The 120,257-nt window shown below is 38.6% G+C and overlaps 2 protein-coding genes across 2 annotated transcripts; one reads left to right on the top strand and one right to left on the bottom strand.

The window, feature by feature from the left end:
• Positions 1 to 12,231: 12,231 nt before the first annotated feature.
• MTTP (microsomal triglyceride transfer protein) lies at positions 12,232 to 58,363 on the bottom strand. Its single transcript, XM_057727659.1, has 18 exons — positions 58,303 to 58,363; positions 52,261 to 52,448; positions 50,659 to 50,802; positions 44,956 to 45,063; positions 43,668 to 43,784; positions 43,227 to 43,366; positions 41,340 to 41,490; positions 39,036 to 39,193; positions 35,414 to 35,582; positions 34,424 to 34,531; positions 29,174 to 29,386; positions 27,114 to 27,325; positions 24,849 to 24,946; positions 24,616 to 24,737; positions 23,012 to 23,239; positions 17,467 to 17,591; positions 15,076 to 15,246; positions 12,232 to 13,574 (listed from the first exon to the last, which is right to left on the bottom strand). Exons 1-18 carry the CDS (start codon positions 58,361 to 58,363, stop codon positions 13,403 to 13,405), a joined length of 2,685 nt encoding a protein of 894 aa, XP_057583642.1. The 3' UTR covers positions 12,232 to 13,402.
• Positions 58,364 to 68,341: 9,978 nt separating this feature from the next.
• TRMT10A (tRNA methyltransferase 10A) lies at positions 68,342 to 102,789 on the top strand. Its single transcript, XM_057729746.1, is given in 9 exon segments — positions 68,342 to 68,478; positions 73,887 to 74,083; positions 77,187 to 77,349; positions 93,044 to 93,115; positions 94,181 to 94,255; positions 96,161 to 96,310; positions 98,169 to 98,274; positions 101,173 to 101,284; positions 101,286 to 102,789. Coding segments are annotated over 8 exon segments (1,014 nt in total). The 5' UTR covers positions 68,342 to 68,478; positions 73,887 to 73,898; the 3' UTR covers positions 101,437 to 102,789.
• Positions 102,790 to 120,257: the final 17,468 nt, after the last annotated feature.

Genomic DNA, 120,257 nt, shown 5'->3' with positions numbered 1-120,257 from the left:
AATGATTTTTAACAGCTATATTTTGTTTCTTTATATGGCTCTTTCATAACATGCTTAATCAATCTCATATTTTTAAGTACTTAGTATTTATGGTTTGGGGCTGTGAAAATAATGCGGCAATGAACATCTTTGAACAGAAATCTTTCCAAGCATCTATGATGATTACCTTAAGATAAAGTCCTCTAGGTAGAATTACTGAATAAAAGGACATAAACATCCTTAAAACTCTTGACAGATGTCTCCCTACCATCCACCCCGAAACATGCAAACACCCATTTAGAAACTCCATATTTTAGCACTTCACTTGTATAAAATCCTGAAGATTGAGGGATGAGACGCTCCTTGTGATTTGCTGAAATACAGATTTCACTGCTGAAAATACAAACTCTTACTTTCAACCCCCCAACAAGCACCCCCCCTCAAATACACACACACACACCACGCACTTTACAAACTTTAGGAGAGACCAGTGGTCTTCTTATGACTTTGTGTCTCCCTTTTTCTCTAGAGCAAAGCTCTCAAAGTGTGGGCCCCATGCTTATAGCATGGGCTTTACTTGGGAAATATCACCTGTTTTCAGTGCAAATCCTCAGCACACTTCAAGCCAATTGAATCCCAAATGGGGAGGAAGGACAGCAACCTGTGCTTTAATAAGCCCTCTAGGTGATTCTTCTGCACACAATTTCGAGATCCACTGCTCTGAACCTCAGGGCACTGATAACCACCCTCTGACCCCTTTCTTGGAGAGAAGCAAGAAGGCTGATGTCCTGAGCAGGGAATTCTGCTCTTCACCCATCATGCTAATATACTCATCCCCAGAGAGATATTCCCCTTCCCATCCTTAATTTCCTCAATGATTTTTTTAATGGAGACAATATATGCCTGTTTCAGGGTTTTTGTGAACATTAAAGAAAATAGTGCTTAAGAAATAAATCAAACACACACATACAAACATACACAAAAACAAGAAAGGAAAGCAAAAACTAGGGTCTTTGGACAGCTTTTTTTTTGAAATACCAGAACATTGGAAACAATTTCCATACCTGTAAATAAGAGAATAGATGAATAACATGAAGCCTATTAATACTGTGGAACAGAATTCTGTCATTTAATGAATGAATGGGAGCCACATGTATCTGCATGAATAAATCTAAAGACCAATGTTGAGGGACAAAATCAAGTTGCAAAATGACAGATGCAGTGTGATACCATTTATATAAAGTTCCAAGTAGGTCAAACAAAAACGTCTGTTTTATGACTACACAGAAACGTCCTAAGAAACAAAAGTCTGGATAGAAAGATACTTACCAACTTGAGGAGAGTGGCTAGTTCTATGGAGGGAGGAAGGGAGGGAAGATGAAACCAGGGAAAGACAAAAAAGGGGCTTTAACCATCCCAGCCTATATTTTTTTTACAATAGCTGAAGTCAACAAGGCAAACTCACGTTTGATAAATCTGGATCTTAAATCTACAGCTGTTTCGCCCTCTGTTTTCTGTCTGAAGTATTTTGTAATTAAGAAAAATAGTTTATAAAAGAAAAATCATGTTTTGACGGGGAGCTTATGTGAAATCATGTTTATTTTATTAAATTGCTTATTAAAAAAAGAAATATTGCTTTTCTTCCTCTTTGGCAAAGTTAATCTAGCCCTTATTGCTTGCTCCTTTATTTTTTTCTTTTGAGGAACATGTAAGAGCACTGGGCCATGAAGCGGCATTGCTTTGCTATGGAGGCTCTGACAGACAGCAGGCTCTGTCTGCTTCAAATGTCTCCTTGGCCTCTCCGAAGGCACTCTGAGCATCCTGAAAGTTACAAACGCACTGACATCCGTGAGGAATAGCTCAGTAGTTAACCGAACACCAGCTGTGCAATGTGGAGGATGCTAGAATATATACATGGCCCTGCGCTTGAGAAGCTCACCCTTTATTTGGGAAAATAGGGTATCTACATAATAAAAGAAAATTTTAATGACATGAGACAGGAGAGAAGAGCTAGTCGCTATGGTTAATTCACAAGTGGTGGTGTAAGTATACCTGGGAAGCAGGGGGCTCAGTAGCTGGCAGTGTCTAGGCATAGGAAATGCAATGGAAACTAGGCTTGGGAAGATGCATTTGGGCAGAAGGGCAGGGGCAAGGATGAGAGCTGAAGAACCGGAACAGCGGAATGTTGGTGTGTTTGGAGAGTGCACATGGCTGGAAGAGGAGGGGTGTTTTTCGTGAAGAGTAGTGCAGATGAGGCTCGAATGAAATGTTGAACTTGAGCGTGGAGAGGAAATTGACTTCTAGGCTTAGGAGCTCAGACTGGATCCTAGGTAGGTGGCAGAGTACAATGGTTAGGTGCTTAAACTCTAGAGGGAGACTCCTGGATTAAATCCTGACTCTACTCTCTACCAGCTGTGCCATATTAGACAAGTCGCTGAATCTCTCTGTGCTTCAGTTCTCCATACACAAAAGGTGTATAGTAACAGTTTCTATTCTATAGGATTGTTTTGAGAATTAAATGATTGGAGACCTATGAAGTGCCTAGAGCAGTGCATGTAGCCTAACAGGTACAATATAGAATGATGAGTAATAAGGGTAGAGGGAGACTATGAAAGACTTTGGTTAAGCACAAATAATTCTAATTCTTAGGAATTGTTTGCTCATCCCATAAGTACTTTATATTCACCAAGCCCCCCTCAGATTTTATTAAAGCGCTGACGTCTTCTTCCCTATTGGGGAATATATTAGAACATGTCTACTCTTAAGCATCTCTTCATTTCTCAATAATTTGATTCATCTCGCACTGAAATCTTACTCATAAGTGTGTTTACATGGTTGATCTTCAGGCAAGTTGAGTGGGAGAAGTATAAAAAAGTGGGGATAGATACCACAAAACAGAATGGAGGTGACTCACTTTCACCAACAAAGGAATCAGGTAATTTAAACCTAAAGCCTATTCTGGAAAGAGAACGTCCAAACTTTTACATGTAATCCTAGAAGATTATGGCAGGAATCTTTCTAGTAAAAATAGAAGGATGAAAATAGCATACAGGTTTATGTGATGTTCCAAGTCAACTGTGAATAAATTACACTTTTATTAATAGGAGGGTAGCAAAGGATTACTCATTCTAGATTATCTGTAATCCTGTTATGGAAGGTAAATGATTAGCTTCAATGTACCTTCAAAGTACCTTCAATGGTCGACTTTTTATTGATATCAATTTTTATGTTCTCCTCTAATCTCATCAAATAGAATATGCAATTGTGTGGTAGGCTCTGTGTGAGTGTGAATTGTTTGCCTGAACACTCAAGCTGAAGGCAAACAGACCTGACTCCATTTGGGGGTTTTAGATGTCCTGGATAGTAAAGTAATCTGATGCACAAAGAAGTCAATTCTGATGAAGTAGTAGCTGAAGAGAGGTGAAAAAATTACATGGCCTCCTTCAAATTTCACCTCCTCGATGATTTTTTCTTTATCTTTCTCCTCTTTATGCTCTCAGGATTGTGAACACATTTCTTTTACAACATTTATACATTGTACTAAAATTATTTGTAGTTGTATTGTTTTCCTGAATTCACTGAGTTTCTTGAATTGAAGCAACCCACCTAAATCTTTTTAACCTAGTACATTTCTTGATCCTAATAGACCCTCCATGTTGTAAGATGATTGATTTAAGAAATTAATAAATTGCAGAGAAGAACACATCATATAAACTGGGGCTAGATTTCATCCATTTTCTCCTCCAAACCCCTCTCTACCCTCTCCATCTTTGTGGATAGTCTTGGTCAATAGGAACTCTTGCCCTCTGCCTTCTGGCTGGTCTCAGGCAATGGGTACCATAGGCAGGAGAGCCAAGGGAGAAAAGAGAGTGAAATCAGGGTGAAGTGAAGTCAGTGAAGTTTGCTTCCCTGGTTCCCTCTGGTGGAGGTGGTGAGGGTGTCTTGTGTCCCTTAATCCAAGGCCATAGGTCCACATGGCTTAGGCTCTTTGGGTTCTAATGACCATTCTCTCCCTTGACTTTTCATGCTCCCTGTTGAGCCTGGAAGTGCTGTACCACCCTTGAGATTTCCTTATATCCTGCCTTTATCTTTCTAAGGTTTATTAAGCTCTTCTCAAATCACCCGGTTTGGATGTGCCATCAGTTTTACACAGTGACCGTTTCCTACAGGGATCCTGACAAAGAAGAAAGTGACGGTGAGGGGGAAGGTGACTCAGAATAGGCAGACGTTTAAGACACAGGACATTCTGCTCAAATCCTGAAGAAGGATAATGACTGAGCTGAGATGCAGTCTTTTTCCTGTATTTTCTTCATTCTCAAAAATGCTTTCCATGTCACTTATGATATGGAGGCCTTCTTACTATTTTCTTCAAAAACTTTCTACGGGAACCTGCTTATTTTATGGCTGAATTTTTGATTCATTTCATGCTTTCTCATGGAAATACTTATTCTTTTTTCTTGGTAAGTATCACATTTATAGAGAACAAAGGCAAAGGAATTTGGTAAAGAAAGGATCTGTGAAATCTGAAGTCAATTTGGGCAAGAAGAGAAATGGATGAAAGCCATATTTTTACAAAATATGAGAATAATTTTATATAATGTGAAAGTAGTGTTTTCATGAGAAGCAGATAAATAAACCTGGTAATCTTCCTAAAACCCATGGTGCTCATGGATGAAAGTCCAGAAAATAGCTTCATTCCATGGAGTAGTCATAACATAAAATGTTGCTTTTTGTCAGGAGATCTATAGGACCACATATTGAAAGTGAATATTAGTGAACACTTACTAAGTTCTTGCTATGTGCCTGGCACTGACGCATCACCTCACCTCATCCTCACAACTCATGAGGAGTTGCTCATTTCACAGAAGTGAAAGCCAAGAGGCTGGATGGTTTATATAGCAGGACTAGGTGGAAGAGGTAGATTTCAGATACCCAGGAGTATTACTCCAAATTGCTCTCACAATTGTCCTCCCCTGCTTCCCACTTTCCTGGATGCTGCAGGTGAGAGATTCAGATATCCCAGCCGCACTGCACCAGGCCCTGAGACTTAGAGATGTACCACAACACCACTGTGCTGACTAGTTGGGAGGTAGATATAGAAAGTGTAAACAAACCCCATTTTATTGAAACCGATCATTGATAAATAAGAACACTGCGCACTACATCTCTAATATCAAAAACAACATCGATGGGACTTCTCTGGTGGTCCAGGGGTAAAGAATCAGCTTTCCAATGCAGGGGATGCGAGTTCCATCCCTGGTCAGGGAACTAAGATCCCACATGCTATGAGGCAACTAAGCCCAGGTGCCACAACTACAGAGATCTTGTGCCTCAATTAGAGAGCCCGTGTACTGCAAACTACAGAGCCCACGCACCCTGGAGCCTGTGCACCACAACCAGAGAAGAGAAAACCTGCACACCACAACTAGAGAGAAGCCCGCATGCCACAATGAAGAGCCTGTGAGCCTCAAGGAGAGATCCCACATGCCTCAATGAAGATCCTGCGTGCTGCGGCTAAGACCCAATGCAGCCAAAAATCAATAAATAATAAGTAGATAAAGTAAATATTTAAAAAAAAGTTGGAAAGTGGAAAATAACATTTATCAAGTGCTACTCTGTGCTCAGCACTGTACTTTATGTGCATCATCTCAATGAATCCTTAAAACAACGCAGAGAAATAGGGATTATCATACCTATTTTAGAGATGATAGAGTCATAAACCCCAAATCATTCAAGCAATAGGTAGTAGAACTGGAATTTCAGGCCAGGCTTCCCTGTCCCACTCCCCTGCTGCCCCCACTGTCTCAGTTGATGACTACATCAATGAAGAAGGAGCAACAAAGCGTTGATCAGTCTGAGTGTGGAACAGACTCAATGTCAGGATAGACATCTCAAATTCTGTTCCTCCTCCCTGTACAGGAGTGCATTTAGGCTGTTTTGAATGTGTTTTAAGGTGTCAAATAAGTTTTATGATTTTTTGGGGGGAGAGAGTTAGCTTTATTCAGTATATTGATAGAGAAGCAGAGAAAACTCAGTCTTCCAAGAGAAAAACAGAGCAGATGAGTAACAAGAAGAGAGGAATTTTTATTTTCCTGATGCCTGTTCATTTCTTGTTCCAGTGCTTTTGTGATTCACACACGTATTTATATTCTTATAACAAACTCTTCCTTTGGGTTTAGGTTAAGTCAGTGTTTTCTGCTACTTTAGTCAAAGAATTTTTTTTTAAGCTCTTTATTGGAATATAATTGCTTTACACTGTTGTGCCAGTTTCTGCTGTACAACAAAGTGAATCAGCTATATTTATATATATATCCCCATATACCCTCCCTCCCACGACTCCTTCCTACCCTCCCTATCCCACCTCTCTAAGTCATCACCAATCATCGAGTTGATCTCCCTGTGTTATTCAGCAACTTCCCACAAGCTATCTATTTTACATTCAATGCTACTGTCTCACTTTGTCCCAGCTTCCCCTTTGCCGCCCCTCTGCCCCTCCGTGTCCTGAAGTCCATTCTCTACATCTGCATCTTTATTCTTGCCCTGCCACTGGGTTCATCAGTACTATTTTTTTAGATTCCATATATATGTGTTAGGATACGGTATTCATTTTTCTCTTTCTGGCTTACTTCGCTCTGTATGACAGACTCTAGGTCTATCCACCTCACTACAAATAACTCAATTTCATTCCTTTTTATGGCTGAGTAATATTCCATTGTATATGTGTGCCACATCTTCTTTATCCGTTCATCAGTTGATGGGCATTTAGGTTGCTTCCATGTTCTGGCTATTGTAAAGAGTGCTGCAGTGAACATTGGAGTACATGTATTGTTTTGAATTATGGTGTTCTCAGGGTATATGCCCAGTAGTGGGATTGCTGGGTCATATGGTAGTTCTATTTTTAGATTTTTAAGGAACCGCCATACTATTTTCCATAATGGCTGTACCAATTTACCTTCCCACCAACAATGCAGGAGGGTTCCCTTTTCTCCACAGCCTCTCCAGCATTTATTGTTTCTAGATTTTTTGATGATGGCCATTCTGACTGATGTGAGGTGATACCTCATTGTGGCTTTGACTTGCATTTCTCTAATGATTAGTGGTGTTGAGCATCTTTTCATGTGTTTGTTAGCCATCCATATGTCTTCTTTGGAGAAATGTCTATTTAGGTCTTCCACCCATTTTTGGATTGGGTTGTTTGCTTTTTTGATATTGAGCTGCATGAGCTGCTTGTATATTTTGGAGATTAATCCTTTGTCGGTTGTTTCATTGACAAATATTTTCTCCCAATCTGAGGGCTGTCTTCTTGTTTTGTTTATGGTTTCTTTTGCTGTGCAAAAGCTTTTAAGTTTCATTAGGTCCCATTTGTTTATTTTTGTTTTTATTTCCATGATTCTAGGAGGTGGGTCAAAAAGGATCTTGCTTTGATGTATGTCATAGAGTGTTCTGCCTATGTTTTCCTCTAAGAGTTTCATAGTGTCTGGTCTTATATTTAGGTCTTTAATCCATTTTGAGTTTATTTTTGTGTATGGTGTTAGGAAGTGTTCTAATTTCATGCCTTTACATGTTGCTGTCCAATTTTCCCAGCACCACTTATTGAAGACGCTGTCTTTTCTTCATTGCGTATCCTTGCCTCCTTTGTCAAAGATATGTGCGTGGGTTTATCACTGGTCTCTCTATTTTGTTCCATTGATCTACATTTCTGTTTTTGTGCCAGTACGATACTGTCTTGATCACTGTAGCCTTATATGTAGTGTAGTTTGAAGTCAGAGAGCCTGATTCCTCCAGCTCTGTCTTTCCTTCACAAGATTGCTTTTGCTATTCGGGGTCTTTTGCATTTCCATACAAATCATAAAATTTCTTGTTCTAGTTCTGTGAAAAATGCCATTGGTAATTTGATAGGGATTTCATTGAATCTGTAGATTGCTTTGAGTAGTATAGTCATTTTCACAATGTTGATTCTTCCAATCCAAGAATATGGTATGTCCTTCCATTTGTTTGTATCATCTTTGATTTCTTTCATCAATGTCTTATAGTTTTCTGCAGTTTTATGAACTTTATAGTGAAAATAGAACCAGATCATTGCCAAGTGATTTGAGCCTTCCTTTCAGGTTCAGGGGTTATTATTATCTCTCATGGCTTTCACCCCCACCACCGTCTTCACTAGCACCATCATCTTGGCTATGGCCACACTAACCACTTCCATTCAACCTTCAACCTCCAAGTTCTAGCCAAGGCAATTAAGCAATAAAAAGAAAGATATTCAGATTGGAAAGGAAGAAGTAAAACAAACTCTGTTTACAGATGACATGATCATTTATAGAGAAAGCCCTTAGGAATCTATCATAAGATATTAGAAATAATAAGTGAGTTCAGCGGTGTTGCAGGATACATGATCAAATACAAAAAACAATTGCATTTCTGTACACTTGCAATGAACAATCTGAAAATGAAAGTAAGAAAACAATTCCATTTATAATAGCATCAAAAATAATAAAACACTTGGAATAAATTTAATGAAAGAATTGCAAAACTTATGCTCTGAAAATTACAAAATGTTGTTGAAAGAAATTTTAAAAGATTTAAGTACGTAGAAAGGTGTCTCACATTCATGGGTCAAGAGACTTAATATTGTTAAGATGGTAATACTTCAAAAACTGATGTGCAGGTTGAATATAATCCTTATTAGAACCCCAGCTGGCTTTGTAGAAATTGACAAGCTGATCATAAAATTCATATGATAACTCAAGAGACTCAGGATAGCTACAACAACCTTGAGAAAGAACAATGTAGGTGGATTTACACGTCCCAATTTCAAAACTTAACTACAAAGCAACAACAATCAAGAGAGTGTGATACTGGAATAAAGATAACATACAAATTAATGCAATAAAACTGACAATCCAGATATGAGCCTTTACAATGTACAGTCAATAGATTTTCAACAAAGGTACCAAGACAGTTTGATGGGGAAAAACATCATCTTTCAACAAATGCTATTGGGACAACCAGGTATCCACATACAAAAAAATGAATCTGGACCCCCTTCCAAACATCATATACAAAGGTTAACTAAAAATAAATCAAATACTTAAACCTGAAACTATGAAACTCTTAGAAGAAAACAGAGGGGTAAATCTTTATGACCATGGAATTGGCAATGGTTTCTTGGATATGACCAAAAGTACAAGCAACAAAAGAAAAAATAGATTATGTGGATTTCGCCACAATTTAATACTCTTGTGCTTCAGAGGACATTACCAAGAAGGTGAAAAGACACTGCACAGAATGGGAAAAAAAATTCACAAATCATATACCTGTTAAGGGACTTACACCCCAAATATATAAGGAACTCTTACAACTCAATAAAAAAGACAAATAATCCAATTTTTATAGGGCAAAGAATCTGAATAAACATTTCTCCAAAGAAGATGTAACAATATGTAGTGGCTAATAAGTACATTGACGAATGCTCAATTTCATTAGTCATTAGGGAAATGCAAATCAAAATCATAGTAGATACCACTTCATATCCACAAGGATGGCTATAATAAAAAAAGATAATAAAATTGTTGTTGAAAATATGGAGATATCAGAATGCTCATAACCTGCTGCTGGGAATGTAAAATGGTGTTATCACTTTGGAAAACAATCTGGCAATTCTTAAAAGGCTAAAAAAGAGTTGCCATTTGACCCAGCAATTCTACTCTGAGATATATACCCAAGAGAAATGAAAACATATGCCCACACAAAAGTTTGTACACAAAAGTTCATAGAAGAATTATTCATAATAACCAAAGGTGAAAACTACCCAAATGTCCATCAACTGATTAATGGTGTATCTACATAATGGCATAATTATTCAACCATAAAAAAGAGTGAAGTACTGATACATGCTACAACATGGAAGAACTTTGAGAACACAATGCTAAGTGAAGGAAGCCAGTCAAAAGAGACCATGTATTACATGATTACATGTGTATGAAATGTCCAGAATAAATCTATAGAGACAGAAAGCAGATTAGTGACTGCCTCAGGCTGGGAGACTGAGAAGATTGGGGGTAGGAGCGCGGGGTATAGATTTCTTTTTGGAATGATGGAAATGTTCCCCAATAGATTGTAGTGATAGCTGTACAACTTTGAGACTATACTATATTTGTATATAATACAAAAATTGAATTCTGCACTACAAATGGGTGAATTGTATGTTATGTGAATTACATCTCAGTAAAGCTGCTATCGAAAAATGCATGTTTATTAGTAGCACATTCAGACTTGTCTCCAGGGATGAAGCACTTTTCACAGAGGAGGGGACATGGGACACTTGGCAAAGAAAAAACTAGAGATCTGTGAGTGTGCAAGGACTTCTGATGCTGTCAGAGAAAGAGAGCTAGAACCATAGAGAAAGGGCAATGACTCTCAGAACTTTGTACTATAGTTTAAAGCTTTGTAGCCATTGTTCCAGGTTTGTTGTTTTCATAACTACTCACTGTACTCTTTTAGCAGCAAATTAAAAAAAAAAAAAAACCCAAACAATCTGGGAAATATAGTGGATTCAGACAGCAGATTCTGGGGTAAGACTGCTTATATTTGAATTCCAGTTTTACCATTTCCTAGCTGAGAAAATGTCTCCTGTGGTGTAAGTTAAATGTCTTCTCTGCCCCAGTTTCTCCATCTGTAAATGTGCTGTTCAATTCAGTAACCATTAGCCACATGTGGCTCTTGAACACATGAAATGAGCTAATCCAAATTGAGATGTGCTATTGGTGCAAATTCTATATCACATTTCCAAGACCTAATCCTCTCCTCCAAAATAAAATATTCCATTTGATATGATAATACTTTGGATATAGTGTTAAAAATGAATTATTAAAGTTCATGTCACCTTTTTCCGTTTATTTTTGTAATATGGCCACTAGCAATTTAAAATTGTTTATGTTTATTAACATTTATATTACAAACTTACATTTGTATTTATGGTTCTTTTTAAACAGGTTTATATTTATAAACAGAAGTTAAAATTATTTGTGTTTACATTATATTTCTATTGGGCTGTGCTGGTCCACAACATAGAAATAATAACACTACCCACTAAGTGTAGTTGTTGTGAGAATTAAATAATTTTTAATATACGTAAAACGCTTAAAAACACCTGACCCATACAAGCACTAACTAAGTGTTAGCTCTAAAAATGTATTTGAAGGGGGTCAGTTTCAGAGAAGCAGAGAGCAACTTGCCATGGGCAGTACATCAATGAGAGACAGGGCATGACAGCAGCACTTTGTAGAAGAAGAGCAGCCAGGCTAAATCCTTCAGGTTTACAGGGACTAGCTGAAGGGCATAGAGGCTCACATCAGAGGGTCGTGCAATTCCCAGACAGACATTTCTGCAAAAGTCAGCCACCTGGACACTGGTGGTTGAAACAGTGAAGAGGTCAGCTCTAAGGATGGCAAGTAAAGCTAATAGTTATATTTCTGGCTCCAGTATGTCCTTTAAAATGTGAAGTATCACCCTATGCCTCTTAAATTTCTGTCTCTTTTATCCAGAAAGGAGTTAATGTTTGTTCTGTGCTTCGTGTTCTTTGTTTCTTTGGAACAAGTTGGAGTTGCTAAGTACCATCCATTCTCCGATAAGCAGCCGTATTCGACTCAGCCAGGTAGGTAAGCAGTTGGGAAGTAGCACAATAGTAATGTTCTGGACACCGCAGTCATCACTCTTAAGTAAGCTATTACTTTACAAAATAAGTAAGTTATGATCATAACTTATTTATTACCATAACTTACTTATTACCATGTGATTTACTAAGTATCACATGGCAGAGACTCCTCAGCCCACAGCATCTTCAGCTCAGAGCCCTGGATCAACTTGCTTTTGCTGCAGCACGAGTATCTTTACAGAAAGCTTCCTCCAAGGCCAATGCCACCACCACTAAGAATACCCCCGAAACCCTCCTGTTTTTATTTCTTTTTCTCTTCTCAGTAATATAACAATAAGTGTGCAGGTCCAGAGCTTTATAAAAACTGGGCTTAAAGTTTTTAACCTTGCAGTTCCTTAAGAGCTTCTGACTGCTTCTTGCTATTTTCCATAAGGCTATTTTCCAAAGGGCTCTGACCACCTATTAGAGCATCTGGTCTGTTCTGTAGAGCTTCAGAGGCTTCGTTGTATATGTGTCTGGGCTCAGAAAATGGCAGGAACAGAGAAATATTGTGCTCAAAGTAATGGAAGACAAAAGCAATTCAATAGGAATTCCACATATTTATTTCATCACACATCATTTTAAATTTACAACTAATGGTGGGCTAGCTAAACTTCCATTGTGTGTATGTGTGCACGTGTGTGTGTGTGTGTGTGTGTGTGTTTAATGGACAAGTGAGCAGCTGTTATATGCTTTGGGCCTGTTGCCATCAACATATATATCTGTTTTATTAGTAAATATTTGAAAATGGTTAACGTGGCTCTTTTATTTTTAGAAATAGAGACACTCTTTTCTTGATTTCACATTTTGGAAGTCCAAATCCATTAGTTTCTCAAAGCGTTATTAAATTCTCTCAGCCATTCTGGCTTTTGTAGACTGTAGTCCAACAGACTGGAACCTCCTCCACAAAACAATTGAGTGAAAGATAAAATGATGAATATTTGAGGATGTCCCTCATAAAAGACAGCGGACCACATTACAGTTTCAAAGAGAGACAACGCAAGAAAAAATAAAATGGAGTTCCTGAAATTAATACTTCTAATTCTGATATGTTAAGTCTGATATTTTTGTAGGGCAGAAGGCAGAGGACTGATTGGCTTTCTTCTAGCAATCTGACTACATGGCCAGCAGAAAGAAGACATGGTATGTGTCAATTCTGTGCGCCTCTTACCTCAATACTCAATAAAACTAACAACACAAGAGATAAATATTAATTCTTGAAGGTGGTTGACAAAAGCCTTTAAAAGTCTTGTCCCTTTCCCCCATACCCTCCAAAAGAAAAAACAAAAGCCTGTTTTTTCCTGATTGGGCATGTTTTGTAGAAACTAGCTATGTAAGGTTCTACCAAGGGCTTCATATACATTGATTGAAATTTGTTGAAACAAAATTGTGCTCTCCTGAATGTATGTCTGTGTGTCTTGTTTTTTACAAACAATAGTTTCTTCTTAGGGCAGAACTATTTTCACAGTACTAAATGTGATTTGAGAGAAATACAAGAAAACGAAGAACGCTACTGAAATTGTCACATAGGTTGGCTCAAAATGACACTGTAGGTAGTCCTGGACGATACAGGCCCAAGTTTAATTATGTGAGGTTTTTCATCACTTTTTACAAAATTCTTAAATACAGGTAAATATGTAAACAGTGTGCTCTCAGAGAGCAAGTACCTAGGCACATCACATCGTATCCCTTTTGGAGAGATGGATTCCAGTGAAACTGCCCCTATCAGTTTCAAAACCAACCGCTAGAACTACTCTCTGGTTGAGGAGCAAACACCACCTTGCACATCTCAGAGTTCTCTTGGTGCAGCGGGAATTCAGATCCTGCTACCAGGGTTTCTTTTCTCTTCCGAGAGACATAACCTTTGCCTGTGGACAGCCTTTCATACTTCGTCTCAAATTGCCTGCATAACAACAATAATAACAAAATTACACACATATTAAAGTCACCCCACACCTGTCAGAGCCAAGTTGCTGAGTGAACACTTGAAGCTTCTCTTTTGAAGCCATTTGAGAAAGGATGTGAGTACAAAAGACGACCAGCTTTCATTCCCACGAATGGGGTGATTTTTTTCTTCCCATTTCTTTTTACATCAGCAGATTTACTTCACAGTCCTGGGATATGGGAGTCCTACGACTCATTTTTCTGGAATGAAGGACCAAATGCCTCTCAGCTTTTTAGAGATGCTGCTAAACTTTGTAGGCCTAGCTATGTCCCGCACCCCTCATTCCAGGAGCCCCACCTTTAGAGTATTCCCTTTTGAGTAAGGAGGAAATCCAACTGGATTTAAGCTGAGGATGCTGACAAGGAAACATCCCAAGGCTCTGGCTCAAGTGAAATGTAGAACCAAACCAGTTAGCCTTGGGCCTTGGTTGCTGGTCATTGCATTTTGATCATCGGAAGGTTGATTTTTTTAAATGCATCAATGGAGGTTTATTCTAGACATAAGTTAATAAATTAGCAACAGCTTAATATCCTATAATCTACAATCTTTTCTTCTGTAAAAATATAACTTGCTCATATTTGTACTTACATCATCTAACACTCCTTACATGGATCATGAAATAAAAAAAAATAAAGAAGGTACCCAACTCTGGCCTATTTATCAAAGGAGATAATATAAAGCATGGCTCTCTGTTTTAAGAATACAAATTCCTTCACAGTTAAGAGTGCATGTCAAGGCAACCTCTACATCCTCTACAGAAGAGTCAGTGTTCCCTAGACCTGAAGCATCCTACTTCCATGCTATAGTATTATTACAAGTAATTGTTACAGAATTCAAAGGGCACAATGTAAATGAAAAGCTCTAGAGTGGATGAGGTTTGGGGAAAGCTACATGGACAGTTATATATTTAGTTTCTGGGACACTAAGTACTCTACTAAAAGCATTTTTTTAAAAATTCAAAATCCCAAACTCTTAAGTTTGAGCCAAAACTTAAACCAGGTCAAGTTGCTGCTGTATGGCTTACCTAAAAATTGTGATTCATTTTGGCTCCTAAACTATGGTAAATGACTGTCAGATGTTCTGTTTTGAACTTTCTGTCCAAGAGGCAGCTGTGAAGATAGCCGATAATAAACATGCATCCAGTGTTTTTGCTGAAAACTATGTAGCAATTCTTACGGTAAAGCAAGTCCCTTTGTTGCCTTGATAAATTACTTCTGGGCTAGAATATGATATTATCTCCAGAATCAAATAAACTAGTCATTACAGTTTCTTGGTATCCTAGAAACTAACTTTTTTTAAAAGTCTTATCAGTTATTCTTTTATTCCTTTAGAGAAGAGTCAAGTTTCACTGGGTTTTTACCATTTTCCTTTAATTTCTGAAATGGAACGCTCAAAACTGGATGCAAGTTCCTGGTGAACTGGGGCTGGCCTGGAACATTCCATAAGCACTGCTTCTTACCTGTATGGAACGCCATCCCTGTCCATCTGCAGGCACACTAAGAATGGGTACTGAGAAAACTGCACCGTGGAGATAAACTCCAAGCCTGCTTCTGTTTCCGCACTAATTTCCAGGCCAGCTTTCACAAAAGAGGAGTCCACTGTAATGTCACCAGTTATTACCACAGATACCCTAAGAACAGAGCAAAATAATCTGTTAATCACATTTAACTGAGCTAAAATAACAGACCACAGGGTCTGAATTTCTGATGCTGACAACTGGATAGAAACACTTAAGGAACTAATGGGTGACCTAAATGTGCTTAAAATTCTGTTGGTAACCAGGAACTGGCTAATCTCAGGAATTGGGCAGTGAAGTTTTGCCCTACCCCTGAGTCTTCTCCCAGCTTTCAATTCTAGATCTGGGAATGAAATGTCTATCAGGCTTTAATGTTTGGTATGGGCATTCCAAGAGCCAAGATGAAAATATGCCTGGGACTCAGTCCTATCAGGAAGTCAAAAATACCTGAGTTATCTTAAAACAGTCTAAGTTCACCCAGAAGACAGTTGATGTTTAAAACAATTTTCTTGGTAACTATCTCTCTGTTGGCGTCTATGTAGCTATCTCAGTTCCATTTCATTACTTTCTCCAAAGGGTCTCTGATGACAGAAGTCTACGGTTGCCAAGATATTTAAAAAATACAGTATCACAAAGAGCCATTCCTACAGCATGTATATTGGGTATCCCAGAAAGGACAGATATTGTAGGTTCTCTAATGATCACCTAGACGGATTGGATTGACTAGGAGACAGGTATGGATGAAAATGAAGAGGATAAACAATCCTAGCAGAAGGCTCACCGCTATGACCACTCTAATTTAATTGTAGACTTTAGATGAAATCAGAGTTGCATGTTCATGCTCTTTTAATAGGGCTACTAAGTTTTGCTATGTTACTCACAGCACACCTGCTGCTATTGCCAGTGTAAAAGTAGGTCAGAGGTGGTATCATTTAAATCCCTGAATCCTTTACTATACCTTCTAATATCTTACACTCAACAAAGGCTTAAGAGATACTTTTTAAGTGAACAAATGGAAAATTGAAGATGAATTGGCCATAATGTGGACACTGGCAAATACTTAGAGATACTGTGTCCCTTTTAAAAAGCCAGAATTTTTTGTTGTTGTTGTAGCTGCTGTTGATTTCCTTCTGCAAATAATTCAATTCAGTTTAATTTGGGTAAACATCTACCTAGAAAATACATCAAAAAGAGGACCAAGATGACTGATGCTATGGGAAAACCTAAATTACACTTTTTATCACTCTGAAAGGCTCTCCCATTTCTCATTCTTTGGTTCCTTTTACTAACACTGAGGGTCACCTTTCATGTCAAATATGCCACCTTTTGATTTTTCTCAATTCATTCATCCATTGTTCAAAATAAATTAAAGATTTAATTTTAGCCCTCCTATCTCACTTCTACCCCACTGTATTTTTAAACATCCAAAAAAGTAAAAATCAATTGCATTTTCATTTTCTTTTCTTCAATACTATAACAAACAGAAGAATAATTCTTTTGATTATCACATTGGTTCAAAGACATTGTTTTAAGTCCAAAATAAAACACTTTCATTTGATCTGATGGAAAAACTAAAGGAGCTGAGAAAATTCTGTTTAGAAAAATGAATACTAATAAAAACACTTAAGGACTCAACGTTTAAGACTTGGGTTCTCACAAAAATGATTATCTTTTTATTTTTCTCCACTGAAGACAGCAAAAGAGGAAAGATTTTAAATCCCAACAAGAAGGATAAGCTAAAAAAAAAATTTCTTAAAAGTCTTCTGACAACATTGTCAACTATTGAAGTGGAATACCAAGAGAAAAGGAACATACCCACTGGGCAAGCTGTCCACGGATGCCTTTAAAAGCAAGAAGATTCTTGGCTGAGTCATATTAGGCACCTAGCTGCTCATAAGAAGCTATGGAAAGAATGACTTCCCATGGTTACTCCCTACTCTATGATTAAATGATTACAAATAGCTCAGATTTTGAGAAATCCGAGGGTTAAATAATTCCAAAAACATATCTGCGTATAGAGAACAAACTTGTGGTTGCCAAGAGGGAGAGGAGGTGCAGGAGGAAAGATTGGGAGTTTAGTATTCACAGACGCACACTATTATATATAGAATGGATAAACAACAAGGTCCTACTGTATAGTGCAGGGAACTATATTCAATATCCTATGATAAACCATAAGGGAAAAGAATATGAAAAAGAACTATATATATGTATAACTGAATCACTTTGTTGTACAGCATAAATTAGCACAACATTGTAAATCAACTATACTTCAATAAAATTTTAAAAAACTTATCTCTGTGTCTTTGCATAGAGCACTACACACATGCTTACCGATTTTTCACTCGGGTTTTAGACTCACGATACCACAGACTAAACTCCATTGAACCTGAAATATCAATAGCCAGACCACCCTGGACATCCATATTGGCCTTAAGTCCAGATTGCAACTGAAGCTCCTAGAAACAAAAATATATAATAATAGTTAGAAGAAGAATAAGAAAAGGAGAAAGAAGGAGAAGAAGGAGAGGAAGGGGGAGGGGATGGGTGGGGAGGGGCACAATTTAGCCAGCCCCTTTCCAAAGGCGCATTCAGCCTCCTGTTGTAGGTAATAACCATTTGAGTTGTGTTAATGTTGAAGACTTTCTCTACGCTTGGAAACACACTCTATTCTTGATCACGGAAGTAGATTATGGATTTGCTGAACTGTTTAGTCAATTAAAATACTAAAGAAGTGAAGTGTCAAGTGACAAGGGTGCTTTCTTTCAATCTTTGTCTCACTTTGGGAGGGGCAATGGTTCTCAAAGTGTGGTTCCCCGAAGAATAACATGAGCATCCAGGGAACTTGTTAGGAATGCAAGCCCCATACCTACTGAATTAGAAACTCTGAGGGTGGTGTCCAGAAACCTGTGTTTTAATAAGCCCTCATGTGCTTCTGATACACCTAAATTTGAGAACCACCAGACTAGGGAAAATGAAGGCGTATCCATCTGGAATCCAGTGTGGCTTTAGGGTGGGGTGAGGGTTTGGGATGGATGATCTCTTGAAGTCCTTTAGCACTTCTGTAGTTATGGGCTGTGTCAAATACAGTAAACTGCATCCTGCTGGTAAATGAAAGGCAGGATAACAACTGCCGGTGCAGTACACACGTTCCAGAAATTGCCTGGGAAAGTAAGGCAAGGCAACTTAACTAAGCTCTATTGTTTGACAATTGGAATGACATCAAAACAACAAACAAGACCGACATGAACTTCACAGCATATTCCAGAGGGACAGTACTCATTTACAAACACAGTCCATCCTCAGCAATTTTGTAGTTGTCTGAAACCCATTGTTTTAGGCTGTTTGCGAGCATTTACCCTTTAAGTCTTTACGTTAGTTAGGGTGATTTTGGCTGAAAACTTCTCCAGCTGGATTGGAATCAGGTTGCCTGGGGACAGTGTTTGAAATGATAACAGTTCTGGGAAAAAGGCTCACTACCCTTAATTTTGATATTCCTCCAAAGATCTTAGGTTCATGGCAACTGGCAGCATGACTAACTTCTTTATGTAACTGCCCTATTCAGACCAAACAAGCCATGCTTTCACCAACTGTTAATGCCGTAATTTCACTTTCTAGACAGGATTGTGTTGATCATTGATCTCCCTGAATTTTTCTCCAACTTTCAAAAATATGTGGCAAGAAATCTCAAGCATAGAACTTGGTTTACTAAAAAAGTCTGATTGTGGCATGAAACCACCTTCAGTCTGAAAGACACTTGCATGAAAGCATGAGATTCTCCACACAGAGCCCAGGGCGCGTTAGGAGACAGCCCTAGGGATACTTACTGCTACATTAAGTCTAGAAAAAAATGTGGCTGTGGTAGGATGCATCATAACTAAGATGAAGGAACACAAGTTATCCTGCGGAAACCACAATAACCATGTCCAAATTGCAACCTATGCCTATGAACTGCAGAACCAAGGTACGAGTTCTGCGTGTGCACTGTTATGGTGATTGTTTCCAAATGGGCCCTATTGCGTGCCCTGCCTCAGAAGTGTTTCTTTGAATCATATTCTCTGTTCCCGATTTGAAAACTACAATCTTGTTAGTCCACCTAACTCAGCAGAGGTCTGTGATGTGGACTTTGGCCTTCCCACTGACCATACAGCACGTGGATGTGAAAACACACCAAGTGCCATGGAAAGGAACATTTCACGGCTACTAGACAGGATGCCTTTTGTGGGGAGAGAGCATTTCCACTGCAGTGTGGGTTCCGAGGCGTGCCTTGGCTTTCTGGGAATATTCCATTTCTCTCATGCAGAGGGAGAGTGGAAGAATTCTTATGTATGTATAGTCACAGAAGAATTTGTTTGGCCCCCCAAGAAGGACAGACTACTGACCCCTGTAGAAGGACAAACCACTCTTTCCTTCATGAAAGGGACTAAACCACATAGTGCAGTGGTTCTAATTTGTGAGGGGTATAACATAAGTAGAACTAACAGTTTTTGAGCTCCTACTGTGCCCCCAAAGCTCTACGTTTGGTATTTCATTTGATTCCTATACTCATCTTCCACGGTGGGCATTATATTTGAAGACTGAAAAGAAAAAGTAGGCTTGGAGGCTGCATGTGGAGCTAGAATGAATACCCAGACTGTCTCTAGTGGGGAGACTTTTCCAGTACCATACATGGCTAGCAGGAAATCATAACTCTCGTTTGTCTGCTAGTGTGCAAGGAAGCCTGTTCTGAGAAACACTGCAAAAAAAGATAAAGCATAGGCTTCTGTCCTTGTTTGACCAAGAGTGCATATTTCTTTAAATTCTTGTCTTTGAACTAGAAGAACAAGAGGCTGGAGCTTTGTATTTGTAGTTAACGTGGCCCCTTTGATCTTTTACACGTGGTCCTAAAGGTGTTTCTTAGAGCTCAGACAGTGATATTTTGACAACTCATCCCCTTGCTCCCATTCAGGAAAATATGTTCTTTGCTGGCTAAAAAGGATCCCCCTATTAATCTGACTTTATCAGACATCCTTCTCTGAAGAGTAATCTAGTTAGCTGAAAAAGAGAGCGAGAGAGTAAGCATAGAGTAATTTCATCTGCCCTGGCGGCTGTGACAGGCCATCCACTGCCAAAATTTCCTTCAATGTCAGCACTTGACCTAGAGTGGTATGTGCCTCTGAAGCTAGGATGGCATTACTGGAGTGCTCTGCAGAGCCAGGGAGACTCAAACAGCTTATTTGTATAATAAACCCAGATCTGTCAAATACTCCAATCTGAAATACACTGGCATTGGGCTGCGTTCAACAGCTAAGGGAAGGTCATTCTCTTAGAATATGCCCGCAGTGCCCTAGTTTAATGAAGAGAAAAACTGTACAAGGTAATCTAGATCAGGGGTTGGCAAACTATGGTCTGCAGGCAAATCAGGCCCACTGGCTATTTTTGTAAATAAAATTTTATTGGGACTCTGCCACACTCGTATGTTAATATATCACTTATGGCTATTTTCACTCTACAGTGGCAGAGTTGAGTAGTTGCAACAGAGACCACATGTCTGACAGAACCTGAACTACTTATTTCCTGCCCTTTACATAAAAAGTTTGCCAGCCCTGATCTAGATTATTACTTATGTTTGCACCAAATTTTATACCCCGATTTAGACTATTAGGCATTGCTGATGGGTAGGTGAGTACATACAGGTGGTACTGAACTGTTATTATTCCTGCATCTATTTTTAAGGACTTTCACAGAGATATGATTGGCATACAATAAACTGCATATATTTAAAGTGTACAATTTGATTTTTTTTATTAGTCATGTATACATGGCAATTCCAATCTCCCTATTCCTGCATCTTAAAATGTGGACTACTTTCTCAGCACTCTTATGCCTTCTTCAGAGATTCTTTCACTAAGAACGCATTTCCACAGAGGTAATACTTCAATGGAAATATGCAGTGTAAAATTATGATATAATTTGAGAACAATTTTTCCTCTGTGACCTTGAGGAGTAAGAGGTAGGAAAGGCATTGCTGGTTGTCCTTCTTTTCATTCATATTAAAAGAAACACAGTTTTGTTCAGAGTGTCAATACGACCATTGAAAAACTATATTTACAAACTTCTCTTGCAGCTGGAGATATCCATATGGCAGTCTGGGTCAATTAAAAAAGGACTTCGTTTTGTAGATGCTTATCTTTTGTAGAAAGAGATAGGACTTGCAAAATAGTGCTTGAAAAAGAGTCAGACTCTGCTGCCCCTCACCCGTCCCTCTTTCTTCCTGGAGTGAGGAATTGGCGCTGGAAGCGCAGCAGCCATCCGTCAATCACAAGGTAACAAGCATGAGGTTAAAAACCACAGGTAAAGGTGGCCAGCCTGAGGGAAAAGAGCCTGGATCCTAACAATGCCTTAGAGTTCCCGTATCAACCCTGGACCACCCGCTTCCAAATACTTGTTACATGATAAAAATCAAACTGTTTGGTTAAGCTACCCTAAATTGGCTTTTTTGTTATATACAGCTTTCTTGAACTGTTATAAGGAATAATACAAATAGGGAATTAACATCTAGTTGCAACCAATGATGTTTTGGTGGAGTTTTAGTAAATCTTATATTTAAGGTCACTCCTAGATCTATGGTTTCATAACCAGAATCCAACAAATCAAAATCCTCAAATTATCCAGCAAAGAACAAAGCTGATAGAAACTGTGAATCATCTGTTCCAGATGCCTCACTTTATGAATAGGAAATCCTGGTTTAAAGCTATTAAATAACTGCCCAAGAGCACACAGAAAGTAACTAGTGAAGGCAAAAGTCAAACCTAGACTATTACTTATGAATTTATTAAACCACAAAAGCAAGCTTCCCAAGCAAGTCCTGTAGTCTGTAAATTTTAATCCAATCTCCTCACATATCTTCAATACCACAAATATAAATTAGAGTGCAAGTGACCACTTTAAGGATCTCCCATAAGATCTTTTTTTTTAGCAAATATTCTATTTTTATATTGCTATGCTTAGTAAGGCAGGAAATAAGTCAACCCATTAAAGAAAAAGATTTTAAGCATCAAACACTCAAACTCCAAGGTTATTCAGATTAACTCTTTTCTGTTTCTCAGAAAATTCCATGAGGCAGACCACTCCCATCTCACAGTAACTTGGCCACCTAAATCTTACCACACAGAGTATAGTATTGTCATACCTTAGTACAGTGATGTAAGATCTAGGGGTGAAAAAAATTGAAAACTCTTCTGAAGAACACAGGTCAAGTGAATGAAAGTACTCCTACTTTTTAACAGTGAATAAACCTTTGTAAGATTCTGTGAACGTGACAATTTGGGGCAAAGCGTCCCCGTTGAACATGTGGTTGATGTCAGTGGTTGCTTGTGTCTCTACTAATTTGGCAGGGATGATGCACTGTTTGGATCTTACCATTGCTGTCATGATAAATGTCATCAGTAACTTATGAAGCCATGTAGTTCAGTTCTTGCCTTCAGAAAAAAATATCATCTAAGCCCTTGTGCTCAGGAAAGCCAAGTAAAGAGACAAGGCCATCTCTTCCCTGTTGAATCCTAGGTTATTTTCTCCATAATTTCTTGTTTCTGTTCACATCAGAGTCCCCACCCATTTTAGCTTTATTGAGATATAAATGACATATATTATACTCATATTATATTCAGTATTTGTTCTCTTGTGTCAAGCGTGAAAAGATGTCTTAATCAGATAATACAAAAGAATATCCGTTTACCTATAGCAAAAGAGAAAAGGAGAAAGGGCAATAAGACCAAGAGGGTGAAATGCTTAGAATGTGAGCTCCAAGGTGAGTGGAACTTTGTCTTGTAGCCTCCAAGGATAGAGTACATTTAAAATGTGCCTGGTACATTCAATAAACACTTGCAGAATGAATTACCTGGGAATGATCTATTAGCAGAACAAGTCCCTTCACCACACTCATAGGGTCACTAGATGCTGACAGCATTTTGGTCATCAAATCGCTGTATCCGTTGAAAAAAGTGACAGGTCTGAGCTGAACATCAAAGAGGAGGGCTGACAAGCCAGCGTAGGAGTCAAGGTTCTCCTCCCCCTCATCGGGCGTGGCTGCAATTAAGGTCTCCAGTCCTTGGGCTTCAATGACCACCTAGGGAAAATGGACATAGCATTCATGACATCAGCTCCCTGCCTGTTCTGTCTGTGATGATGAATACACCTAGAACTTTCCCGGGGGTCAAAGACTCAGACATCTGCAGCTGCTACGCAAAAACAACTCTCTGGCTGAATATGAGTTCATTTCCTTCACTTAATCCTCACAGCCGCCCTTTGAGGTACGTCTGATTGCATCCATTTTGTAGATTAGGCCAAAAAAAGGCTCAAATGGCAGAGGTAGGTCTCAAACCCCTTCTGTCTGACTACAAAGACCATGAGCTTTCCATTTAATGGCATCATCATAGAGACTCAGTCTCTGCAGAACTTTCGTACATAGTGGATCGGCTATCTTGCAGAGCCCCTAAAAAGAGGCGGAGAGGTGTTGGGACAGTCGACCTAAGTCTTCCCTATGAGAGTGTGTGGAGCTCTCTAAGCCATGACTCACACCTTTCCACATAAAACTTTCTCCGGTAAAAGAAAAAATCTCCACCACACACAGGAATCTTACGTATTCTCTGTCCTCCATACCCAGCGCCTTAGCCACTGGGCGTTTGGCATTTCAGAGTGCATATCAGAAAACAGATGGTGATTCCTCAGGACAGAAAGCATGGTATTCTGACTAGAGTCCTATCAAAGGTATAGTAATACAATATTGATAAGAACTCAAGTTTATATACACTGGGTCATTTTTAAACCTTAAATGAGCTTATTTAGAAGGTTATAGTTGGATATGCGTAGAAACTAAAAAAGAAAGTATATTTTGCAATTAGGAAACCTTTAGAGATTGTCTCCAAATTTGGGGTAAAACTAAAGGGATGGAAGTCAGCCAGTTGTCAAATGCCTATACTTTATTCTTTTCTTTCTTAACAATATTGAAAAAATATAGATTGACTCTTTGGAGAACCATATTCTATTATGAAAGCTTTTATTACAGGGAATCAATCTTTCCATAGAAACACCAAGAGAAGGAAATATATTCTAGAATTAAATATCTGGAGCTCTGAGGAATATATCTATGAATAAAAATAAAATATTTTTAAAAACATACATGAGAAATATTGGCATGACTTCAATTTTGTGAATATGTATACCTTTGAAAAAACATGATGTTTGGCAAGTCCACTGACTCAAAATACATGTTTTTTTTTTTTCTTTTTTTTTTTTAATACATAAGTTTTTAAGTTCACATTTGAAACTTTCTTTGGGACTGTAAACCATACAGCCTCTTGCAGATGATGGAATCATAGGCAACATAATAGATCCACCATTAATTGACGTGTCCTATAGTGTTATTATTAGTATATATTTTATTTTACTTCACAGTAATTTCTTATATAACTTAATAAGCAAAATTAATGAAAAATGAGATACCTGGATACCATGAAGAGAAGTTTTCCCAACGTACTGAAAGATGTTCAGGTTACTTCTCCTTAGAATGCCAGAACCAGAGTAAAGAATGTCAAGGCTGTAAGTAGATGCTGAATGGGGAGTACCTAATGACAAAAAAAAAAAAAAAAAAAAATGCCCTGTAACCTAACACTAGTTCCAGCAATACTGAGCAGGGGATGAGGCAGGGAGGGAGAACTGCTTTTTGGGTTACGTACGTTCAATGTAGCCAGTATAGGCAGAAGAGGATCCACTCTTGGAGAAACGGTCATAATTATGAGCAACCATTTCCTTCAGGACTCGACGGACCATTTTGCTGTAACACGTAAAAGGAAAAAGCTGCACATTCATTGTAATGGCTATTTCCCAAGTCAGATTTGGAAAGAACCCAAATCCTCAGTGGAAAAAAGAGGGGGCCAAATTTTCCTCATGCCACTGCTCCAAGACTGGGGAGGTGCCAGCTGGAGTGCCAGTATCAGGATGAGGGCTTTCCCTTTCATTCCTCAGATATTTGAAATTCAGCTTGGTATCAAAATGACAGCAAGGCAAGGACAACCAGCTATGAGATGGCTTAAGCTGACTGATGGACACACCTCAGGAGTGGAAAACACACGTTCTTTGAATCACGGTGGTTCTATTGTTAAATAGTACATACTTTTAAGGAGAGTTGCACCAAACTGGAGAGGTTGCCCCAAATTTCTTGGAATGTTTTCCTACACCCTCTAATGTTGTCACTGGCTAATGATATATAACAGCAAATTCCCAGAAATTTCTTCCATATTTATGTAGTTTTCAATTAAAGAAACATCTCAGTAAAGCCCAATAATCTCCTCTAAAGTAAGTCTTAAATATTACCCCATACCTCTATCTTATCTACTTATCTAATTAGTGTTGAGATATTTCCATTCCTGACTACTTAACACTAATCATATCAGTAATAATAAAATTGTAACAACTCAGCAAAAAGAAATCAAAATAATCAACCAAAGAAATCTGGACCTAATTCTGAGGTAGAACATCATTGAGAAAAAGAATGGTTATCTTATAAGTTTTTCCCCTAGTATTACTAGATTATAAGATTTTAGTCTGGAGAAGAAAAGATGAAGAGCGGTCCTCAAATATTCAAAGGGCCTGCATGTGGGTGAATGATTAGGTCTCTTCTGCTTTGCTTTGGAAATAAAATCAGGGCCAAGAGAAGCTTTCAGTTATGCAAAGCAGTAATGGTGAGAGTCTCTCAATGATGACACAAATTCCCGCAGAGGTGGTGAACCGCCCGCCACTGGACAGGTGCAAGCAAAGTCTGGACACCACCTGCCAGGAGACTAGACCCCACGCTGGAGCAAGCGAGGGGGGCCTCCGTGTCCCTTCCAACTCTGAAATTTTCAGTTTTGAGAATCTGACCCGCAGTGTTTGCAACGGTTTCATCTTTCCCAGGCTGCTCTCTACCCCACGGCTTCCTCTTTACTGTCCCCTGAATCACTAGGCTCACAAGACAAGGGCAGCAAGTACACCCAGGATCTCCCCTACAGAGTCTCACAAAAGCAAAGCAATAGGAGGAAAAGTCAGATTCATTTGACTAGGAAAACATGGCTGCAGAGAAAATTTGTTTCTTTTCTCCATCACTCATCTGCTACTTTCTCCTTCCTTATTTGCCCTGCTCTTTAGTCTCTACTCACTCCTCCTGTTTCTTTTCCCTTCAGTCTTATTCCTTGCTTCTCTTTCCTTCAATCTTTTACTGCCTTTTTTTTTCCCATTTCCCTCCTCCTTATCTATGTCCCACCCTCCCCCCATGTCTGTTTCCCTTTTCAACTGAGAACACTCCAACATGATCCTTCCTGAAGGCAGTGCTCACTCGGCATCTAACTCAGAGGGAATGGAGATTCCTTCCCTGGCCCTCTGATCTCAGTGAGGAAAAGGGACATCAGTGAATTTGGGAGAAGAGACTTGGAAACTGGAAGGAAGATGAATCCAATAAGTAACTGAGAGCAATGAAGTCTGCTGATCCCATTCTTCACACTTTGAATGGTCCTAAAACATAGGTCATGTCTAAAGTTTTAAACTGAAATGGTAAATTTGTTTCATGTGTTATAAATGAAGCTTCGATGATTCTTAACATTTAGAAAGTTAAGATGAAAGACCATTTGGTGGGAATTTACCTCATTTTATGATGCTAATTATAAAAATAGTCCTATTGAAAATGTACTTGGATTTTAAAACATTGCTAACATTTGGCAATATGATATTAGCAGACCAAATGGGAGACCTAGAGTAAAAATCATACCCAGAGTTCCAAATCATAGCGCCGAAGTGAAGTTGTTTAATCTGACCAGCTAAACAATTCTCTTATAGGAAATTTGGCAGATTCTTTGGTTTTATGCAACATAACCTAGCATAAAGACCATAACATTATTATTAGCCACACGTGTACCACATCAATATACAAATAAGCTTGGATAAGCAGAGACAAGGGCACTGTTTCATACCTTGCAGGCATTTCAAAACGTAGGATGTCTTGGACAGTGGAGAGCATGTATTTATTCATTTCTTTGGGAAGCTCCCCAATAGAGAGCAGGATGTTTTTTACTTCTATGTAGGATGGATTGTTATTTAAAATGATAGCAGCTGCAGTAGTGCGCACAGTCTTTTCGTGAATTTTACGATTCTGGTGGTATATCCTGTTCATAGTCTTCTTCACCTGTTTATAAGATGTTCAAGCTTAGTTAGTGCACATCTAGATGTTTTAAATTGATATTGTGGCAGGAAGAGTTTAATGCTCATAAAATAGACATGTGTTCCTATACTTCCCATGTTCCTTTGCAGTTAGGTTGGGGTCATAGTTCTGGCTAATGGACCATGAACAGAATCGCTGTGGGTAACTTCTGGGCTGAGGCAGTTAAGAGCTGGTATATTTTATCCCTCTCTTTCTTCTACTACTGTAGTGAGCTCAGGGCAACATTTTTCTTTACCTACATTAGCCATAGCATGGATGAGAATCTGAGATTTTTGAGTCTTGTTTGTTATTGCACCATGTCATGGTATTACCTAACAACCACAGATTTTTCAAAGATACTACTGCCACGTGGAAAAGGAGCTCTGGAAAGAGATGGCTATATGAACCTACATTTCCTAACAATGAAGTACCTCAGAATCTTCCCTTCTTTTTTAACTAATAGACTTTATTTTTTAGAGCAATTTTAGGTTCACAGCAAGATTAGGTTGACAGTATAGAGTTCCTAAATACCTCCTGCTTCCCATCCCTCCCCTCTCCACCCCCCCCCCCAATACAACCTCCCCCTAATCAAAATCCTGAATCTCAGTGGTACATTTGTTACATTTGATGAACCTATATTGATACATCATTACAACCCAAAGTCCATAGGTTATGTTAGAGAGTTTTCCTTTTTTGGCAAAACATTGGCACCAAAGAAAATTTGTCAAAATTATTACATTCTGTGATAAAAAATAATTTCAGTGGTCACTAGCATTGCCTAACAATATGCAGTGTTTTGGGTTCTGTACTAGGCATTTATAAATATTTCTTTCAGTTGTACTTCCTTCTGCCTTTTTCTATCTCCCCCAAATGTTGACCTTGTTCTCGGGTATATAGGAATTAAGAAACTCACCTAACCAAAACAAACCAACAAACAAACCAAACCAAACCAAACAAAAAAACCCAAAAAACTAGGAAGGGACAGAGCCAGAATCTATAGGTGTGCTATCTCAAAAACTCAAAACCCTAATTATCACACTTTGTAGCCTATCAACTTCGACACAAACATAGCTGCAAACTAGGAACATCATTCTCAGCAGGCAGTTTATCTTACAGTTTATAAACATCCTCTTCCCTAAAAAAAGTTTAATTTGGATGGCTTCCTGAAAATGCAGCTGTAGGAACCAACATGGTAATACTCGAGCCAGGTTATTCCAGTGTCAAAAAATTTAAGAGCATCTTAAAACTTATGGAAGTAAAGATATTTCAGAAAAGAATTTGTTTCTTAAAACAAGAGAATGTGCTTCAACATTTATGCATCAGGATATAGAACATTATCTATTCAAAATGTGAGGTTGCTTCAGAATAGCCTTAAATCCAATTTAAGAGTTATTTCTAAACAGGAAAGAGAGATTGTTAGCTTGGAAAAAAAAATAGGATGACTTCAGGGACTTCCATGGTGGTCCAGTGGTGAAGACTCCACCCTGCAATGCAGAGGACATGGGTTCAATCTCTGGTCAGGGAACTAAGATCCTATATGTACAGCTGAGCCCATGTGCCGCACACTACAGAGCGCATGCACCCTGGAACCTGTGTGGAACAGCTAGAGAGAAAAAGCCGCAGGCCACAGAGAGAAGCCCCCGTGCCACAGCGAAAGATCCCACATGCCTCAAAGAAGATCTCGCATGCCGCAACTAAGATGCAACACAGCTATAAATAAATAAATAAATAAATTTTAAAAATAGGGTGACTTCAGGGAAGTTTGCATTTGATTTGTGATTTGGCATGCTTTTTTCCTTTTGTGAATGTTGCAAACATTCTTGGAGAATTTACCTCATCAGTTATGAAAGGGGCATCGTATCTCTGGAGAGTGGTGGTGGCGAGGTGGCTGATGGGCCCTTCTCCTGTCTCCGCATACTTCAGAAGGAGTGGGATGGCTTCTGGAAGCCGAGCATTCTTCAGAGCCAGCATGTACATCATGATGTCCTCCTTCTTTCCCGCTTTTTCAAGTCCTCCCAAGATTAACTTCTTGGCCTCTACCACTCCCTAAAAAATCACATTCTACATCAGACACATGCCTAACCATATATTAAACAAATCTTGGGTAAGATCGGCTTCACTCTTGTGTCCAAGATAATAGCCTGAAGTTTTAAAGTTTTACACTTGTTGCCTGACTGAGGCACATGATGAAAATGAACAAGTAAAGCTTGATAAACTTGTTGTTGTTTCTTTAAAAAATACATACATTTATATATTAAGAAGCAATGGGTATAATTAATAATGGGTGTATTTGCTTTTAAACACATTCTGAATGTATAAAGTCATTTTTAAAATTCCCTTGTGATTGAGGGAATTTTATTTTATTTTAATTTAATTTTATTTTATTTTATTTTATTTTATTTTATTCCTAAAACTGCCCATTCATTGAAATTCTAAAATAATGGTTAGATGGTGCCTAAATGGTGACACACACCTTTTCCTTAGTAACAATTTTGATGAAAGCACTTAGACTCAACTGTAAGGTCCTGTTCAAAATGTTTAAAAAGTGCTTGTTTCCACTTGATTCCAAATTTGATTAATGCTGACATACTGTTCAAAAAACCTCTCTTGAATGCCTTTTACGTAGCAGGTACTTTGCTAGGTACTTTTCAAGCACATTCTTTAATCAGAAAAGGCCTTTTATTTTCTGGCCTAGAAACTATGAACTAGCAAGTTAATAGTTTAATGGAAAAGCAAATTAGAAATAGGGACATCTAGGCTCTTATTTTATCTTTGCTACTATATATATTTTAGGGGCTTCAGTATCATCTGTAAAATAAAGTTCCTAAGATCTAATTCATCTATAGGATTTATAAGCCCTGAAATCAGGCTGCAGGTACACAGACACACACACACCATGGCGGGGGGGGGGGGGGGGGAGGGAAGATATAAAAGGCTCCCAAGTAGACGGAAGACATTAAAGTTCAAATGTAATTAAAGAAATGCCATTTCTCAACTATCAGATTGATCTTTAAAAATCCAAAAGTTTGATAATATGCTTTGTTATAGAGCCTATAGGGAAATAGACATTCTAGTGGAAGCATAAAATGTCACAATTCCCATGGAAGATAAATTTGGCAAAAGCTAACAAATCTTCATTTTGATCCAACACTCTATCCCTGAAGCTATATCTCCAAAAATAAAAGATTATTCATTTAAGCATTATTTGCAATAGCAAAAATAGTGGAAATCACCTAATGACCATACACGGGAGAGTAAACTATGGTGCCTCAGGTTAACACACAGTAGCGTATGAGGCAGTTGTAAAAGGAAGGAGGAAGATGTCTGTGAACCAGTATGGGGTGATTTCCAGGGTATGTTGTTAAGTGAAAAAAATAAGATACAAGAGAGTGCATATAGAAAGCTATATTTTGTGCAAGAAAAAAAGAATTAAGAATGTGTGTGTACATCTGCTTACTGTTGCAAAAAGAAACAGGAAGGAGAACCCAAAACATGATACAGCTTACATAGAAAAGGTAGGTGAGAATATGTGGAAGGGTAGGAAAGGGAATGAGACTTCCTTGAGAATACTTTACAAATAAAGTTTTGACTTTTGAATACTGTTACTATTTCATATATTCAAGAAATGAAATGAAGTCAACAAGGATGAAAGGTTGTTAAAATTGAATTCAAACAGAAACAAATGAACGTGAATGTATATCCGATTAATAACATAACTAAATGGAAGAGAATAAAAAAGAATTAATCCAAGCAATGTTTGAGCATAGTACTCTGACTGCATACCTTTAGTGGAATATATTCTAAGGACAAAAAGACTGTGATGAAGTCTTGAATTTTATTTAAGTCTGTTTTTCGTAGTGATATTGGTGTAACAATTCCAAAACTATTTTGTACATGTTTTAGGACTGAGCAAATGAATCATGATATTGATGTTCTTGAGAACCAGGGTTCTCCCTGTGGGAGAAGGAAGGTATAATTATGGAATGATGGAGGAAGAGAAAGAATCCTGTAGTACTGGATTAGAATTAGAGGTAACAGTATGAACTCACAATTTAATAAATATAAACGTATGTATTTTGTCCATTATAGGAGCCTACATGCAATGGCACTCAAGTAATAAGAAGTAAAAGTCTTTAGCAGTGAAATGTAAGATGCATGCAACTTACTTTCAAAGGGTTCAACCAAAGTAATATAAAATGAAATAAAACAGAATGAGATCATGCAAATATGACAATAAGTTAACAATTGGCAAATCTAGATGAAGCAGGTATGCAAACATTTATGGAATTGTGCTATTCTCACAACTTTTCCATAGGTTTGAATTTTTTCAAATACAAATTTGGTAAAAAAAGAAGAAATTAGGATGCAGGGAGATCAAAATATAAGCAGAAACAAATAGAAAAAAGAAATAGACTTTTAGTACTCATTGTGACCTGTCTAGCTGCCATTTAGATTATCATAGGGCAGTAACTTTCATGCCAGTAAATGCTGAAAAGCTATAGCACTTGATAGCTTGGCAAGTACCTTTTGGACAGCAAGGTATTGTGTATTATGTGCCCAGTAGATGCCTTAAATTTGTATTTAGAATACATCGTTTTCTTTCTCTCCAGATGTCTTTGATTTGAGCAAAAGGGAGATGAGTATTCCACAGCAGAAAGTTGAAAAGAAAATTTGAACATTTCCTATGGTCCACTTGGTAGTCAAGTCTCATTATCGTCAAAGATGCATTTTTTCAAAAGTTGCTCAAAAACATTAACAAAATTGAATGCCAGTGATAGTAGATAGTTTACAGTTACCCACAAGGTAACTTTAAAGATGTGATAACCAGGCTGCCCCATTATCAGAAGTTTAAATGTAAATCCTTTGTTCTAGTTCCTTCTCAACATTACATGCCTCCCTTGGGTAATCCCATTCTCTCCTAAAGTTTCAGTCGCTCTCTATTCTTGGTCCTAACTTCTTTTCTAGGCTGCACGTGGGTGTGGCCATCTGCCTGTTGGACAACTCAACCTGGTGGCCCAAAGGATTCAAACATAACCAAAACAAATGAATAGCTCTACCCTCCTCCCACCCCAAACCAGGTTCTATAATAAGTTTTGCTTAAGTAGTTCACGTTACCATACATCTAGTGTCCTACCGTGGAAGCTTAATAGTCACCTGGATTCTCATCTCTTTCTCATTCCTCACATCCCATCAGTCACTAATACTATTGACTCTGTCTCCTAAATGGGTCTTGAATCTGTCTCCTTCTCTCCCCGTACTCTACCTACATTAATTCAGAGCCTTATTAGTTCTTGCCCAGGTTGTTGCAAACATTTCCAATCAGATTGCACTGGCCCTAATGCAGCTGACACCCAGTCTGTATACCATTTTGCTTCTTTCTAAGTAAAAAAAAAATCCGCGTGTGTCATTCCCCACCTAAAAACCACATTATTCTCCCTTTTCTCTATAGAATGAAGTCCAGACTCCTTTAACAGAGATCCAGCCTACCTCTCTTCTCTCTTGCCTTCTTTCCTGCAACACCACTCCCACCGATCTGCCCCACAAACATATATATTTTGTGCTCCAGCCCCACAGAATTTCTCACTGTGCTCAAGCATACCATGCCCATTTTGAGTCTGGGCTTTTTTTTTTTTTTTTAAATACATTATTGTATTTCTCCTAGAACATCCTTTATTCCACAAAACTATCTCCTCACCTAAAAAGCTCTTCTAAGCTAAGCTATTTGATATTGTCCTTTTGATGACAGTTCCCCAGCATCCCCAAACAGAATAGTTTGTTGCATCTTCTGTAGTATTCTCAGAGCACCCTTTTTATATTTAAATATTGTTTATCTGTTTGCACTTGATAAACAGACTAGGAGTGCTTTGAGGATGGTAGAATGGTTTGTGTATCTTTATGTTAAGGGATTAGCATCGCGCCTAGCACAGAGTAAACACTCACTAAATACTGCTGAATGGATGTTTTTATATGTGAATTTTGTGTTTAGCCAAGATATTTGATATATGATTGCTGAAGGAAACCAGCCATTCAAATAATTATGGAAATTAAAAAATGTAAGTCATAGTTCTTGGATGTCATAAACACCATACACATTTGATTTCTGCCAAGACTTAATAAGCAGATATTTCTCAAACATTTTCAATGCCATTTTTTTTTAGTGCTCTTTTTCATGCTTAGTTTATATTCTAGTTATGAGTTGCCTCTTTTGGAACTATTTGGTTTCAAGATGTTCTCTCTATTGTTTTTAATAGCAAGCATTTAGTAGGCAAAATAACACAGTGATGTCTTGTGGGAATAGAAGTAAAATGCTGACTGAAAGCTAGTATATATAATAATAAACATGGATTGAAAAAAGACTATTTTTATATATTTAACATCTTTAATATATTTGCATTACAGAAAGATGAGCTGTGTTAGTTATTAATCCATTGGGATTTTCCATATTCAGTTATGCTTATGAAAGTGAGCATTTTGTTTTGTTATATTTTAATGAGAAAGATGTTACGAGTACAATTGATAGTTCACTTAGGCAAGTGGAGAAGCTTTGAGAAAATGAAATTAAAAATAAAATGTAAAGGTCTAAAGTAATTAGAGGTAACTAAATTTCCATCATCAAAACTCAAAACTGCAAACCACCCTTACTGTAAATAACTGCCTGCTCTACGAGGTAGCCCTAGAGTCTAATATTTTTTAAGAACAAGAACTTTACCATATGCATCACTCAAAGTGGAGTACACAGTAGGTGCTCAATAAATATATATTGATGGGGGAACTCATGGACTATTCACTTTTTAGCAAGTATTTATTTAATATTAACTGTGCACCAGGCACCATTTTAAGCAATTGGTATTGGACAAAGATCCATTTCTGCAGAGAACTTACATTTCAGTGGGAGACAGAAATAAACAATACATGTAATAAATAACTGAATTATAAAGTATGCTAGACAGCAATAATTGCTATGCAAATAGTGAAAGTAGAGTAGGGTGGGAGGGATTAGGAGTACCAATGGTGGGCAGCACAGTGAGTGTTAGATTGTTTTGGAACTATATACGCAGTAAATGAGATTGGAATTGCACTTACCTTGAGTTTGCAGCCTTCGTTCTGACACAGCTTCCTCACGAGGGCCCCAATGATGATCATTACGGATTCTCTGATGTCATTGCTCCCAAAGGAACCTTTGAACTTACTCTATTAGCCAAACAGGGATAAAGTAGGTTATCAAAACATTTAAACATTTCCGAGGGATATTTTAAGTTAACAAAGTAGCAAAAGCCTGAGGGATTTGTTTTTATGTTCCTAGGTTGCAAACTCTGAATTTTGCTTTGGGGACACTTACAAATTCACTATCTAGCTTTCGGTTGAGGAGTTAGTAGAGGCTTTCCAGGTATATTTAACGTGGGTCTGTGAACTCCTGAGAGATCTGTGGACTGGGCTCATTCGGTCAGTAAATCCAAAATTTCAGGTATGGGTAAAGAGGGGCTCCACTGATTTTATCAGATTTCCAAACAAGCCCATTTTCCAAAAAGATTATGAACTATTCACCTAAATCATAAGTGAATATGTGCACTTTTTGTATTTAAATCTTAGATCCAAGAGAACTCTAGCTTTTGCTTCCAGTATAATTTTTTAACATCAGAAGAACTATATCTTGTATATATATATAACACATATAAGATTATATAATGTACTATACATTAAATACCATGAAGATTTTTGAAGTCAAAATAAATCTTTTAAAATCAAATTAAACATAACCAAGACTTCTCCCCTCTGACATTTTGTCCTATGTCACATTATGATACGTGAACACAATCTTTAAATTTCCATAAGGTATAGTTTAAGCATTGAATAATTTAGAGGAATTGCAAGGAAGACACTATGTGAAATAATGTACTCTAGAGTTAATGATCAATGCATAGAAAATAGTCCAATAGAATTTGAATATGAACAGTCAGAAGGCACTAGTTTCAGCCTTTATTATGATGCTAGCAACTGTTTACTACTGCTTAGATTCCTAAGAGCTTCTCAGCAGCTGAGAGCCTTTATTTTTGCAGTGTCCATCTGACTTACAATGAGGGCTCTCAGGAGTTCTTCATCTGGATGGGAGGCAAATCCACAGGCATAGAGAAACCTCTCCTGTAGGATAACGCTACTGTCACTTTTGAAATCCAAAAAGTCCAAAATGGCATCTAATGAGTCTGAGGTCTGAGCAGAGGTGACAGCATCCACCAGCTGGGGTCTACAAAAAAGGCACAGTCATGGATATCAGTGTTTAAGGTGCTGAAGAAATTATTTTGAATTGCTGCTATTCATAGACCCCATTAGTTTGAGTTTCCTAAACAAGTGAAATTTTTTTTTATTTAAACAAAAGGAAAATGAACGACTTTCTCCAAAAGACACTTCCCCATTTTATTTTAAATCTCTCCCTTAACTCCCTTCTTTCTCACTCAATTGATACTCAGAATATACACATTAATTTCACTGTATTAGTATAAGTCAAATGTAATTTGGAGATTTGTAAATAGAATTATATAAATAATATTATAAATTAGGTTCAAATTCTTTTCTATATGAGTAATATATAAAAAGCTATGATCTCCAAAATCAATTCTTTCTCTAATTAGCTTTGCAAATATATACATTTCTCAAATGCATAACTTAACCAGCACAGTATCATTTAATGGAAAGATGGGACATTCTAACTTTCAATTGTATTCAAGAGAGAAGTGTTTGCTCATTTTTTAAAAAAAAAGCAAAAATCATTGTGGTATAGTTCAAGTTCAACCACAATGATTAGTTGTGAGCAGAGTGAAACTCCTATAGGAAAGTGCTAGTTACATATTCTACTCATCAAGATTCTTTGGTTGGTTGAGTCCTGGGATGGTAAAATTTCTGAAACTAGTTTTTATACTAATGAACATATTATGTAGGTATATATTTTATTCCACATTCACATAACATATCATACATGTGTTTAATACATTACACTTTAAAAAAAATATATATTCTTGCACTACACCATTTTGGCCCTAACAAAAACCCTAGTGAATGAAGCAAACTGAGAGAGAGATAATGCTTATTAAGTGCCTATTATTGCAAGCACTGCACTAGAAATTTTAGGTGTGCAACCTCCTTTTGCTTTAACTTCACTTGTAACATGGGGCTGAAAACACTAGTTTATTTTAGGATTGGTAGGAGGATTAAATTACATGATCTATGTAAAACACTTAGAATAGTGCTTGGCACATTGTAAATGCTCAATAAATATATGCCGTTATTAATACCATCACCTCACTGAACATCTCTGTCAGTTTAATACTAATAGTCTCCCTTATATATAAGGAAACAAACTCAAAGATATAAAGTCATTTGTTGACTGTCCCATAGCTGGTAAAAATATAGCTAGGATTGGAACTCAGTTTTTTCTCACTCTGGAGTACATGGTCTTTAATTACAGTGTTTCCTAAAGTGTTTTTCATGCAATACTAGTCCTACAAAATGCTTTAAGAAAAGGGATTTTCAAGGTCATGTAAATTTGAAATATGTTTAAGGAAACATACATAATATTATCAGATTAAAGATGCTGAATATTTCTGTAGCAAAGAGAACTATTTGACTTGGTTTTTCCCAGTGTTTTTCAAAGTCAGTTGCTCACAGAAGCCTTTCTTCTTGGCTTACTTGTTAATATTCTGCAAGTTACAAGATACAAATAATAAAAACTTCAGGAAATGTTACATTCTAGCACCCTGACTTTCACTATCCTGCAATAAATAGAAGGAATTATTCTCTGCATTTTATGGATGTTGAAAGTGAGGCTCAGGGAAGTTAAATGTAAATGACTCACTTAAAGGTTAAAGGCTGTTGGAAGTCAGAATTGAAAACTAGGCCTTCTTGGACTTCCCTGGGGGCTCAGGGCTTAAGAATCCGCCTACCAATGCAGGGGAAAGGGGTTCGATCCTTGGTCCAGGAAGATCCCACATGCCATGGACCAACTAAGCCCAAGCGCTACAGCTACTGAGCCTGCACTCTAGAGCCTGCAAGCCACAACCACTGAGCTCACTCCACAACTACTGAAGCCTATGAGCCCTAGAGCCAGCGTGCCACAAGTACTGAGCCCATGGGCTGCAAATACTGAAGCCCTTGCACCTAAAGCTCATGTTCCACAACAAGAGAAGCTACCACACGGAGAAGCCCATGCACCGCAACAAAGAATACCCTGCTCACCACCACTAGAGAAAGTCAGCACATTTAGCAACAAAAAAAAGACCCAATGCAGCCAAAAATAATTAAAAATAAATAAAAAATAAAAATAAATAATTAAAAAAACCCCTAGGTCTTCTGATTTTAGTTCATCCTAGTATATTTTCTACTATACTACATTACATGTTTGTTACCTATGATACAGTACAATATTGTGTAAATAACATGGTTTAGAAAATACATCATGCAATCCTATAAGTTATTGCCACCTTAAGATTTTTAGGATGTAAATAAGGCTAAGGTTTAGTGTAAGCTCTGTTCTAAATTAATAGCTAATTTTCACACTATTCTTGTCAGTATTTTTGTTTTTGATAAAAAGACAAGTCACTAAAATATATTCTTAAGTTCTATGATCAAAACAGAGTCTGAGAATTTGTAATATTGCATATATTTAACTTCTGGTTTAAATATTTATTTTTGAAGAGAGCACCCAACTAACTTGTGGTTAGTCACATGGAATTCATATCAATTTTTTTTAATGTCCTCAAGGCAAGTAGATAACAAATACAATCAAGAATAAACAGACTTCTTAGGAAAAAAAGCTAAATTCTCTTATTCTTGGGTAATTGAGTCCTTTGAACTCAGTGACTTCTGTTGTGCTGTGTGTGTGTGTGCGTGCACACATGCTCGTGTGCGTAACTTGGCCATTTTCTACTTTTGATTATCTTAATGGCTAGTCCCCACTGTTTGTCAAATTAATCGAGCAATGTTCCATATAATCATTTAGGATAATTAGTGTCATACAGTTGAATTTGTAGTTACAGACAAATTTTATATTACAGATCAAAACACTTTTATTTAGAAAGTGTATTTGTATTGGTATTGACAAAGTGAACTTGAGAATTAAGTCAGCTCTCTTTACTGTGCATGTCAGATGAAGCACTCTTTCATCAAATATTCAAATGATGTACATATTTCTTTTCCCTGGATTCTTTGACTATTTACTCAGTTCTCAGTTTTCTTTTTAAAACATGGCTTCAATGGGGATAATCACATGAAAACGAAGGCACAATTTCAACTGAAAAAATCATATATACTTTTTTTATAACCAACTCTGAAATCTTTTCCAGTGTAAATTAATAGCTAGGGAACACAATTTCACAACAGCGAGGCAGCACGTGCACCGTGGTGTCACAATGAGGCCCTGCCTTCCCCTGTCTACGTACCAATCCAGACCTGATTTAAACTCATGAACACTCAAAAAGTAAAATGTTCACTCTGAGTCACTGCTGAAAACTTGTTATTGTATTTCTGGTCAATTAACCATTGCATTACTGCATTGAGGTATAACTGGTCAATGAAAATGCAAAATAACAAAACAACTGATTTGAAGGTAAGGCTGTTGGTTGAAAAGGGACCTTACTTGCTTAATAAACAATAACTCAGAAATGCTTTCCTCCAGACCACGCCACACGGTATTCAGGGAACTTACAGTATTTCCTTGTTTTCAGCTTTTAGGATTTGGAGGATCTCTTCTTTCTTTGCAGTCCTGAGGTGCTTAACGAAGGTCAGGAAGCTTCTGACAGCCTCAGACTGGGAGAGGTTGTCAGGCTGCAGATGTTTTCTGATGGACTGCCAGTGCTCTGAGAGCTGCAAAACATGGCCGCAGGCCCATACCACAGTCATAATTCTGAACATCCGCATTTACAAAGGATGCTCTTTCCAGAAATAAAATTTCCCTTATATCTGACAAGCAAAAGAAGCTTTTTGTATCTTACCTCAAAATATCTGGTCACCGTCCTGCCTGTATCATACTCCTGTGACTCTCAGAGGCAAATATAGAGGCCTGCTCACCCTGGATACAATTCCTCTGTAGGAGAACTGTTGTTGTCTATTAGCACTTAGTCCAAATGACCTCAAGCTTCTGGGCATATGGGGCGTTCCATGGCCACACCTAGGGAATTATATCTGAGGCCAGGCTTTGACAATCATAGTGAAGTGATGCAGAAATTTCATTAACAACAGCAGGATATTTTTGGAAGGGAAAGAAATCAGAACTGCTGAAGAATTGTGTCAGATTTCTTATGTACTGGAACCTCACTGAAAACCAGTTTTTGTAATAATTTGAGCTCCTTATTCTCTTTATTTTACTGTTTGTATGAAATGCAAACAATAGTAAATAGTAAAACATATTGCTGAGCTCTGAGCTGTTCATTTCATATATCCGTGTTAAGTAGAGTAGTATTTAGATAAAGGTAATTCTCACACACACTATTGTTATGCTACTGTGATTTTAAAAATGGTAAATAGTTCTAATTAATGACATATTTTGACTTAGAAATAAGCTAAAAAACTTATCTTTCGTAGTTCACCACTTTTCCCCTAGTTGTAAAAAATGTATTAAATCTCATTACTGACCTCGAACTCTGAATAATCTGCATGCTGCCAGTTTTTAAATTATTCATTCCTTCCAATAAGCAACAGGTATATATTTTGCTTTTTTTCAAGTCCCTTTTGGTTATCTAACCTTAAGAGGATATTCCAAAACAAAATTCCAGTTGTACTTAGCTAAAGATTTACTGGGTCATTTCTTCTATTTTCTTTTTTTTTTTTCCCCTGGGTCATTTCTAAGGGCAGATTTTTTTTTCTTTAGAGGGTTGTACTGGTGACATTATACTGAAGTTGGAAAAGCAAATCCCTCAAAGACATAAAACTTTTCTACGATAATGAAGAAATAGTTATGAAAAATCTTAGATGACTCATAATGTTTGATAACTGTGGGGGGACAAATGAACAGCATAAGAAAAGATGATTGGTTTCATTCGTCATCTTTCTAAATAATTTCCATCTTACATGACATTAGAAAATTATACCAGAACATTAGATGATCTATGGAAGAAAAACAAAAGAACAAAGTTTGAGAACAATTCTTTTTTGTCTCATTTTGTTTTTCCCTTAATCCAAGTTTGGTATATCTAAGAAACTAGTAAGGAATTAGTGCCTTGTACTTTAAGCAAATTATGGTGTTAGTCCTCGATGATTCTACTTTTCTGAACACTAATAATAGCCAAGGGAAGACCATCTTCTGGGAGCTACAAACAGAGCCTGAAGCCAAGGGTTTGCTCTCCTGACAAGGGGTGAAGTATCAGAAAATGCTGGAACCTAGAGTCATATCTGTGGCCAGACATCACAACTAATTCATGCAATAAATGAAATTTCTCTTTGTTGGATTAAAAATGTTATGAGACAATCTACACTTCGCCTTGGGGACGTGCTACTTCATTTCAGGCTATAATTGTAGGGGAGGTTGGGGTGTGGTAAATAAATTTTCCCAATTTAGGCAAAGAGTTTGATATCCTTTTTTAGTCCTCATAGCAATTCTCAGAACACTGAGCTCAGGAAAACATTTCCCCTGTGGACATATTACTACCAAGTGGCAGAACTTTCAGGATTCAGATCTGTCTGTGCTCTTGACTCTGTATGCTTCCCGCTAACTTTATTAGGCCCTTATCCCCCCTGCATTCTGAGTGTTGCTTGGAGGAAGCTGTCCTTAAGTCATAACATTTTTTATTTGAAATGAGTGGGTGGTAATCACTGGTTAATTATTGGTGTATTATGCTTCACTTTAGGTGCATATTATTAGGCTACTGCCATTATAACTCAGTGGTGGCTGGTAGTCCTTTGTAAACTTTCTTTACAAATTAACTGAAGCTTCCATTGGAGACAAAAGGAAAACATAATTTTAAGCCATGATGATTCCATGATTTGGCCACACAACGCAGTCGCTCACACGTACAGAAAGGCATCCTTTGCACTCGCTCTGGAAGACCTGGCCCACAATGGGAATGGCTGTGTATTTCGCATCAACTGCTTTAATGATGGCTGCAACCTGCTTCCCAGGCATCAGTCTTGGGCCTGCTTCCGTTGTCTTCAGCTCCAATTTCTGCCTGCATAACCAAGGAAGAGAAACATCACATTAGCAGCATTCTTTTGAGTGAACAAGCTACTAATTGTCATTCTTTTGGCAAACAAGATACTAATTTATTCAAATTCTGTAAGACCATGTCTTTCAAACTGTGAAATCTCCAGCAGTAACAGAAACCTCAAAATAATTATGAAATTTTTCCAGCAAAACAATTTTATACAAAGATTTGAAAATTTAAGTCTGGAATTTCAAAATATTATGACAAGAGACTATAGGAAAGAAAATTTGCCTGGATACTGAACAAGATATATGATACCACCTCTTCTGGATTTAGCCCAGCTCTCTGAAAATGATATCTTCAGTACAACCACATTTCACGTATACATGAAGACAATTAGGAAATCTTGTTTTCCAAAAATGGCCTCAATAATATTTTTATCTGATATGCTCTTTTGGAAGCTTGTCTCTCTCCCTTCAAGAGATGGACTCTACATCCATCTCCTTGAACCTGGGCAGGACTCTGTGACTGCCCCAACTTGGAGAACAGTAGAAGTTTCAACATGTGGCTTGTAAGGCTAAGTCATAAAAGGGAATTCAGCTTTCATCTTGGGAGAAAGCTTTTCATCCTCGGGAGACTTGAGCTGCCATGTAAGAAGGCTGGCTACCTGAAGCTTCCATGGTGAGAGGCCACATAGAGATAAAGGGAGATGCAGTAGCTTGACTCCCAGCCCAGACACCAGACAGGTGAGGGAGCAGCCTTTGAACGAGCTCTGGTCAGTGACTGTCTGCAACTGCACAACAGACGCCAAGCGAGGCATGCCTAGCGGGACCAAGGCAAGCATCAGGATTACGAATGAGAATAATAAAGTGATTGCTGTTTTTTATACTACTAAGTCTGGAGTGGTGTGTTATAGAGCGATGGAAACCTGATAAACCTAAGTAATTAAAAATATTAATTTTATATGAAAATATATGAAAACAATATGGATATAGTACAAAGTAGAATGCAAGGTTCTAATCCAGAGGAGACGCCAATAAAATTTCAAGCATTTATGGTTTGAGGCATTTCTCCCAAGATTTTGCAACTATGCACTTCTGACGTTAGGGCTACTTCAGAAGAAACATTTGAGAAACAATGACATACGATAGAATTTACATTTAATGCTAGAAAATGTTCTTCTAAATTAAAATTTGAAAATAATACACACTCTTAGATTTGAAATTCTAGTTCTTTAACCTGTGACAACTATTCTGACCAGAGAAATTTTCTCAAATTGAAATAACAGGTTTGAATATGTAAGTACTATAAATCACACCAAAAATTCTGTCACATCACTTTACTATGGAACTTTTCTGTGTTTATTAACAACGATAACAAAAAACAATTTTGAGGAGAGAATACACAAATGCCACCATTTTTTAACTCAACATTAAAAACATTTGACAGAGAAATTAGAAAATAAACGAGACCGAATCGAGTGGTTTGCCTTTTTGAAATTTAAATTCTATTCAATAAACAATTTATTTTTAATGGAATTCTGTTTAAAAACATTAAGTACTTATTAAATGCTACATGTGATTGTAGATAATACGAAAAATAAAGATGAACAAGACATAATCACATAGGAGCTCAGAGTCAGAATCAGGAAGCACTATATATTCATGTGCATGTAAATATACACATACGTATTTTTAAAACCAAGTATAATGATATATCAAAGAACAGTAAAGGAAATTTAAATTTCAGCATTATCTTACTTCGATACTATTTTGCCTCCAATTGTCTGTAGAAAATTCAGCCTCAAAGCATGTATCTCTTCTGCAAGCACAGCTACAACAAAGCTGTCTTCTATCTTATACGTAGTGACAGATGTGGCTTTCGAAGTGACACCCAAGACCTAAATCAATCAATCAATATATATGGTTGTAACAAGTAATCAGCTTTTTATCTTTGAATCAAGCCAAATAGTAAATTATCTTTTCATCTTCACAAGAACTTCCTCTTCATATCCAACCATCACCCAAAACCTACAATATATTAAAATAAACCTATTCATGATATTGTATAAAACTATACCCTAAACTAAAAATTATAAATATTCCCAAATTATATTTTTACCTAATTCACCTATTATTTTTAAATAAGCTCAACAAAATGTAATTATTTGGTTGCCTCTAAGAAAGTGATAGCAAGTGTACCTGATTTGGAATTGTAAATCCAGACCTCTCTATTTTGCATGAATCCAAGGCCTTAATTTTGGTCACTTTGTCTTGCTGAGCCTTGTAGGTCACTTTACAATCTCCAGAGATATCTACCTAAAAAGAAATGCAAAAATATAATGTTTGAGAGTCTCACATGTACCATTTGAATTCCAGTGGGAAGTGACTTGAAAACTGGGGTTTTACTATGTCACGAGGGACTGACTTTCTGTCCAGGCAGACAAGATAGGCCGACAAGAAGAATTCAGTGTTTCTGCAGCATGTGGATTCTTTTCCATTCCCTGTGTTTGAGTCTTATGAGAGCCGTCTTATTGCCCCAGGAATAATAAAGGATTTCCTACTTCTCTCTAATGTCTAATAGGAATTGGACAAATGGCCTGGTCATAACCAAAACCTCTCATGAATGGGTAATAATGTGGTGAGGGGAGTTGACTTTGAATGCTGTATATAGGCTCACACATGCTTTGATGAGCTGAGTATGATTAGAAATCCTTAAAAACCTGTGAGATTAATTCAACTCATCATGTCACATCCACAATCTGAATGTAGGCAGTTGTATCCCAATACAGACTTGGTTTAGCGTCTCTGTGTCTTCCCTCTGGCCTCTACAAGCACACCCCAGTCTTCATTCTAGCAAGCTAACCAGCATTCCCTCGGCCCAGCCTTGCCATCAGATTTTCTCCCCCACTCATGGACTGGCTGAATTCAGACAAGAAAACTTGGACTCAGCTTTGCTTTTGACTCCAGGTGTGATACTGGGGGAGTCACTAAACTTCCCTAGTTTAACCTCAGTTTCTTCATCTATGAAATGAAGGGAGTTTGTATAAACCAGTGGTTCCTCAAACTGACAGTGCATCTGCATTAGCTGAGAAAACTGGTAAAATACAGATGCTAATCTACTGAATCAGAATCTCTGCAGTGAATCCAGGGAATCTATATTTTTAATATGCTCCCCATGGGATAGTGATGCACAGTGATGCCACTGGAATGTTCTCCAAGGTTTTTTGCGTCTCAATCATTCAGTCATTCTATAGGTCTTAGTATGACTGATTGTAATTCCCTCTACCGCATATTTAAGTACAGATTGGGGTAGGTAATTTGTTTCATGTGTAAATGAGACAACCACCCAATTCACCTTTTCTAAGCATTACCATAACAGTAACTTTTTTTTTTTAACTGAATTTCTATAAATAGAAACATATATAAACAATTTTGGTAACTTTATTGACAAATAAGTTTCTGGATCCTTAATAATATTAGTAAGTACCTCACTGGTAGTTCCAGAGCTTAACTGCATCTGAAATAGGCTAGCCAGGCCTCTCTTGAGATTTTCTATGGCTACTGGTTCATTTTGATGTGAGTAGAACTCTTTGACCTAGGCAAAAAAAAGGACAAACGTAAATAGAACAAAGATACATCATTTACCAGATTTGGTTAAGTAAATAGCAGGAAAGGTTAGATTCTCACTCCCTATCAATTCTGGGAGAAAGAGATCTGTTAGTCCAAAGCTAGAACTTCTTTTTTGTGAAAAGAAGCTATTTACATTTCTAAGTAACCAGACCATCAAAATACAACATTTCAAGAGACTGATAATGAAGTCTCTGGTTGTGATGCGCATGACAGGAAAGAAAAGAGAGCACTGATATGGGGTGGGATTTCTGTGAAAACAAGAAGGATTGACCCAGGAGGAGAAATCAGGAACATTCTCTTCAAACATGTCAACATATTCTCCACCTGCAATTCTGCTTGAAACAGACTAACCAAGGTTTAAAATAACATCAAAGAAATAGATTATTGGCAGAAAATGGCAGTCCCATGCTTGAGACTCCTGAGACAGCACAGCGTCTAAAGGCTATGGATAATGGCCCACACGTGGCCAAAATGCCCATGGACAAAATTCCACAGGATTGTTGTTCTTTGGCCCTCCAGAACATTCATGCTAGCCTTGGGCATAAGGAGACATAGAAGGTTGGAAGATTTGGGGTTTAAGGTGCTAATACTGCACAGCCTGCCCTACACACTGCTTTAGAAGGTGGGAAAAGAGGTTGGAATAAGGAAGGTGACCGTGATTTGGCTGCAATAGTAAATGGCTTGGCTTAGCTTTGTTTCATCCTTGAGATTTATAGGCACAGAGGTAATAACTATGTCTCATACAATTTTGAACATTTAGCTCCTACTTAAGAAACAAGGGTAGGGACTTCCCTGGTGGCGCAGTGGTTAAGAGTCCACCTACCAAGGCAGGGGACATGAGTTTGCTCCCTGGTCCAGGAAGATCCCACATGCCGCAGAGCAACTGGGCCCATGGGCCACAACTGCTGAGCCTGTGTGCCACAACTATTGAAGCCCATGCACCTAGAGCCCATGCTTCACAACGGGAGAGGCCACCGTGATGAGAGGCCCGCACACCGCAACAAGCAGTGGCCCCCCCGCTCACCTCGCCACAACGAGAGAAAGCCCACACACAGCACCGAAGACCCAACACAGCCAATAAATAAATAAATTTATTAAAAAAAAAGAAAAGAAACAAGGGTAAAAATACAAAGAATTTTCTGGAAAGCAGGCTGTTGGTTTTTATTCTGTATTGACTCCAAACACATCACATGATTTAGAAATGGAGAGGATGGATATAGCTTCCCTGTAAAAATTCCCAAGGTCTATGGTAATTATAGCTGGCATTTCTACCAGAAATATCCTGAATGCCTTCCTATTTCCCTTTAAAACCAGTCACGACTTCTCAAGTAAAACTGAAAGCTCAGTCATTATGCAATAAATTCAATTAATACCAATCTGAACAATTTAGCATACATGAAAACTTGTTCATACCTTAGAAGAAAATACTTTGCCTGAATTATCCAAGCAAGTACCTCAAATTTTCTATTTTTATTTTCTACATATACTCTGCCTAGTGACAGATTTACTAGGTACTTTATCCGGCAATCAATTTTAGCCATTACACTGGATGAACCTATAAATGTTGGAATTGTGTTTGTCCAGGTTAAAAAGGAACTGGAATAGTGACCTCAGCGTCTGAAAATCCATGGTATCATATTCTCAAACAAATCACTGGCAATTTCTCAGAACCAAGGCTGAGTTTCCGATGTTCTATTTTGTAAACTAGGTCTTCTTTCCTTTTAGGAATTATAGTGTAACTTTCTTTTCAAATATTTGGGAGTAGGGAATCTCCAAATATCAGGACTAATAGAGGTTCATAACTGGATCACTTGAGCGCATACACAGTCAGAAGGGCTCACTGGTAGCAAAACACACATGCTTAAGGCCTATGACTTTTTTGGCCTGAGCCTTAATTACTTCATAAAGTGAGAGGAACCATTAAGCGGGAAAAATACTTGTACTATCATCAGCGTCCTTCCTCACTTTGCTTCCAAGCTACAAAATATGCCTGAACTATTTAAAAAGTTTTACCTAAAATTTCAGGAGACCCAGTTCTCAGATTTAATCTTTAGACTATGCATAAGGTTAAATGCTCTCCTATTACTCCTACTTCTTTTGATCTTGACTGCTAGATACCTAAGAAAATGGTGTGACAGATCTGCTTCCTAGGAAGGCTGAACAACGTAAACTGTCAGACAGACAATTTTTTTCATTCCTTCTATTAGCTTTTATTGTCTACCTTTGGGGCCTAAATTCTCTTCCTTTAGTGCAGAGCAATGAGATCCAAAGTGAAGACAGCACTGGTATCCATATTAGCTAAATGTCAAAACTGTTAGAATCGAGTAGGCTTTGGATAATTAAGAAAATAAAAATAATAAAGTTAGAACTTTGAAGTTTAATGCATGGGGCTGACACAATAATAATCTTAAATTCATTATTTCACAACAGGAACTAAGTAAGTTTTATTATATTCAGACCATAAAGCTAATTACTTCATTCAGTTATGAAATGAGCTCTCAGCAACCGAGAGCACAGTACTCTTATCTAAATTCACAGTCCTCAAAGCTTCCAGAGACCAGCAGCAGCATAGTCTTGTCACAAACTAAGACTTTAACCCAAGAAAACTAAACATAGAGGGCGAGGGGTGGGTTGTGGGGAAGGAGAGGCAGTGCCTCTTCTGGCCAAATTTTGAGGGCCAATTTCCCCTTAGAATCAGTAGGGATTATTCATATCTTTTTTCCTTAAGGGAAAAAAAAATACTTCGATACATTCCCTTAATTTACACATTTGTTAAGAATAAGAAAAAGCAAAATTTCATTAACAGGTCAAAGAGCAAAAATACACAAAAAGGATCTCAGCAAACAGACATTAGTCATTTTATTTGGTCTACTTAGCTGAAGCTATGTCTCTTTCATATGTAGCTAAGACAGAGTGTAGCTAGGAAATGGTACATTGGAAAACAGACAAGTGAAGAAATATATAAAGAATTAAAAGGTTTTCAAGGTGCCACATTTCTTTTGGAGGTTCTGTGTGTGTACAGGAGCCACACTGCCAGATTCAGAGAGCAAATCAATGCCTAGGAACAACACAAAATAAGGGACAGACTCAGCAGCCACATGATTGATTTCATCAATAATGAGCAAAAACCAGAAATAGAAATCTGGTAATATTCCAGTTAATTGCATAATGCTGTAACTTGAGGCATCTTTTGCATGTAAGTCAACCAGAAAACTATCATGTTTCCAACTTCATTTATGATTTGTAGATAAAACTAGAGTCATACCCAAACACTTAAGTAGAGGAGATAAGTGGGCACAGAAAAAAAAACATGTGCAATAAATACGCATCTAAGTATTTCCATGGGATATCTTTTATAATGTAAATGTGGGCACTTAAAACAGGGGCTCTGGGAGGACAAAAATACATGCTGATGAGTATCCTTGAAATCACAGAAATTTCTTAAGTTGAGCCTGCGATAGAAAATACTCTGAGAAAACTGCCAATCAGCAGTACAGTCTCTCATAGTAAAATGAAGTGATAGTTTAAATAATGACCTGACAGTGATGTCGCTAAAACTTCCACGTGGCTTCTTAGTCTCCAGGGTCATATTTTTTCCAGCAAGTATTTTATCGTGTTGAAAGATACCACAATGTACTTTAACCTGTGGCTACAGTAAATCATCACAAGTAATAACTCCTGTAGAAATGGCTTCTTGGAGTCACTGAAATAATGATGTGGCAGCTCCATCCCAGCCTTTGAACAGGGAGGGCGCTGAGTCCTTTTGTATGCGTAACAAGACTTTGTACTCAACTGCTACCCAAGAGGTTATAAAATGATTAGTTGTTGTTAAGATTAGAAATGCAATTAATATTTTATGGCTCAAGCATCTTGCCACATTGGAAGGCTAGAGGAGAAGATAACAGTACTTCATGTTGTTGATAAAGATGTGCTATACGAAAATCAAGTGAGTTTATGGACACAGTGAAGAATGAAGAGAAGACTACAGGGCAACTAGAGAGATGGGTTTTTTTTCCCAAATACTTTCCAATTTTCCCAAATACTTTCCAATATTTTAAAGACAGTAAAACATAGAGGTTTCCAGCACAGACCCTGTGTTTTAAATCCCAGCTCCACCACTTGCCAGTTGTGTGACCCTAGGCAACTTGCTTTCCTTCTCTTAACTTTGGCTTGCTCATGTCATCTATGACAAGAGGACAAAACAGCAGCACCTGCTTCCTAGGGCCGTCATGAGGATAAAAGAGAGAATTCACTTAACCCCTTCAGTCAGTGCAGGCATTAAGCACTAAGTATGTTTTAGCTATTATTAAGCAAACAACAGGTACAGACTTTCTCGAAGTCTGATTCATTTTAGCACCATATAACCTTATTTGCTCATTTCTTTAATTTACAAACATTTATTGAGTTCTCACTATGAATAAGGTGCTGAATATACAAAATGACACAATTGCTGCCCAAGAGACACTTACTCTGAATGTGGATAGCAGACAAGTAAAGAGAGAATCACAATACACTATGGTAAATGCTTGGATAGAAATAAGCTCAGGGGAGAAAGGGGTTTGGGAAAGGCTTTCAGAACAACAAGTTGGTAAGTGCAAGGCTTGGTTCTGGGTGCTTCGGGGAGGAAAAGGGTAGAAGGGCTGGAATATAAAGAGGGACAGCAATTTTCTCCACCAAAACACATAATCTAGCAATGAACACAAATGACCAAAAGGAAAGTAACGAGGGCCATGAGTGAGCTATAAGGTGCTAATAGTGTTCTAAAGAGGGATGATTATTTCCAGCTGGCTAGAAGGGTGTGAACTTTGTAAAAGAAAGGGCCTGTAAGCAAAGCCTGAAGCACGGTAAGTATTTTGACAAGTGGAGAAGGAAGAGAAGCATTCTTGAAATGGTAATTCACATCTGGTTGTAGGGGAGTGAGGATACAATAATCCTTCTTGAGAGTCCCTTTTTAGTACTTTATTAAAAATGAGCATCAGGAATAGCAAAATATTTCATTCATTACTTTAATATATAAAGTGCTTTTCAAAGTCATAGCTTTAAAATAATCTCTAAATGCTTTTTTAAAGAATCGACTCTATCTTAGAAATGCCATGCCCCTTCAAAAGCTTCAATTTTGTACTTAATCCAGGTATTGATTTCTTATGACAAGTTAATATCACTTATCTAAGTTAGATCATTTCATTCTCATAATTTGTCTACTTTCCTGAATTTATCCAATCATCTCTGATGACCTATTGTGTTACAATATCTTTCTAATCCTTCCTAATTTAATAAGGAATGTACCTTTTAATAATGCCTCTCACCAATAAACAAATACTCGATTCTATACGAAGATTTTTCATAAAAATAGGGAACATAAATGGCTAGGAAATATAAGTGAACCCAATGCCTTGATTTACTTCTGAAACATTTAATTTGCAACTTTTGTTTATTAATTCTTGAAAAATTCCATTTTCTATAACAGTAGCAACACCATGATCACCTAAAATAATACTACCAAAGGAAAGAAAAATACGAAGTTGGAAAAAAAATGTGGAACTCCAAAAGTCACTTTTACCTTTCCATGGACTAGATGAAGAAGCACAGGTCTTTGCAGAGCTTCCAAGTTTCCCTTTCTTATGATTTGGGATGGCTTTTTTCCTTTGAAAATGCTCTTCTCTCCTCTCTCTTGATTCACATTTTCGACCTTTACATCTTTTATCTGGAATCATGGAAAGAAACCTATTAGAAAAACTTCCTAAGTCTGTTTCCATCAGAGTCTCCTAAAAATAAAATGGTAAAGTGATAAACAGGGTTGGCCATAATTTCTTCTGTCGTTCTCAATTCATGATTCATAGAACCTAACCATCAACTTTAAAAGGATGGAGAAGGTATTTAAAATTAGATTTTTGAATTAGGCAAAAATACTGACATTAAAGAAATATGTGACTTCAACTTTACTCAATAGTCTGTAATGGCCTATATGGGAAAAGAATTTTTAAAAAACAGTGGATATATGTATATATATAACTGATTCACTTTGCTGTACACCTGACACTAACACAACATTGTAAATTAACTATACTCCAATAAAATTTTTTAAAAATTAAAGAAAAAGAAATCTGTGACTTCAAGTCTATAATAATTGTGGCTAGAAGATGGCTGTTTTATGTCATTGTCACTCTTTTCATTTGTTTTAAACTACTGCTGTCTGTCTGCTCTCTTCACTTTCTGTACCATTGATTTGAAAGGAATTCTGTCCTACTGTACTTTATTTGTACATACAAAATTAAAATGAACAGTCTGATTACTGAGCAAAGAGGTACAGAATGTTTTCTGTAGAATACTGTTCTATTGAGAAATGAGGTGGATGATAGAGTTTTGATCCAACTTGGAAAACACATAGCTATTAGAGACAGCCAACAAATCAAAGATCACTTGATAAATCATGGCAATGACACCTCATTATAAAGTATATCAGCAACTACTTATCAGTGACACTGAAGCAAATCTTGGTCCTGTGTAGCTATTTCACACTGACATGCAGGAGAACTGACTTTACTAGAGAAACCTATTGTCTTTAGGTCCTTGAAAAACAAATGTGGATTCACCATATGTTGAAATTGGAACAGGCCCCAGAGGCCATCTAATTTGACCTTCTTTGTTAACACATAAATCTAAAGCATCATAACTGACCAAACTGCCATTCAGGGGAGCACCTGGTTCTGTCCTCAAGAACAGAATAGGTTTACTTCCTCATTGGTAATACTACCTGTTGGATCAAGAAACTCAGGAAAATTGGAAGGACACAATTCATCTCCTCCTTCCGTTAGAGTAGTCTCAGTTGCTTTACACATAACATGGATTCTAGACTCCTTACTTTCAGAGCACTTCAAACGGATTGTAGTTTAATATGCCTATTAATATGACATAGAACTGGACATCATATTTCAGTTACTCACCAGTATACGCCTTCGTTTGCCTGCTTCAACAATTTGGAAAGATCAGAACACATTTGGTTAGCAAAAACTTCAAAACGGTATATCTACTTATTTTAGTGATGGATAACAAATTCAATGAATATATGACCAAGAGTACAAACAAGCACTGCTGAATCATACACTTCTCAAAGACTTTGCTGACATCTAATCTTTGCATTTCTCTGGGAGAAAATGCCCACCGTAATTTGGATCAGTTGGTCATCATCACCATCAGGACTCCTCCACAGTAAGACAACATCCACATTGGACAAAATTCGGTAGCCCACACTGTCTTGGAGGTTTCCTTTGCCCCGATCAAGAAAAACTTCAGTGGAGTATGTGAGTTTGTATAGTCGGTCATTATTTAATGAGAGACCAGTTGTGTGACCTGCATAAAGATAGTGACACAAGTCAAGTCTTAGTTGTAAGGCATCCATCAGGCCAGGAACTGTGCTATCTTGCCATCAATTGCATTCCTTGTTTAGCATGGTGGTACCCAGTGGGAGCTTATGTTTGGTAATGGAAATAATTTTTGCTAAGTGAACATTGTTCTACTTCTCCATCTGCTGAAGTTATTGGCTTGAGCAACAACATAAACTACAACTAACAAAGAAACAAGCTCCCATTTCAGAAAACTTTAGTTTGTATTCTTAATTAATAATCAGATTATCTAAATACTGCCCTGGTTGAACTATAGAATATTTTTTAAAGAAATATTTATTGTATTGCTTTAAATTATGTGAATATGACTTCTTCCCCACCCCCACCAGCTCTACTGAGATATAATGAATATGATTTCAAGTAGAGGTTCAGCCAGAGATTGCTTCATAATTTAATAAAAAACATGTGTTATTAACATATTTAAATACAACAGATCAAAGCCAAAGTAATTTCAGTAGTTAGAAGGCAGCCCCTTACATTGTATATTTTGAGTATTTAAAGAATATCCCTCTTGGGGCTTCCTAGGTGGCACAGTGGTTAAGAATCTCCCTGCCAATGCAGAGGTCACGGGTTCGATCCCAGCTCCAGGAAGATCCCACATGCCGCGGAGCAACTAAGCCCGTGTGCCAAAACAAAAAAAAAAAATGAAAAAAAAAAAAAAAAGAATATCCCTCTAATGTAATTTATTCTATTAATGTAATTAGTAAACTTTTAGTATGAAGGTACATTTCAAGGCTACACATTTGTAAATTTAAATTAACTCTTCCTGAATCAAACAATGTTTTTCTATATAAAATTCTAGCACAAGCTTTACTTTGGCAGGGACAATTTAATGGTCAAATAGTATACAAGTCAGTATTATGACCAAAAAAAATTGGTATATGGAGGAGTTCACACAGTCTCCAAGTCCATTTATCTTAACCCAAAGAAATGTAAAAGAGTAGGAGCGAGTCTTTCCCAGAGATGACTTGCAGTTTCTGGTCAAGTCTTTTTGTATGTTTTCTATCCATAGCTCACAGGAGATAGTAAAAAGCGATTTCAGTATACATTTTTCCTCAGTGCTAACAGGGTAGCATTGCCTAGTTAACTATAATAGCAACATACCTTTTTTTCCCTAAGGAAATACACATATGGGAGAGGGACAGAAAAGGAGCTTGGGATGACTAGCACAGAAATGAGGGCAGCTGAGAAAGGAAGTAAAATTACTTGGAAAGCAAGAAATTAAGAAAACCTCTGAAAAGTCTTTACTATCTACCATCTCCATCAACTACTACAGCGCCTACTGCCCAGAGGAAAAAAAGGTCAAAATACATTGTCTCTAATAAACTGTTCTAAGTGTTTTATACTCATTAACTTATTTAATCCTCACAAAAACTTAATGGGGTAGGAACTATATTAGCCTGATTTTATAGGTGAGGAAACCGAGGGACACAGAGATAATACAATTTGCCCAAGGAAGTTAGTGGTGGAGCCTCTAACACCCTGTCTGGATCTAGAGACCATGTTCTTACCTATACTATACATATATAAACCTTTAGGTTGAACTCTCCCATTTCTGGGGAGTGAGCTAGGAATTCATTCATTCATTCATTCATTCATTCAACAAGGATGTACTGAGCACCTACTGGGTAGTAGTCACTTTTCTAGGCTCTGGGGCTATACCAGTTAACAAGCAGACAAAATTTCTACCTTTGTAGAGTTTACCTTTAAATGAGGACGGGATGGGCAATAAAAAAGCAAGTATATAAACAAATTATAAAGTATGTTAGAAGTATTAATAAAGAAAAATGAAACAGGACAGGGAATTGGGATGCTGAGGGAAATAGCTTTGTGAGAAGGTAATATTTTAGGCAAAGATTTTAGGCTAGTCCCATGGATATCTGTGGCAAGAACATCCCCCTCCCCTCCTTCCCCACATTCCTACCTGCCCCTGACCCCTCTACAGAGGGAATAATAAGTTCAAAGGCCCTGAGGAGAGTTCATGCAGGTGTAATGGAGGAACAGCAGGGAGGCCAAAGAGGCTGGGATTGGCTAAGTGAAAGACACAGCAGAAGAAGATGAGGTCAAAGAGGTACCCATGGGTGGCTGGGAGACTTGGGGGGGACACTGCATAGACTTAGAATTTGATTGAATGAGGTGAGAAGACACTGAAGAGTTTTGGGTAGTGAAGCTATACATGATCTGACAAACCTTCAAAGAAAGGGGATAAAGAGTTTAATAGGAGTCAAGAAAAGCCAAGAGAGGAGGTGTAGGAGGGGGCCTCCAAGTGTGTACACAAAAACAGGCTGTGTCTGAACACTAAGTCAGGCAGAACCTCAGGTATGAGATATAGAAGGCAGACAAAGTCAGGAAAGACCTTGCAGGAGATGAAGTCTGGGACTCCCTCTAGCCTCCCTGATCTCCACCTCTTCTGCATTTTAACTGAGGACATTGCTGTAGGTTCAAACACTGGCTTTCCGACCAGGAAGATATTTTGGTCAAAGAGGCCTTCTTTTTATGACACCTACCAAATTCCACGTAGGGCAAAAAGGAAATACATGTCGTCTTATCTAATCCTCACAGCAATCCTGAAAGGCAAGCAGTATATGGCAGCTCAGAAAAGCTGACTCCACGTTTAATCCAACATAGCATATACAATGCAGAATTGGATGTTGGAATTTACTAAAATTCAAGTTTTGTGGGCTACCTGAAGGTATCTTCTGATTAAAATAACTATGAAAAGTTTGTAGTAAAGTAGCCTCTCTTTAACTCCAAAGCTTTTGAAACTATCACGTTGTTCTTTTTTTTTTTCTTTTTCTTACTTTCACCTGACTGGTCAAAACAATGTGAAAAGCAACAATATGTATCGTTCCTGACTGTGATTTGGAAGTGATAAAGCGGAGGAAAGATTGGGCTTTGTTCTGCTAGAACTTTTTCCTACCACTTTCAACAGGCGATGAAGCCTAAAATGGTTTAAATCAGTGGACAATGCCGAAGTGCTGTCCCTGTTATCCTTTCCTCTTTAATAAGTATTGATATTTCTCTGTTTATGTTATTCAGAGATCCAGCAACACTGGGCAGTGGGGACATGTTCCATTTATATTGACTAAATTTCTGTCTTAGGGTGTCGCTCTGTAGAGTATGCAGAATGGCAGTTGGAATTGATGGTAGATTAAATGAGAAACCAATTTTAGCCCCAAAAGGAGTCAGTATCTCTTCAATGTGCCTCTTCAAGTAAAATTTTTAGTCGTGTAAAAGGAACAAAACTCTTAATTTTGAACTTTTTAAGAAATATCTTCAAATATTCTTTAGTTAAACTTAGATCAATATAATAGTTAATTGACTTAAGCAAAAAGACAAAATAGAGATAAGTTAATAAAGGTGAAGCTTGAAAAGACCTGCGATGTCAATGAGGATGATAGATAATGGGATTTAGGAATCCAACAGAAAACTAGAAGGACAGAAGTTAATGAGTTGGATGAAGGATAAGGGGGAAAAAATGGAGGATAATTATTGTGAATGGGCTGAACGGTATGGTAGGGCCAGGGACTGAGAGAAAGACTGGGAGTGAAGGAACAGTTCAGGTTTAGAGGTAACGATTAAATAGAAAGTGTATGGGCAGGTTATCAAAAGGAAAAGCACTATAAAGAAAACCCAAAGAAGGCACTGAGAATAGACCCACCATTACAAAATGTGATTCAGAAAAAGCAGAGGGAATCTGAGTCAGCATATCTCTTCTAAATAGATCCTTTCCATACTAATTCTAAACCCCTCCTCCATCCTCTTTACAGTCCAACCTGCTCTCAACATCCACCCAGATCTGGAGATTTGCTAAATAGTTGCATTGATAATTAAATTTGAGATGAGTTTTGAACTGATGCATACCATCCCAAAATTCATAACGGCCTGATTTTAAAGTAATCTCTTCACAAGTAGTTTGCTTGTTAAATGTCAATCATTACAAAGGGCAGGGAATCTATGGTACTACAATACAAAATGTTACCCCATCTAGGTAAGAGAGAGTTGTCAAGTCCTGTATTTTTATTCATCATGTAAGCAACTTATACCACGATGCTAATAACATTTAAGATTTGGAGCCCTCACTTGCCCAGGCTTCTTCCAAGATTTTGGAAGGGGACCCTAGCATTGTGTACACATGCCATATCTTTTTTTTTCAGTAACATTTGCAAAAGTAAGATATTTTTGTAAAAAAGTAGATATATTTTTCTCAAAGATGGAGCCTAAATTGCGTAAGCTTCAGGTTTTAAAATTCTGGATTTGCCACTGAACTTACATACAACAAACTGTAGCTATCTGTTATGTTCTAAGTCATATGTCATTGCCTTGTGTGTATGTGTGTTTAAATCTTTACAAGTGAATGTATTTGAAAACATCAAATTAATCAATGTTCTCATTTTAAGGATGGGGACAAAAAAAGAGAAGCTCACAATAACTACTAATATCTCAATTATTTTTCTCAAAATAATCATGGTATTAGATTTGATCTCATGGTATATAAATCTTTCACATTTCCAATATTCAACAGTTTATTTGACAGATAATAAAATGTAAGCTCTCTATATAGCAATTCTCTGTCAGATATAATTTACAAACCTTTACTTTTTTCTAATTAAAATTTCTTTTTCATCCAAGTAAGGACTGTATCATTAAATATTGAACATTTTAGAGACTGGTAAATATATATATATACATATTATCTTTAGTTCAAGAACCTAAAGTGTGATTTGCTTAGGTGAAATAATTTAGCATCCCCATTTACTGCTCTGATAGCAAAGATTATCTCTTTTCCTCAAGTGGAAATTTTCTGTGCAAAAATCTTGAGATAAAATTTATGAAAAAAAAGCCACAGTTTTCCCAAAAGGGTCTTACAAGTTTACAAGTGAATTATTTTGTATCAATTATTTAGAGTGCATAGTTATTAAAATTGGACCCTATCATGCTAAGTTTTGTATTAGGCCCACTGGCTTTGACAGTGAGTCCTAAGAGATTCTAAAAAGTGATCATTTTACAGGTGCAACATTTAGAAATTCAAGGCACCCATAAACTGACTTAAAACAAGATTCTATATTAATACATTTCATACAGCTTTTTAAAATCATTACTCAAAATGTTTGCTTGGAAAGTTATCAGTTCATGTGTTTTTTAATCAATTATTTTATCTTAAAATAGAAACTATAATGAGCAACACTATTTTCCAAAGAAAAATGTTATTTCTCAAATCTATGTCATGTAGTTTTATTTTCTGTAATTCACCAACTGTGATAATCCTATCACTTTTGAATGGTAATGGAATTAAATACAGGCTTTACCATCTCATTCATAATCCTTTAGCAATTCAAATGCCTTTTTCATTGGGTCTAATTCTTCTTGATGCCACATTGCTAGGCAACTAGAAGGAAAATTAAGAACTGGTTTTTTTTAAATCTACTTTTACAATTCAAATGAAGGAGCTGCATTCAGTGACTGACCAACAACAGCAGGTAACAATAGTTGGCATCTTTTTTCTCCCTTTTGAAAATAAACCATGAATGAGAGAAAGAAGCAAGAAGCATACTAGTCTGAGGGACTGAAACTGAAAGGAACCTCTGTTTTCTTAATGTATGTAGGAATTTGAATTTGCTTTTCATTCCAACCCAATCACGCCTTCGCCAACATTCCAAAGTTACATGGTTTTGAAGATCTCTTAGTTAGGAAGTCTTTTCACTACACACACACACACACACACACACACACACACACACACACGCTTTTCCCTCTCAAAGATTAAAATTAAAGTTTAGCAGAAGGCAACACAAACTTACCTTTAACAGAAGCTGAATATGAGGAAATGAAGCAGAGAAAAAGTACAGCAAGAAGAATCATATTGACTCGCTACCCTATACTGCATCCAGTTCCCAGCTAGGAGTCACTGAGAAGTGGACTCTTCCAATGGCAGTGAGGGAGTGACCCTGCTCAGAACCTGCAACAATAATGTTTATCTTTGGGGGAAAGGTCAGATTCCAAACTCCAAAATCAGGACCTAAGTTCACAGAAGGGCTCACTGTTAATGATTAAACTTAGGTGGGCTGTAGTTTTCAATCTCTCACTCTTTTTGTTTTTTACTCGATAAGAAAAATCAAGAAAATTTTCACTTTTGAGAGCTAAACTAAACCAGTCTACCATCCTATAAATTTAGAAGTGCTGAGTGGCATTCAAGGAAAACTGATGATGATACTTTTCTGCTCACTACATAATCGTCTTCATGCCTATAACATTAAATGCCCGTCTTCACATTTACCACTTTATGTAGGAGGGTGGTGAGGGTTCGCAAGCTCAGATAAATTTGAATTTTATTGTCTGGTATGGTCATCTGAATTTCTTTTATACCATGTGTATGCTATTATCAAAAAGAAAAACACTGTGAATTTTAGAAGTTAAATTTTTAAATTTTAACTTGTACCATCACCAATCACTTCAAAATAATGTTAGAACAGATAAAACGTTCTATTCTGAAACCTAGATAATTCTCCTTATGTGTGAATCAGCATTGTCTACCTTTAACACACTAGCAGGCAATTGAGTTTATCATAGTAGACCTCTAGCTATATCTATGACAAGAAACATTTGTCTGAGTCCCAAGACTGGCTGCATGGAGTCTCCTGTGCTTTCTGAATCCCATTTCTAGGAAGAAATTCAGAGGGGGGATTCCAGCCCTTAACACTCCTGCTACAGAAAATTAATTAGGATACTTCTCTAGAATTAAAGTGAATACCCTAGCATGGCTAAGGCCACACTAACTAAACCAACACTGTCTTTGGAAACTTCTGCAAGAGAAACCTGATATGAATAAAACCTACTAAATTGAGGTGGTTTCAGGGGCATGTGGGGATGCTTTGGCAAAGGATGGAATAAAGTGCTGGCGAAGGGCTTTTTTGAATGAACTTGAAAATACTTATGGCCATGTTTAAGCATAAAATGGGTTCCTAAATCTACCCTCATCTCTCTCCAAACCCTTACATAGAATCTTAACCTTAAGCTTAAATCTTCTAGACAACCCAGGTAAAAGATAGTCAACTTGATAGACAGGGCCACAAGATGAAATCTAAAATTTAAAGATCTCAAAGTTAAGCATATTTCCTCTTGAAATATATTTTTGTATAAAGAACTGAAATGTGAAAATTGTCTTTATCGTCTATGAGATTAGAACTTCATTTCCTATCATGTTTTATATATAAATCATGGCTAAAGTATCTTTACAAAAATAAAATATTTGGTTATGATGATCACCTTAGTTATAAATAATAAGTTGTCCTGGGGTAAACAGAAAAGGCCATTCTTAGAAAAACAACTGCTGAAGAAATATAAGTTTTTATGAATAGTATGTATTTTAAATATAAGAAAATGTGAAAGTGCTTTATTGCTTTACATTTAAATAGATTTCTATGTATTCCCATGATTTCTGTATTACACACATAGTGATGCAAAGCCACTATAGCCACTTAAACATTACATATTTATTTAGATTAAGGACCAGTTTGAATCCTTATGAGAACTGCCTTTTGTATTTCTATTTGAGGTTCACAGCTACATGTCTATGGTTAGACTATGTGTTGCATGGTAAGTGTCTATTTGGGTAAAGTACCATTCATTGTCAGGTGTTTACCAGAGTTCAACCAATAAAAGGCATATCACTATTGCCTAACAAAATCTGTTTCATTTGAACATTTGCTTTCCACTAGAAAGCTCCTATGAGTCACTATATTAAGTAGTCATTTCAACACAGGATGTTCAAATAAGGCTGTTGGTAAAAACCATCATCCTTTTATATTTTGCTTGTAACTTTTTACAAAGACATTTGACAGACTTCTTACGATTGTTTCACAGAGGTGAAATAAGAATGCCAAATTCTTTCCATATTCAGTGAATTCTGGGTACCAAAGGAGAGGCATTTTCCTTGGCTGCTCTGTTGATCAAGCACAGCAAACATTGTACAAGATATAAGGCAGATACCTCCAAATCTCATCACATGTAAATCAGCTATTTACATGGCTTGTAAAGCAGGACAGAAGCACAGCATGATACAAAAATAAGAGGCTGTCAGGCCTTCCCTGGTGGCGCAGTGGTTAAGAATCTGCCTGCAAATGCAGGGAACATGGGTTTGAGCCTTGGTCGGGGAAGATCCCACATGCCTCAGAGCAACTAAGCCCGTGAGCCCCAAGCCGCAACTACTGAGCCTGTGCTCTAGAGCCAGTGAGTCACAACTACTGAGCCCATGTGCCACAACTACTGAAGCACATGTGCCTAGAGCCCATGCTTCTCAACAAGAGAAGCCACTGTAATAAGAAGCCCAAGCACCGCAATGAAGAGTAACTCCCACTTGCCGCAACTAGAGAAAGCCCGCAAGCAGTGCACAGCAACATGGACCCAACGCAGCCAAAAATAAATAAATAAATAAATTTATTTAAAAAAATAATAATAGCTGCCATCTATGGAACAATTACTATGTACAATACACTATGCTAAGCACTGAACATTTTGTAGTATATCCTAAGAACAATCATTTCACGCTAGCAAAATGATATTCAGATTAATTTAGTAAAATGATTTAAGGACCATAGAAAAACAAACCTTGAGACCTAGATCCAATACTCTCCTTAAAGATATTAGAGATAGGAGGTAGAAAAAATTGATTTCTTATGGATGACATAGAATTTGTAATTGGGACTGTCTTTTAATAAGTCCTTCACACTTTTGTATGGAGGCTAACAGAGCACTTGATTGCTGTGGTTAGATGTTCCAAGCTGAACAGATTGTTCCAGGGGAAAAATTCATCTGTGTTAGCCAGATCAAGATCAAATAATAGATTTTAAAACAATGCTATTGCAATGAAATTCCATTGGTAAGTATGTGACTGTGGCATATTTGCTATACTACTATTTTTCAGTGATAATAACAGACTATGTATGAAATACTTTTGACTAATTTCAAAGTGCAGTTGTGTTTCTGTTGAGTATCACAGGTTGTTAGGAGTTAACTCATTTTCTAGATAGAAGATAAATGAACTTCACCCCACTAAAGGTTAAAAGGAAATGTATTACCCTACTGGATATAGTAAGTCAGAATGTATGATAGCTATAGAGAAAAAAAAAGTCTTTATAACATCAGAACACTTTGTTCCAGAAAGAAGCACGACATTAATAAAAAAAATTTTTTTAGAGGGACTCTTCAAATTATTCCTAAGTGGTCATAATAAAGTCTAATAGTATTTTCAATTCAATGAAGGAGTTAGCATTTTCAAGGAATACTGAAAAATATTTTTGGTAGGTTAAGAATACAGTCGGCCCTCTGTATCAGAAGGTGTGAAACCTGGGGATACCCAGGTGGGGCAACTGTAAGGTACTTGAGCATCCTCAGAGTTTGATAACAGCAGAATTCCTGAAACCAATCCCACATGGATATTGAAAGAGGACTGTATTTTTTTTTGTCTTTGTCAGTTAACACTTTCTCAATTTATTTGTTTTTTATTTTTAATTTTCATTGGAGTATAGTTGATTTACAATGTTGTGTTAGTTTCAGGTGTACAGCAACGTGAATCCATTATACATAAACATATATCCACTCTTTTTTAGATCCTTTTCCCACATAGGATGTTACAGAGCATTGTGTAGAGTTCCCTGTGCTATACAGTATGTCCTTATTAGTTATCTATTTTACATATAGTAATGTGTATACATCAATCCCAATCTCCCAGTTTATGGGACTGTATTCTTACGACGTGATGCTCTCTTTTACACCAAGGCAAAAGTTATAGCAGAAAACATATACTATTTTTGAAGCTATTGTTTAAGAATTCTCTTTGAGAAAATAAAAATGCAGTAAATGCCTTTCCTTAGAAAGAGTAAACAAGACAGGTTTGAAACATTTGGAACCTAAGCCTCCCCAAAAAGGATTATCATTTTTCCATAATGGAGTTATTCACCAAACTTACCTCCACCTCCCACCTCTCCACACACATGTATTTGACAACAACGAAAAAAATCCTCATGGGTCAATAATAGTCACCCTAAGAGAAGTCTAACTTTACACTACTTTTGGCAGCATAAAACCAAATTTCTAGCATTTAAAGGAGAAAATTGATGGCTTTCTTTCAATGAACTATTGTAAAGAAAACAAATTTTGATCAGAATCATTTTATTTACTAAGATATTCCAGATTACCCATATAGACTGCAACCAGTGTTGTATATTTATTAATAATTGACATATTAACTAAAATCCTTATTTAGATTTCCTTAGCTTTAATCCAATTGTTTTTTTCTGTTCCAAATCCCACCCAGGTTACATTAAAATTAGTTGGCATGACAGTTTCTCTGATTTTCCTCATTTAAAAAAAAAATTTTTATTGGAGTATAGTCGATTTACAATGTTGTCTTAATTTCAGGTGTACAGCAAAGTCAATCAGTTATACATATACATATATCCATTCTTTTTTTAGATTCTTTCCCCATATAGGCCAATACATAGTATTAAGTAGAGCTCCCTGTGCTATACAGTAAGTCCTTATTAGTTATATATTTTATATATAGTAATGTGTATATGTCAATTCCAATCTTCCAATTTATCCCTCCCCCCCTTACCCCCTGGTAACCATAAGTTTGTTTTCTGTATCTGTAACTCTATTTCTGTTTTGTAGATAAGTTCATTTGTACCCCCTCCCTTTTTTTTTTTTTTTTTTTGTTTCCTCATATAATGATTTTCCTCATTTTTGCTGACATTGACAGCTTTGAAGTGTCCTGCAGGATCAGGTCAGGTGTTTTGCAGAATGCTCCTTTACTGGAGTTTGTAGAATGTTTTTCTCATTTGAGTGGGCTTGTAGGTTTGGAGGAAGACCACAGGGGTGCCATTTTCATCACACTATATCAAAGGTACATACTATCAATATGATTTATCACTGTTGATGTTGACCTTGATCACCTGGTGACAGTGTTGTCAGGTTTCTCTACTGTAAAGTTACTTTTCTTACCTTCTTTTCCATACCGTATTCTTTGGAAGGAAGTACTCTGGGCAGCCCATACTTAAGGAGTAGGGAGTTACATTGCTCCTCCCGGAAGGTGGAGCACCTACATAAATTATTTTGAATTTCTCTGCATGAGAGATTTGCCTCTTCTCCCCCATTTACTTATCATTTATACCAGTATAAGCACATGACTATTTTATATTTGGGGTTACAATCTAACACTACTTTTAAACTTATTTCTACAATTGTTCCAGCTTTAGCCAGCTTAGCTCCTCTGTTCCTTTGACATACCCATCCACGTGTGTGTGTGTGTCTCTAAGCATTTCCTTAATGTCTGGCACTATAAGATGCTCCTTATCTTGTATGTTTTCACCCCAATCCTAGAATGAGCCCTATCTCCAAGGAGCTCTGGTTCCTTTTACTGAAGAATGGTATTAGAAACCAAGATCTGAGCACAAACTGTGCTCATCCCTACAAATATTGAGTCCTTTAATCCATGAACACAGAGTATCTTATATTTATTTAGATCTTTCTTTCATCAGTTTTGTAGTTTCACTCATACAGATCCTGTACATATTTTGTTAGACTTGTCCCTTTCTTTTTTGGTGCTAATGTTTTCTTTAAGTTCCAATTGTTCGTTGCTAGTAGACAGGAAATCAATTGACTTCTGTATGTTAACCCTGTCACCTGTGACCTTGCTATAATCACTTATTAATTCCATGAGGGGTTTTTTGGTTGATTTTTTGGGATTTTTTTCATAAACAATCATGTCACCTGAGAAGTTTTACTTCTTCCTTTTATTTCCTTTTCTTAGTGCACTAGCTCACACTTCCAGCACAATGCTGAATATATGTGTACTTTTTACATTTCATATTCCTTTCTGAGTTGTTACTCCTCTTCAAATCTTCTTTTTTCCAATCACTTTATGTCTGAGTTTTTCTGTTTTATGTTATTCTATCTTCTAGCATTTAAAAAAATTCTCATTTTGAAATATTGGGTTATAGTTTTCATCCTTTTTTCTGCTTCATATTCTCTTTATTGTAACAGCTTTAAATAAGATTCAATTATGATTCTTTTCATGGCATGTTTTTAGGCTAAAAAAGTCATTCTATACTTTTAAGAGAGAAGTGGATAGCTTTTCTAGCTTCTAGAACTTCCTTTTCTGATGTTTGCATAAAATGACACCTACATATCCTGATCATTTCTTAGCTGTCTCCTCTTCTTTTCTCCCATTTTATCTGGACCTTTTTTGCTTTGCATCTATTGTCCCTGTCCCGTTCAATATGGATTCTACTCGCACAAGTTTCTCCTTCTTGTTGGGCTTGTTTTCAAGAAGGGAGCTCAGGTTCATTAAGTTTTGAGAGTTCATAGATACCCACACCCCACTAGCACTTGCAGACTTTCCTGCTCATCCTTTTGTATTTACTCTGAAATTAGAATCCGTCAGTTTTGCTGCTAATCTCATATCAATCTCCCTTGCTTTTCAGTGAATACCTGTTGCCAGTCTGTGGTTCTCGCATTCTCATAGCCTTCAGCTGCTCTGTTGTCGTCCCACTATTTCCACTTACACAGATGCTGATACTAAGTTGGTGGTTTGCTCCCACCTGTTCACATTTTGAGCTTTATAAGGATTTTTTATTGTTGTTGTAGCCATGATTTGTTCTTGTGATTATTGTCGTTTTGCTATCCTAGATGCTCTACCTGTTTTATGAGGAGATTCAGACTACAGTGTCTCCATAGTCATCTTCCTAGAGTCTTCAATATTCACATATTACCTAAGAGGGGGAAACAGGGTATTTTTTAAAACATTAAAAAAAAAACTTTCTATATTTTTGAACGCAATTCAAATGCAAGTTGAAATGATTATAGATGACAGATTGATTTTAGGTACCTTTCATGTCATTTAAAAGAAATTAGGTTCTTTCTGGCTTTCTTAACCTCAAATTAACGTATCCGCAAGCGTTAACTCTATTCCCATACCACCCCAATCTGCCGAAGAGTACTCTCAGACTTAAAACATCAGAACTATGCTTAAAATAACTTATGATGACTGTCCTATGTTTTCAAGCCAAGAATCTTGGAGGAGCTCATAATTTTATTACTGTATTTTTGTGTCCTAAAATTCTGGTTTTATCTGTAGCCCCCTTCTCACTCTACAGTCTACAGTCTAATTTAACAAACTGGCTGCCAATTGTCTGAATGTGGTCCAAGACATGTTTTGTTTACCCTGTTCAGTACTTAAAAACAAACAAAATAGTTGTTAACATTTAAAAATCAGATTTCATGTAAAAATTGAGATCTCCAGCTGCTCTTAAAAAATTGAGATCTAATGTCACTAGGCCCACTACTTGGAACTTGTACCCTGATTAAACAGAGAATATGCTCTCAGCTTTGTGACACTGTTCTCCTAGATAGCTTCCCTCACTTACCTTCTAGTCCTAACAGACATTATAGGTTTGTAACCCATGGTCTAGCATCTTTGATTTCAACCTCTTGTCTTAGCTTAAAGTACTAAATACGTGCTGATAATTTCTAGATCCGTTTCTTCTTAGATGTTCTCCAGACTCCCAAGAACCCACATATCCAAAACCAAACTAGTTTTTTCAAAACCTAATTTTCTTCCACTGCTCTCCAAATGACCCAGTTAACAGAATTACATTCCTACAGTTGTCCAAATTAGAAAAACCCTTAGGGTCATTCTTTCCTCCTTCTTTCTCATCCTACCCACAGCTTATCAGTCATGTACCAAACTATGACATGTCTTTGCTTTCACTGTTCCCAATATTTAATTTCCCAATATATACATTTTCCCTTCTTGATATCTGGAGAACTCCTATTTACTTTCCAAGATGGACCAAGTTATTCAGTTTCTGAAACTATGTCCCCCACCTCCAGGAACATTTAGTTGCTCCTTTCCTTGTACAGGTATCTCAAGTACATTATATGTTGTATTACATTTAACACTGGCTCTCCCACTAGTCTAGGGATTCCTCAAGAACAGAGATCATGACTTAGTTACCTTTGTGTCAATAGTACTAAGACAAAAAAACATGAAACAATAAATATGTTAAACACGAATTTTACACATCAATGATGATAAGATTTTTGCATACTATGATTTTTACCTTCCTATATTTTCTATATGCTTTCTATATCTTTGTTTAAATTGTCCATTTTTTGCTGGTGCTTGCTTTGGATTGATACTAGAATCATCTTATTTTATTATTTATTTTTGGCCCACGGGCTTAGTTGCTCTGCGGCATGTGGGATCTTCCTGGAGCAGGGATCAAACCCGTGTCCTCTGTATTGGCAGGCGGATTCTTTACCACTGCACCACCTAGGAAGCCCCAGAATCATTTTAAACTTCACACCCTATGACTATAAAGTTAAATGGCTATGTCAAAAGAAAACACATTTCCCCCGCTGTTAAAATATGAGGGTTTTTAAAGTAACTTAAAATTTTTGTTTTAAATATCTAAGGCTAGCAGGTATTAACGCTGAAAAAATATAATTATTCATAAAACAGGTCCCCGAGAGGCAACAGAACAGCTGTTGAAAGTTTTGGCACATCACCATGCCAGCCTGAGTTTAATGACCTATATGTGAAGGGCTACATATCCAATTACTAATCCTCCCTCAGCTACTCTTTGGCCTGATATGGAGGCAGCTGAAAAAAGATGCCCTACTAACAGATCAGAAATGGATCCAGACTTCTCTGCCAATGCTTAGTTAAAAGAGCTTTTGGACTGGAGATAATGAAGAAACAGACATGGCCTACAACCATGTGACAGCTGACAGTTTTTCAAGTAAAATTTGACGGTTTAAAGCAAGAGTGACTTCAGTTTTGTAACTAAATTTAGAGAAATTTCAATTTTAGAAAACAAATTCAGAATTTAATTTTCTATTCACTGAAATCTTTTGACATGTTAGAATGTTTCCAAATATCAAGAATAATTTACTTCAGAGTTCTTTCCATACTGAGATAGCAGTCTTCTATTCATTGAGTCAAACATCATTCTTATCTTCAAATTCTGCAATAATCATCTATTAGAAGTAGGACCAGGGACTTCCCTGGTGGTCCAGTGGTTAAGACTCTGCCCTTCCACAGCAGGCTGCATGGGTTCCATTCCTGGTTGGGGAACTAGGATCCCACAAGCATCAAGACATGGCCAAAAAATAAATACACACAATTTTTTAAAAAATTAAATTAAAAAAAGTAGGACCAAATCAAAAACTAAATAGAAAATGACAATCTACCGGATTATGTTTCAGTTTTCCCTCAGTTGACTTGATCTATATATAGCAAAAAAAGATTACATAAGGTCAGGTATCATGAACAATGAAATGTCACCTGATGTTTTGCAAAACAGCACATGAAAAACAGCTCAAGGAATGAATGGAGAGTAAAACGGTTGTAAACAAGAAAAAACTTAAACATTCCAGGTTTAAACGCATCATATTGCGTTTGGGATTTTGACTCACTTTAAAATTTGATTTTCCATTTGAGTTGTGTAAAACCATGTGATACTGACAACCTTCTTCTGCATTAATTACAAATAGTTTAGGCAAGAGATGCTTTCATCTCCTATATGGAAGAATTAAGAGCCCTTCATCACTGTTTCGCACTTGCAATTTTTAAGAGCAGGGCTGTCTTACCATCCCCACAGAAATATATGTGAATATATGCCCCAGGTATAACCGTGCCTTTAAGTGGAAAAACAGACATCACGCAACTACCTCCCAATCCAGAATCCGTAACTCCAGACTCCGCCCCACACAAATTCCCGCCCCTTTCTCCCACTGCGCTGCGGGGTTGGCGCAGTTAGCTGACGTAAGACGTAACCTTCGTAGCCTCCTACGCGCAATACCATCTCTGCCTCTGGGAGTTGAAGTTTCCGAAAGAGGACCGTCTGCAGTGGAAAAGACCACTACAAAAAGCTTTCTGTGCGGCCTCGCAAGTTCCCCGACAACTCCTCTGTTCAGTAAGTCTCTTGGCATGGAGGGCTATCGCTCGCCTACCCTTTGATATAATCCGGGAGCAGAAGGAGCGCGCGCTACTGCCGCCTTCCACTAGCGATAAGGGCTTCCGGGGGAGAGGGGAGTGGGGCAATGGAAGCAGCAGTGGAGATCCCGCTCACGAAGGAAGTGACGTCAGAGAGAGAGCGTCCCCCTCTGGCTTGCCAAGCAGCTTTTTGATTCGTTGGCTGCGGTTTAATCCCGCCTCTGGAATGCGTCCGCCCGCAGGTGGCCTGGACGCAAGAGTGGGGCGCGGTTCTGCCCGCCAGCGTTGGGGTTCTTGCTGTCAGCGTTTGTGCGGGGGTCGAGTTATGGTCCTTAGTGTGTGAGGCGTGTGCGCTTCGCTAGAATGAAGGGAGAGGGAAATCTGGACTACGAAGGGCCGGAAAACGAGTTGTGGTTCTGGCACTTGGTGGCTAGAGAGCATGAGCGTGTCGCTTTACCTCTTTAAACCTGCCTTACCTCGTTTCTCCAACGAGGGCTGACGTCGCTGAGCGATCTGATATATGGGGCGAGGCCTGGGGAAAGTTGCTGCAGGTGCTGTTAGCCCCACGGTGGTGAGCTGAGGACGATTTGAAGAAGTCCGACGTGTTCCTGGATTTCACGGAAATATTGTGTTAAAATGCGGAAATTTTCCTAGAGAGATAAAGAGGATAGCAACAGAAGACTGTCTCACTTTATTTGTGTTTGTTTTAAATCCTCCCCGGCTCCCCAGCCCAGCCCAGCCCAGCCCAGCCCTGGCCTTCGCCTAAGGGCCTCATAGCCGGACCCAGCACTTTCGCTCTTGCAGATTTGGTCCGCGCGTTTTAAAAAGGATATTCTTCCTCATCACCGTCAGGTCATTTAATTCCATTCTGCAGTTATTCCGACATCCATTTGGCTCTTTCTGGAAGGGAGGCTGTGTCATAACATCATGAAGAGTTTAGCCCGATCAATAAAACCGTGAATTTTTAATTTTTTTTTTTTTTTAACTTTTGGCCAGTCACTCATCATGATGTATGTCCTCCCTTCCGGGAGTTGTACTAGGAAGTGGAAATAGAAGGACGATTGAGATACTAATTTTTTTTTAATGCATTTATCCCACACCAAATTGTCTTAGCCATCTTTATCCAGTTGTTTTATGAGACCACCAGATAACCTGTATCTGTAACTAAATGAACCATTTTTTTAGAAATTCAATGCCCAAGTACACTAAATTTCACACAATTATTTCTGTAATCGTTACTGAATTTGTCGAACGTGGTGAATGAATGAAAATGAGCTGTGAGTATCTGCATGTAAGGGAGGAATGCAGAACTCTGCCATGGAGTTTATATTTTGCTTAACAGGTTAATTTGAACAGGCTAGTACATAGTGAAATGCTTATTGTATGTTATAAGCAATAGGAGCTGGTACATATCTTTGTATGTAAAGTGTGCTGCAAGCAATAATTTATAGAATCTCAAGCTGGCATCATTTTTGTGTTTTGTGCAATCTAGTTTATTCAAAGCTTAAAGAAATTCTCTTGCTACAGTTGCATTTTCTTAATTGGAAATAACTTTGAAAATATTAAAGATAATGATATTGACTAGTTCATAACCTTTCTATATATTTGATAGGCTGTTTAAAAACATTAATATGCAATGATAAGCAAATTAAACTTAGACCTCTTAGAAAAGAAAGGCGAAAGCTCCCCCTGGTGTGCATGAGCTATAAAATATTGCTATACTTTGCTTTTTAAAAATTTTCACATTGTAGAGCAAATCAACACTTGCAGTTTTGACACAGTAGAGAACTAGCGAAAAATGCCCCTGATGATGGAAATATTCTCTCTTAGAATATTAATCATTGTTTCATGAGGAAAACAAATTTGTTTCTTCTGAATTTTAATTGTGCCTTAAAGTTTGCACATTTAGCTTAATAGGCAAGTTTAGCTCAGGTTTTCTCCACCCTATATTGTTTTGGTTGCATTCATTGCTAATTTTTATTAATGTACTATCTATGGAAAGGAAATAAAAGTGATTCTAGGGATCACAATATATATTTAAAATTTTTCTTCTAATATTTTCAGGCTTACTGTGTTTCACCTGTCTCCTGTTTCTTAAATTGAATGCTAACCTTATTTTCCAGATTAAAAAAAATTAATGAATGCACTCAAGGTTATACATTTACCTCCAATTACCTTTTTGGACTGTATTTTTCTCATCCTGTTATTTGCATCTTTTAAATGCTCAGGCATATTATTTTTTGTTCTATTTTTCTGTCTGAATTCTGAGTCAGATTCTGAGGATGTCTTCTAATTCATCAGTTACCTCTTGGAGTCCAGGTAATCTGGAGTGTGTCTCATATGTTGAAATTTTTATATCTTCATTTTCTGGCTTCCAAATTGGTTTTTTTTTTATGGATTTTCTTGTTTTCCTATTTTTATGGCTGCATTTGTGTCCCAATTTCCTGTTTTGTGTTTATGGTTATTACTATTCATGATCTCTGAAAGATTTCAAACAAGCTTATTTTAAAGTCATTTTCACATTGCTCTATTTTTAACTTTTATAGAGTGAACTTATCTCCTGCTTGTTAATTTAGGTAGGGTTTTTTTTTTTTTCATCATTTCTGTATTTTTGTAATTATGCTTTGCAGACTCATCTTGAATGGAATTATAGCTTTCCTCTCCAAACTTCTTCTGTCTCTACTGCTGATTTTATGGTTTCTCCTACCCATGACCCTTTTCAGTGCTTCAGCCCACAGCAGAGCTTATATATGTGGTTCAGAATTCTAATCATGTAACATTTATAAGTTACCTCATGGCTGGACCTAGGTTGTAGCCAAGAGGCTGTGTCTGTTTCCTTCAGGTTTCCCCCAAGTAGTCGGCTTTGTATAAGCTATAGTCTATAATTTTACCTGTTTTCAGGCTTTTTTCATGGCAAGAGGAGCCCAACCCCTAACACTAGTTTAAGGGTTCATCTTAAACTGTCTCCCATCCTCTGTCTTGTGTTTTTATTTTTCTCTTTACTTTAAAGCTAGGAGAACTTCAAGCTGCCTTTACACAGAAGACCCAGTTCTTAACTTTGATTTTGAGAGAGGCTGTGCCTTTTTTATTTCCCCTTTTTATATTTTATCTACTGTTGTCACGTATTTCAAGATTGGGAGGCAGAGTGCCTCAAAAACGTGAACTTTTGGCAGTGAACTCTAGGAAGTCTGTCCCAAATATTTTTTGGTGCAGTGGCATGCAAATAGAACTGGAGCTTATTTTTTCTCCTTTCAGTGACACAGGTCTTCTCAAAGCCCTCAAACAGCAGGGTTAAAGCAACACAACTCTTTAACATTCTTTGGAAACCCTCATGTTCTAAATAAGACTTTGAATTTCTAGGAGATGGTAGAGTTAGATGTGGGTTTGAATGTTAGCTCCATCACTTCATTTGTCTATTCAACAGGTATTTTGAGGACTACTTTGTGTGACATTTGCTCTAGGTGCCTTGTTTCTTAGGAATTATTTAATAGCTTTCTAACTTTGGGCAAGTTATTTAATCTTTGTATCTCTTCCTTTGCAAAGTAGGTATATGCTATCTACCTCATAGGGTTTTTTTTATAAAGAGTAAATTAGATAATAAATTTTTATTAAGCATAATAAGAACTAATAAATATTTGCTCTGTTTTCATTACTTTTTAAAATCCTTTGTAAAGGATTCCTATTCACTCATTTGTTTATTCTACCAATATATAATAAACATCTACAAAGTGCCAAGCACTGTGTTAGTACTGGCAATATAATGTTGGGCAAAAGCAGACTTCTCCCTACCCAGTGGAGTTTCTGGTGTAGAGTCAAAGTTGAGTTGTCATTTCTAGGAGATGTTTTCCCTAAGGAGAACTGTTTGGTTGGTGGCAGAAGGAAAACTTGTGAATTCTTACTTGTGTTACTAGATGATTCTTCCCCTTAGTAATTTTGTGACCTAGTAAAATGCCAGGGCTTTTGCTCTAGCCCCTAAAACACACTTGTCTTTCAGTCAAAATTCAGTAAACTTTCTGAGTTTGCTTGGTTATCCTCATATGTCCTGTTCTATCCTTGCACTTTTAAAGAAACCAAAAACCGTATAATAAAACTACTGCTCAAATTATGTTCTGCAACGGTTTTTTCCTTCCATTATCTGAATTGTGGGGATTGTTCTTTTTTTCTTTTAGATGTTAGTTTCTCTGCACAGACTTGTTAGCTATCTCTATAAGAGGGAAGATTCATAAATTTTTCTATAAGGCCAGTAGAACATTTGCAAGCTTCGTGCTTAGCCTTTGGTAGGGATAAATAACATATATTCTTAAGCTTTGATGTTAAGAATCAGTTAAAGAGAAAAGATATCCCATATTTCTAGCCCTTTCTATAATCTGAAGGCAATTGCAGTTTTAGGCAATGGATATGAAGATGTGGGTGGTTAAATCCAAATAAAGGTGTTTGAGATGGCCCTAAGTATTCCACAACTGATTACAGAGTCAACTTACGTATTTTGTTTTTCAGCTGTGACTAAAGTGCAAAATTTACACTTTACAATGAAATATGTTGGGGTGGGGGCAACCAAATTGGTTTTCTGCACTGTCTAAAATGTAGAAATATATAGCATATCTTTTGTCAAAAACCAATTGTTGAATGTACACTCAGATAGTGAAAGTAATATTTTTCTTATGACAGCATTAAAGGTAAGTGTAAAATGGTGTTTTCCATCTCTTTTTAAAAAAATAGTATATTTTTCTTTTATAAAACTATATTTTCATTATATAAAATTTACAAAATGCAGAAACGTATGGGTGGGTCAGAATTAAAACGTGTGTATATATTTTTTTTAAAAACAAAATTGGACATTATGTATTGTTTTTTGTTTTGATTTTCTTATGTAACATAACCATTTCCCTTTATCATTAAATAATTTTGGGAAACATGATTTTTCTTGGCTGCTTAGTATTCCAAGCCAATGTTGTAGATGAACTGTAATTTATTTATTTAGTCCTCATTTGCTGACATTCAAGTAGTTTCTAATATTTTACTGTTAAAAATAGCAATAGTACATATATCCTTTTGCATTAATTTTGTGTGTATTTCTAATTAATTTACAGGAATTCTAAGGAAATAAATTACTATGTGAAAGAGTATCAACATTTTAAAGCTCTTCAAACATATAGGTCTGAGCAGTCTTTTGGAAAAATTGTGCCATGGCCACCAATACTGTGTGAAGATATCCCATTTCATCAAATGATCTTTGCCAGTAAATGACAATTAACTGCCAAAATTTGTATTTTTATTCATTACTAATATGGTTTCATTTTAATCACATCCTTTGGTTTTTTGTTTTTGTTTTTGTTTACTTTTTTTGTAAGTCATCTGTTCATGCAAAATTGCTTTTCAATTTTTCAGAGGCATCAAATAATGTCATCTGAAATATTGCCAGCATTTAGTGAGACTTCTAATGTTGAAAGAAAGCAAGACTTAAGTGAAGACCAAGAGGAGAACCAGAAACCAGGATTAGGTGAAGGATTTGAACCAATATCTAAACGGCAAATGAAGAAGCTAATGAAACAGAAACAGTGGGAAGAACAACGAGAACTCCGCAGGTATGTATCAAAATGCTTATATTCTACCCTATTCACAGATATGGAATGTTGGACCTTGCAGCAGCCCTTTGACACATTAAAAGTAATTGTGTTAATTAAAATTTGGGCTATATTGGCTACTAATAAAACTGTATGTCTTTTAAATTTTTTTTTAGCAGTATTGATGAATTTACACTGTACACTTTGCTCACCCAGAACCTATTGTGAGTAGCAGCACATTTCTAAAATAACTGATTTACAAAAGGGACATAGTTAGCATCCATGTCCTAGATATGCAACAAAAATAACCAAGATCAAATTTGGGCCTAACATTGATTTTGTTAGAAGAACTTTTGCCAGTTTTGGTGAGAGTAGTTCGGCTGAACCTGTTATTGTATGATGACAAAATTTATTAGGAGAAAATAAATTATTGTTGATGTAGAATGAGAAAAAAATGACTTTTTTCCACAATTTTACTTTTTTTTTTTAAATGGGATCTTTTTTTTTAAAAAAATTATTTTTATTGAAGTACAGTTAATTTACAATATTGTGTTAACTTAAGGAATATAGCAAAGTGATTCAGTTATATACATGTATATGTATATAAATACATATACCTTTTCAGATTGTTTTCCATTATAGGTTATTACAAGACATTGAATATAGTTCCCTGTGCTATACAGTAGGTCCTTGCTGTTTATTTTATACATAAGTAGTGTGTATGTGTTAATCCCAAACTCCTAATTTATCTCCCCACTCCCTTGCTATCCACTCTTGTAACCATAAGTTTGTTTTCTATGTCTGTGAGTCTACTTCTGTTTTGTAAATAAGTTCATTTATATCATTTTTTTAGATTCCACATGTAAGCAATATCATATGATACTTGCCTTTCTCTGACTCACTTCATTTAATATGATAATCTCTAGATCCATCCATGTTGCTCAAATGGCAATATTTTATTCTTGTTTATATCTGAGTAATATTCCATTGTATGTATACACCACATCTTCTTTATCCCTTCATCTGTTGATGAACATTTAGGTTGCTTCTATGTCTTGGCTATTGTAAATAGTGTTGCTATGAACATTGAGATGTATGTATATTTTCAAATTCGAGTTTCCTCCGGATGTGTGCCCAGGAGTGGGTTTGCTGGACCACATGGTAACTCTATTTTTAGTTTTTTAAGGAACCTCCATACTGTTTTCCATAGTGGCTGCACCAATTTACATTCCCACCAGCAGTGTAGGAGGGTTTCCTTTTCTTCACACCCTCTCCAGCATTTGTTATTTGTAGACTTATTAATGGACATTCTGACTGGTGTGAGGTACCTCATTGTAGTTTTGATTTGCATTTCTCTAATAATAAGCAACATTGAGCTTCTTTTCATGTGCCTATTGGCCATCTGTATGTCTTCTTTGGAAAAATGTTTATTTAGGTCTTCTGTCCATTTTTTGATTGGGTTGTTTGGTTTTTTTGATATTAAGCTGAATGAGCTTTTTGTTTATTTTGGAAGTTAATCCCTCGTTGGTTGCATCGTTTGCAAATATTCTTTCCCAGTCCATAAGTTGTCTTTTCGTTTTGTTGATGGTTTCCTTTGCTGTGCAAAAGCTTTTCAGTTTAATTAGTTCCCATTTGTTTATTTCTGTTTTTATTTCCATTACTTTAGGAGATGGATCCAAAATAAATTCCTTCTATTTATATCAAAGACTGTTTTGCCTATGTTTTCTTCTAGGAGTTTTATAGTATCTGGTCTTACGTTTAGGTATTTAATCCATTTTGAATTTATTTTTGTATATGATGTTAGAGAATGTTTTAATTTCATTCTTTTCCATATAGCTGTCCAGTTTTCCCAGCACCACTGATTGAAGAGATTGTCTTTTCTCCATTGTATAGTCTTGCCACTTTTGCCATAGATTAGGTGACCATAGGTGCATAGATTTATCTCTGGACTTTCTATCCTGTTCCATTAATCTGTATTTTTGTTTTTGTGCCAGTACCATACTGTTTTCATGACTGTGGCTTTGTAGTATAGTCTGAGGTCAGGGAGGATAATTCCTCCAGCTTTGTTCTTTTTTCTCAAAATACTTTGGCTATTCAGGGTCTTTTGTGTTTCCATTTAAAAAAAAGAAAATTTCTAGTTCTGTGAAAAATGCCAATGATAATTTGATAGGGGTTGCACTGAGTCTGTAGATTGCTTGGGTAGCATGGTCATTTTAACTATATTGATTCTTCCAATCGAAGAATATGGTATCTTTGCATCTGTTTGCGTCATCTTCAATTTCTTTCATCAACATCTTAGAGTTTTCAGAGTAAAGGTCTTTTGTCTCCTTAGGTAGGTTTATTCCTAGGCATTTTATTCTTTTTGATGAGGTGGTAAATGAGATTGTTTCCTTAATTTCTGTTTCTGATATTTCATTCTTAGTGTATAGGAATACAACAGATTTCTGTGTATTAATCTTGTATCCTGCAAGTTTACTGAATTCATTGTTGAGCTCTAGTAGTTTTCTGGAATCTAGTAGTTTTTCTACTAGATTTCTACTAGATTTCTAAATCTAATAGCTTTAGGTTAGGATCTAAAGTGATCCTAAATCACTTTAGGATTTGCTGTGTATATAGTATTATGTCATCTGCAAACAGTGACAGTTTTACTTCTTCTTTTCCAATTTGGATTCCTTTTCTTTTTCTTTCTGCCTGATGTGGCTAGGACTTCCAAAACTATGTTGAATGACAATTTTACTTCTTTTATATGGCTATAACTGTAGCTTGAAAATCATGTAGGAGAAGAATGATAAAAGTAAATTTATCATAATTTATCAAGTTCAGTATTTTAAAAGTTTTTAAAATATGTATAATGTGCTATCAATAGTAAATAAAATTATTAGTATAGTTCAAATTTGTGTAAAGAGAATTATACTGTTTTTGCTAACATTTATTATGTAAAACTTTTAGATAAACTATATAAAATTGTTGATACCTGACAATTTTTGATCCACAGAATTGGCAATTTTAATATGGTTTAGCCTTCTAATTTTAAAAAGTAATTGCTTCTTTGTCTATTTAGAAAAGTCTTGTAAATATATGAATATACAAGTAATGTAAAGTTATTTTCAATTACTAATTTTAGACAAAAGCGGAAGGAAAAACGCAAGAGAAAGCAATTTGAGCGACAGTGTCAACTGGAATCAAACTCAGAAGGAAGTGACAGAAAACGTATTCGAAGAGATGTTGTTCACAGCCCACTACGCCTTATCATTGACTGCAGTTTTGATAGCTTGATGGTATTAAAGGTATCATGAATCACTGTCAGAAAATTCCTGTAGCTGAACTAGGCTTAATAATTTTTGCTTTAATATATAATATGACTGATATAAACTTATGTACTGAAATGCATCTTTTTTTTCTTTTTAATTGTGGTAAAATACACATAAAATTTACCATCTTAACCATTTTTAAGTGTCAGTTCAGTAGTGCTAAGTACATTCATATTTTTGTGCAGCCAATCTCCTGATGTCTTTGCATCTTGCAAAACTAAAACTCTGTCCCCATTGAATGAACAACCATTTCCATTCCCCATCCCTCAGCCCTTGGCACCACCATTTTACTTTCTGTCTATGAATTTGACTACTCTGTGTTCCTTATGTAAGTGGAATCCTACAGTATTTGTCCTTTTATGACTGATTTATTTCACTGAGTATTATGTCTTCAAGGTTCACCCACATTGTAGTGTGTATCAGAATTCCCTATGTTTTAAGGCAGAATAATATTCTAGTGTATGTATAGACCACATTGTTTATTCATTCATTTGTTGTCAGTGGACATTTGTGTTGCTTCCACCTCTTGGCTGTTTTGTTGTTTTTTTTGTGTTTTTAAAATTTTTTATTGAAGTATAGTTGATTTACAATGATGTGTTAGTTTCTGCTGGACACTAAAGTGACTCAGTTATACATTTATATATGTATTCCTTTTATATTTTTTTCCATTATTGTGTATTACAGGATATTGAATATATTTCTCTGGAGTGTACAGTAGGACCTTGTCGTTTATCCATTCTATGTATAATAGTTTGCATCTGCTAATCCCAGACTCCCAATCCCTATCTCTCCCCCACCTCTCTCCCCTTTGGCAACCACAAGTCTGTTCTCTATGTCTGTGAGTCTGTTTCTGCTTTGTGAATATGTTCATTTATGATGTATTTTTAGATTCCACATGTAAGTGACATCATACAGTATTTGTCTTTCTCTGTCTGACTCACTTCACTTAGAATGATAACCTCTAAGTCCATCCATGTTGCTGCAGAGGACATTATTTCATTGTTTTTTATGCTGAGTAGTATTCCATTGTATAAATATACCTCATCTTCTTTATCTCTTTACCTGTTGATGGACATTTAGGTTGCTTCCATGTCTTTGCTATTGTAAATAGTGCTGTTATGAACATAGGGGTGCATGTATTGTTTTGAATTATAGTTTTCTCTGGATATGTGGCCAGGAGTAGGACTGCTGAATCATATTTTTAGTTTTTTAAGGAACCTCCATACTGTTCTCTGTAGTGGCTGTACCAATTTATATTCCCACCGACAGTATAGGAGGGTTTCCTTCTCTTCATACCCTCTCCAACATTTATTATTTGTAGATTTTTTGATGATGGCCATTCTGACTGGTGTGAGGTGATATCTCACTGTAGTTTTGATTTGCATTTCTCTAATAATTAGCGATGTTGAGCATCTTTTCATGTGCTCTTTAGCCATCTGTATGTGCTGTTTCTCCATCTTTGGAGAAATGTCTATTTAGGTCTTCTAACCATTTTTTGATTGGGTTATTTGTTTTTTTATATTAAGGTATATGAGCTTTCTATTTATTTTGGAAATTAAGCCCTTGTTGGTCACATCATTTTCTCCCAGTCCTAGATTGTATTTTCATTTTCTTTATGGTTTCCTTTGCTGTGCAAAAGGTTATAAGTTTTATTAGGTCCCATTTGTTTATTTTTGTTTTATATCTGTTACCTTGGGAGACAGACCTAAGAAAACATTGGTATGATTTATGTGAGAGAATGTTTTGCTTATATTCTCTTCTAAGACTTTTATGATGTCATGTCTTGTATTTAACTAAGACATTTTGAGTCTATTTTTGTGTATGGTGTGAGGGTGTGTTCTAACTTCATTGATTTACAAACAGCTGTACAACTTTCCCAACACCACTTGGTGACTGTCTTTTTCCCGTTGTATATTCTTGCCTCCTTTGTCGAAGATTAATTGACTGTAGGTGTGTGGGTTTATTTCTGGGCTCTCTATTCTGTTTCAGTGACCCATATATCTGTTTTTTACCAGTACCACACTGTTTTGATTACTGTAGTTTTGTAGTATTGTCTGAAGTTTGGGAGCGTTATGCTTCCAGTTTTGTTCTTTTACCTCAGGATTGCTTTGCCAATTCTGGGTCTTTTATGGTTCCATATAAATTTTAGGATTATTTTTTCTAGTTCTGTGAAAAATGTCATGGGTAATTTGATAGGGATCACATTAATTCTGTAGATTGCTTTGGATAGTATGGCTATTTTAACAATATTAATTCTTCTAATCCAAGAGCATGGGATATCTTTCCATTTCTTTGAATCATCTTCAGTTTCCTCAGTTTCCTTTATTGATGTTTATAGTTCTTAGCATATAAGTTTTTTACCTCCTTGGTCAGGTTTATTCCTAAGTTGTTTTTTTTTGGGGGGGGGGGTGCAATTTTAAAAGAGATTCTTTTTTTTACATTCCCTTTCTGAAATTTATGGTTAATGTAAAGAAATGCAACTGGTTTCTATATGTTAATCTTGTATCCTGCTACCTTGCTGAATTCGTTTATCAGTTCTGATAGTTTTTGTGTGGAGTCTTTAGGATTTTCTACGTATAGTATCATGTCATCTGAATATAATGACAATTTTACTTCTTCCTTTCCAATTTGGATACCTTTTATTTTTTTATTTTTTCTTATCTGATTGCTGTGGCTAGGACTTCCAATACTATGTTGAATAGAAATGATAAGAGTGGGCATCCTTGTCTTCTTCCAGTTTATAGCAAAAAGGCTTTCAGCTTTTAACCATTAAGTAATTATATTGGCTGTGGGTTTGTCATAAATAGTTTTTATTATGTTGAAATATGTTCCCTCGCTACGCACTTTTGTAAGAGTTTTTTTATCATGAATGGGTCTTGAATTTTATCAAATGATTTTTCTGCATCTTTTGAGATATCATGTGGTTTTTGTCTTTTCTTTTGTTGGTGTGGTCTATCACATTGATTGATTTGTGTATGTTGAACCATCCTTGTGAGCCTGGGATGAATCGCACTAGGTCATGGTGTTTGATCTTTTTTATGTGTTCTTGGATTCAGTTTGCTAATATTTTGTTGAGAATTGTTGCATCTATATTCATCAAAGATATTGGCCTGCAATTTTCTTTTTTGGTATGGTTTGTCTAGTTTTGGTATCAGGTCAATAATGGCTTCATAGACTGTCTCTGGGAATGTTCCCTCCTCTTCAGTCTTTTGACAGAGTTTGAGAAGGATTGATGTAAATTCTTTGTGTTTGGTTGTTATTTAAGTCTAACTATTCTATTTTATCATTTACGATATCTGTTGCCTTATTGATTTTCTGTGTAGAAGAGCTGTATTGCTGTGAGTGGGGTGTTAAAGTCTCCTACTATTACTGTATTCCCATCAATTTCTCCCTTTATGTCTGTTAGTATTTATTTTATGTGTTTGGGTGCTCCTATATTGGGTACATGTGTGTTCAGGAGTGTAATATCTTCTTATATTGATCCTCTCAGCATTATGTAGTGTTCTTCTTTATCTTTATTTATGGTCTTTGTTTTAAAGTCTATTTTGTCTGATATGAGTGTTGCAACACCCACTTTCTTGTCATTTCCATTTGCATGAAATATCTTTTTCCATCCCCTCACTTTCAGTCTGTGTGTGTCCTTAGCCCTGAAGTGGGTCTCTTGTAGCCAGCATATTGTAGGTGCTTGTTTTTTCATCCAGTCTACCACTCTAGGTCTTTTGATTGGAGCACATTGACACTTAAGGTAATTATTGATAGATATGTATTTATTGTCACTTTAAACCTTGTTCTCCACTTGGTTTTGTATTTCTTCATTTTTTTCTTTCTGTATTTCCTTTTGTAATTTATGATTTTCTTTTGTATTGTGCTTGTATTCTCTTCTTTTTTGTTTTTTGTGAATCTATTGTATGTTTTCGATTTGTGGTTACCCTGTTTTTCAAGTATGTTAACCCCTTCCTATATCTACCTGCTTTAAACTGGTAGTCATATAGGCTCAAACACATTCCAAAAAAAAAAACCCTACATTTTGTTACTCTCCTCCCTCACATTTTATAATTTTGACGTCCTCTTAACATATTCATGTTCATCTTTTTGCTTTTCATTTTGGTTATCTTGCTTTTGCAGAAATTTTTTTTTTAATCTGTATACTGGATTATTTAAGTGATTTACTTTCCAATTGTGATTTTCTCTTTCCTATAGATTCTCACTTCTTTTCTATGTAGACAAAACCTTTTAATATTTCTTTTAGGATATGTTTAGTATTGCTTTATTCTTTTAGTTTTTGCTTCTCTGAGAAATTCTTTATCTCTCCTTCTATTCGAAATGATAATCTTGCTGGGTAGCATATCCTAGGTTGTAGATTTTTCCCTTTTAGGACTTTGAATGTATCTTGCCATTCCTTTCTAGCCTGTAACATATCTGTAGAGAAATCAGCTGATAGCCTAATTGGGGGAAGGGGGGTTCCCTTGTAATTAGCTCTTTGTTTTTCTCTTGCTGCCTTTAGAATACTCTGTCTTTCACTTTTGCCATTTTTAAATTATAATATATCTTGTGTAAGTCTCTTTGGGTTCATCTTGTTTGGGACACTCTGTTTCTCCTAAACTCATAGACTAAGAGAACTATAAGTAAAATGAAGAAACAGAGGAACCTGCATATCTGTTTCCATCTTTACATTTGAGGAGTTTTCAGCCATAATTCCTTCAAATATATTTTCTATTCCCCTTTCTCTTTCTTCTCCTTTTGGGATCCCTATTATGCATAGCTTGGCATGCTTTATATTATCCTATAGGTCTTACGTTGCTTTAATTTTTTTTCACTTGGTTTGCTGTTCTGATTGGGTGACTTCCATTATTCTGTCTTCCACATTGCTTATTCGTTCTTCTGCATTATTTAATTTGCTGTTCATTGACTTTAGCTCAGCTTTCGTCTTAGCAAATGAGTTTTCTAATTTTTCTTGACTCCTGTTTACAGTTTCTAGTTCCTTTTCATAGTAGTCTGCATTTCTGTGGATAGCCTTTCTTACTTCCTTCAGTATGTTCATTATCTCCTTTTTGAACTTGGTGTCTGTTAGACTGAAGGAGTCTGTTTCATTGTCTTGCAGGGGAAATAGCTTGATCTTTTAATTGGGAGTGGTTCCTCTGTTTCTTCATTTTACTTACAGTTCTCTTAGTCTATGAGTTTAGGAGAAACAGTTATCTCCTAAATAATTGGAGACATTTTTATGTGGGAGTGTCCCTGTGTAGCCTGCATAGGTTTAATATTTTTGGTGTGAAGGCAGTTCTTAGTATGCATGCCTGCCATTGTCTCCTTGATAGGGGATGTGACTGGGGTTGTGGTAGCCAGAGCCTACACTGAATGTTGAGCAGGGCCTCTTCTTTGCTCTGTGGTTGTCACAGCCCTATTGGGGGCAAGGTCTGCTCCCCAGTTGTTGGCGTAGAAGACCCCAGATCCATTTCTGAGCTGTAATGTGAGGTAAGCAGTATTGGAGCACTCCCACTGGGAGAGGAGCCACTGAGTATTCCTCTGCCAGAGCTGTCCACCGAGGAGTGCACTCTGTCATGTCTCATGTCACCTGTCACCTGTTGTGTGGGCTCACAAAGTACACTGTTTTTGTCACTGCCCGCAGCCTCACCTCATCCATTGGAATGCGGGCAGTTGGCCCTGTTGTTCCTCAGGTGCTGGGTTTACAAAGCCAGCAGCGCAGTTCTGCTGGTGCAGATCCACTGAACTCAGGTACCGGGACCACAATAGTGCACACCTGAACCTGCTCTGGGAGCTATGGATGGAGCTCAGACCTGCCCCAGCCACGGGAGCACCTGTAGCCCATTTGGATGTTCTGCAGGCACTGAGTTTACAAAGCTGGCAGCAGTGGCCTAAATACACAGATTGCACAGCCTCAGGGACAGGGTTCAGATATCAGCCCTGCTTCCTGAGTCACACAGCTCCAGGGGATCAGCTCTGATTTCAGCCCGGCCTCTGCATGTGGGCAACTCGCTGGCACTTGCATGCTCCCAGAGCTCATAGAGGCAGCGCTGTGCCTGCTGAGAGCTCAATGAGAAAGAGGTAACTTTGGCAGGCACTGCTCCTTAACAGTGGGGTTTCAGTGGCAGCAGCACGCCTTCTGTGAGCACACCAAGAGTGGGGCTGCTATGTGGGTCCTGCCTCTCCCTTCAGGCACCCCTTAACAATGATGCTTCACTTCTATGGCAGGCCTGGGCCACAGTCCAGCCCCTTCAGGCTGTCTCCTTGCAGCCAATCCCAATCCTCTCCCTGAGTCTATCCTCTAAAGCCTGAGTTTTAGCATCCAGCTCCTATACACAAAAGCAAAAGCATATCTCAGACTGGGCAGTTCAGGGCAGTGGCAGGGACCATTTGTGCAGGTCTCTCTCTGTTCTCCCTGCTGCACACTAGCTGCTGCGCTCTCCTCTGAGTCTCTGAAGCTCCCTTTCTGTCCCAACTGATTTCCCTGCTGGTGAAAGGGCTTCCCAGGGCACGGGAACCTTTCCTCCTTCACTGTTCCCATCTAGAGGCTCAAGTCTTGTCCCAATTCCCTTTTTTTTTCCTTCTTTCATCCTACCCAGATACATGGAGATATTTCTTGCAATTTTTGGGTGTCTGAGATCTGCCAGTGTTCAGTAGGTATTCTGTGAGATTATTCTACATGTAGTTTTTTTTTTAATTTTTAATTTTTTATTTTTTACAATAAACTGCATATATTTAGAGTGTACAATTTGGTATCCCAATCTCCCAATTCATTCACTGCCCAACCCTCCCCACTTTCCTCACTTGGTGTCCATATGTTTGTTCTCTACACCTGTGTCTCTATTTCTGCCTTGCAAACTGGTTGATTTGTACCATTTTTGTATAGTCTACATATATGTGTTAATATATGATATTTGTTTTTCTCTTTCTGACTCACTTCACTCTGTATGACAGTCTCCAAGTCATCCATGTCTCTAAAAATGTCCCAGTTTCATTGCTTTTTACAGCTGAGTAATATTCCATTGTGTATATGTACCACATCTTCCTTATCCATTCATCTGTTGATGGACATTTAGGTTGCTTCCATGTCCTGGCTGTTGTAAATAGTGCTACAGTGAACATTGGGGTGCATGTGTCTTTTTGAATTATGGTGTTCTCTGGGTATATGCCCAGCAGTGGGATTGCTGGGTCATATGGTAGTTCTATTTTTAATTTTTCAAGGAACCTCCATACTGTTCTCCATAGTGGCTTTATCAATTTACATTCCCACCAGCAGTGCAAGTGTGTTCCCTTTTCTCCACACCCTCTCCAGCATTTACTGTTTGTAGATTTGCTGATGATGCCCATTCTAACCAGTGTGAGGTGATATCTCATTGTCATTTTAATTTGCATTTCTCTAATAATTAGTGATGTTGAGCAGCTTTTCATGTGTCTCTTGCCCATCCATATGTCTTCTTTGGAGGAATGCCTATTTAGGTCTTCTGCCTATTTTTCAATTGGGTTGTTTGTTTTTCTGATATTGAGCTGGATAAACTGTTTATATATTTTGGAGATTAATCCTTTGTCTGTTGATTCATTTGCAGATATTTTCTCCCATTCTGAGGGTTGCCTTTTCGTCTTGCTTATAGTTTCCTTTGCTGTGCAGAAGCTTTGAAGTTTCATTACGTCTCCCTTATTTATTTTTGTTTTTATTTCCATTATTCTAGGGGGTGGATCAAGAAAGATCTTGCTGTGGTTTATGTTGAAGAGTGTTCTTCCTATGTTTTCCTCTAGGAGTTTTATAGTGTCTGGCCTTACATTTAGGTCTTTAATCCATTTGGAGTTTATTTTTGTATATGGTGTTAGGAAGTGTTCTAATTTCATTCTTTTATATGTAGCTTTCCAGTTTTCCCAGCACCACTTATTTAACAGGCTGTCTTTTCTCCATTGTATATTCTTGCCTCTTTTGTCATAGATTAGTTGACCGTAGTTTATCACTGGGCTTTCTATCCTGTTCCATTGATCTATGTTTCTGTTTTTGTGCCAGTACCATACTGTCTTGATCACTGTAGCCTTGTAGTAGAGCCTGAGGTCAGGAAGCCTGATTCCACCAACTCTGTCTTTCCTTCTCAAGATTGCTTTGGCTATTCGGGGTCTTTTGCGTTTCCATACAAATCGTAAAATTTCTTGTTCTAGTTCTTTGAAAAATGCCATTGGTAATTTGATGGGGATTGCATTGAATCTGTAAATTGCTTTCAGTAATATAGTCATTTTCACAATGTTGATTCTTCCAATCCAAGAACATGGTATGTCCCTCCATCTGTTTGTGTCTTTTTTGATTTCTTTCATTAGTGTCTTACAGTTTTCTGAGTACAGGTCTTTTACCTCCTTGGTTAGGTTTATTCCTAGGTATTTTATTCTTTTTGTTGCAGTGGTGAATGGGATTGTTTCTTTAATTTCTCTTTCTGATCTTACATTGTTAGTGTATAGAAATGCAAGAGATTTCTGTATGTTAATTTTGTATCCTGCAACTTTACCAAATTCATTGATTAGCTCAACTAGTTTTCTGGTGGCATCTTTAGGATTTTCTATGTATAGTATCATGTCATCTGCGAACAGTGACAGTTTTACTTCTTCTTTTCCAATTTGGATTCCTTTTATTTCTTTTTCTTCTCTGATTGCTGTGGTAAGGACTTCCAAAACTATGTTGAATAGTAGTGGTGAGAGTGGACATCCTTGTCTTGTTCCTGATGTTAGAGGGAATGCTTCCAGTTTTTCACCATTGAGAATGATGTTTGCTATGGGCTTGTTGTATATGGCCTTTATTATGTTGAGGTAGCTTCCCTCTATGCCCACCTTCTGGTGAGTTTTTATGATAAACGGGTGTTGAATTTTGTCAAAAGCTTTTTCTGCGTCTGTTGAGATGATCATATGATTTTTATCCTTCAATTTGTCAATATGGTGTATCACATTGATTGATTTGTGTATATTGAAGAATCCTTGCATTCCAGGGATAAACCCCACTTCATCATGGTATATGATCCTTTTAATGTGTTGTTGGATTCTGTTGGCTAGTATTTTGTTGAGATTTTTGCATCTAAATTCATCAGTGATATTGGTCTGTAGTTTTCTTTTTTTGTAGTATCTTTGTCTGGTTTTGGTATCAGGGTGATGGTGGCTTCATAAAATGAGTTTGGGAGTGTTCCTTCCTCTGAAATTTTTTGGAAGAGTTTGAGAAGGATGGGTGTTAGCTCTTCTCTAAATGTGTGATAAAATTCACCTGTGAATCCATCTGGTCCTGGAGTTTTGTTTGTTGGGAGATTTTTAATCACAGTTTCAATTTCATTCCTTGTGATTGGTCTGTTCATATTTTCTATGTCTTCCTGATTCAGTCTTGGAAGTTTATACCTTTCTAAGAATCTGTCCATTTCATCCAGGTTGTCCATTTTATTGACATATAGTTGCTTGTAGTAGTCTCTTATGGTGCTTTTTATTTCTGCGATGTCCATTGTAACTTCTCCTGTTTCATTTCTAATTTTATTGAGTTGAGTCCTCTCCCTCTTTTTCTTGATGAGTCTTGCTAGAGGTTTATCAATTTTATTTATCTTCTCAAAGATCCAGCTTTTATTTTTATTGATTTTTGCTATTGTTTTCTTTGTTTCTATTTTATTTCTGCTCTGATTTTTATGATTTCTCTCCGTCTACTAACTTTGGGCTTTGTTTGCTCTTCTTTCTCTAGTTTCTTTAGGTATAAGTTTAGATTGTTTATTTGGGACTTTTCTTGTTTCTTGAGGTAGGATTGTATTGCTATAAACTTCCCTCTTAGAACTGCCTTTGCTGCATCCCATAGGTTTTGGATTGTTGTATTTTCATTGTCATTTGTCTCTATGTATTTTTGATTTCCTCTTTGATTTCTTCAGTGATCTGTTGGTTATTTAGTAGCGTATTGTTTAGCCTCCATGTGTTTGTGTTTTTTACAGTTTTTTTCCTGTAATTGATTTCTAATCTCATAGCGTTGTGGTCAGAAAAGATGCTTGATACTATTTCAATTTTCTTGAATTTACCAAGGCTTGATTTATGACCCAAAATGTGATCTATCCTGGAGAATGTTCCATGTGCACTTGAGAAGAATGTGTAATCTGCTGTTTTTGGATGTAATGTCCTATAGATATCTATTAAATCAAGCTGATTTATTGTGTCATTTAAAGCTTGTGTTTCCTTATTAATTTTCTGTCTGGATGATCTGTCCATTGGTGTAAGTGCGGTGTTAAAGTCCCCCACTATGATTGTGTTCCTGTCGATTTCCTCTTTCATAGTTGTTAGCATTTGCCTTATGTATTGAGGTGCTCCTATGTGGGTGCATATATATTTATAATTGTTATCTCTTCTTCTTGGATGAATCCCTTGATCTTTATGTAATGTCCTTTCTTGTCTCTTGTAACATTTTTTATTTTAAAGTCTATTTTATCTGATATGAGGATCGCTACTCCAGCTTTCTTTTGATTTCCATTTGCATGGAATATCTTTTTCCACCCCCTCACTTTCCATCTGTATGTGTCCCTAGGTCTGAAGTGGGTCCCTTGTAGACAGCATATATATGGGTCTTGTTTTTGTATCCATTCAGCCAGTCTGTGTCTTTTGGTTGGTGCATTTAGTCCATTTACATTAAAGGTTATTATTGATATGTATGTTCCTATTACCATTTTCTTAATTGTTTTGTTTTTGTTTCTGTAGGTCCTTTTCTTCTCTTATGTTTCCCGCTTAGAGAAGTTCCTTTAGCATTTGTTGTAGGGCTGGTTTGGTGGTGCTGGATTCTCTTAGCTGTTGCTTGTCTGTAAAGCTTTTGATTTCTCCATCGAATCTGAATGAGATCCTTGCTGGGTAGAGTATTCTTGGTTGTAGGTTCTTCCCTTTCATCACTTGAAATATATCATGCCACTCCCTTCTGGCTTGCAGAGTTTCTGCTGAGAAATCAGCTGTTAACGTTATGGGAGTTCCCTTGTATGTTATTTGTCATTTTTCCCTTGTTGCTTTTAATAACTTTTCTCTGTCTTTGACTTTTTCAGTTTGACTACTGTATGTCTTGGCATGTTTCTCCTTGGGTTTATCCTGCCTGGGACTCTCTGCACTTCCTGGACTTGGGTAGCTATTTCCTTTCCCATGTTCGGGAAGTTTTCAACTATAATCTCTTCCAGTATTTTCTCGGGTCCTTTCTCTCTCTCTTCTCCTTCTGGGACCCCTATAACATGAATGTTGATGCGTTTAACATTGTCCCAGAGGTCTCTTAGGCTGTCTTCAGTTCTTTTCATTCTTTTTTCTTTATTCTTTTCCACATCAGTGATTATCACCATTCTGTCTTCCAGGTCATTTATTAGCCCTTCTGCCTCAGTTAATCTGCTATTGGTTCCTTCTAGTGTATTTTTCACTTCAGTTATTGTGTTGCAGATCTCTGTTTGTTTGTTCTTTAATTCTTCTAGGTCTTTGGTAAACTTTTCTTGCAACTTTTTGATCTTTGCATCCAGTCTTTTTTCCAAGTCCTGGATCATCTTCACCATCATTATTCTGAATTCTTTTTCTGGAAGAGTGCCTATCTCCTCTTCATGTAGTTGTTTTTCTGGTGTTTTATCTTGTCCCTTCATCTGGTACAAAGTCTTTTGACATTTCATTTTCTCTTTCTGTGGCTGTGATTTTCAGTTCCACAAGATTAAATGCTGCTGATACTGCTTGATTCTGCTGTCTGCCCTCTTGTGGAGAAAGCTGTCTAGGAGGCTCGTGGGTGCTTCCTGATGGGAGGGACTGATGGTGGGTTGGGCTGGGTGGGCAGAGCTCAGTAAATCTTTAATCCGATTTGGTGGGTGGAGCTCAGTGACACTTTAATCTGCTTGTCTGCTGATGGGTGGGGCTGTGTTCCCACCCTGGTGGTCATTTGGCCTGAGGCAACCCAGCACTGGAGCTTACAGGCTCTTTGGTGGGGCTAATGGTGGACTTGGTGAGGGCTCACTCCAATGAGCACGTCTCAGAACCCTTGCCACCAGTGCCCCTGTCTCCTTGCTGAGCCACAGCTGCCCCCCACCTCTGCAGGCAACCCTCCAACACCAGCAGGTAGGTCTGGTTCAGTCTCCTGTGTGGTCACTGCTCCTTCCCTCTGGGTCCTGGTGAGCACACTTTTTTGTGTGTCCACCAGGAGTGGGTCTCTCTTTCCCCCAGTCCTGTGGAGGTTCTGCAATCAAATCCCGCTGGCTTTCAAAGTCTGATTTTCTGGGGATTCCTCCTCCCATTGCTGGACCCCCAGGTTAGGAAGCCTGACATGGGGCTCAGAACCCTCAGGACTTCTGCGTTATAACTGTTCTCCAGCTTGTGAGTCACCCATCCAGCATTTAATGGGATTTGATTTTAATGCGATTGCGCCCCTCCTACCATCTCATTGAGGCCTCTCCTTTGTCTCTGGAGGTGGGGTGTTTTTTTTGGTGAGTTCCAGTGTCATTCTGTCGATGATTGTTCAGCAGTTAGTTGTAATTCCGGTGCTCTTGCAAGAGGGAGTGAGCACATGTCCTCCTACTCCGCCATCTTGATTCTTCTCCCTATAGATGTGTTTTTGATGTATTTGTATTTGATATATTTGTAGGAGTTCTATGTTCTTCTCTTCCTCCATCTAGTATAGTTGATTTATAATGTGTTTCGAGTCTACAGCAAAGTGAATCAGTTATACATATACATATATCCACTCTTTTTTAGATTTTTTCCCCATATATGTCATTACAGAATATTGAGTAGCGTTCCCTGAACTATACAGTAGGTCCTTATTAGTTATCTATTTTATGTATAGGAGTGTGTATATGTCAATCCCAATCTTCCAATTTATCCCTCCCCTACCTTACTCTCTGGTAACCATAAGTTTGTTTTCTACATCTGTAACTTTATTTCTGTTTTGTAGATAAGTTCATTTGTACCCATTTTTTAGATTCCACATATAAGTGATATCATATGATATTTGTCTTTCTCTGACTTACTTCATACTTACTTAGTATGACAAATTCTAGGTGCATCCATGTTGCTGCAAATGGCATTTTTTATGGCTGAATAATATTTTATTGTATATATTTACCACATCTTATTTATTCAGTCCTATGTCGATGGACATTTAGATTGCTTCCATGTCCTGGCTGTTGTAAATAGTGCTGCAGTGAACATTGGGGTGCATGTATCTTTTTGAATTATGGCTTTCTCCAGATATACGCCCAAGAATGGGGTTGCTGGATCATATGGTAGCTCTATTTTTAGTTTTTTTAAGGAACCTCCATACTGTTCTCCATAGTGGTTGTACCAGTTTACATTCCTACCAACAGTGCAGGAGGATTCCCTTTTCCCCACATCCTCTCCAGGATATATTGCTTGTAGATGTTTTAAATGAAGGCTATTCTGACTGGTGTGAGGTGATACCTCATTGTAGTTTTGATTTGCATTTCTCTAATAATTAGTGATATTGAACGTCTTTTCATGTGCTTTCTAGCCATCTGTATGCCTTTAAAGAAATGTCTATTTAGGTCTTCTGCCCATTTTTTGATTGGGTTGTTTGTTTTTTTGATATTGAGCTGCACGAGCTGTTTGTATATTTCGGAGATTAGTCCTTGTCAGTTGCTTCATTTGCAAATATTTTCTGCCATTCTGAGGGTTGTCTTTTCATTTTGTTTATGGTTTCCTTTGCTGTGCAAAAGCTTTTACATTTAATTAGGTCCCATTCAGACCTCCCTGGAGGTCTAGTGGTTAAGACTCTGTGCTTCCAATGCAGGGTGCATGGGTTTGATCCCTAGTTGAGGAACTAAGATCCCACATGCCATGTGGTATGGCCAAAAAAAAAACCCCAACAAACAAACAAAATAATTTATTTTTGTTTTTATTCTCATTACTCTGAGAGGTGGATTGAAAAAGGTCTTGCTGTGATTTATGTCAGAGTGTTCTGCCTATGTCTTCCTCTAAGTGTTCTATAGTATTCAGCCTTACATTTAGGTCTTTAATCCATTTTGAGTTTATTTTTGTATATGGTGTAAGGGAGTGTTCTTTTCCATGTAGCTGTCCAGTTTTCCCATCAGCACTTACTGAAGAGATTGTCTTTTTTCCATTGTATATTGCCTCCTTTGTTATAGATTAGGTAACCATAGGTGCATGGGTTTATCTTGGGACTTTCTATCCTGTTCCATTGATCTATATTTCTGTTTTTATGCCAGCACCATACTGTTTTCATGACTGTAGCTTTGTAGTATAGTCTGAAGTTAGGGAGCCTGATTCCTCCAGCTCCATTTTTCTTTCTTAAGATTGCTTTGGCTATTCAGAGTCTTTTATGTTTCCATATAAATTTAAATTTTTTTTTCTAATTCTGTGAAAAATGCCATTGGTAATTTGATAGGGATTGCATTGACTCTGTAGATTGCTTTAGGTACTGTAGTCATTTTGACAATATTGATTCTTCCAATCCAAGAACATGGGATATCTCTCCATCTGTGCTGTGTCATCTTTGATTTCTTTCATCAGCATCTTATAGTTTTTAGAATACAGGTCTTTTGCCTCTTTAGGTAGGTTTATCCCTAGGTATTTTATTCTTTTTTTTTTTAATTTATTTTATTTATTTATTGGCTGCGTTGGGTCTTCGTTGCTACACACTGGCTTTCTCTAGTTGCTGTGAGCAGGGGCTACTCTTCCTTGTAGTGTGCAGGCTCCTCATTATAGTGGCTTCTCTTTGTTGTGGAGCACGGGCCCTAGGCACGTGGGCTTCAATAGTTGCAGCACAAGGGCGCAATAGTTGTGGCTCATGGGCTTAGTTGCTCTGTGGCATGTGGAATCTTTCCAGAGCAGGGCTCAAACCCGTGTCCCCTGCATTGGCAGGTGGATTCTTAACCACTGTGCCACCTCGTAAGTCCATTTTATGCTTTTTGATGTGATGGTGAATGAAATTGTTTCCTTGATTTCTCTTTCTGACCTTTCATTGTTAGCGTGTAGAAATGTATACTCTACCCCACAAAACTCTCATTCATATTAGATGGAGAAATCAAAAGTTTTACAGACAAGCAAAAGCTAAGAGAATTCAGCACCACCAAACCAGCTTTAAAATGCATCTTAAATTAAGTTTTTCAAAATCTGTGACCCTAAATTAAAGTAGCTAATAAGCTGCTTTTATTTATTTGTATATGTGTAGACAGAAAGAAAGATAGATACCATAATAGATTATGAAACTCAGCAACTGCATATGAATCATAAAGAGCTGTGGGGGGTTTTGTTATTTATCCTAATCAAAAGGAAGAAAATAAGAAATATGATTGGCTTAATAGAATTATTTCTTATTTAATAGTTTGAGAAACCTGGTTGTTTAAACAGTGCTACTAAAAAAATGTGTTTTAATTACTTTCCAAACCTTTGGTAAGTTATAAAAATTGTAATAGCATGATTATAAGAGAGCTTTTTTCTTTTGTTGTTTCTTAAGAATAGTGAAAGTTTTCTTGAACTTGCATTTTAAGGGGTACAGAGTATTGACTTATAGTAATTATTTTATTAATATGTAAGAAAATTGAATGGAAATTATCAGAAAGGACTTGTATTTCAAAAGGAAAAATGTACCTATTTAGTTATCCCTTTTGCTTATTCTGTTCCACTTGGATTATGGAATGACCACAGATAATTTTGAAAATATTGCTTTAAAAATTGCACTCTTTTATAGGACATTAAGAAACTTCATAAGCAGATTCAGCGATGTTATGCAGAAAATCGACGAGCACTGCATCCTGTGCAGGTATGTTTGTGGAATTTAAAACAAACTTCCAGTTTCCTTTTATATCTTTCTTCAGAAAAGGCATAGATAATCCTGATTGCTTTTATAAGAAAGAGTCTTATAGGTAATCTTTCTTAGAGAACAAAATGACTATTTGTAAAAATGTTTTATTTTCCTACAAAAATAAAATATTTTAAACATTTTTTCATGTCATTCTCAGACACACTGTGCCCATTCATCATCAGTCTTGTACATGTTGACCTGTTCATTGCTGTTAGTTGAACGCCTTCATTAAAGGACGTTTGCGTATTTCCATACAAGTTTCTTAGCTCTCGATTCCTTTCTTTCTGGGGAATGGCGTAACTGCCCCGACTGATATGTGCCATTGTGCCTGTTTGCTGGATTTTTTCTACTTAAAGTATTTTGAGTCACTGATAATTTTGAAAGGTATTTTATTAGCTAGAATGAGGGAGTGATTTGTGAGACTAGTTGGCTGCTCTTAAGAGTAGGGTCATTTTTCTTACTCAATTTTTTTGAATTGTAGGTAACCTAAAAATTAACTCTGGCTCACTGATGTTAAAAACCAGAACATCTTAATATACTTTTGGTTAGATATTTTCTTTTTATCAAGTGATAGTAATAGTATATTTTTTACTTTCTATATTCTTCCTGCCCTTGATTAGATTTGAAATAGGTTTTAGGGCTTAAAGTCAAAACAAAGTTATGAAGACTTTGGACTGGTGAAAAATAACAGTAGTGGCAAAAGAAGGGGAAGGGAAACTTGACATGCAAGCAGAAAATTTATAGAAAAGTAATCATTAAACAAGAGGCATATTATAACTGCTTAGAAAGGGGATGAAAATGTAGATGGAATATAGAAATTAGTGGGTTAGGAGATGCACAAAAATACACTTCATTTCTACCACAAATTTATTCTTGCATGTTTAAAGCATGCCATAAGTTCATTTTTTTCCAGAGTGAAAATATTTTGTTTCATAAATAATCAGATGAATGTATGAGGTAATAAAATGTTGACTTTAATAGTCATTTGCTCTCTCTTTCTCTACCTGCCAATCTCTTTATCAGTTTTACTTGACAAGCCATGGAGGCCAGTTGAAAAAGAACATGGATGAAAATGACAAAGGATGGGTCAACTGGAAGGTAACTAAAATAGGTTAACTCTCACATAATTCAAGGTATTTTTATACTTAAAGGTCTACCTTTTTTACCTAAGTTCTACACAATGCTAATAAATATGAGAGTCAGCAGCTACAAACCCTGCATATCACTGTACCTCAGTCTAAGTTTACCAATGGGAGAAGCGAAGAGCCTGGAGACATAGTTTGTACTTGCTTTCATGAAATCTCTTTTGGTATTTTACTGCCAACTTTAAAACATATTTTTTAAAAAAGGAAAAAATTTAAAGGTCTATATGCAGTCTCTACCTAGCATACTGGCTATACATTATTTATGAGAGTGAAGTCACTCTAAAATTTGGAAATGTACTTGCATTCTGTTTCTTCTAAATCTGTGCTATACCATATGGTGTCCACCATCCACATGTGGCTATTGAACTCTTGAAATGTGACTGATATGAGTTGAGATGTGCTATAAATGTCAAATGGACACTGCATTTCAAAGACTTAGTACAAAAAAAAAGAGAGTATGTAAAATATCTCCTTAAAATTAAAAAAAAAGTTTATTATAAGTTGAAATGATGACATTTCAGGTATATTGTGTTGAATACAGTGTATTATTAAAATTAATTTCATCTGTTTCCTTTCACTTTTTTTAATGTGGCTATTAGAAGATTTCAAATTACATATGTGGCTCACATTTTTTTTTTCTATTGGACTAAACTATTCTCAGTCATTTGCAAAGATGACTAATAGTTTGGCTTTAGTATCAGTCCCTAAGAAACCTTAACCCTATTCTACTCAGAGAAGTAGTGAGTTATTCCTGTACTTTTTTCCTTTCTCCAGGCCAGTTCTCACTGTGACAAACTTTCCCTGTCTCACTCACTAATTCCATAATGACTGCATTTATTTTATTAATAGTCTATAGTATAAAACATTTTCAAAGGTTTTTTAAGCTTTAAAGTACAATATATTTACCAAGTTTTATGTTCATGCCTATTTTCCTAAGAAAGAATGTAAGAATAATAGAATAGGCATACTTTTGGTTATTTTGTGGCTTGTTCAATTTGTTATTTTATACCACCAGTTTTCCAGAGAGATATGAGTTCACTGGTCTCTAATTATACACATTCCTCTTGGGGCCCTTATTAAGCATAGAGATCAAGTTTATAATATACCATTTTCCAGAAAAATGGCTGTGTATTAATCAATAGGTTATACATGTTAGGTGAGAGGTCTCCTGCTTCATTTTTGACTTCCACAAAAATTATTGAGAGATGCCATCTGACCTGGCAATGCATCTTCCTTTATTCTTTCAGTGCAATTTGCAAAATTCTGACTGCCAACTATTGTTCAGTCTCATACCTCTGACCTGACAGTTTTGGTGAAAAAGATTTCAAATGTGTCTCTTTGTGGAGGCAGATGCACAGAATTTATTAAATCTGTAAGCCCTTTCCTTTAGATGATTCATGCAGATGGAGAAGGAAGTAATTGGAGAATGCATTCTTTGGCTGGAGAACAAATATATGACAAAAATGCATTTGTTTTGTTGGAACAGAGAAAGTTAGATAGGTTAGTGCTATATTCAGGAAAGAGTTGCTAAGTTAAGGAGTTTGAATTTTATTCTACAGATGAAGATAAAATATTAAGAGTAGTGTTTTCAGAAAATGAGTGCACCATCTGTGTGTGGAAGTAAATTGGAGGGATCTGAGGCTAGAGACAGGGAAATAACATCAGGAGGCTACTTAAAATAACTGAGATGTGAGGTGAAGAGATGTTGGAGGTTGTAAATAATACATTGTTATAATATTCATTCAAACTTCCTTTCATATACTTTTTGGATAGATTTGTCTAGGGAAAAGAAAATAATCATTTTTAGCCAACTTTCACAAAATCCTATTAATAACATCTTTCCCCTTGTGTTTTAAAGGATATCCATATCAAACCAGAGCACTATAGTGAATTCATACAGAAAGAAGAACTGATCTATCTTACATCAGATTCACCTAATGTACTAAAGGAATTAGATGAATCAAAGGCTTATGTGATTGGAGGATTAGTAGACCACAACCATCACAAGGTACTATTAAGTTTTTATTTTTGCTTTTGTTCATACTTAAAATTGATATATCAGTTTTCTTGATAGTAATATCAATTTTTCTTGATGGTAAATACTGGTAGCTGATGTTTATTGAGTGCCTACAATATTTCAGTCGTCTTTCTAGCTAAGCAAAGCATTTCATGTATATTAGTTTGCTTTATCCTCACTGCAACCAGTGAGGTCAGTGCTATTATTACGTACATTTTACAGATGAGGAACTGGAGGCACAGGGAAATTTAACTCTAAAATCAATAGTAATAGATGGTAAAGCAGATACTTGAAACCAGGTAGATTGTTCTGGAGCCCATGTGCTTAAATGATTTCCTGTATCAATAGATGCTGCTGCTCCTAACCAATTTCTATGCTGCTGGTAAAATTTATATTAATTTGCACCAAAATTTATATCAAAACCGGTAAATTTATGCCAGTTTTCAAGTATGTGATTATCATGGGATGTAGTTTCTATTCTCTTTAATTTGTACTTTTGTCTCTTCTCACCTCCGTACCTTCATTCTAATGAAAAATTACAGAAATAAAGAAAACATTATTTTGTATTTTGCCAGCTCCTTTGCATTGTGCTAAATTCAGCCCAACTTGTTTACTGAGTATCTGCTGAAATTTGTCAGCAAAATAATATGAAGTAATTCATTATTCTCATATAGCACCACTGTGCAGGAGAACTTTATGCATTTTTGGAAGGGTTTATATCATCATGTCCAATGTGGTAGCCAGGTGGCTGTTGAGCACAAGAAATGTCCACAGTGTGATTGAGAAACTGAATTTTTAAAAATTGTATTAAGTTTAAGTAGTCATATGGCTATACAGTACAGCTCTGTAGCATCATAGGGAATTTTATCAAAATGATCTTTAGCCGTTTTATTTTTTTCATAGTGGAAACACTTTATTTTGTTATTATGTAGAACCAGATTTTTTTTTTCTTTCACATTGTATGTTTCTCTGAACTAAAACAATTTTGTTTTCAAAAGCACTTCTCTCAATCTATTATTAATTATTGCTCTCCAAGATGTGCAAACTATTGGGAATTCCCTGGCAGTCCAGTGGTTAAAACTGTATGTTCTCACTGCCAAGGGTCAGGGAACTAAGATGGTACAAGCCAAGGGGCATGGCCAAAAATAAATAAATAAATAAATAAATAAATAAATATTTAAAAAATAAAATATGCAAAGTATTGGTTGAGAAGTTTAGCTTTTCTTCCTCCTTTACTCTGCCTTTTGATTCTTTCAATCCTGATTAGGCCCAGGCTTTAAGGATTTTAATTTTGAGAAAAGAGAAAATTCATATTCAGTATTCTTTTAATTGACAGAAAGGGAAAAATAAAATTCATAGGCAGTTGAACATTTTTCTCAATTCAGGTTTTTATTTAATTTGTGTTTGCCATTTGTGCCTCTTAGTGTTATGTAATTGAAACATAATTTCATCTTTTAAATTCATGGGAAGAATGATGATGCTTCTCTAGGAATTCAGTCTGAGTACTTTAAACTGAGAGAGAGGCAGTGTGGAGTGATGAGAAGCTATTTGAGTCAGGAGGCATGAGCCAGGTTTTTCCTTTGGTTCTGCCACTGAGGAACTTTGTGGTGGAACAGAAAGCATAATGTCTTTTGTTTCCTCACTTGTAAATTGGGTAAGACATGCCAGCAACATTCTAACTATGCTTATTGTCAAGAATGTTTCCAAATTAGTGGTTAAAAGTACACACACACTTTTTCAGATTATATTCTCTGAACTAAAGTCTTTCCTAAAAATTATTTATTCTTTCATAGACTTTAAATTTAAATAATGTGATGTTCTAGCCCAAGTTATAGTGTCTTTGTTTTAGGGACTCACATATAAACAAGCATCAGAACATGGAATTGATCATGCACAGCTCCCCCTTGGAAATTTCGTGAAGATGAATAGTAGAAAGGTTTTGGCAATTAATCATGGTAAGCTATAAGCAGATAAACTGAAAATATACCTGAGTGAACAACTGTGAAAAATAACATTACATTTACATTTTGGACGAGTAGAAAATATACACCTTTGGAAAAATGCAATTTGGGGTACAAAATTATAAAATACAATCATTTATGATTTGTTTGAATAATACATGCATACTTTAGAAAATTTTGAAAATGTAAAAAAGTATAAGGAGAAAAAAATAGGTGTAATTTCACAACCCAGAAATACTTGGTAGTAACTTTTTGATGTGTTTTCTTCCAGTTATTTTCCTATGCATATATAATATTATTTATTACATAATTGGATTCTTAACTCTGTTGCATAAAATGTTATAAATCTGGGCTGTTCCCCTCATTTATTATTATATTTATTGAATCATTGTTAATGGCTATGTAATTTTCCATCATTTAAATACACAATAATGTAACCATTCTCCTGTTGTTGATTTTTTTTTTCTTTTTACTATTGTAAGTATCATTGTAATAGACATCCTCAGACTTAAGTCTTTGCCTGGAGTTTTGCTTTTTAAAAAATTTTTAGTAGAGATTTTTGTTAGTACACAACTATTAATTGGGTTTTTAAAATTTCCCTATAGTAGGCTCTAGGGAATTATAGAAATGAACTTACTGATTCAAGGAATGAACTTCTTCTAAGACTTTTGCTAAATTAGTGGAAATTACTTTTCTATCATAAAGTAATCCAAATTTCCCCTTAGCAGTGTATTGAAGTGAGAGGACCTTGGAGATAGTATTTAAAAAAAAAAAAATCAGGCAAGACACTCCCCAGAGTGAGTGGCAGTATATAGGAAAGATAGAAGAAATTTAGGTTAACGCTAACCCATTTTTTTTTCTAGTTTTATGTTGGCACTTAAAGGATAAAGAAGTGGAAGGAACAAAGACTAGGAAGGAAACAAAAAAGTTCCTCTGTCTATAAATTATAATTGACAGCAGATAATGGTAAACGTCTGAGTGCTTAAGAACTGAAATGAGAAAAAGCTATAAAAGAGATAGCAGCCTTGAGAACCTTAGACATATTGGCTCTGACAGCTAATACAGAAGAAGGAAGTAGTAAGAACAAAGCAGTTATTAGGACGTACTAGCACTCTTTTTTTTTTTTTTTGGTATTTTCTTTTCATATTCTCTTTTTTATTTTAAGAAATTTTATTGAGATATACTTGACATACAATAAATTGCATACATTTAAAGTGTACAATTTAATATTTTTTTCTTATTAGTAGTGTATATATGGCAATCCCAACCTCCAGCTTTTCCCTCCTTGGTGTCCATATGTTTGTTCTCTACATCTGTGTCTCTGTTTCTGCCTTGCAAACTGGTTGATCTGTACCATCTGTCTGTATCCTGCATATATGCATTAATACATGATATTTGTTTTCCTCTTTCTGACTTCACTCTGTATGACAGCCTCTAGGTCCATCCATGTCTCTACAAATGTCACAGTTTCATTCCTTTTTACGGCTGAGTAATATTCCATTGTATACATGTACAGTATTCCATTGTATACATGTACATTCTTTATCCATTCATTTGTTGATGGACATTTAGGTTGCGTCCATGACCTGGCTATTATAAATAGTGCTGCAATGAACATTGGGGTGCATGTGTCTTTTTGAATTATGGTGTTCTCTGGGTATATGCCCAGCAGTGGGATTGCTGGGTCATATGGTAGTTCTATTTTTAGTTTTTCAAGGAACCTCCATACTGTTCTCTATAGTGGCTGTATCAATTTACATTCCTACCAACAGTGCAAGAGGGTTCCCTTTTCTCCACACCCTCTCCAGCATTTACTGTTTGTAGATTTTCTGATGATGCCCATTCTGACCAGTGTGAGGTGATACCTCATTGCAGTTTTGATTTGCATTTCTCTAATAATTAGTGATGTTGAGCAGCTTTTTATGTGCTTCTTGGCCATCTGTGTGTCTTCTTTGGAGAAATGCCTATTTAGGTCTTCTGCCCATTTTTCGATTGGGTTGTTTGTTTTTTTGATATTGAGCTGGATGAACTGTTTATATATTTTGGAGATTAGTCCTTTGTTGATTCATTTGCAAATATTTTCTCCCATACTGTGGGTGGTCTTTTTATCTTATTTATAGTTTCCTTTGCTGTGCAAAAGCTTTTAAATTTCATTAGGTCTCACTTATTTATTTTTGTTTTTGTTTTTTTGTTAATTAATTAATTTAATTTTTTAAAATTTAGTTTATCGAAGTATAGTTGATTTACAATGTGTTAATTTCTGCTGTACAGCAAAATGATTCAGTTATATATTTATTTCCATTTTCATATTCTTTTCCATTATGGTTTATCACAGGATATTGAATATAGTTCCCTGTGCTATGCAGTAGCACTATTTTTGTTTTTATTCCTGTTAATCTAGGAGGTGGGTCAAAACAGATCTTGCTGTGATTTATGTCAAAGAGTGTTCTTCCTATGTTTTCCTCTAGGAGTTTTATAGTATATGGCCTTAAATTTAGGTCTTTAACCCATTTTGAGTTTATTTTGTGTATGGTGTTAGGGGGTGTTCTAATTTCATTCTTTTACATGTAGCTGTCCAGTTTTCCCAGCACCATTTATTGAAGAGACTGTCTTTTCTCCATTGTATATCCTTGCCTCCTTTGTTATAGATTAGTTGACCATAGTTTATCTCTGAGGTTTCTATCCTGTTCCATTGATCTATATTTCTGTTTTTGTGCCAGTACCATATTGTCTTGATTACTGTAGCTTTGTAGTATAGTCTGAAGTCAGGGAGTCTGATTCCTCCAGCTCCATTTTTTTCATACTAGCACTCTTAAGATAAAAGCAATGTATTTTAAAGTATGCAGCATTGTGACAGACTAGCTTGAGAAACGTATGTTGTCTTTGTTGCAGTGTTTGAGATTATTCTGGAATACTTAGAAACAAAAGACTGGCAAGAAGCATTTTTCACTATCTTACCCCAAAGAAAAGGAGCTGTTCCCACAGACAAAGCCGGTGAAAGTTCTTCACGACAAGAAGTTTGCCAGAGTTGAAGGTAGATTGAACAGTGATTCCAGTGAGGAGGAAACTAGAAATGAACTAGATTCACCACATGAGGAAGGAAAGCAGGATAAAGAAAATAGCACTGAATCTACAGTGAACTCTGTATCACACTAATGTTATCTTTTTTTTTAAGTTTAAGGAAAAATTAGGAGAATGAATATAGAACTCCATAGAATATTTCATAGAATATTTGAATTGGAAGAAAATTTCATTTTCTCTTATTTCTATTGTGAATTTTTTAAACTTTTTTCTAAGCCTCAAATAAGCATTTTTTGCGAATTTTACCTTATTAGTAAACCTTCATTCTCTTTTGTTTACAAGTTGTATTCTTCAGAATGTGCCTCCTGGCCTTTCAGTTTTATTATCATATGCTTATATCAATGTCGTTCTGATTCGTTGCCTACTTATTTTGTGGAGGCAGATATGCTAAAACTCCTTTAAGTCTAACAAAATGTTCTGTATGGGTGGTTACCTTCTATTTGCAGCTTTTATATTTACTTTAGTTACTTCAAAGGAGTATAGTGATTTTAGGAATAAGTATTGGATTGAGAAACTCAAGAATTAATTTCTTTTGGACCATGAACCCATCTCTGTTCTTCCTTTGTGATGCCTATTGTGGCTCTAAAGCAATCACTGAAGAGTTAAGAATCTCTTTAATATATTTCCTTAATTTCAATAATGATGGTAAATTATTTCAATTATAAAATTTAATTTTTCAAGCTAGATTATTTAAAGAGGCTGTGGAAGGATCAGTTTTGTCTTTACCCAAATTTAAAAAGAAACAGCTCTTAAAAAAAAAAAGGAGCTCTTAGCAGCTATCCTTTTCTTTACATATGTACTTCTTTAAAATATGTTGGTTCTTAAGCAAATAAAGTTAACTTTTATGTGCATCTGTCTACTATCATATAATAATATTCAAGCTAATGTGAATGTATGTTTCTGTAAATAATATAAGCATATATGAAAATATGCATGTAATTGCATATACATCTCTTTGTCCACATCATGTATGATTCTCAGTTATCAATTGATGGATGATAGGATTGAGTTGCCGTATATCTGTATTATTTGTGTGAATGATTGTGTTGAAAATCACTAAGGACTTTCAATTTCATAAAGCGCGAAAATCCATAACTAAACATTTGTATGAGGGCACTGGCAAGGGAAGGTGGGGCTAGAAGGAGACGTTTCGGTTCCTGCCAGTGCGTGTAGAGCAGTTATGTTTAAAGTGACTGTTCTTTGTCACAGCTAACGTAACATTGCAGAAGCCTTTTCTGAGTTTGGATAAATTAAGTTTGTGTTCTTTTTACTCATTGGCATCTCAAATTAGACACATATTTGGTAGAAAGTTCATTGAAGTTAACATTGATGTTCACTGTCTCTTCTGTCGCTTTATTCTTAGTAATCTAGTACAGTTATCCATGTAAAGTGAGGTCTGTGAGCAACGTATGTGAATAAAGAAAAACCCCCACAATTGTAAAAGAACAAAGCTTAATGTCTTAAATTGTATTTTTCAAAGTTCAAGGTTTTTCTGAGTAAATATAGTTAGTGGCGTGGAATAGTATGCCTTTTACTTAAATTACTGCATATGGAATAAGGAACAGTTTAACATTGAAAAGTGGGGAAAGATCATTACAACCACTATGTAGTTTAATTTTCACTGATTATAAAACCCCCGTACTTGTTTCCTAGGGCTGCCATAACAAAGTATTGCAAGCCAGTGGTTTAAAACAACAGAATTTGTTATTAAAAAAAAAAAAAAAAAAAAGGACCTGGAAAAATGCTCAGAATCACAAATAATTAGAGACATGCAAAGCCAAATGACAAAGAGGCATCACTTCACACAAGTCAGAATGGCCATCAGCAAAAACTCTACAAACAATAAATGCTGAAGGGGTTGTGGAGAAATGTGTACCCTCTATGCTCTTGCTGGAATGTAAGCTGGTAGCACCCACTAATGAGAACAGAATGAAGGTGCCTTTAAAAGGTAGAAACTGAGCTACCGCATCATCTAGCAGACCCACTACTGGGCCTATAACCCGAGAAGATCAGAATCGAAGACATAGGCACCCAGACCTCCACTGCAGCAAAATTTACAATAGCCAAGACATGGAAGCAACCAAAATGGCTATCAACAGATGAATGGACAAAGAATAAGTGGTACATGTACCCAATGGAATATTAGCCACAGAAAAGAATGAAACATTGCCCTTTGCAGCACCATAGATGAGCCTAGAAATAATCATACTACAGGAAGTAAGTCAGAAAGAGAAAGACAAATATCCTATGATATCATATATGTGTTCTCTAAAAATTGATATCAATGAACATATTTCCACAGAGAAAGACACCCACAGACTTAGAAAACAAACTTACACTTAACCAAAAGGAAAGGTGGGAGGAATGGATAAATTAGGATATTGGGGTTAACATACATATACTAAAACATATGAAATATATATACATATAAGGAAGGACCTCCCTTATGCCAAGGGAAGTCTACTCAACAGTCTGTAATAACCTACATGGGCACAGGATCTGAAGATGAATAGATACATGTATATGCATAAATGAACCAGATTCTGTACACCTAGAACAAATAAAACATCATAATCAAATTTATTCTGATAACAAATTAAAATTAAACTAAAAAAACAAGAAGTAATGAGACACAAGCTTTTGGGTGTTTGTCCTGGCACATTCCATTCTAATTTACAACGAAGGAACATGACTTCCAAGAAGTCTCTGTTGCCCTAGTAACCAGAGTTGGGAGTGTAGAAATCTTGCTGCCTTGTGGCCTTTTCCCGCAACAGCAGCTATAAACCTATTGCTGATGGTCACTTAACATTCGCAAGGACTGTAGGGCTGTAAATGACACCTGCTCTCAAAAAATGTCCTGGGATTAGGAATCAACAAAAAAATTGAACACAGTGCAAACTTTGAAGTAGACAATTTCAAGAGGTAAGTTTTACTCACAACTATTTTGGTTTTGTTTTTGTTTTGAAGTACATGAAAAAAATGTTCAACACCACAAATTATGAGTCTGGCAAATCCAAAATGCAAAGAGGTATCACCTCCATACCAATTAGAATGGCCATTAATTAGCAAAATATCTGTAAACAAGAAAAGCTGAAGGGATGATGGAGAAATTGGTAGGTACCCTCTTAGGCTGCCAGTGGGATATAAACTGGTAACATCCACTAATGAGAACAGAATAGAGGTGCCTTTAAAAGGTAAAAATTGAGCTACAGTATTACTTGGCAGTCCCACTGCTGGGCATGTATCCAAAGAAGGCCAGAATTGGAAAAGACACAGGAACCCAAACGTGCACTGCCGCAAAATTTACAGCAGCCAAGACATGGAAGTAACCAAAATGTCCATTGAGCGATGAGTGGATAAATAAAAAGAGGCACATGTCCACAATGGAATATTGTTCAGGCATGAAAAGAATGAAATAATACCAATTGCAGCAACATAGATGAACCTAGTTGTAATCGTACTAAGTGAAGTCAGAAAAAAACAAATATCGTATGATATCACTTATAGGTGGAAACTAAAAATTAATACCAATGCACCAATTGACAAAAGAGAAACAGAATCACAAAAGTAGAAAACAAAATTGTGGTTACCAAAGGCTAAAGATGCAGGGAAGAGATAAATTAGGAAGTGGGGATATACAAATTAGAAACTATTACATATAAAATGGATAATCAACAAGGACCTACATATAACAATGGAGTTCTACTCAACACTCTGTAATAATCTATATAGGAAAAGAATCCAAAGATGAATAGGTATATCTATATGTATAAATGAAAAATATTCTGTATATCTTCAACACACACAACGTTATATATCACTGTTACTCCAAGAAAAAAAAATTTAATAAAATGAAGTGATGAGACACAAGTTTTGGGTGTTTGTTCTGACAGATTCCACTCTAATTTACAACCCCAAAACACAACTTCCACAAACGATCTGGTTGCCAGAGTAACCAGAGCTGGGCTTTGAAGAAATCCTGCCGCCTTGTGGCCCTTTCCAAAAACAACAACTTGAAAACCAGTGCTTAGGGTCACTTCATATTCACAAGACCGTCTAGGCTATAAATAGCACCTACTTAGGGTAAGTAATCAAAAACAACTTCAAAACAAGGCAGAATTTCATGAACCGGATTTGAAGAGGTAAATTTTGCTCACACTGTTTTGAAAACAACAACATGGAAAGGTGCTCAACATCGCAAATTATGAGGGAAATGCAAATCAACACAATAACGAGGTATCACCTGTCACCAGTTAGAACGGCCATCTTCACAAAGTCTAAGACAAGAAATGCTGGAGAGGGAGTGGAGAAAAGGTAACCCTGCTACGCTGTTGGTGGGAATGTAAATTGCTAACAGCCACTCTGGAGAACACTATGGAGGTTCCTTAAATATCTATAAATAGAGCTACCAGAGAATCCGGCAGTTCCACTCCTGAGCGTATATCTGGGGAAAACCATAAATGGACAAGTCACTTGCACCCCAACGTTTGCTGTAGCATGGTTTACAAGAGCCTAGACTTCAAATCAACAAAAGTGTCCTTTGAAGGATGAATGGATAAAGAAGATGTGGTACGTATATACAATGGAATATTACTCAGCCATGAAACAAATGAAATAAGGCCATTTGCAGCAACCGGGATGGACCCAGATACGATCATACTAAGTGACGTAAGTTAGAGAAAGAGAAATATCATATGATATCACTTACAGGTGGAATCTACAACTTGATACAAATGAACTAACTTACAAAACAGAAACAGAGTCACAGATGCAGAAAACAAACAGGGCTACCAAAGGGGAAAGGTGGGGGGAAGGTATAAATTAGGAGGTTTAAGTTAGCATAAATACCCTTATATAGAGAAAATAATCAACAGGGACCTGCTGTATAGCACAGAAAACTCAACTGAACACACTGTAATAACCTCAGTGGAAAAAGAATCTGAAAAAGAATATACAGACATCTCTGTGTAAGTGAATCTTGCTGTACATCCAAAAGAAAATTGGGTGTACACCCAAAAGAAACACAACATTGTAAATCAGCTATACTCCATTATAAGATTAAAATTAAAAAAACAGAGAAATGGTTACTAAATTCGTTCAGGGGTGGCGACCTCAACTGGTGTCACATCCCTGAAGCCAGAGATGACTTGGGTCCCAAGGCTGGACTGTCGTGGGTCTTAGGGAACTAGGGAGGTAGTGACAGCAATTGCGGTCCCCTTGGACTTGTGCTGCCTGGTCCCCACTACATGGGTCCAAAATCTCCAGGTGCTGGGGGGCTAACCTACAGCAAAACATGCCTGGGACACCCAAGGGATGGTGGAGCCTCTGGGCTTGAAGAGAATTGAAAAATCATGTAATTTCCACATCTCCTGGTGGTGAGGCTCCCCCCTCCAGCCTCTTTCCTTAGAGTCTCCTCACCTGGGGAAGAGAGCACCCTCAACAGGTGGCTTTGCACAGCTTGGAATTTGTCCGGGGGATGACAGGGGAGAGGGGGAAGGAATGAGACACAAGCCCTAGGGTGTTTGGACAGGTACATTCCACCCTGATTTCCAATCAGGAACAGGACTTTCCCTAAGGCTCAGGTTGCTCCAGTAACCAGAGTAGAGCATGAAGAAATCCTGCCACCTTGTGGCCATTTTGGAAAACAGCTTGAAAACTGGTGCTTAGGGCCAGTGCATACTCACAAGGCCCTTGAGGCAGTAAATGACACCTGTTGTCTGGGGATAAATAACTGAAAATAACTTCAAAACAAGGCAGAATTTCTGGAACCAGATTTCAAGTGGTAAATTTTACTGACACCGTTTTTTTTTAAATACATCTTTACTGGAAATTAATTGCCCTACAATATTGTGTTAGTTTCTGCTGTTCAACAAAGTGAATCAGCTGTATATATATACATATAGCTCCATATCCCCTCCCTCTTGAGCCTCCCTCCCACCATTCCCATCTTGCCCCTCTAGGTCGTCAAAGCACCAAGCTGATCTCTCTGTGCTATGCAGCAGCTTCCCACTAGCCAGCTATTTTACATTTGGTAGTGTATATATGTTAATGCTACTCTCTCACTACATCCCAGCTTCCCCTGCCTGCCACCCCCGCCCCCGCCCCGTCCTCAAGTCCGTTCTCTACGTCTGCATCTTTATTCCTGCCCTGTCACTAGGTTCATCAGTACCATTTTTCTAGATTCCATATATACGCGTTAGCATATGGTATTTGTTTTTCTCTTTCTGATTTACTTCACTCTGTCTGACAGACTCTAGGTCCAGGACAGGCAAATCCACAGAGGCAGGAAATATGTTAGTGGTGCCAGGGACTAGCGGAGAGGGAGAGGGGGATGAGAATGTTTTGGAACCAGATATAGGTGGTGCTTGCACAACATTGTGAATGTGATAAATGCCACTGAGTTGTTCAAGTTAATGGTAAATGGTGAATTTTATGTTACATGTATTTTAATCACAATTTAAAAAAATAATTACTCATCACCTCAACAACTTGACACCACGGGGAATTTCCATTTCTGCCAAAAGACTCTGTCTGCTGGCCCAGGTGATTCCTGGGACCCCAGGTGACATCGTGGGGACCATGGAGTGTAAATGAGGGTGTGAACAACCCCACACGGGGACGGTCCAGAGGCAGACCCAGTGCTCGCCCCCAACAGCATAGGACAGAATCCACTTGGGCTTATCATTGCACTGCGAACTGCTCCATGGGGCCGGTGGCCGTGCTCTGCCTGACTGCAGCCCTGGACACCGGGGCGTGGCCTGATTCCTCCCGCCCCAAGGCTGGAACCTTCCAGGTGAAGCCAGGGGCGCTGCAGTCAGTCCTCGGGAGCAGCTGGAGCAGGGGCGCGGCCTCAGAGTCAGGCCGGAGCCCTTCCAGCTACCCGGAAACCCACGTTAGAAACATGACGTTTCCATAACACACGGGAGACCTGAACGTGTGTCTTCTCAGGTAAACTGATGACACCGCCCCCTGCGTGTGTGGAGGCCGCCCGTCCCGCTCACCCTCCTTACGGTGCTTGGAGTTGAACCCCTCCCCCTCCCCCCACCAGAACTGACCTCCAAGGCCTCCTGGGGGTCCTCCCTGAATCCTGAGGATGTGTCCTGCCCGAAGCTCCTGGCACAATATGCTCCTGCTCTGGCCGGCCTGCAGAGGTCACGCAGAGGTCATGCAGAGGTCACACAGAGGTCTGAACTGTCGGGGCCCAAAGCAGTAGGACGTGACCGGGAACACGGGTGTGTTCACCCTGCACAGAGGGGTCCCTACGAGCAACTGCATGGTCACTTCTTAGGGCCACACCCCTGTCCCTCTCAGGGTGCAAGGCCCGCCCCAGTGCCTGGCCCACGTCCCTTTCTCTGTGGCACCTGTGGGACCCAAGCCCGCACCTTCCCCAGCCCTGCCTACCCCCGTGTAAAGCTGTCAGCATAACTGATGCCATCCTGGGCCTGCACGGCTCCCCCTGTCCTTCCACTGACCGTACCCAGGACTGTACTGTGTGGTCCATCACTTCTCTGTCCTCAAGGCCTTTCTGGTTAATAGAGGCTGTTTAACAATCATTCGGACCAGGCGGCCTCTATGCTTTGTCAGTCCCCAAACGATGAAGACCTTCGCCGACCTGTTCCTGGCACCCATGAGGCCAGCTACCCATTCATGAACCTTGACTTAGGAATGCATGTCCTGTTTCCAAGCACCCCTTCCCGCGTTAACCATAAACTGTCCCCGCGACCCCTTGGCCATGCAGAGCACAGCTGCAAATGCTTCCGCTCGTTGTCCACCATATCCCGTCACACCCTGTGAGTCAATCACCCAATAATAAACTGGCCCATTGATTACATGGAGCTGCCTGCCTCGGCCTTTGGTCTCATGATGCCCGTCAGTTCGGCAGGCATTTCTCATTCCCTCCATCCTCTAACACCTCACCTATTGCTGTGGGTTCAATAGTGTCCCACCCGCCCAAATTTATATCCATTCTGACCCCAGACTCAGGCCTTATTTTTGAAACAGGGTCTCTGCAGATGTGGTTAAGATGAGGTCAGGCTGGATTAGGGAGAGCCCTAAATCCAACAGCTGGTGTCCTTATAAGAAGAGGAGAATCTGGACACAGACACAGAGGAGAAGCCACGTGACCATGGAGGCAGAGGTGGGAGTGATGCAGCCCCAAGTCCAGGGACGCCAAGGATTTCTGGAGACCAGAGGAACCGAGAGAGGCCAGGGCAGATTCCCTGAAGTTCCGGAAGGAACCAACCACACCTTCGTTTCGTATTTCCAGCGTCCAGAGCTGTGAGAGAGAAAGCTCTGCTGTTGTGACCCTCCCCCCACCCCGGGTTGTGGCATGTTGTCATGGTCACCCCAGGACCCCCGCACCTGCCAGATGATGAAACACGAGGCATCTGAGGAAGGAGCCCCTCGGTATCTGGACGAGCATCTCTACAAACACATCTGAACACGGAGGACAGGCAGCAGCCTCCCCACCTGGGCTGTGCCTTGGGCTGGCCTTGCTGGCCTGCTCACTCTTATGTCCAGTGGATGACCAGCCTCCGTTGATGCAGGCACCCCACAGCTGTCCTGCAATGTCCATGCACACCCCACCCACAGGCCCTGTGGCCATTCAACAGCCTAGGCTTGGCAGCAATAACGTGCTGGCCCTTCCCGGCCCTTTCCGGTTGGCCCTTCCGGGGTGGTGCCCGGGGCAGGAGGCCCTGAGAAGCGGTCCTCCATCCCAGACCAGGTGAGGCCTGCAGCAGACACATCCAGCTCCTCAAGGCCCTGGGTGCAGCCCCACGTGCCACCAACCCCACACTCTCACTGACAGGCTGGAGGCTCTGTGTCCCCAGACACAAGACACTTTTCAAAGGTGGCCCTGGGATGTGTCTTCAAACTCCTCCATGTTTGCCCCAACCTGGCAGGGAGCCCACGGCCAGCCGCCTTCGTAGGAGCAGACAGAGGGCATCCCTGAGGCCACCGTGCCTCTGCCCCTAAGTGACCCCGAACATTGTAGACCAGGCCGCCTGCCTCTGACATCCACGTCCCGCCTGCCAGCTCCTGCCTGGCCCTCTAGAGACCCCTCACTCCCCGGAGGGCACAGGTGCCCGCCCCCTCGGCCTCCCTCTCGCCTCTGCCTGTCCGTCCATCCTCCCTTAGTCAGGATACCACTTCCTCCATGAGGCTCCTGGATTCCAGCCTTGGAGACCCCACCCCTGACATGCCCCCACAAGCTGTGTCAACCACCAGGACTTGTCACCTCAAGAGGCCCCAGGAAGATGGACTCCCTGCGACCTCAGAACGGGACTCTGTGCAGATGGACCACTGCAGAGCTGCCCTGGTTGAGATGAGGTCACCCACCTGTGTGTGTGGGGTGGTCCTCAAGGGGGGACGTCTGGACACAGACACACGGGAGAGAAGGCAACGGGATGGCAGAGACAGAGATGGGCCGGGAGAGGCCTGGGACCACTGACCCCAGAACCCGCAGGAGGAGCAGGCCCCCAACACCTTGATCTCGGGCTCCAGGCCTGAGCGTAAACGTCCCCTGTTCCAACCCCCCGCTTCAGGTGTTCTGTGGTGGGGGCTGCAGGAAACCCACACGGGCCTGTCGTCGGGGGGCGCTGTGCTTGTTGAAACCCAGGACCGGTCCCTGGCCGCCTCCCCTCTGGGCATAACTCTCACTCTTCCTCGGGGAGGGACCCACAGCCCAGGACCCGCATCCCACCCGTCCCTGTCACGGCGACCTTCCCCATCCCCCGCCCCTCCTGGGGCATCTCAGGCCCCAGCAAGGAGCCGCAGCGGCGTGGTGACCACGGGGCGTGGTGACCACGGGGAGTGGCCACAGGCCACCCCCACCCCATCCTGAGACCTGAGTGTGGCCATGTGAGAAGTGACCCACCAGCCCCCGCCCCCCGCAGGCGCCCCGTTTCACGGGGCAGGGCCTCCTGCCGAGTTCCTGGAGGAGGGTGTGGCGTAGTGGTGACTGAGGCCTGTGAATATGCCGGCCAGAGCGGTCTTCCCCAAGAGCCCAGGCACAGCTAGGCCAGGACGTAACCATCCCATCCCTCCCCTCCGGTACTCCACGGAGTAAGGATAAAGCCCCAGTAACCCCCAAGAAGAGACATGACACCCAGAGGACTAGACCATCCAGAGACTGGGACTGAGTGTCCACCGCATTCCCTCAGAGGGAAGGCTGTCCTCACCGGGGCCGCCACACTGGCCCGTGTCCCTACAAACGTCTGGCCTAAGCCAACCAGCCAGACAGAAAAGGCCCTTCCAGGGTCCCGTGTTTACAGAGCCAGCTTTCAGGGGAGGGGCCCGCCCGCGGATGGACGAGCTCCGGTGCCGGGCACTCGTGACCGTCCCCTGCCCATCCGCCGTCCCTCTCCTGCTCCCTGTGGTCTCACCCCCTCAGGAAACCCTCCGCTTCAGGCTCCAAGCACCCACATTTCCCACCTCAACCCCATCACTCTCCGATTCCATGTGCTTGTTTCCGCGCCAGGTGAAGAGGAGCGTGAACGCCCCGCACCGGTGTTTTCGGCCGGTGTAGACGGGGCTCCCCTTCTGTTCCGGGCTGGGGTCTGGCCGGACACCGGGTGGTTTCCCGCGGTGCGGGGCCAGGCCGGACCAGGGGGCCGCCCAGCGGGGAGCCGTCCCGGTACCCGCGCCGCCAGCGCCGCCTGCTGGTCTCCCTGTCCTCCCGTGGGCACAGGCCACCTTCCCTGCTGCCTCGGATGGTCAGCTCCTCACTGCCAGGCGATCAGCCCCTCCTCCCCACCGCCTTCACCCCCAACCCTCGTCCAGCCTCAGGGATGACCCAGGACCCTCCCTAGGCTCCCGCGCCTGCCCACCCTTGGTCGGTGTCCTCAGTCCACCTCTGCGGACAGGTCCGGAAGCTCCCAAACACTTCACCCCAACATCCTCCCCGGGGGTTGGCCCCCGTCCCCTCGGGATTTTCCACCATCACCAAGTCCCCAACTACATGGCAAGGGCAGGCATCAGGCCTGCTGCATGCACTGCTGTGCGTCCTGCTGTATACACAGGGATGCCCCGCCCCAGGATGCAGGAAAGGCAGCCCTACCGCGGGATGTGGGGAAAGACATCTGTGCAGAAAGACAGAACATCCCCAGCCTGATGCTGTCCTGAGGAAGGTCGGCTGGCATCTGGGCGCTGGGCTGCAGTAGTGGCTTGAATGGGGGGCCCCCAAAAGTTATGACCACGTCATGCCCCCCAGAATCTGAGAATGGAACCTTATTTGGAAGTAGGGTCTTTGCAGGTATAATTAGTTATGGATCTGGAGACGAGGTCATCCTGGATCAGGGTGGCCCTAAATCAATGGCAGTGTCCTTCTAAGAGACAAGAGGAGAGACACAGACACAGAGGAGACACCCGGTGAAGATGGAAGCAGAGATGGGAGAGATGTGGTCACAAGCGCAGGGACGCCTGGAGCCCCCAGAGCTGGAAGAGGTAGGAAGGACCCTCCCCTGGAGCCTCTGGAGGGAGTGCAACACTGGGACACCTCGATCTGCGACTTCTGGTCTCCAGGACTGAGAGAGAACAGGTTTCTGAGCCTCCATTTCTGGTCGTTCGTCACCGCCGCCCCAGGAAGCTAACATAGCTGGTGAGCAGCTCCCTGCCCTGATCTAAACCCTCCCTCCTCCCATTAGTGGCAGCCCCCTGCAGCTGTGCTGTTTGCACAAACCATGTGGTTCACGCTGAACCCCGGCTTCCCTTCTGGGCACTGGCTTTTTGGAGGGTGAGGGTAGACAGCACCACGTGACCAGCCCCCAGCCGGGTGCCAAGTGTCTAATGAGCTTCCCGGGGGGGATAGGGGTGGCGGTAGCTGTCGTGGTTCTGCTCTCCATCACTGGGGGAAGAGACACCCTAGAGACCCTCGAGGGAAGGAGGGGTCATGAAGGGTCATGAGGTGACTGGAGCAGGGACCCTCCCACCTGCGCATCCCTGCTGGGTGCCGTGACCCAGCCCAGCAGTGAGCACACAAACATGTGCTGAATCCTGCGAGCCTCCCAGCAAGTCCCCGAAGGTGAGGGCGGCCCTGCAGACCCCACCCCTTTCCTCCACGTCTAGTAGGTGGAAGACCCACTTCTCCTTGCCATCCCAGAAGCGGTTCTGGAGCTGGTCTGGGAGTGATTCTGGGGTTTTGTAGGCTGAGCCCCTGTTTCTCTGCCCCTACGTCCCCACAGGAACATGCAGGATGAGCTGTTCGCTCTGTCACCTGAATGCCCACTCTCCGCAACATTCTCAGGAAAGGATCCGAGAGGACGCTCATTTCCGTGCCTCTCCCAGCCCACGAGACTCCTGTGGGCAGGCCCCTCCCAGGGTATGGCGCTCACCTGGGCAGGTACCCTGACAGGGCTCGGCACACAGGAACCGTGCACGTAGCTCTCCTTGCAGAGTGCCCCACCCACCTGTTGGTCAGAGCGGACCCTGAGCACCTCAGAGCAGGACCTGAACTAAGAAATAGCAGCTCCTGGAAGGTCTGTGACCCCAGGCTTCGCTCATGCGGTCTCCCTCCATCGGGTCTTCCAGAAGCTTCCACTGCCTGGGCTCCTGTCTCCACACACCACCCCTCCTCTCCCTGACTGCTGGGTTCTTCCCATTAGGAGAGGGTCTTCTTGAAATTGTCTCCCTCTCGTGGGCCAGATAAAATGAGTTGAAAACAAGCCAGAGCTGCAGCCCCATGTCTATCCTGACCCTCAGGACCCCACACCTGTTCCTTGGACATGGCCAGGGCAGCCAAGCCCATTTTCTGCAACTACGAGCCCCTGATGAGTGAGGATTGGCTGACCTGGGCAGCCTGACCTGGCCGGCCAGCCCTGCCCAGGTGTGCCTGGGTTGAGCTCTGTATAAACACCCTCTCCAGGCAGCAAGATCACCTGCAGCTGTACCTGAGGCGATACTCCCTGCTTCATTAGCTGCTGAGGGGCTGGACTTGTGGGAGGAAGTGAGGGGCCACGGCCTGGCGGGTGGCCCAGTCTGAGCGGGCCTCTGCTGGACCTTCCGCGGGAGTTGCTGGGCTGCTACCTGCTAAGGAAGAGGAAGTGTCACCTGCACCTGCTGTTGGAAGTTCTCCCCAGGCAGAGGTGAGGAAGCAAGGAAAAAGCCAGTGGGGGCCAGGAGCGGAGGGGTTGCTCAGGTGGGTAAATGGGAAGCTTTCAGAAGAGCCCCCGCGGCCAGGACCATCCCATATGGCCTGCAGGGGCCAACTCAGCAAGTGTGCTGTCACTGGCGTGGCTCCAAGCCCTTGCTCCAGCCTGTAAGGTCCTTGCACATATTTAGGTGTTTTACCTGGGAAGGGTGGAGAAGGTTCAGGAGCATCTGGCCTGGGGGTCAGCTGAGGTTTACTCAGAGACGTCTCCACACCAGCTTTCCAATGAGGACGCTCCTTAGGAGGGGAGGGTGCTGCTGGCTGCATGTGAGAAAAATTCCCCACCTCTGAACAACTTCAGAATTGTTCATCAGTGTAGCAAGTGTCCTGATAGGGTTTTCATCTGTGTAACTGGTGGGTTCTTTTTTTTTTTTTTTTTAATCATGTCACAACGCATTTAACTGGTGGGTTCTTAATTAGCAGCATGAACAGTGACATAAAAGGTCCTGAATCAGGATTGAAATACTTACACCCCCACACGTACAAGTGTAAGAACCTGGGGAGGCCGTGTGCAGCCCGCACCCTTAGGGATGGGCTTCTGACTTGCTCCTCGACATTCTGGTGTCCAGCCGCTGCTTTAGGATTTCTGGGGGCCAGTGCTGACTCTAAGGGTTCCATAATCCAGCCTCTGTCTGCCTTTAGTGAGACCCACATTTCCAGGATCCTACAGAGCAGGGTCTTGTGACTGTTCTGTGGCTTCTCTAACAAATTACCAAGGTCCTGAATAGACTGGCAAGACAGCAGCCATGTGGGTGGGGGTCTGGGGAGATGAGGACCCAGGAAGCACCTGGAGAGGATCAAGGCCTGGCTTCATCAGAAGGTGAGCTCTTCAACAGCCACTCCACTCTGTCCGTGGAAAGGGTCCCAGTGCCAAGTCCAAAAGTGGTTACCTTGCAAAGCTGGCTCTTCTGGTTTTTCAACATCAATACCATCATGTAACCAATAACAACAGGCTTGGAGAACCGCTTTCTAGTGTGTGATGACAGCATTGCCACTTTAGGCTCATCCAGCCTAGGATAGGAACGTTTGAAGAAGAGTTTGGGAGATCGTGAAGGAATCTTCTTTGGGAGATTGTGAACCCATCTTCCTTGGTTGTCAAGGAAACAAAACAGGTTTGTCAAGGTGGTCAAGGAAACTGCTTTGAAGCACCATCACCTGAGTTGTGGTCTCAGCGTGAGCTGTGGTTTGAGAAAAGCGTGATGAGATTAAGCTTTACATTCTGTAACAGCTGAGGAGGGGTTTGTAAAGCACCTTGGCTTTTAGGGCAAAGGTTTGTTGCTGGAACAAAGTGTCTCCCAAAATGGGCTGAAGCTCATAATGTCACTGTCCCCTTCATGGGAGGGTCCAGGGCAAGTGGGTGTCAGGGGCCAGGCTCTGTCCACCTTGTTTCTTCTCCCTGCTTCCAGGTGGAGAGCTCCAACCAGCAGGATGGGGTGACCACGTGGGCACCAATCCCTCTGTCCTAGGATGCAGACTGGCCAAGGCCCTTACCACCTCCACAACTTCCCCTTGGTAACAGGAGACACTGCGCCCCAGCTGCAAGGCGTCGCAGGCTGGGAGGTGCAGGGTAGCCATGAGCAGGAAAAAGGAAAGCGAGTTCTTGTGGGCAGCTGGGTGGCTCTGCTGTAAGGGTCGCCAGGACACCAGCACACAGTGTCTGGGTCCTGTGAAATGTGATTACACATCAGCATGAGCTCTTCGGTGTGGTTCTGAAATCCTCTAGGAGGTGGTTCACAGCAGGTGAAGCTAATGCCCTCAGTGGAGGTGGTCAAGCCAAAGGTCTGCAGCTCAGACTGAAGGTGCTGATGTACATACAGGACAGAACCATCTTGTGTGAATGTAGTTCAGGCACATTTAATGTGAATGCAGTCGTGTTATGCCTAAAATCTTCTATCTTGTGCCTCTTCTCGGGGACCCCTCCTCAGTTCCTGAGGTTTCTGTAACTCACGTACAGGGGGATGAAGAGTGGGCTCTGTCCCTGAGCCCTGAGTTACTCTGTGTGCGAGTCTGCTTGGGGCTGCCTTAACAAATACCACAGACAGGGTAGCTTACAACAGACCAGTCTCCTAGTCCTGTCTGAGCTCGAGGTGTCTGCAAGCTGGTTTCTCCTGAGGCTTCTCTCCTTGGTGTATAGACAGCCGTCTTCTCCCTGTGTCCTCATATGGTCTCCCCCTGTGCCTAAATGTGTCCTAATCTCTTCCTGTAGGACATCAGCCCTATTGGATTAGGATCCACCCTACTGACTGCCTTTTACCTTGATCACCTCTTTAAAAACTCCATCTCCATTTACAGTGAGATCCTGGGGTCCTGGAGGTTAGCGATTCAGCATATGAATTTTGGTGGACACGACTGAGCCCACAGCATCCTGCTTAGGAACCAACATGTGCCTTGATCCCTCCTTCCTTTAAGTCACATGGGGATCATGCAACGGCCCAGGGAGAGGCCACTGCTGCAGTGTTTGTGTCCCGGCTCGGGAAGCCTTCTCTGCTCTCTTTGATCAGGCAGTGGCAATGCCAGCCCCCTCTGAGGAGAGCAGTTCTGGGGTTTTGTGCTGTGTCACCTGACCTGCTGAGGTGCTCAGTGTCAGGGCACCCAGGAGCCACCAGCCTAGTAGGGGTGTTGGGGACTCAAAGGGCCCTGGCAGATGTCTCTCGCACCAGACACCCCAGCAAATGGGGGAAAATCTTTGGAGGATCACAGGAGGGAGACAGTCACAGTCTTGTTTATGCTTCAGAAAGACCACGTTGGGGTGGGATGTAAGATGCACCGAAGGGGCAGGTAGCTTTGTCAGGATCTGATGGAGGAAACAGGCTACAAGGTCAGGCGTGGGTTAGGGCTGTGCGTATAGAGAGGAATTAGCACAGGGACTGGCCATAGACTCTGGAGGAGGAGCTGACAGTCACTGGGGCACAAGGAGAGTGGGAGCCTGGGAGGCCCCAGCGTTACCAAACCACGGACTGAGGGGAATAGTCAGCATTTCTTTTTTCTTTCTGTTTTTTTTTTAATGTTTATTTTAAATTGGAGTATATAGGTTGTGTTTTTTTTTTTTAGGTGTACACCAACTTGATTCACTTGTATATAGACGTATGTATGTTGTTTTTGGATTCTTTTCCATTATCAGTTATTGCAAAGTATTGAGTAGGGTTCCTTGTGCTATACAGTGGGTCCTTGTTGATTATTTTATAAATAGAACTGTGTATATGTTAATCAAAAACTGCTAATTTTTCCCAGCCCCTCACCGTTCCCTTTTCTAAGTCTGTGAGGCTGTTTCTGTTTTGTGAAGAAGTTCATTTGTATCCATTTTTAGATTCCACCCAGAAGTGGTATCATATGATACATGTTTTTCCCTGTCTCACTTACTTCACTAAGTATGATTATCTGTACTTCCTTCCCTGTGCCTGAAAATGGCATTACGTTATACTTTTTTATGGCTGAATAACATTCCATTGTGTTTATATACCATATCTTCTTTATCCATTCATCTGTCCTTCTACACTTAGGTTGCTTTTGTGTCTTGGCTATTGTACCTACTGCTGTCATGATCTTGGTGGTGCAGGTGTCTTTTAAAACTTTGGTTTTCTCCTAATCTATGCTCAGGTGTGGTTTTCATAGGTCACATGGTACTTCTATGTTTAGTTTCTTAAAGAACCTCCATACTGTTCTCCATAATGGATATACCGATTTACATTCCCACCCACAGTGTAGGAGGGTTCCCTTCTCTCTAGACTCTCTCCAGCATTTATTGTTTGTAGACTTTTTAATATGGCCATTCTGACTGGTGCAAGGTGATAGATACCTCATTGTAGTTTTGATTTCCACTTCTCTAATATTTAGCAATGTTGAAATCCTTTCATGTGATTTTTTTTTTTAAACAGTGTAAGTAAAAGTTACTTCCTGCAATTGGCTTCTTGAACATCTGCCCTGTTTTGAATTGTTTTTTGATGAGCTACCCCAGGACATTTCTTGAGGGCAGATATCTTTTTACTTACAGCCCCATGGACCTTGTGAATATTAAATGCCCATCAGTACAGGGGTTTTTGTTTTGTTTTGTTTTGGCTGCATTGGGTCTTTGTTGCTGTGCACAGACTTTCTCTAGTTGTGGCGAGCGGGGGCTACTCAGTGTGCAGTGGCTTCTTTTGTTGTGGAGCACAGGCTCTAGGCGCGTGGTCTTCAGTAAGTTGCGGTGCATGGGCTCAGTAGTTGTGGCGCATGGGCTTATTTGCTCCGTGGCATGTGGGATCTTCCTGGACCAGGGATCAAACCTGTGTCCCCTGCATTGGCAGGCGGATTCTTAACTATTGCGCCACTGGGGAAGTCCCCAGCACAGGTTTTAAAGTTGGTGTTGGGGATAATGTTCACAAGGTGGCAGCATTTCTTCAGGTCTAACTTTATTATTATTATTATTATTTGTAATTTCATTTTTATTTTATATTGGGGTAGAGTTGACTTCTGATGTTGTGTTTGTTTTAGGTGTACAGAAGCTTGATTCAGTTATACATAGACATATATCTATTCTTTTTCAGGTTCTTTTCCCATATAGGTTATTCGTGTGTTTGGTAGATTTCCCTGTGCTGTTCAGTAGGTCCTTTTCGATTGTTTGATGTATATTTGTGTGTATATGTTATCCCAACCTCCTAATTTATCCCTCCCTTTACCTTTCCTTTTTGATAATCATAAGTTGGTTTCCTAAGTCTGTGAGAATGTTTCTGTTTTGTAAATTAGTTTGTATGAATTCATAGATTCCACCTGTATGTGATGTCTTAGGATATTTGTCTTTCTCTTTCTGACTTAACTGCTATGATTATCTCTAAGTCCATAGGTTACTGCAAATGGCATTATTTCATTCTTTCTCATGGCTGAGTCATATTCCGTCGTGTATATGCATCGCTTCTTTATCCACTCATCTGTCAATGGACATTTTGTTTGCCTCCATGTCTTAACTATCGCTAATGATTGGGTTGGCCAAAAAGTGCATATCTTATGGAAAAACCCAAATGCACTTTTTAGCCAAGCAAATTGTTGGCGATATTGAGCAGGTTTTCACGTGCTTTTTCTTTTTAAAAACCATAGGAGTCAAATCTACCTCTTGAAATCTGGTTCCTTCAATTCTACCTTGTTTTCAAGTCCTTTTTGATTACTTACCCCAAGACATTTTTCAAGGGCAGGTGTAATTTACAATCCTGCCGGCCTCGTGAGTTGCAGTGCCCCTGAGCACTGATTTTCAACTTGTTTTGGGAACTGGCCACAAGGCAGCAGGATTGCTTCAAGCCCCACTCTGGTTACTTGGGCAACCTGAGCCTTCCAGAAAGTCCTCTTCCTGATTGAAAATTAGAGTGGCATGTGCCTGTCCAAACACCCTAGGGCTTGTGTCTCATTCCTTCCCCGCTTCCCCTTCATCCTCCGGACAAATTCCAAGCCGTGCAAAACTGGCTGTTGAGGGTGCTGTCTTCCCCAGGTGGGGAGACTAAGGAAAGAGGCTGGAGGTGGGAACCCCACCACCAGGAGATGTGGAGATTACGTGACTTTTCAAATATCTTCAAGCCCAGAGGGTCCACCATCCTTTGGGTGTCCCAGGAATGTTTTGCTGTAGGTTTACTCCCCTGCACCTGGAGATTTTGGACCCATGTAGAGGGAACCAGGCAGTACAACTCCAAGGGGGCTGCATTTGCTGGCCCTACCTCCCTAACTCCCTTAGCCCCACAATAATCCAGCCTTGCTCTGGCTCCAGATGATGTGACCCTAGGTTGGG

This window comes from Hippopotamus amphibius, chromosome 3, assembly GCF_030028045.1.
Source record: "Hippopotamus amphibius kiboko isolate mHipAmp2 chromosome 3, mHipAmp2.hap2, whole genome shotgun sequence".
In the NCBI taxonomy this organism is placed as follows: Eukaryota; Metazoa; Chordata; class Mammalia; order Artiodactyla; family Hippopotamidae; genus Hippopotamus; species Hippopotamus amphibius.
Note: the sequence above shows the minus strand (reverse complement) of the source record. Positions and strands in the feature narration are given on the sequence as shown.

Excerpts from the sequence above, each read along its gene's own strand:
- MTTP (XM_057727659.1), bottom strand. The coding sequence starts at position 58,363 with ATGATTCTTCTTGCTGTACTTTTTCTCTGCTTCATTTCCTCATATTCA. Across the intron at positions 24,738-24,848 it reads CTATACTGGCTACATTGAAC|GTACTCCCCATTCAGCATCT; the intron begins GTACGTAACCCA and ends TTTTGTCATTAG. Across the intron at positions 17,592-23,011 it reads TGCTAATAGATCATTCCCAG|GAGCTTCAGTTGCAATCTGG; the intron begins GTAATTCATTCT and ends TTTTGTTTCTAG.